At 44.1% G+C, this 144,179-nt stretch overlaps 2 protein-coding genes across 2 annotated transcripts; both read left to right on the top strand.

The window, feature by feature from the left end:
• Positions 1–997: 997 nt before the first annotated feature.
• LOC139031939 (short transient receptor potential channel 7-like) lies at positions 998–10,619 on the top strand. The gene is made up of 3 exons (XM_070457980.1): positions 998–1,316; positions 9,655–10,432; positions 10,545–10,619. Coding segments are annotated over exons 1-3 (855 nt in total). The 5' UTR covers positions 998–1,314.
• Positions 10,620–42,815: 32,196 nt separating this feature from the next.
• Positions 42,816–140,911, top strand: TRPC7 (transient receptor potential cation channel subfamily C member 7). The gene is made up of 11 exons (XM_070457979.1): positions 42,816–42,890; positions 45,011–45,193; positions 78,495–78,659; positions 87,141–87,357; positions 99,840–100,073; positions 108,856–109,120; positions 124,806–125,001; positions 130,231–130,452; positions 131,100–131,180; positions 138,022–138,097; positions 140,058–140,911. Exons 1-11 carry the CDS (start codon positions 42,816–42,818, stop codon positions 140,225–140,227), a joined length of 1,884 nt encoding a protein of 627 aa, XP_070314080.1. The 3' UTR covers positions 140,228–140,911.
• The last annotated feature ends 3,268 nt before the right edge of the window (positions 140,912–144,179 follow it).

The following is a 144,179-nucleotide window of genomic DNA, read 5'->3' as shown; positions in this document are numbered from 1 at the left end:
ACCATTTACAAATGAGAAGACTGAGATTCAGTGAGGTTAAGGATTATGCTGAAAGTCACACAGTTAATAAGTGAATCAAAATTTCAGGGTCTTTTCCCACATACCATGTTATATGCAGAGAAAACGCTAGTAGCACATTAATGAACCAATGTAACTGATTTGCATATAAACCTAGAGTGACATTGTGCAAAATATATTAAAGCCAACTCTTTAATCCTAGGTATTTAGACTGTTAGTTGTCAACCATGAGTTGGTTTCAAAGAATAAGTACTCTGATTTATTGTTCAGTGACCCAGGTAGATCCTGGGACTAATCCTGGTATTTGTTTTACACAGGTAATATTTCAGTTAAGGAGGTTTCTCTCCAATGAGGCCATCAAAATACCTTAGTGTTTAAGAATCATAGATCATTTGTTAACACAGCAACTGGTGACAGTGGGGACTGTGGGGAAATGGGTTTTGCATTAGGAATTTCCCTTCAAAAAGTGGAAAGCTACAAATGAAAGCTAACCCTTTTTAAGCATTTTTTACTAGCATCATACTTGATCTACGTCACTGACCTCTTTCTGATACTAGACAATGCTGAAAGATCATGAAGAAAAAGGTTAAAGTTAGAAAATGCATTGCTCACAGAAGACAAAGTGGAGTGTGACCTTAAAGCTTATTAAAGTAAACTAATTCTGTTATTCTTAAGGTTCCTCTAGTTTTAGTTTTCTTTTCAACTCCTTCCCTCTGTAAACACACATAGACACAACAGGTAGAAAACCAGTTCATTCCTCATTTTTCATTTAACAGATGAATATTCTGCTTCAGGAGCCAGAATCTGCTACCTTATATAATTGAGAGGGGTGTGTGTGTGTGTGTGTGTGTGTGTGAGTGTGATATGCACTGCTCTGGAGCTTGAGTGAGGACACGCAGAAATCCTAAGGAGCTCTGGTAGGAAGGCAGAGTTGCTACCTCCCTTTCAGAGCTATTGGGAGAGGGGGTGGGGACTATAACAACCCATCACCACGCCGCATGCCTGTCTCACACACGGATCCTTCTCCGTCATGTTCCCTGGGAAATTTCCCCCAGACTAGAAAAAGAACAGCATAGCGGGTCTGCCACGGAAGGCGAGTTTTTACTATTGCAACACAAAGGACAGAGGAGTGCGCTTTCATATCCTCACAACTTCACTCACTCGACCAGCTTCATACTTCAGCACCACGGAGAGCGGCGTCTATTCGGCTACCACCCATGGGGAGCCAGATTCCCGCGACTCAACACCGGATTCCGGTCATCTAGAGAAGGGACAAGCCTGCGTATTTCACCCTCAATGTAAGCGGCTGTGATGATTCTTTCATAATGATTTTTCCAGTAGAGGTTGTTTTCTCGTTGAAATATGGAATTAAACTTTATTTATTAGCCCGCTCCCTCTTGTGCATTGCTTGTGGTTTTAGATGTAAATCTGGATTTACAGTCTTTATTATTTGCTAGGTTAATAGAGTTGGTTCTTTTGTTTGTTTGTTTGTTTTACTTTTCATTGAAAGTCTAAGTTTACAAAGCCTTTTAGAAATAGGCAACTCATCCTGGTATCCCAGTCTTTTTATGCTAGAGTGCAGTTTTATTCCCAGAAGAGAGTATGTGTGTTGTCTCATCTCCTCCGACTTCACTACTGACAGTTTTTTAATTTGATATTTTTTGGTGGTTGTGGTTATCTTAATATAAATACAGGGGTAAGAGGAGAAAGAAGATACATTCTAATAAGCTGCCACTACTAAAGAACTACAGGTGAGAAGAAGGAGATTAGTATTATTTTCTTTTTTTGTTGAAAACGTGTGCTTTTGACATCCACCTAAATATAATGAATATGCTTTTAATAAAAGAGATGTAATCTGGCAGGGCTTTGACAGAAGCTTTGAAACTCTGGAACTCAGCATCTCCCTCTTTAAGTCTGAAGTCGCATAATAAATTCACTTAAGTATGATTGAGTAGACATAACCAGGATGCTACTGCCATTAATTGTGATTTAAAGGCTTAATGGATTTAGGGTAGCTTTGAAAGAGGCAATAATGATTGACCCTGTCTGGTGGCACTCAGTGAATTTTTGCCTCAGAATGCCACCTGCTGGTGGGTCCTATTTCTGAAGCACACATCAGATTTATGAATGAATTCACATTAAATCCAGAATATTCACTATTGATATGATTCAAACCCTCTATGATCTTTAAACAATGACATTGATTCAATTATTTAACAATTTACCAAGGTTCTATGTCATGATTAGAAGTTTAAAAAAAATTATTTCTAAATACTCTTGCTCCTTAGGGGCATATAAACTAGCTAACTCCTTTAGGCAGTAATTAACCCAGAAAAAATTCAAAACTATGTGAAGCCTCATTGAGACTAATTACACATGCATGTGGTATCCTGGATGAGAGGATTTCTTGCTTAGGAAAAGCAATCAGCACTGCCCACCCCAAGATGAATATTCAGCATGTTACTTTTCTCAGCATTGCATTTCATGATTTAAGGGCTTCTTCTTACTTTTGTGGTACTAGATGTTTATTTTAGACTCTTTAGTCACAGAGGTCAATAAACAATCAAAAGGTTATATACATATCTATTTTATTCCAAGACAAATCTTTAAAAGAAAAAAAGTACATAACTATTAGAACCTATTGTTTCAGCTCTACTTGGTGCTATACACAATGAGATAGCTATTTCACAACTCCCTAATTCCTAATAGACCAATAAGGAAATAAAAAGAAAAATCAAAGAAGCATACACAACGCACTAGTTATACTTGCATGGCTAATGTATAAGGTAGTTTGAAAATACTGAGAATAACTGCTTTTATAAATGATGTTATTTGGTGAAAACTGCTGATAAAATCATTTACTAACATTCAAGGACACTGTTCCAAGATGCAATGGGAGAAAAAAAATCCCACATTAGCTTAAGTGTTTAAAAAGCATATCTGAATATAATGTATTGTAATGAGAGTTCAGCTGGTAAAGAATCCGCCTGCAATGTGGGAGACCTGGGTTCGATCCCTGGGTTGAGAAGATCCCCTGGAGGAGGGAAAGCTTACCCAACCAGTATTCTGGCCTGGAGGATTCTATGGACTGTATAGTCCATGGGGTCACAAAGAGTTGGACACAACTGAGCGACTTTCACTTTGTACTTGTACACTCCTGAGTAGCATAAGGATACTTTGCTTTTTTCCTATAGGACCTGATTGGCAAGGTATATAAATTCATTCTTTTGTGAATAAAAAAGATATTCATTATTTATTCATTCATGAATATACATTCATGGAGTAAATGGTGAATATCTTTTTTATTCAAAATATGTGTTGCACAAATTATTTTCACTAGCTTAGGTAGGAATTTGCATGCTTTGGATCCAAAATTATTATAATTGTATTAAACTAAAATGTTAATATTATGCAATTATTACTAAGCACTGTAATTTATATATACTACCTCACTTCAACTTTAATAAAATAAAGAAGATGATACTTATAAATAAATTGCATGCTTTTGGAAATAAATTAAAAGTTTTAGAAGTATTTTGAAGATATGGGAATGCCTCAGTTACCCACAAGACTTAATACACCCTCTGATACTAGCAGTCTCACCTTTCAACTTCTGGGTCATTATTTATAGTGCAGCTAACTGGAAACTAGTTTTCCTTTGGAAGTCATACTTTATCTTAAAAGTTGTCAGTTACAAATGGGAAATAGGAGTTAAAGGATTATGTAGCTCCTGTATTTATAAGGAAGAGGATACTAGTAAACATTAACACCTCTGTTTTATTGACCTTCCTTAATAACCAACCCAAATTCAAGAATTTAAGAATTAAGGTATTTGACCGTGCATCATATACCAAGCATGAGGGGTACTGGGTGCCAGGTACACATACCATATAAACAAGTAATTCCCCTGCCCTCATGGATCCTGCACTCTAGTGGGAAATTCTACAGTCTAAGGAAACAGGAAAAAAAAAAGCAGGAGTAAGACGGATGGCAGTGACATATCAACTAAAAGCACATGCTTTGAAATCAGACAGATTAGACTCTTAACAATAGTCTACACTCACAAATTATGTAACCTCGTCTCACAAGTTGTGTAGGCAAAAGTGGTTATTTTGCCTGAGCTTCACTTTATCTTCTGTTAAATGGGAATGACAATAGCAAGTATATCAGATAGTTCTCAGCATGGTGCCTGCAATGTCATTAATGTGTAATGGGTGTTAATCATTACAATTAGTCATTAAGGAAAATAGCCAACCTTATCATATGATTGGTGTGAATTTAAAACAGTTAATTTAAAGTTAGCACCATGTCTGGCACACAGCAAATGTATAATATATGTTAAGTCGAGCTATTTTATAGTCATTTAGAAAAATAGTTAGGCTTTACATATTAGAGTAAAACATAAGCCAATATAATCATTTACTTCAGTGTACTGATATATAAAGTGCTCATCATTATTTTGATGGACATTTGTACAAGGCTTTATAGTATCCAGGGCATCCGAATCACATTTTTCATCATGACTTTCATCTTGAGACCCATAGAAGTTAGATTTTAATACTTCTTTTCTATTGGTAAGAGAACTGAGGTTTAGGAGAAAACTTGAAATCACTTGACTATTTCATCACTGTTGCTTTGAAGTAAAACTCACAATATGTACACTTGAGAGGATGCACAGACCAGAGCCAGGTTTTCCTGGATGAATGACCTGACTCCAGGATATTGTTTGGTGCTATGTTTAGTTGTGGTATGTTACAGACTGAATTGTTTTCAGGCTTGGATAATTCCTACAAAGACCTATGGTGCATGTAGCAATTTTACAAAAATCTCTAAAAAGACATTTTTATTAAGTATGGCCTTTGCTTCATCAGTAATTAACCACAGTCCTTGTCTCCAAAAGGCTCTGTGGTCATGCTCTTTTGCAGTGGGACTTAGGGTGTGGAATTCATACTTTTTATGGATCACTGACATCTGGCTTCCTTCAGATTGGCTGAGGCATCTGTAAGAGTAGCTTGATAAAAATAGCAACCAAGGGATCAAGAGGGAGTTTAATAATCAGTGCTCCTTTCAAATATGGTTTTGTTTCCACTGAAATCCTCCTTCTCAATGACATCAAATGTCAATGTATGCATTTATGGAAAATGAAAAAGATACACAGTATCTTAATTGAGGTGTTTGATGAATTTGATCACTTGTTATCTCAATAATATATGCAAATAAAAAGACATTTGCATTCAAAGTTCATTTTTAAGAAAAATATTAAAGAAAGGGCAATCAAATGCTAACTGCATTTTAAAGAGAATCATTTTGCTCAGTTGACAAGATTCTGAGTCCAGCAGAGCAACACATCTGATTCATGAGTGTGAGCTTTGGCCACAAGCTATTGTGGATCAAACTACTTTATCTTTCTGACATACCATCTTTTGTGGATTCTTTCCAACCCATGTGAAAAATATGGCCAAAGCCTGATTATCTATAAGGTCAATATTAAATGGCAAGGATCCAGTGGCTAAATATTTTCATAGGTATATAAATGCTTAAATGGGGGAAATGAGGATGGTAAAAGGGCTTCCCTGATGGCTTAGTGGGTAAAGAATCTGCCTATATAGAAGCCACAGCAGATGCAGGTTCAGTCCCTAGGTTGGGAAGATCCTCTGGAGAAGAAAATAGCAATCTACTCCAGTATTCTTGCCTGAAAATCCCATGGACAGAGGATGTTCGTGGGCTACAATCCAAAGGGTCACAAATAGTTGGACATGACTGAACACGCAGGCACACACACACACACAACGGTTACAAACTTCAGTTACAAGATGAAAAAGGTCTGGCTAATTCATATCAATGTATAACAAAAACTACTGTAATGATGTAAAGTAATTAGCCTCCAACTAATAAAAATTAAAAAAAAAAAAAAGAAAGAAAAAAAAAAAAAAAAGGTCTGAATACCTAATATAAAAAACATGGTAACTATAGTTGATAACACTATATTATATAATCGAAATTTGCTGAGAATAGAATGTAAATGTTCTAACCAAAACATATATATATACCAAATCACCTCAAAGTATACTTTAAATACCTTACAGTTTTATCAATTATACCTTAATAAAACTGGAAAAAATAAAACAAATGTATTAAAAGCATCATTAGACCATAAGTTGGAGCTAATAAGGACTCCCAATGAGGTTAAAAGGCCTCCATCAATATGAGAATCAATTCACGGAGCTCCAGGGTCTGCTATGAAAACCTTATGTTAAGAGCAATCTCATGGAGTAGCCTGTCCCACTATATGCCTGTCTGCAAACATGATTTGAAGGGCCATAACATTTCATCAATGTCAGATTCTGTAAGAAGAGGAGCAGAACTGACAATTCTTTGAGCATCCAAATGTATCTCAAAGCTGAGGGATTTAAGGATGGGAGAGGCTTGTTTATTTCTTACTACATCTGAGTGCCTGCTTTCAAGGTCATTCAGAAAAATGCATGTCAAATGAAGAGGACATTTTAACTTCTGATAAATTCTAGCCACACTTATTTTTCTCCTTTGATAAAACATGATTATTATAGAAAGATCAGGGTTTATATAATGCACTACTCTTGTGCAGAAATCATGTGCCCTACAGTTTAGTCTTTTTGCTTCATCTACCTCAGGTTCTCCACCTAAAACTGAAAATGTTAATACCTTGCTTTTTATGTTTGTTTGTTTAATGAGGGGGATTAACAAATGATGCTTTAACATTCTTTAGGTTTGTAGGCATCCACATGGACTCTGAATTTAGATTGGGTACTTCTGTTTTCCTTGTGAGGTGTTTCTCTGCTCTGACCTGGTTCGGTACCATTATATTTCCTTTGAATTAATCTCTCTGTGGCTTGTTGCTGTGTAACAGTTGTGTATTCCTACTACTCATGACCTTGGTGCCTGACCTATTCTCCCACCTGAGCAGACTTCTAACATAAAAGTGATGTGGAATCAAGTTCCAGCTCTGGTTCCTTCTAAGACAGTTACTGTCACATCTCTGACAACACTGCTCAGGTGCTCCTGGGTACATTCTCGGGTTGAGTTGGGATGGCATGTCCAGAGAGGTGCTCCTGAGAGGGGAGAAGCCTCATCAGAGGACAGGCTGAAAAATCCCACAAGAAAGAGGCTTAGTCTTTTGTGGGCTTAACTCCCACCTGAGTGTGTGTCCCCAGATAACAGACCTTGAAACTGAATTCATATCATCTGAAATAAGGCCGTCTGGGGACACAACTGAGGTGACTGCTTAGCTTTCAACTCAGTTATTGCCTCTCCTTCTGAAAAACTTATAATAATAAATGCCTGTGCCTAATTTGTGAGTCCTTCTCTCTCATCTGAAGATCTCTTTTGTACTCCCAATATACAGTTAGCTTTGGCATCAATAAGCACCCTTTCTCCCTGGGATGATGGCACTGTTGAGAGAAATGAGCTAAGAAGGAGCTCATAAAGTTGAATTTTGAGAACCTTTTCCCCAGAAATCTTTTATCAATGTGCACTTTACAAGAGTGGATGGCAGTTCAGAAAGATCTTCCTAAAGAAGCAAGGAGCATTCTATCAGGATTTATCATCCACAGTTGCCTTCTGAGGGAGCTGCCCACCATTATTCCTTTCACTTTTTTGCAGATAAAGAAGCTGTTCCACTGAATAGTTTAGCAGATTCTCCCAAGAAGTGTGACTCAGGCCCAAGCATGATCAGAGTACAGTCTGACCTCAAGTCTCTGCTTACCACCAGATTTGGGGCCCCCAAAAGAGCTAAAACTAGAGCATGTCTAAAGGTAAAATTAGCAGAAAACTAAATAGAGCCCAAATTTTTAAAAATCACAAGACTGAATGGCACTACATTTTTTTTTAAATCTCAAAACACTAAGTATAATTTAAAAACCATCCTCTGTGATTATTTTTATCTTTTACAGATGACTTAAATGAAATACTGGGTACTCTTAATGCATCGAGACATGACCAATAACAAAAAGACAATTGGGAACATGGGAAATAGTTCAAAACCAATCCCCAAGTACGTACTCTTTAGAACAGAAACGTTCTTATTGAAATGCACACCATGCTAATATTATTTGAATAATATGAGTGGGAGAAGACGAAAAAATATGGGTAGGGCCAACTGGAAAATAGTTTGAGAGGTTCAAGTTTGTAGAGAGTTAGGGAACACCTGGTCTAGACTCTCTATTTTACAGTTAAAGCATCTTGAACTGGGGACCTGCTCAAGCAGCCAAGGTGAACTAGAGATGGGATATCCAGCTATTATTTTCTCTAGTCTGCCATTTTAAAACCCTGACAAACTAAAGAGTAGGTAACTTGTTCAGAGTCATAAGGCTGGCAAAAGGTGGAGCCAGGATGCCTATTCCTAACTTGAAAGCCTATCTCTCAGCCTCACTTGTCTCTAGATCATCATCCAAGATAAGGATAATAATAGTATCTACATCACAGGTTTTATACAAAAATTCCACAGACAGTATATATGAAGTATATAAACCTCTTAGTACAGTTCTTGGAGAAGGAAATGGCAGCCCACTCCAGTGTTCTTGCCTGGAGAATCCCAGGAACGGAGGAGCCTGGTGGGCTGCCGTCTACGGGGTCGCACAAAGTCGGACACGACTGAAGTGACTCAGCAGCAGCAGCAGCAGCATCAGCAGCACAGTCCCTGGCACATCAGAAGGGCTTAATAAATGCTGACTACTACTAACAGTATTGCATTAACGTCTACACTATGCCACCATGGGAAAGAACAACACGTTAGAAATAAACCCAACATATAAATTAAGCTGCTGCTCCATCCATATAAAAATCCAGAAACTATAGCTGAATTTCCTCAGGCAGGCTGCATCAGTGGCGTCTAGGCCCGCTCCATGCAACACCAAGATGTTTGGTAGGTGCTCAGGCTTCATGCGGAGGAGAAGAAGGCACATCCCAATATAGTACTGGACTGAAACAGAGGTGTGGCCATGCCTGTGTGCTGCTGCAGTTCTGTCACAGCGCAGGAGCTCAGCTGGGGTAAGACACCTGAAGCAAAGGCCTTCGTATCCATGGTGGCCATTTCTATGGCGGAACCCCTGAAGAAGTGGGCACACCAATAGGTGGAAGAGGACCAACATGGACTGAGTACTTTCTACAAGCATGCTACCTCACTTAATCCTCCTGCCGACTTTATGGCACACACAAAGTTATCCACATTATATTGGTAAAAGCATAAAAATGCAGTGCACTAAAGCACAGAGAAGTGAAGTGACATTCTCAATTTCGCTCAAATGGAAATAAAACCGTTGTTAGCCTGTTGCAGCCACATCATGACCCCACTCTCTCCACCTCCACCCTTAGCTTGCCCTGAACCCACATTTCAGCTCTTCAGACACTTCTCCACCGAAGGAGGATAGACTTCCGGGTGACTAAGCCAATACTCTTCCATTAGTATAAGAACACTTCAGGTTACTCAGTTTGTCTTAATCTCAGTGCTAAGACAATATTTTCTAATAAGATTTCATAACTTCTCAAAATATTCCAATTGTGACATTCTTTTTCATCTCCAGGATGTTTGTTTGCTCTGCTCCCTGGGGAACCGTAGGATCCTAGGAGAGTAACTAGCATCTCTGCCTTGTCACCCCACAGGTTGGGGAGCAGCACCTTCAAAAACATGCAGCGCCGGCACACGACACTGAGGGAAAAGGGCCGCCGCCAGGCCATCAGGGGTCCTGCCTACATGTTTAACGAGAAGGGCACGAGCCTGACGCCGGAGGAGGAGCGCTTCCTGGACTCGGCCGAGTATGGCAACATCCCGGTGGTCAGGAAAATGCTGGAGGAGTCCAAGACCCTCAACTTCAACTGCGTGGACTACATGGGGCAGAACGCGCTGCAGCTGGCCGTGGGCAACGAGCACCTGGAGGTCACGGAGCTGCTGCTCAAGAAGGAGAACCTGGCGCGGGTGGGGGACGCGCTGCTGCTGGCCATCAGCAAGGGCTACGTGCGCATCGTGGAGGCCATCCTCAACCACCCAGCCTTCGCGCAGGGCCAGCGCCTGACGCTCAGCCCGCTGGAGCAGGAGCTGCGAGACGACGACTTCTACGCTTACGACGAGGACGGCACGCGCTTTTCCCACGACATCACACCCATCATCCTGGCGGCTCACTGCCAGGAGTACGAGATCCTGCACATTCTGCTGCTCAAGGGCGCCCGCATCGAGCGGCCCCACGACTACTTCTGCAAGTGCAGCGAGTGCACGGAGAAGCAGCGGAAGGACTCCTTCAGCCACTCGCGCTCTCGCATGAACGCCTACAAGGGGCTGGCAAGCGCTGCGTACTTGTCCCTGTCCAGCGAAGACCCAGTCCTCACCGCCCTGGAGCTCAGCAACGAGCTAGCCAGACTAGCCAACATTGAAACTGAATTCAAGGTAACTCTCCCACTTCCCACCCTGCCAGCAGATGGCCTGGTGGGCTCTTCCGGGTGTGTCCAGGAGCCACGTGGGCTATCCTCCGGTCTAACTCAGGCTCTTGCCTGTTCAGGCTCCTGGGGAGGAAGGGAACGTCCTCAACCTGTGGCAGACACAGGCCCGATGGAAAAGCAGCCCCATTAGGTGACATATTGACAAACACAAATCCATACAGTGAAGAGACATGCAGGGCGCAGGGAGGGTTACACTGTGGTTCTGATGTAAATGCCCCAGCTCTGTCCCAAGCAGCTCGGAAAGGCAATGTCCACAATACTTTTCGTTGTTTCCTAGTCCAGGTCTTGGACTTCATGATTGTCTCACCAAGTTTACATTTGTCAGTTTTCATTTGTCTTGTTCATATCTCTAACCCATCCTGGACTGTGTTGATCCTAGAGTCAATAGCAATAGCTTGCTGAATTGAAAAAGGCTTACAGTTATCTCAAAGGGCTGAAGAGGCAGTACACCAAAATGAAAGTGAAACTCTGTCAAGTTGGACTTGTCATCTCAGTAGGTGGGCCCTTGACAAGCCCCCTGAGAATACTTAGAACTACCAGGTCAGCCCAAGGGATGGAGACCCATCTCCAAAGTTCATTATTCAATAGTGGTCCTGCACTTTTACTGTCAATGGACACTCCTCCTGAAAGAGAAAACTGGGACCTAATTCTTTTAACAGTTTACTAATAAATTAAGAGTGAATATTTAGTGGACACATACTATGTGCCAAGCACTAACCTCCTTACCTATATGATGTTAATCCCCTCAATGACCAGTGGTATGGGTACCATTACTGTGCCCATTTTATATGAGGGCACAGAGGTAGAGACATACCATAAAGCAGATAAATGCCAAAACCATTGTTCTAATCTAAGTACTTAGACCCCAGAGCCAGCTCTTAGCCGTTCCGGGAAGTTATGGGTCTTAGCCATTCCGGGAAGTTATGGGTCAAAGCCTTTGTTCATACATTGTGTTTCTCAGAGTTTCATTTGTTTCTACCTGAAAGATACCTTCCAATGCAGAGGTGTGACTGAAAGAGATTCCTCATCCTGTCATTCAGTCAGAGCCTATGGTGCCACGGAGCAAGCACACATGTGGGGCGGACGATGAAGCTGGCACAAGATGGCACTGGCAGGAAAAAAGCTCACTGTCCATACAGGATGTCAGTGCAAGAGTTGCCCCTGCCTGGGACACAATTAGGTGGCCTAGGGTGGGTAACCTACTCACAGAAAAGGAGGCTCCATGGACCATGTTGTTAAGAGAAATCTCAAAAGAAACAGAACTGAGCTGGGCTTTAATGAGCAGGAAGAACTGAGTCAGTGCTAAGAGAGATACAGGCATTCAGAGGAGGAAAGTGGAGGTAAGGTCCAGAATGGCCCATAGCAGTCAGGGGACTGACGAGAAGCTCCATGTGATGACAATGAAGACTTCCTCTAGGGGCACACAGAGGGAAGGCTGAAGCGATGAGTGGGCAGATCTCAGAGGGCTGTGTGTGTCAAGCCAAGCAGTTTGGATACTATCCTCTTAGAAATGGTGAGCCGCTGAAAGTTTATGACTGGGAGACTGAAATGAAAACTAGGGTTTTGGACGTTTACTTGACTGGTAGGTAACATGAGTTAGAGGATCTGGGGTATGAGACACAGAGACTGAAGAGAAGGACAATTTAGTTGTGCATGCATGAGGCCAGTGAAGCCTCTCTGTAGGAACGGGATCACTCACAGTCAGGCACAGAAGAACCAGGCCTACAGGAAGCTGCGGGGCACTGCAAATTATGAATAGATGAAAAATCCTGTAATTAAACTAATTTTACTCCATCTGTCCCATTATCTTGGATCCATCTACTGAACTGGAGCCACTTCCATAAATCCTGTAACATACATAGCCTCATCTAAAGAGACTTGGTGGGTGTAGATGTGGAAATTAACCAAAGAAGCTCCCAAGGAATGCAGTTATTGCCTCTCAAATCCTTGTTCCTGTACAATAAACCATCTACCAGCAATAAGGTCAGTGATGTCCCAAGGAAGCTTAGTGGAGTTTTGCTTGTTCCCTAGGCTTCAGACTAAATTCACACAAGCATTTAAAAGAAATGGCTAAGACAATTAACTTAGATTTTTCTGCCTAAGAAAAAAAACAATTCAATTTTTTGGGTCAGATTATATGGATTATGCCACAATTCTCTGCTTATCTGGAATCTGGGAGCATGCCAGCTTTACTAAATAAAATGATGCTAGACTAACACTTGGAAGTACATCTGAGCCATTTGTTTTCTTTACTAAAACCCAAAGTCTGGCATATTTTAGTATATTCAATATCTAAAACTGGAAGTTTGTTGAAAGCATCTACTATGATATTTTGATTTAACAAGTAAATTGTGAAAATCATGTACAATTAAGAACATGACTAACATGATGACAAACCTTTTCTACAATGCAATGAATAAGAGCAATCATAAATACATTTGATGGCTATTAACATCCCCCAAGTTATCTTTGTTTGAAATAATGTCTTTCAGATTGTCAACAAATGGTGCCTTATAAATTAACATAAGTGTTCCTTTAGAACTTTATTATTTATTCAGCTATCCGTGTATATGCATTCCTGGCATCATGAATCCTCTCAGAGAAGAGAGCAGCTTATTAGTAAGAGGGAAATCAAATCACAAAAAAAAAGAAAAAAGAGCAACTGATGTGTTCTAAAATGCACTCTTCAGGAGTCTCTTCCGTTTTAGAAGGACCATACACTGATGACTGAGGCCATGTGTTATGGAGATGACCCAAAGCCATCAACAGTGTGAAAAAGCTCTCAGGTTCTCACTGGAGATGTCATAAGTCATCCTCCAGATCCTCTAAAACACTCAGGAAGAGTGATTCTTCCTGACTAGAAAATAGCATGCATGAAAACCTGGATCTGGTTGCCCAAGCTATTGTTTCTAGAGTCTTTTTAATTTATCACCAGAAGAAAGTTTAGTCGTTAGCAAGAAGTATAGCCAATGTCAAGGTCTCCAGTAAATTCTGGCTGGAGTCAGATGTCTGCCTGCAAGCCATTATTTTTAGTGTAGGAATTATGCACATATTTTCTTATATCTTTCTAATCTTCTTGGGTCTAGAAAGATATGAAAACTTGACATGGCCAGTGAGGCCTTCCTAATGCCATGAATGGTGCCTAGTAATCTAGTAAGTTCAGTTTAGTCGCTCAGTCGTGTCCCACTCTTTGCAACCCCATGAATCGCAGCATGCCAGGCCTCCCTGTCCATCACCACCCCCCTGAGTTTACTCAAACTCATGCCCATCGAGTCAGTGATGCCATCCAACCATCTCATCCTCTGTTGTCCCCTTCTCCTCCTGCCCCCAATCCCTCCCAGCATCAGGATCTAGTAAAGCACTCCATAAATATTTGAATAAAGGAAACCCTAAAAGGATAATCATTTCACTGATGAAGCAAGTGATTACTTTTATCAATGATTTAAACTCTTCCAACACCTATAGATTTCACAGAGGTATCTGATGGACCTGGAGAAATGGGGACGCTTTAAAGGCTCCAAGGTGGCTGAAAGGATAAAACTTAACACATTAAATAAATGAAGACCAATCCTAGGCTGCACCAGCTGGTGTCAGTGACCACGAAACTCCTGGAGGGCAGAGAGTGTTTTCCTGGTCTTATCCACACAGTACAGAACATGTGGCATCTGGGAGGCACAACCCACAAATGACATTTTGGTTCACTGATTTATCTACACGGTAGGAGACAAATGAAGGGGAAATCTATCGGATGGGCTTTTCAGAGGTATTTCATCCTGATGGAATGGCCTCTGTGTAGAGGTACCTGGATTAGCATGGAGTAATAAGAGATTTGCCTATCTCAGCTGAGTTACAGCTTCTGCCACCAAGGTCTTTACACTGCTCTTGACTTAGCCTTGTTGGTTTTTTCCTGCTTGGATTATCATCCTAATAAAAAGGCTCAGGGTCTCCTATATATACTGGTGTCTTTTCAGTCAAATTCATGGGCATTGTCTATATGAGTTGTTTATATACAGAGATGTTGTTTCAAATGGATTACAGATGTTCCCCTTTCTTCCAATTTAAGAGTCATGCCCACGGCAAAATCTAGTGGGGATAGGAAGGGGATGAGGAAGCAAAATGCTACAAAGTGCTACAAGTAAAGTGCTATAAAGTGCTACAAATTTTATAGACCAACATCCTAGGCAATACTGTAGAGGGATGTTTAGGGCTTTGGAAGGAAAGAGAAAGCAGAATGGGGACTAGAGATATTCCTCTTGTTTTCTCACCTTTTGGCTTAAATTGGAAAAGTACTCAATGTTCACAAGTCAAGAAACTGTGGAAGCCCAACAAACACTTTACCCTAAGTATTTAAGATTTGGTCATCCTTCTCCAACTGAGAAGGCTTTTCAAGGCTGTAAACTGTGCTTCAGTGACAAGCAGTTTCTTCTCAGAGACCACAGAGGAGAAGAGTAAGGGGACAAAAAAGCTAAAGCTGTAATTTCATCTTGCTTAAAGCGTTGATGATTTTTCTGTTTGTTGATGGGTTGTTAACGACATGTATTATGAGAAATAGATAATGAATTATGTATCAATGTTTGTGTTGCCATTTTAAGACCCATAAAAAAAACTCTTCGGGCCTAAAATACCACAGATTAAAAATGCAAATAATGATAAATCGGACCAATTTGCCACCTGCTACGATCTCCAGTGAGATCCACTGTGGAAGGTAAAGATGTTGAGATGACAGTTTGCAATCTGCTTGCAAACCTATCGAAATGGAAGAGCGAAGAGGAGGGGAAGGAGTGAGTTGATACTGTGGAACACATTTGGACCCTGGAGTCTGGAGCCAGGGAGCTGAAGTAAAGGCCTACTCTGGGTCTGAGGCACTACCGGAAGGTGGACAAATCCACTGCCCCCAGCCTCGTGGAATCTGTTTCTCATGTGCTTTGAATGTTTCTAGTATTTTTAAATTTTATAGACCAGCGTCCTAGGAAAATACATTTCCTTGAAGCCTGAAAGCTTGGCTGGTAGTATAAACAAATGCCTGCTTAACAGGCAGGAAATGACTTGAAAATCATTTCCTTTTCCTTTGGGAAAATATTTTTAAGCTGTGAAAGCTGCAGGTCTTAAAAGCAAGTGGTTGTCATTGTTGTTGAAGAGAATCAGGCAGAAACCCCTCAAAGCGGTCAGTTACGTATCATCCAAGAGAGCCTCAGGGATGTGACTGTGTCACCCCAGCCCTTTGCTTGAGCAGCTGAGGATGCGGAATGTAAGCAGAGAAGAGACAGATCACAGATGTCAGGTGAGGAACTGTAATGGAACAGCCCCTCATACACACATGCAGGTAAAATGCGGTCAGAGCACACGTTGTTGGTCTCCATACCTGAAAGAAAGATCCAGGGATTGACTTACTTCCGGAGGAGAAACAGAGATGATTCTGCCATGTCAGCTTTGTCTTTGTCTATTTTTCTATCTAAGTGTTTGGAGGAGCACTTTCACCAGAGCATTCATTAATGAGTCATCACAGGAAAACGATCTAATTAATGTGTCCTTTAATGACAAGTTTCCATTGGTCACAACTTTCCTCTTCCACTCGTTATGCCAAGAGTATTAGCCTCTAAAATACAGGGAGACAGAGTCAGCAGGGTGACTGGTATTCAGATGGGAGACAGGAGGCCACTGTGCTAGATGAAGACAGGACAAGGACAGGGGACAGGCTTTGGGTGAGCACCCGGCACAGTCATGCTTCATTTTCTCAAGGCTACGGAAGAAGAGCACAGAGCATGGCTCTGGAATCAGAATGCCCTGGGTTCCAGGTCAGAGTCGTCTCCTAGCAACCATACAATCCTGGGCATTTATTAGAAGTTAGTTAGTATTCTTATTTGAAAATGAGGGCGGGGGAGGGAACAGGTATTAGGGAAGAATTGCAACATATCCGAAATGAAATGTCTTCCCGACCCCAACACTTGTCCTTACCCTAATCTCTGTAAATGACATCTCGACTCATCCCATTATTAAGAGCTTTCAACGCCTCATCCCACTCAGCCTCCAAGAGTTCCTGGCATGTATCAGGTACTCAGTAAATATTAGTTCAGTAAACAAATAAATAGAGTCAGTGAGTGAACTAATGACCTTCAAGGGAGTAGGTGAAGATTAAATGAGATGAAAAATACAAAACTCTTTGCAGAGGACCTGACCCATAGTAAGTACATAATTTTCCCCACAGATGGCAGTGGGCAATCCCTCATTGTTCCTCAAAGCCCACTGGATTTTCAGCACTGCAACTTTTCTTCCCAATAAACACAACTTAAGCTTCAACACCTCCTCTATTCAGAGGGTCTTCCTGATTTCTGCTAAGCCTCCCTCCCCAGGCCCAGAGTACAAGCTGTCTGTGTGAGCTCTATGATTAAAAATAGGGCAAGAGAGTATCATTCAATTGGAAAAATGCAGACCACTGAAATTGAAGATGCCCGGCACGCTGCTAAAGTACTGCTGTGAAAAGAAGCAATGTGGGCAGAAAAGATGGAGTCTGCAAAGGAGGGGAAGGGAGGAAATGGGCAGGCAGAGCTCCTGCCAAGTACAGAAGACAGAGATTGTTTTTTGAAAAATATCTCTGTGGAAAAGATTCATCATTACACACATACAAAAAAAAAAAAAAAACTGGGAAAAAATCATTTCCTATACAAGTGCAACTATCAGACTGAAATATCAGAGATACAGAAAAAATGAAGGCAGTTCTTGGAGGATATCAGTCAATGAGCAGTAGCACAAATTGCATCAAAAGGAAATGATGAAAATGTAGGGCTTTTCTCTGAAAAAAAAAAGTTAAATTCTGTATATAAATTAAACACGCTAGGGCAAAACCAATCAAGTGTGCTGCACACACCATCAACAGGGAGGTATGTGTTTTTCTAGCAGCAAATTCACATGCAGATTAAATGTGAAAACTCTTATGTCAGGAGGGTGGATGTAATAAGGCCTGTAGACCCACAGAATGTCAGAACTGGATGGACCTGAGTGACAGAGCTATCTGAAAATTCAGCATTCATGCAGCAAATACTTAATTAAGCCTCTAATATGAGCCAGGCTCTGGGTTGGGTGCTGGGATGCAATGATGAAAAGATGAAGTTCCTGCCCTCAGGACCTCATAGTCTAGCAGAGGAGACAAGCATTCTTCATGTACTCACACAAACAGAGCTTTACAAATCATGCTGAGTGCTAAGCAGTAAAAGAGCAATTTGCAAAGCGTTGGCTTAGTGGGACAGCTGACTCTGTGTGCGCGTGTGCGCGTGCTTAAAGATTTCTCAGAGATGACAATATTTAAATGAAAATGGAGGGTACGGGAGAGATAAACAGACAGCAGGGAAGGGGGAAGATGGTTCCAGGCACAGCAACTGTACATGAAAAAGCCCAGAGCAGAGAGGGAAAAGAGAGGCCTGTGGAGAGAACTCTGAGTAGCTGCCTATCACAGGGAGGAAACACAAGAGGTGGCAGGTGACAGAGGTGCCGAAGAACTCCTTGGCCATGGCCTTCGCACTTGGCAGCCTTGGGAAGAACCTGGACTTCAATTCACTATAGGGTGAATGGGGAACTATGTGAACATTTCTGCAGGCGAGTAAGTAACTCAACTTGGGAAGAGCCATTTCGTACACTCTGCCTGGTGCATCAGTACACCAAATGGCTTGGAGGGGACAAGACTGGAAGGGGTTGGACAGCTGTGGCAGGAAGGGGTAGTCCTCCCAGGGAGGGGGTGAGGGGGGAGTGGCGGAGGGACCAGCACATCTCAGCCTGCAGGTGACTCACCGGAGCTGGACTGATAGCACAGCTGGAGAAGGTGATGGCTCCTGGCTGTTTCCAGGACTGTTTTCTTGTCTAGGAGCTCCCGGGAACTTCTTCTGTCCCTGGGACCTTTATGCTCTCTGGAGAGACATGGGGAGGGGAGGAGAACACAGCCTGCTCTCCTTTTCTCCTCCAAGGAGGCTTCACCCGTCATCCTCCACAGCTCTGGATGTTGGAATTACCAGGCCAGGAGGATGCTGGGCAGAGATGAGACCTCCCTGCAGATGAGAAACCTTCCCTGGCAAACTCCCAGTTCAGTCTAGGTGGATATATTAGTCTCCCAGGGCTGCGAAACAAAGCACCACAAATGTGGTAACTTAAAAACAATGGAAATTTATTTTCTCACAGTGCTGGAGGCTAGAAGTCCAAAATCAAGGTGTTGGCAGGGTCCCTGCTCACTCTGAAGGCTCCAGGGTAGAACAGGTGCTTCCTTGGCAAACCTTGGCTGATAGACACGTCACTCCAATCTCTGCCTATGTGGTCACAGAGTGATTTCCCTGTGTGTTTCTGTGCCTCTTACCCTCTTCTTCTAAGGACATTTTTGTTGTTCAGTCACTCAGTCATGTCTGACTCTTTGCGACCCCGTGGACTGCAGCAAACCAGGCTTCCCTGTCCTTCATTATCTCCAATTTGCTCAAATTCATGTCCATTGAGTAAGTGATACCATTCAACCATCTCATCCTCTGTTGCCCCCTTCTCTTCCCTTCAATCTTTCCCAGCATCAGGGTCTTTTCCAATGAGTTGGCTCTTCATGTTAAGGTGGTCAAAGTATCAGAGCTTCAGCTTCAGCATAAGTCCTTCCAATGAATACTCAGGATTGATTTCCCTTAGGATTTTCTAATAAAGACCAGTCATTTTATATTAAGGGCCTGTTCTATTCCAGTAGGACTTTAATTATAACTGCAAAATCTATTTCCAAATAAGATACCATTCTGAAGTTCTAGGTAAGACATGAACTTGGTGGATACACTACTCCACCCTATACCATGGGGCAGCACCAGGTTGAGAAACTGAGGAAGGCTGATACCAGGAACCCAGGCAGACCCACAGAGCAGGGCAAGATAAAAGGGCAGGGGTTAGTTATTCAGGGAAGTCAAAGACAGCCCTAAAACTAGAAGGTCATTCTGGAAGAAAGGAGAGAGACAACTGATGCTTTCTACTGACCCAGGCACAAGCTGAGATACAGATAGGAATTCTGTAACAGCGTGTGTGTGTGTGTGTGTGTGTGTGTGTGTGTCCAGGAGAGACAGGAGGGTAAGAAGTGGGAGGCAGCTGACAGAAGTGTGTGTGTGTGTGTGTGTGTGTGTGTGTGTGTGTGTGTCCAGGAGAGACAGGGGGGTAAGAAGTGGGAGGCAGCTGACAGAAGTGTGTGTGTGTGTGTGTGTGTGTGTATGTGTGTGTGTCTAGGAGAGACAGGGGGTAAGAAGTGGGAGGCAGCTGACAGAAGTGTGTGTGTGTGTGTGTGTGTGTGTGTGTGTGTGTGTCTAGGAGAGACAGGGGGGTAAGAAGTGGGAGGCAGCTGACAGAAGTGTGTGTGTGTGTGTGTGTGTGTGTGTGTGTGTGTGTCTAGGAGAGACAGGGGGATAAGAAGTGGGAGGCAGCTGACAGAGCAATTGGGGAAACAGTACTGGGGCATGACCTCTATCAAGTAGTAGAAAAACATTTTCAAGTGTTGCATTTGGGGATAATGAAAATAAAACAAATTGATTATAAATGTTCAGAAAATACAGAAAATTAGAGTGAACAAATAGGTCAAAATTCATTCTACCATCTAAGAGTAACTTATATTTTGGTATGTTTCTTCTCAGTACCTCTTCTATCCCCAAGTAGAAAAATTGGATTAATACTATGACTTAGTTGATGGATCCTTACCATCTTATTTTTGTCTCCCTTCATATTTTATCCTCATTTCTATCCTCCCCCATCCCACCCTCAAAAAATGACAGACTTCAATAATATTTAATGTACTTACAGCATTTCCCCATGTGATATCAACAGTTCCTAGAAAATGTTAGTGTCATGTGTTGGAAGGAAAACTTTTCCATTACCATCTTAGGTTGCAAATGGTTGGGTGGCCTGTGACTTAACTAACAAAAGACAGATTAACAGGAGAAAAGACGGGGTTTATTCTTATGCATACAGAAGCGCATGAAAGAAGTGGCTGGCTCCCTCAAGAACTAAAGACAGGGGTTTATATACTAACCTAGCAAGAAAAGGAAGAGGAAGAAAGAGTTTTAAGGAAAAAGAGGACATTTAGGAAACACATGGGTTTTAGGGAAACAAATGGAAGGCTTGAGTCTGTGATGTTTGTTCTCATCCGGGTTGGGGGGGGAGTGGTCAGTCTCCTTTCTAGCTGTAATCTGTGCCCCCAAGTCCCCACTGAGGGAATTTACAGCAACTGTATTTTGGGGAGGCTCTGCTTGTGTCAGCAAAAGAAGTTTAACTGCTGTTTGTTTGGATGGTTTTAACTTAAAATAATCTTCATGCCACTTTGATGATTTTGACAGTCGCTAGACATAATCATGAAAACTAAATCTCTAAGCCCCACCACAGAATTCCTGTGAGCCATTATATGGTAAGAATGAGCACCAGAAATTAAGGGCGGGCAGGGTGACTGGAGCCCTGCCACAGGAGAGACAGACAGGCTTATGTAGGGGAGGAATTTTCTCTCCACCCTTCTGAGTTCATAGCTGAGACCTCTGTAAAAAAGACTAACAAAAGAAAAACAAACAGAAGTAGAGAAGCATGTAGTACTTCTTGTATATATGAGAATACCCAGGGGAAAAATGAGTTAACTCTCTGAGGTGGCTTAGTATTCAGGATTAAATACCATCTTAATAGGGAAAGGTACTGAGGATGGAGGGTGGAGGCCTTTTAGGAGACAGTAACTGATTTTCAGGAAGCATGAATGGGCACTTAGGACAGAAGAGAGGCATGACAGCCTGTGACAAAGCCTATCTGGATATATATAGTTCCCCTTCTCCTGTAATAAGAGCCCATCTTCCTGGTCCAAGAAGCTCCAAGGGAAGGGATTTATGGCCATCTAGCTCCTTTTGGAGGATCTGTCTTGAGGCAGATAAGGGGGATTCAGACAAAGTCTCTTTCTACCTTTTTTTTTTTTTTAAGTGTATCATGCAAACACATGCGAGAACCCAGAGGTGAATAACAGGTGGTTAGGACTTGGACTTATATAACATCTTAGCAAAAGAATAAATTTTTATACACATGAAAAGACAACAAAAAAGAACTTTGAGCTTCCAGGGAACCAAAGTGTAGAAGGTAAATATATGGGGAACCGAACGATAGCTTAGAGCTGGTTTGAACAAGGCTGTTGTGTAGATTTTACTGGTGCTGTCTCTGATGATTAACTTCTGTTTCCCTTGGTAAAGAGCAGAGGAGGGACACCCTTTATAAATTTATGTTCTGCTTTTAGCCAAATGGAGGAGGACAGAGGGTTTTTCTTGTACCTGTTTCTTCTTAATTGCCTTTAGCTTGAAGATTTCTTGTGACAAAGTGGCATATTTCAGGGTGGCAGATTCTGTGACCTTTCAAGCCCATGAACTGTAGGAGCTGGCAAATATCACTGCAGCTCTTGGATTCCAGGTAGAGTAGAAAAGAGAGAGAACTACATTTGATTGCAAATGGGAAAAAGTTTCTATCATTCAGAAATCTCATGTGGCATTGACGAACTGTGTTTCTCTCTCTCTGTCTTTCTCATTTATAAACTATGTGATCGGTACCTACCACAAGTGTTAAACACTCAAATACAGTGTAGGGATTATAAACACTCTATAATAAACACTCTTTTAATATCTTGGCACAGGCTTCCTTTCAAAATGTGTATTACCCTAGCACCAGGAGGCCATGGACTTTGTCACCAGCTCTCAAGAAGACAGATTTAGTAGTATGGTACCATCTGTACTCCTGCCAGCCCTAGGAACCTGGAGGAGTTAGAATACAGGCTCTGGTCACTGCAGATGGAGAATGGTATAAGAGCCAGGAAAAATAAAGAAACTAAACTTGTATACCTAGTCCTAAAATTACAGTGATGTAACAATGATTGAGCCTAAATTTTCTAAATACTAATAATTCTCAAGCAGATGAAGTCTCCCCAAATGCTTGGTAGCATGATTACATTTCATATTATGATGATCTTTCCACCTCCCACAACAGAAATTAATAACAATGACCTGTTTTTTCTGGGCTCCAGGGCAGGTTTGCTAATTACTGATGGATAAGTAAGTGCTTTGAAAATTAAGAGGGGTCATGATAAATTGAGCTTCCCAGGTGGCGCAGTGGTAAAGAATCTGCCTGTCAATGCAGGAGACATAAGAGACACGGGTTCAATTCCTGGGTCAGGAAGATATCCTGGAGGAGGGCATGGCAAGCTGCTCCAGTATTCTTGCCTGGATAATCCCATGGACAGAGGAGCCTCACAGGCTACAGTCCATGGGGTCGCAAAGAGTTAAACACGACTGAGCAATTGAGCACAAAAGGACACACACATGCTCCAATGCTACTTCTGTTTCTCTCTCCCTTTCCCCTTCTCTCTCTCTCTCTCTATCTCTCTCTCTCTCACACACACACACACACACACACACACACACACACACACACCATGGAAATACACTTCCTATTTACAATAATACAGCTGCTTGGACCTAGGGGAATCAGAACTCTTGTTTGCATTTTGTGGAAGAACACCACCCCTTATGCATGTGGAAGACCAGGGCTTTGCCTGGTAATAGCTCTCCAGCCTCTCCTAATTATACTTTGAAAACAGTAGCCCAAGAATCTTTCTGATGACAAGTTCTCCTCTCTGGTGACTATACATTTTGCTTAAAGTTTATACTTAAAAGAATTCATCTAATACCTTCCCAAAGCGCATCAGAAACTTGATGTTTTATGTGTTTAAACCTGATATTTTAACACAAGCATGGAGATAAGCTCCAAGAAATGTGGGGGAAACATTTATTTCGACTGAAACAAACTAGAAGCAAGAGTTTATTCCCCAAATAGTATCTCTTCTAGGATTACAAATGTAGAAACCACACTATAAACACAAAGCTGGATCTTCACCTAAAGCAAATATGTGAGGAATGTGCTCATGGTAGTCAGATTTCAGACAACTTAAGGGAACCAAATAGCTTGGAGCCCCATGGTCATACTCTGCCCAGGAGGTGGCCTATGGCACATGTGATTTGCTGCCATAAAAGACAGTCCTCTGGGACAATGGGGCCACTGAGTGAGGGGACCCAGGGTTCCCCCAGGAACTGACATGTGACCTTGGCTCAGTCAGTTTACTTTTCCGCAGTTCATCTTCCTCACACATAAAGCCAGGTAGTTCTACTAACAGTCCCTTGTTGAGTCTCCACTTTTCCAGCTCCTTCTGCTTCTCATTCCTATAGAGCATTTTCATGAAGGACATCTAAGTTGATATTTAAGAGGAGATCATTATTCCCATTTTACAGATGAGGAAACAGACTGAGTGGTTAAATGATTTTCTGCAAATGGTGGTCTTCTTTCTACCGTGTGCCAGATACGGTACTAGGTACTAGGTCTACAAGCGTGGGATAGAACCGAACTCTGTCCTCAAAGCAGTGGGAGAGACTGGAGTGCTGAGAGATAAATACAGCCTAGTAGAGAAGGAGCAGCACACTATGGGATCACAAAGAAGCGTGCAGCAAACTGCCTGGTGATGTGAGAGAGGACTCTTGGAAGAGGCGATATTCTGAAGTGGTTCTTGAAGGGTGGGTTTGGCAAATGAAGGAGACTTTGAAAGAACAGAGTAAGGCAGACAAACGAGCGTGTACTGGGGCACAAACAGCCCAGCGTGCTCGCTGGACAGTGGAGGCTGGTTACAGGAAAGGGGCCCATCTGTGAGAGGGATATTGAAATGTGTGATAAAGATGCATGGATGTTACCCTGCAGCTTTTAAACCAAGGGGTTAGGGACTTGGCAACCAGGCAGAAGGAACTGTTGTTGGCAAACAGTCCAACAGGAAGCTAATTCAAAAGTCTAGACAGTGAATTAAGATCTCACGAGTGTGAGTGTGGGCAGTAGGGGGTCAGACAGTAGAGATTCTTTAGATTAGAATCCAGAGATCTTGGTAACTAACTGACAAAGACAAAGATGAACCCAGGACTTCTAGCTCACAAGGCTGAATGGATAGGGACTCTATTTCCTGAAGCAGAAAATCAAGTTTGAATGTCTGGAAGACCCATATGTTCAGTTCGGGGCACGCAGAGTTTGAAGAGTCTGTGGGACTTATACCAGTGTAGATGAACACCTGGCAGCTGAAGATTTAAATCGGCTTCTTAGAATACAGGTTGGTGTAGGAGGTAAAAACACACGGTCATCAGCACACAGGTAACAGTGGAAGTTGCAGAGATAAATGAAATCATGTCAAAGCCCCAGTCTCTCTCTCTCTTTTTTTTTACATAACAACTTTAAGTCCTACTTTCAAGCTTTATTCAGTCATTCTTAGGATAAATCAGCCAAAAAACTAGAATCTTATTTTCTTGATTACATTTGAACTTATTTAAATGCAATCACTTACTAATCTTTTACTCATGCCCTACAGGACTTTTAGAAACTCAGTGCAGTTTTCTATACACAAGATAATGAGCCTTTAACAGGCAGGCTTGGCTCCAAGACCATCTCTTAGGGCCAAGTATACCCAACCTTGTTGCTCCTGGATGTGTTCCCTGGTAGCCACACACCAGTACCCAGCTTCCCATAAATAAATTCTCAAATCAGAGTAGATGCATAGTCATTGTATGCAATATGTATTATGTCTTACAATGTAGCATGCCCTGGACTGAGATATACAAATCAACTTCATTAGTCAAGTATGAAAATGTCAGAACTACAGAGAGCACTTTGACGGAGCTATTGAACCCTGAAAATAAAATGCAGTGGGTGCCCAAGCCTGAAAGAGTGGAGCTCCTCAGAGCTATCAGGAGAGCCATCCTGGAGTTAGCTGTGAGCTGGTCTTGAGAAAGACAGAAGTTCTTACAGGAAGAAAAGAGGGGCATAAGTCTAGGCTTGGGGACACAATGGACAAAGGTGCCGAGGTGAAGAGAATGGTGTATGCTCCTCTGATCACAGAAATCATAAGTACTGATTTCCCTAATTTGGTTTGGGGATTTTCCCTTTATAATTAGCAGGGCTCTACACTTTTTAATTGCTACTGTGTCATCTAGTCATTAGCCCCTCTTAATCAATAGCATTTTTCAGCAATCACAAGCAATTTTTAAAAACTCACTTCTATACATACGCTATACTATAATTACTCTTTGAAAAAAAAGTTTCCTGAACATTTACTATTCTGAATCCATAATCAGGGGAGTCATGACATAATCCTCTGGAAGGGTATGTTATCTGGTGATGCCAATTCTATATTAATGTTTCTCTGAAATGCTTTCTTAATATATAGTAAGCACAAATAAGATGCATTTTTAAGGTCATATTTACTCTGAATCTCATTTCAGATCTTCTTTTAATGTGATCTTAAAATAAACAAAGTTATCAGATATCAAGTAGAGAAGACTGCAGTCCTGGCCAAGACAGCACCAAGGGTGGATACATACCTGTCTCCATCACTGAGATTTAAAGGTTTAGCTGATTCACCCAAAGGAAAACAGGCAGGTTGAAACATCATTACTCACTCAAAAATTGTTTTGCTTACAAACAACACCCAGTTGTGGATGTGACTGGTGATGGAAGTAAAGTCCAATGCTGTAAAGAGCAATATTGCATAGGAACATGGAATGTTAGGTCCATGAATCAAGGCAAATAGGAATTTGTCAAACAGGAGATGGCAAGAGTGAACGTCGACATTTTAGGAATCAGTGAACTAAAATGGACTAGAATGGGTGAATTTAACTCAGATGACCATTATGTCTACTACTGTGGGCAAGAATCCCTTAGAAGAAATAGAGTAGCCATCATGGTCAACAAAGAGTCTGAAATGCAGTGCTTGGATGCAATCTCAAAAACGACAGAAAGATCTCTGTTTGTTTCCAAGGCAAACCATTCAATATCATGATAATCCAAGTCTATGCCCCGACCAGTAAAGCTGAAGAAGCTGAAGTTGAACGATACTATGATGACCTACAAGACATTCTAGAACCAACACCCAAAAAAGATGTCCTTTTCATTATAGGGTACTGGAATGCAAAAGTAGGGAGTCAAGAAATAATGTGGGGTAACAGGAAAACTTAGCCTTCGAGTACAGAATGAAGCAGGGCAAAGGCTAATAGACTTTTGCCAAGAGAACGCCCTGATCATGGCAAACACCCTCTTCCAACAACAAAGGAAAAGATTCTACACATGGACATCACCAGATGGTGAACACAAAAATCAGACTGATTATATTCTTTGCAGCCAAAGATGGAGAAGCTCTATAGAGTTAGCAGAAACAAGGCTGAGAGTTGACTGTGGCTTAGATCATGAACTCCTTATTGCCAAATTCAGACTTAAATTGAAGAAACTAGGGAAAACCACTAGACCATTCAGGTATGACCTAAATCAAATCTCTTATGATTATACAGTGAAAGTGACAAATAGATTCAAGGGGTTAGATCTGATAGACAGAGAGCCTGAAGAACTATGGATGGAGGTTCGTGACTTTGTACAGGAGGCAGGGAACAAGACCATCCCCAAGAAAAAGAAATGCAGAAAGGCAAAATGGTTGTCTGAGGAGGCCTTACAAGTAGCTGTGAAAAGAAGAGAAGTGAAAGGCAAAGGAGAAAAGGAAAGATATACCCATTTGAATGCAGAGTTCCAAAGAATAGCAAGGAGAGATAAGAAAGCCTTCCCCAGCGATCAGTGCAAAGAAATAGAGGAAAACAAAAGAATGGGAAAGTCTAGAGATCTCTTCAAGAAAATCAGAGATACCAAGGGAACATTTCATGCAAAGATGGGCACAATAAAGGACAGAAACAGTATGGACCTAATAGAAGAAGAAGACTTTAAGAAGAGGTGGCAAGAATACACAGAAGAACTATACAAAAAAGATCTTCACGACCCAGATAAACAAGATGATTACCAACCTGCAGCCAGACATCCTGAAATGTGAAGTCAAGTGGGCCTTAGGAAGCATCACTACAAACAAAGCTAGTGGAGGTGATGGAATTTCAGTTGAGCTATTTCAAATCCTGAAAGATGATGGTATGAAAGTGCTGCACTCAATATGCCAGCAAATTTGGAAAACTCGGCAGTGGCCACAGGACTGGAAAAGGTCATTTTTCATTCCAATCCCAAAGAAAAGCAATGCTAAAAAATGCTCAAACTCCTGCACAATTGCATTCATCTCACATGCTAGTAAAGTAATGCTCAAAATTCTCCAAGCCAGGCTTCAATAGTACATGAACCATGAAGTTCCAGATATTCAAGCTGGATTCAGAAAAGGCAGAGGAACCAGAGATCAAATTGCCAACATCCGTTGAATCATTGAAAAAGCAAGATAGTTCCAGAAAAATATCTACTTCTGCTTTATTGACTATGACAAAGTCTCTGACTGTGTGAACCATAACAAACTCTGGAAAATTCTTAAAGAGATGGGAATACCAGACCACCTGACGTGCCTCCTGAGAGGTCAGGAGGCAATGGTTACAGCTGGGCATGGAACAACAGACTGGTTCCAAATAGGAAAAGAAATACGTCAAGGCTGTATATTGTCACCCTGCTTATTTAACTTATATGCAGACTACATCATGAGAAAAGGTGGGCTGGATGAGGCACAAGCTGGAATCAAGACTGCCGGGAGAAATATCAATAACCTCAGATATGCAGATGACACCACCCTTATGGCAGAAAGTGGAGAAGAACTAAAGAGCCTCTTGATGAAAGTGAAAAAGGAGAGTGAAAAAGCTGGCTTAAAACTCAACATTCAGAAAACTAAGATCATGGCATCTGGTCCCATCACTTCATGGCTAAAAGATGGGGAAACAGTGGAAACAGTGGCTGACTTTTTTTGGGGGACTCCCAAATCACTGCAGATGGGGACTGCAGCCATGAAATTAAATGACACTTGCTCTTTAGAAGAAAAGCTATGCCCAACCTAGACAGCATGTTAAAAAGTAGAGACATTACTTTGCCAACAAAGGTCCATCTAGTCAAAACTATGGTTTTCCCAGTGGTCATGAATGGTTGTGAGAGTTAACGAGGGAGCTAGCTATGCGGGTATATGAGAGGAGGTCTCCAGGTATCAGGTCACCAGGACAAAGACAGAGAAGAGTGCAAAGCAGAAGAAGGAGAGCATCTGGTGTTTTGAGGACGGAGGCCAGTCACTGGGGTAGAGTGGGTGAGGAGAACAGGAAAAGGTGAGGCCAGAAGAACTGCAGGGGACAGGTGGTCAGAACCCTAACAGGCTTTTTTTCTGGTGAGCTGGGGAGTCATTGGAGGGTTTCGGGAAGTGGAGTTGGCAGATCTGATGTGTGCTTGAAGAGGATCATGCTGGCTGTTGGGATGTGATGAATTGTAAGGGGAAAGAGAAGAAGCCTGAGGACCATGTACCCAGGGGAGAGATGAAGGTGGCCTTGGACCAGAGAGATAAATGGTCAAGGTGGGGGAGAAATATAGAATTCTAGATATCTTTGAAAGATAGAGCTGAGAGAATTTATTGATGGATATCAAGAAAAAGGGAAGGATGAATGAAGTTCTTGGTTCAAGCAACTGGAAAGATAGTCATTATGAGGTGAACACTGTGTAGGAGGAGTCCCTCGCTCAGCCGGTGTTTCCTCCCCGCTTCCCCGGCTGCTTGAGATGAGCACACTTCCTTCCCCACTGACGATGACTTTCTGGACATTCTGATGCCAACGCACCTGCTGGTAACTTAGAGCGCGGGGGACCCTCAGCTGCCTGAGCTCAGCTGTCTTACTCCCAGCCTGCCCCTGGGACGCACAGGGTACTGCCTCACACATTTTTAGCACCTTTGCCTCTTACCAACAGGCCCTCCTCTATCTCTCTATCTTCACCAGGAAAGACGCTGAACCTGCCCCTGCAGGGTGGTGCTCATGGTTTCGGAGCACATGCCAGGGCAGTTGGTATTTTTGTCAGATGAGTACTTCTCAGTGTTAGTATTATGGAATTTGGAGTCAGCCATACTCCCACTCCAGTATTCTTGCCTGGAGAATTCCATGGACAGAGAGAGGAGCCTAGTAGGCTACAGTCCATGGGGTCACAAAGAGTCACACATGACTGAACGACTGACACTTTCACTACTTTTCTCAAACTCAGATTCAAATCACAGCTGCCACTGAAGTCTCTGGGCCTCAGTTCCCCTTTCTGTAAACAGGAATGATAATTGTACCTACTTCCTTGGTTTGTCATGAGAATTCAATGAGCTAAATATGCAAAGCATTCAGCCCAGGGCCTGGCATATAGTAAGCATTCAGTAAATGATAAATAATAGTGGTAAAATCTGTACCAGTCACCTTCTTTAACACTGTCCCATTCTAGTGGGTACAGAAACCAACCAATCATGCTTAGGCCGACCTGACTCGGGGGCTGGGCAGGGAGGCGGGGAAAGGAGGGGCTGCTTCTATGTGAGTGAACCAGGGCTTCCTGAGGGGCCCTCTTCTCTTTCACTCATACCTCTTGACTGATCACCTGAGTCACAGCTTTGAGCAGTCATTCCACTATGGAGCCCTGACCTATGGTTGACAGGGTAATGTGCGAGAGCAAGAGAAAGGGAAAGGAGAAGGAGACAGAGACAGGGAGGAGGGGCCTGGGGCCTCCAGGGAGGCCTGGAGCTGTGAGGTGTGGAGGTGGGGCGAGGCTCACACAGGCACTTCTGCCCTCCTGTGTCTGTTCCCTGTGGTCACAGCAGGAAAGAAACAAAAACAGAAAGCCTAGGAAAAGCTCTTCTGGGAGCTCAGTGAGAGAGAACCAAGCAGCACCTTTAACCTGAACAAGGATGCACAGAGAGTGTACATGAACTCCTCTCTGGATACATGAGTGCATTCATGTCTATTCAATAATAAGTTACATAAAACATTGGAAATGTGCATAACTTATGCATGTACCCATCTGTGGTTGAAGTAGCTGACAGCCACCACAGTCCTCCTGCTGGTGAATGCTCTCTGCCCTCTCGGCCTTTACCCTGCCATCCCTTCTTTCCGGAATGTCCTCATCCCTCCTAGCTTCTACTCATCCTCAGGGCTCATATCCCACCTCCTCTTGGAAGTCCCCCACATCTGCAGCTGGGCAGCACGTCTCAAGAACCAAGACCAGGTCCTTACCTGGTCACTTGTCATGCATGCTCTCTAGCAAGACCCTGAGTTCTTCAAAGACTGTATTTTATTTCAGTCTCCATTCCTAGTGCCTGGCACATAGTGAGTGCTCAAATATACCTGCTGAATTAGAGTAAAATACTCGAGATGATGTATGGAGGTGAGAGTTGGACTATAAAGAAGGCTGAGCCCCAAAGAATTGATGCTTTCAAACAGTGGTGCTGGGGAAGATTCTTGAAGAGTCCCTTGGACAGCAAGGAGATCAAACCAGTCAATCCTAAAGGAAATCAACCCTGAATATTCATTGGAAGGACTGATGCTGAAGCTGGGGCTCCAATACTTTGGCCACCTGATGCGAAGAGCTGACTCAATGGAAGAGACCCTGTTGTTGGGAAAAAGACTGAGTGCAGAAGAAGGGGGCAACAGAGAATGGAATGGTTGGATGGCTCCACTGACTCAGTGGATGTGAGTTTGAGCAAACTCTGGGAGATAGTGAAGGACACGGAAGCGTAGAGTGCTGCAGTCCATGGGATTGCAAAGAGTCGGACACGACTGAGTGACTGAACAGCAACTCGAGTTGCTCATGTGTTTCCTTGAAAGACAGCCTCTGAATCAGAGGGTTGCCTTATTATCAGAGGGGACTTGTTATAAAATCAACAAGCAGAGCAATCCATTCCTTCTGGGACTTCACAATGTCATGGTGATGGCTTAAGGAGCCCCTTTATGATGTCAGTACCTGCCAATTAAGTAAACCCAAAATCAGGATGGAAACCAAAGTATCAACAAAGGCACTGTCAGCACAGCCTGGCTAAGGAAAGTGGTACAGTCACCTGCAGATACAGTTCAGCACCTGGGGCCTACACCTGCTCTGTGAATCATCAAGGACTCTGGTCCAAACCCGGCCTAGCTTCTGTCCTGCTCCCTGCGCCTTCCACCTGAGGACTGACACAAGGTGAAGCTGCAAGAGTGAAGCCATTGACGGGTGCCTCTGCTTTGTTAGAAAGGTGCTTGAAGGCCAAGACCCCAAAAGAGACAAATTGCCCATGTTTACACTCTCTGCTAAGCTACAAGCCACAGCTGTCATAGTATTGGCTAATACTCATCACATAAGGTGTTAAGCAACTTATATGGATTATCTTCTTTAGTTTACGCCCTGTGTGTTCAGTTGCTCAGTCCTGTCCAACTCTGTGACCCCCTGAACCGTAGTCCACCAGGCTCCTCTGTCCTGGGGTTTTCCAGGCAGGAATACTGGAGTGGGTTGCCATTTATACTTGTCACATATCATATTAAGCAACTTATATGGATTACCTTATTTAGCTTTCTCCTTACCCATAAGGTTAAAAAAAAAAAAAAAAAAACAGTATCATTCCTATTATACAGATTAAGCTAGAACACAGAGAAAGGTTAAGTTAAACACTCAACATCCCAGAGCTGGGATCTGACCTCAGATACTCCGATTCTAGAGCCAATGAAGCACTAACTACCCAGTCATCTCTCTCATGCAAAGACTCAACAGGCCTGTCCCAAGAAACTCTAAGATCACTAGTGGTTCATAAACAGTTATCTTTCCCAATTCTTAAACCTAGGACACAGATAGCCCATTAGGAAATGCAGGGAGTAAGTCTGGGATGAATAAACGAAGGTCTCCTGCCGAGAGCAGATGATAAAATCAAGTAGGCAGTGGGTGACCAGTGGAACAGTCTGAGTCACACCTTTGAGAGGCTCACTAGAGCAGGGAGCCAGCCTGACCCACCCAACCCTGAACCCTGAATTCTGAGGAACTCGAGGCTGTCTACATCCCCTGGGAAAGACAAGGCAACAAATGCTGGTTCTCTGACTCACATACTGGACTTGACGGACTCATGTACCACCTTTCTTGGACCTGAGTTCCTAAGTGGAAATTAAATGCTGGAGGATATTTGCCTTTTACTAATATGATCCGCCAGAACATGAGCTTATTTGCATGGTGACAGTTAATGAATCAATTAAGTGGTATGCATGGAAGCTAAAACATGGGTTGAAACTTTTCAATTTTCATCTGCAATAATGAGCACTAGGCTCAGGTTCTTACCCTGTATTTCACATCCATTAATTATTTCAGTGACTACAGTTACAATTAATAAACACTCAGCCGTATGTGTTAAATCTTAACATTCCATTTTCTCATCCGTCAGTTGAGTGGAGGGTGTGCAGAAGGTTGTGCTGGAGAGCAGGATGATGCTCGGAAGTCTTTCTTAGCAAAAAAAGTACTGATCCAGACCTGCGTGCCCAATACCATGCCTTGTGCTTCACCTGCCTTACCTCACTAAACCCTCACAATGTAATCTCAGTAAGTGTTTTAATTCCCCTTATGTCATCACTGCCTCGCAGGTCACCCCTCAGAACCTGAACCTGACTCTCCACAAGGCCCCTCACACGCCCAGTTCTGTCCTTGCACCCAGCTTCCTCATCTCCAGATACCCTCCCACTTCACCCTCCCAAACTCATAGTCTGTCCTCAGCAAAATCCCGTGTTGCTGCCCCCTCCTCTTAGAGACATCACTCATTATTCCACATCATTTGAGCTTGCAACAATGGGGCACTCCCTGCCATTTCTCCATGGTTTTAGTTCCTGCTGTTTAAATTCCCGACACTTTACACACAGACCATCATTTCAACACCTTGACTGAGTTTTATGAGCTGTCTCCTCCAGTGGTCTTACTTTAGTAAGCCTACACATCTTATGATCACTACACATCTCATGATCAATAAATGCAAACTCTCCATAATCTGAGCATCATACATCACAGTCTCTGACTACTAGCTCAAATTTTTATATCTCCCTCAAATGTCCCAGCTCTGTCAATCTTCTGCCCACTCCCACAACTTCCAACTCACTAACCTAACCACCGTATTTTTTTTAATAGGCTTTATTTTTAGAGCAGTTTTAGGTTCACAGCAATACTTAACAGAGTGTTACCATATATCCCCTGCCCCCACACATGCATAGCCTCCACCATCAGAACGGAGCACTTGTTACTGATGAACCTGCACTGACACATCATTATCAGCCAAGTCCATACTTCAAATCAAGGCTCACTCCCGTCTCCATACATTTTGTGAATTTGGACAAATGTATAATGACAGATATCTACCATTGTGGTATCATGCAGAGTAGTTTCACTGCCCTAAAAATCCTCTGCTCCTCTATTCATCCTTCCCACTCCCCAACCCCTGGCAACTACGATTGTGTGTGTGTGTGTGTGGCCCAACTGGTAAAGAATCTGCCTGAAATGCGGGAGACCTAGGTTCAATCCCTGGGTTGGAAAGATCCCCTGGAGAAGGGAATGGCTACCCACTCCAGTATTCTGGCCTGGGGAATTCCATGGACTGTAGAGTCCATGGGGTCGCAAAGAGTCAGACACGACTGAGAGACTTTCACTATTTCCCCAGTTTTACCTTTTCCAGAGTGTTATATAGTTGGAATCACACAGCATCTTGTGGCCTTTTCAGATTGGCTTCTTTCACTTAGTTACACGCATTTAAGGCTCCCCCACGTCTTTTCATGGTTTGATAGCTCATTTCTTTTTAGCACTGAATATTATTCCACTGTCTGGATGTACAAAAGTTTACTTATTCATTCACCTACTGAATGACATCTTGGTTGCTTCTAAGTTTGGGCATTTATAAATAAACATTCATATGCAAGTTTCTATGTAGACATAGCTTTTGACTCCTTTGGGCAAATACCAAGGATCGTGATTGTTGTATCATGGTAAAAGTATGTTTCATTTTGTAAGAAATCATCAACTTTATGTTTAAAATGGAAGTCCTGTCTCCCTTCATGCTAGCCACAATTCACGGACTATCATAATCTCCCCTGACTTCTTGTAGTTTTTGGCAAAAAATACAATCCTGGTAAAATCTAATTGTCCACCTACTCATGCTGGCATCTGGGGAGATGAATGTGGTTACAAAGAATCAACCATACTAGCTGGGCTCATCTTAAAATAATTTTATTTATTTATTTCTGGCTGTGCTGGGTCTTCACTGCTGTATGGGTTTTTTTTTCCTCTAGCATGGTGAGCCAGGGCTATTCTCTAGTTATGACACACGGGCTTCTCATTGAAATAGCTTCTCTTGTGGAGCATGGGTTCTAGAACATGCAGACTTCAGTATCTGCAGCATGTGGGCTCATTAGTTGTAGTTTCCAGGCTCTGGAGCATAGTTTCAATAGTTGTGGCACATGGGCTAACTTGCTCTGTAGAATGTGGGATCTTCCTAGCCCAGGGATTGAACCGGCAGGTGGATTCTTTTACCACTGAGCCACCAGGGAAGTCCCTAGCTGGTCACATTTTCAATTTCTAACCATGACTCTCAAATGGGCTTTTACTGTTCTTTAGCAATAATATCCTGTCTCCCTAATCTATTCACTCTTGACCTAAAGTCTATTTCAGACCTCCTCCCCTCAAACTTCCAGCACCTTCTCCCCAATTCTTACTCACAGCTAGTAATTTTTCTATTTCACTAGAAAAAAAAATTGAAGCAACAGAAAGAAAATGTCTACAGAGCCCAACACCAATGCATCCATCTACTACTACCCACACCCACATATTTGACCTTCCCTCCCACTACAGATAAAACGAATGTGATTCAAGTTCATTCCTCTATTTATATGCTACACCCAATCTTCTGTCATATATGCTGTTGAATTAAGGGATTCATAAAACAATATACTGATATCATATATAATGATCAACATAATTATCTACTAGAAAATTCCCATCAACCTACAAAATATTGTGGTTTCTCCCATAAGGAGGAGGAGGGAAAGAAGGGAGGAAAGGAGGAAGTCAAGGAGACAGGAAGGGAGGAAGAGTGAAAGAAAACAGGAAGCTTCTGTTTTTACCCCACTTCTCACACCAGCTACTTTCTGTGCCCTCCTGTGTAACAACACTCCTCACAAGGGCTGTCTATAATAATACAGGTGTGTGGGGGGGGACTGCTTAGTCTCTCAGTCATGGCCAACTCTTTGCAATCGCATGGACTGTAGCCCACCAGGCTCCTCTGTCCATGGGGATTCTCCAGGCAAGCATACAGAAGTGGGTTGCCATGCCTTCCTCCAGGGGAATCTTCCCAACCCAGGGGTCAAACCCAGGTCTCCTGCATTGCAGGCAGATACTCTACCATCTGAGCCACCAGGGAAGCCAAGAATACTGGAGTGGGTAGCCTATCCCTTCTCCAGGGGATCTTCCTGACCCAGGAATTGAACCGGGGTCTCCTGCATTGCAGGTGGATTCTTTACCAGCTGAGCTCCGAGGGAAGACCCAATAATATAGATGGAAGTCTTGAAATCTCTCTCTTTCCATTCCTTGATCCTCACCAGTTACACCCTTCACTCAAAACTGCTCCCATCAAGGAGAGCAATGGCTTCCAAGTTGCTATATCCAAAATTCTCCATCCTCTTATTATATTTGGGGAAAATAATACTACCAATTTTATAAGGTGATCATTTAGTGAAATACTAAAATGTTTAGGAAACTTTTACTGCAATTATATCTTAAAAACTCAGTCTAAATGTCAAAAGCAGAGAACCTCCCAGGTTTATAGCATGCACACGTTGATTTATCTTCATTTTTATTTCAGTTGGAGCTCTCAATAAACACTCCTTCCTCACAATTGGGTCTCTGACAGGAAGAGAGAGGGCCATGGATTCAAGACCTACACTTTTTTAATCTAATTTCTAAGGTCTCCATGGGGGAATGAGTGTTGATTATCCTGTATGATATGCATGTCTTCACAGCATCAATCTGAGAGATTCATTTAACTTTTGACCCATCATAATAATGAGCTTCTCTCTGTCTCCTGATTTAAGTTTATCAGTAACTTTGAAAAAGTTTGAGAGTTGGTGTTTTTAACCAAAGTCAAACAAAATAATAATTTCCTATAATTGATGCTGTCAAAACAATAGCTTCAGCACCCAAAATTCAAGGTATCAGAATACCATATTACATCATTTTGGTCTGTCCTCCTCTATGTTAAAGCCAGAGATCCATCTCAATAATAAATGAGTTTGTGAAATTTATGGGCCAAAGGGAAAAGAAAAAAATTCTGGGCCAATAAAAAAATCAAAGGATCTCTATTAATATCTCTATGGCAAGTGAATTCTCTAAAAACTGTTCAGTACATTGACCAAATAGAACACTCTGAGTCAGTAATTTTGGATTGAAAGCTGGAAAAAACTTGCTGGGAATATTTTGGTCCTAGAAAGAAAACTTGTAAATCTTCAAATCAGTGTAAGAGCATCTAATTGACCATCTTATTTGTCATATTAATAAATACATCTAAGCTATGGGTTCAAGAGTAAATAATCCATATTTGCAAACAACACCCTTGTCTATGTAGAAAACTCCAAAGAATCTAAAAACCATGACTTCAGCCAGGTCATAGGATATAAGGTTAACATATAAAAATGAATCCTATTTCTATATACAATAATGAGTGAGTAGACATTATTTTAAAAATATTTCCAATAGCTAAAAAATGGAAATACTTATACATAAGTCTTACAAAACATATGTAGACTCTACAGGCTGAAAGTTATAAAACATTGATGCAAGAAATCAAATAAGATCTAAATAATGAAGAGATATACCATGTTCATGGTTTGGAAGATTCAACACAATTAGGATGTCAGTTCTCCCCAAACTATCTATAGACTTAACATAATTCCAATAAAATTCATAGCTGAATTTCTTAAATACATGAACAAGCTTATTAAAAAATGAATATGAAAAAGAATGGCAAAGTTGGAGGATTCAAAGTACCTCATCTTAAGACTTAATATAAAGCTACAAAAACAAAGATAGTTGGTATTAGTGAAAAACAGATAAAAAGATCAAGGAAACAGAAAAGAAAGCACAGAATTAAACCCATACAAATGTGGTTAACAATTCTTGACAGCTGTACAAATCAACATCATGGAGTAAGAATAATATTTCAACAGATGAGGCTGGAACAAATGAAGATTCATGTGCTATAAAAGGAACCTTGACTTATGTCTTATACCTTATGTAAAAGTTAACACAAAATGGCTCATAGACCTAAATATAAAGCCTCCAGATGTACAAGGCTCGGGTTTGGAAAAAGCAAAGGAACTAGAGATTAAACTGCCAATATTCATTGGATCATAGAGAAAGCAAAGGAATACCAGAAAAAAACATCTACTTCTGTGTCATTGACTATGCTGAAGTCTTTGACCATGTGGATCACAGCAAACTGAAAAATTATGAAAGAGATGGCAATATCAGACCACCTTTCCTGTCTCCTGAGAAACTTATATGCGGTTCAAGAAAACAACAGGCACAATTGGACATGGAACAATGAACTGGTTCAAAATTGGGGAAGGAGTATGACAAGGCTGTATACTGTCACCCTGCTTGTTTAACTTACAGGCAGAGTACATCATGTGAAATGCAGGGAGGGGTGAATCACAAGCTGGAATCAAGGTTGCCAGGAGAAATATCAACAACCTCAGATATGCAGATGACGCCACTCTAATGGCAGAAAGTGAAGAGGAACTAAAGAGCCTCTTGATGAGGATGAAAGAGGAGAGTGAAAAAGCTGCCTTTTAAACTCAACATCCAAAAAACTAAGATCATGGCATCTGGTCCCATCACTTCATGGCAAATAGGAGGGGAAAAAATGGAAATAGTGAGATTTTATTTTCTTGGGCTCCAAAATCACTGTGGACACTGACTGCAGCCATGACATTAAAAGACACTTGCTCCTTAGAAGGAAAGCTATAACTAAGCTAAACAGCATATTAAAAAGCAAAGACATCACTTTGCCAACCAAGATCCACATAGTCAAAGCTATGGCTTTTCCAGTAGACATGTACAGATGTGAGAGTTGGACAATAAAGAAGGCTGAACATTGAAGAATTGATGTTTTTGAATTGTGGTATTACAGAAGACTCTTGAGAGTCCCTTGGACAGCAAGGAGATCAAACCAGTCAATCCTAAAGGAAATCAACCCTGAATATTCACTGGAAAGAGTGCTGCTGAAGTTGAAGCTAAAATACTGTGGCCACCTGATGCAAGGAGCTGACTCACTGGAAAAGACCCTGATGCTGGGAAAAATAGGCAAAAGGAGAAGGGGGCAGCAAAGGAGAGATGGTTATATAGCATCACCAACTCCATGAACATGAATCTGAGCAAACTCCAGGGGATAGTGGACAAAGGAACCTGGTGTGCTGCTATCCATGGGGTCACAAAGAGTGGGACACTACTTAGCGACTGAACAATAACGACAATAAAGTTCAATGTATAGTTATCATATACTCAGCAGTTCCACACCTATATATTTACCCTGAAGAACTAAAATTTTATCTTCATACAAGAACCTATACATTAATATTTACAGAAGCTTTATTCGTAACTGCCAAAAATGTGAACAACCAACTCCTTCATTGAGTGAAGAGATAAACAAACTGATACATGCATGCAGTAGATCTGAAGTTAAAAGAAATGAACTATTATTACACACAACACTATGGATGAATCTCAAAGGAATTATAAAGTAGCCAGTCTCTATAAAGATTATATACTGTATGATTCCACTTATATGACATTCTGGAAAAGGCAGGACTCCGGGGCCCCCTCATCCCACGCCCAGCACAGCGACAGCTCATGGTCCCAAGAAACACTGCGCTTGCAGCAGCTTCAAAACACTGAATCTGGACGGACAAATTCTTGTGCTAACTCTTGGCCCATCCACGAGCTAGGAATGGCTGTCTCCTGTTTCTTTCTTTAAGAACAGACCTGAGTATGCCCCAGCAGGAGATTAAGTAATGAAGATGTGCTTACAGCAGTTCACAGAAACAGACGGCAACGTCTACACTGATATAACCTACACCGCTGGCTTTTTGGATGCCATCAACATTGACGAGACTAGGGAGAGTTTCCATCTGACTGTGACACCAAGGGTCACTTAGCTGGTTCACTGTATTACTCCTAGAGAAGCCAAATGTAAGTTGTACAAAATGAGAAAAAGCTTTGTGGGTACAAAAAAAGATACCTCATTTGGTAAGCCATGATGGTAATACTATCCACAAGGTGAACATCATTCAGACTGGTTTGCAGACAGGCAAGACTACAGATTTAATCAAGTTTAATACTGTGAACCTATATGTGATAACTGGAGGTGTTACCCTGGGAAGGGCTGGTATAATCACCAGAGATGAAAAGAAGTTAAGAAATCCAGAGTATCTTTTTAATGTATGGATTATATACAAGCGAGAGAAGAAGAATCAAAGGTTTCTTGAGCATTTTGTGTTCACCACTCCATAAGCCAGTCTTGCTCCCAATCCAATAATTAAAAACCATAAAAAATCAAGAGGTCAAGAGTTTGAAATTGATGGTCAAATTAAGGTGTTAACTAATTAAAATTGCCATTTACAGGCTTTATTTTTATTCTAACTTTTTATTTATTTAATTTTTTATTTATTTTGCTATTTGTCTTATTTACTGTTAACTATATTAAGCATTTTACATTGTTTTGGTATTGATTCTCCCAATCATTAAATGATATGTATAGTATTACAGGTTAAAAACAGATACAGAAGAGTTACATGGCTTGTTGTATTTCCCACAACTGACAAGTAGTAAAAAAAAAAAAAAAAAAAAAAAGAAAGAAATTCAAACTCCAGGCTTTTCTGACTTCAAAACCTGTGCACTCATCTAGTACATTACAGAATCTGTTGAGTATTCAGATATTCAAATCCCAGCTCACCCTTTATTTCTCCAAATTAATTGAGTGTCAGCCTCAACTAAGCCTCTAGTGTCTAGTGTGCTAAGCAGCAGGGAACATGCTGCTCACCAAGAGGCAACATGGTGAGAGGGAAGAGGACAGGACTGGGGTCAGACTGATCTGTCTTGAATCTTGGCTGTACCACTTAAGTCGCTATGTCATCTTAGGCAAGTACACTGCTCCAACAGATTCAACAAGCATTTACTCAGTGCCTGTCATGTTCCAGGAAATCTTCTAGGCTCTAAAGATGTATCTGTGGACAAAACTGCAAAGATTCCTGCCCTCAAGAAGCTTATATTCTAATGAAATGTATGGACAATAAATATAATAAATAACTTGTATAGATGTCATAGAGTCATAAGTATTGTGAAGAAAACAAAACAAAACAAAAAGGAAACGGTGAATGCAAATGGAAAAGAGTTACGATGTTTTTAAAAGATACTCAAGGAAGTCTTCTGAGAAAGTGACACTTGAGCAAAAACTTGAAGAAGTTGAGAAATCTGTTCATGTAGATTACCTGGAGAGAGCATTATAAGAAGAGAATAGCCAGTACAAAGGTCTAGTCCATGTCAGGTGTGTTTGAAGAACAGTGGGGGGGTCAGGTGGCTTGAACAGACTGAGGGAGAGAGAGAACCACAGCAAATCAGTGAGAGAATGGAGAGGCTAGGCAATGTATGTCCTTACAGGACGGTATAATAAGTCTACTTTTACTTCGAGGGGATGGAGAGCCACGGGAGGGCTTGAGCAGACCAGTGCCATGTACTGACTGCTTTTTCTAAATATCTTCCTGACTGATGTATGGAAAATAGACCATAGAAGACCAGGACAGAATGAAGGAGGTCAGTTAAGAGTCTCTTGGTTAGTCTAAGCAAAAATTGATGGTTTAGATCAATATATATGTAGAAGGTATTGCTGGTGGAATCTGCTACTAAATTGTATGTCAGGTTTAAGAGGAAAGGAGGAACCAAGGATAAATTCAAGGTTTTTTTGTCCTGGACAACTGATAGGTTGGGAAATATTAGTAAGACAGAGAAGACTAGGTCCAGAGTTAGTTTCATTGACTCTGAAATGCCTATTTGGTATTCAAGTGGAAATACCAGATGGCAATTGGCTATAAGACTCAAGTTCAGGAAAGAAGGCTGAGCTAAAGATATAAAATTTAAAGTGATCAGCATATAGATAGTATCTAATGATCTTAGATAGGATCACTAAGGCAATGAGTATAAAAAGACAGGAGAATTCAAAGGACTGGGCACATCTATAGGACATTCTAAAACTACGACAGCAGGGACATGAGAATTAACCAACAAAGATGCAAAAAGTACTCAATCGGGAAGAAAAACCACAGAACAGTATGTTATGCTGGAAGCCAAGTGAAGAATGTATATCAAGGAAGAGGAAGTGATCAGCTCTGTCAAAGCACCTAACAGGTCATTTAAGATGAGGACTGAGAACCAACCACTGGATTTAGCAACATGAAAGGCATGTGTGACCTTGACAAGAACAGTCTCAGTGGAAGCAATGGCTAGAGTGTGAAAGTTTTGCTGAACAGGGTAAGAAATATGTAAGGAGGGCAACTATGAGTATACACAAGTCTAATGAGTTTTTCTACAAAATGGAACAGAAAACTAGAGTAGGAATTGGAGAGGGAAGTGGAGTCAAGAGGCATTTCTTATTAAGACAAGAGAACAGCAACATGTTTGCATGCTAAACCAGCAGAGGAAGGGAGAGATTAACAATGCAGGAAAGAGAAACGGAGAGCAGTACACGGGACTGATGCTGGGAGGAGGAGCTGGCCCTAGACAGGAGCAGGGGCAGTTCACCCAGAGTAAGAAGAGGGGAAGGAGTCCATGAGCACTGATGTATGAAAGCAGACGATGGGGATGCTGTGAGCGTGTGGAGCTTCTCTTCTGATGAGTTCTATTCTCCAAGCTAAAAGGAAACTGGGAGCGGGAGGAGGCTGGACAACAGGGTTGGAGAGGTCTGAAACGCTCGTTTGGGACAGGAGCACTGGGGACTCCCTGAGGCCGGAGGGGCTGAGTTTACAGCACGCCGACTCAGTGCAGGTGTGTGTTCTCCAGCCACGTTCACTGTGCAGAGGCGGGAGCAGAGCAGTGGCGAGTCAGACTCAACCAAAGTCTGGCTTTAATCCAGTGATGGGAACAGAACAAGAGGAAGGCAAGAGAACTGATGGGTGCAAGGATGATAATAAAGATTACCCACAAAACGGAAGCTCTGAAAGGAGGGAGACAGGGACCTGATGGGGGTGAAAACATGGTATGATCAATGGCTTGTAGGTTTGGTGAAACCAAAGGATTACTAGAATTGGGGTTCAGATGGAGAAAGCTGGACATATAGGAGGTAGTGGTCAGAGAGAAGCAGACCTAAAGTTGGGGGCATGGAGGAGCTTCAGTTATTGGGAATAACTAAGAGAATGAATGGCTGAGTTGGCACTCAGAATAACATCACTAAAGAAACTGTTATCATGGAAATGAGAGGGCAGGGTAATGGGAAGGACATCTTCTTCAATACTGAAACCACCGAGAACAGCAGCAGTTGGGTGAGTGACAGTGAGACAAGAGGCAAAATCTTCAAGGAAAGCAAGAAAGTAATCAGAGAGATGAGTCAGTGACCAGTATAAGGAAAAGTGGGTTCAACCTGTTAATTTATCTCCCTGAGTCTCAGTTTTCTCACTCATGAGTTGGAAATGCTGACAGTCCTTCTCACATGAGTATTTTGTAAGGCCTCAGTAAGATGATGCAGGTAGAACACCTGTCACCCAGTGGACCTGGCAGACTTCAGTATGCCGTGATATGAAATTACTTAAAAGGGCATCTGTGAAGTCTTGGGAATATGTCGCATCTCTCTGACTAAAGGTAAAAAGTGTGGCTGAAAGGCTCACTGAGCTCAGGGCTATCCCACTTTTCATAATCATCATAATCCCCAAGATGTGCGCCCATGGCTCTCCCCCTCTGTGGGAGGCTGGGCCTGGCATGACCCTCTAGTCTGCAGCTATCCACACCCATGTCATCTCCATCTTCCTGGCAGGCTGGTTTTGTCTCTTCCACCCACATGTAGGCACAAGGTGCGCTGCCTTCCAGACTGTCTAATTCAGACGGCAAAAGCAAACTGTTTTGGCTGCCCTGGCGTTTCTCTCTTTTTTTTTATGGCCCAGCTAGTAAAAAGCCCAGGGAAGTGAGTCTCTAATGTAATGGTACCTTCCATCCTGAACTGCACCAAACTCAGAAATGCACAGAGGCCCTGAGACGGCCCAGTCTCAGTTGCCCATGACAGTCTGCTGGAGCAGTCATCTTTCTACCCAGCATTTCCCAAACACCCTCCTTATCCCTAAATTATATATAAAAATGAAAAGCAGCCACTCTTGTAGGAAAACATTTTCTTGATCCTTTTCCTTTTCTTAGCTAACAGTCACTTGCTTCTTTCTCTAATACAAAAGGACATTTTGATGCAACAGTGCTGCAAGGAGAAACAAATCATTAATTTAGAAAAATGGTGGCATTCCTACAGTTTGCCAGGCTCCCATCTATTTGCTGAGGAATCCAGGGTCTGGAAAAGCAAAACCACACTCCTGTTTACCAACTAGTATTTATCACTCTCAGGGCTTTTGACGTTGATTAACACTGAAAGTGACATTTGGCTCTTGTGCTGCTTTCAAATAGACTCATTTCAACTAAGAAACCAATTAAAAAAAACCCTATAGGGGAAAATATTTTTGGTGAGGAGTGGTTTGAGGGTGACATGAAACATTCTTCTGTCCAACATTTTGGATCATTATCTGGAATTGAAGCAGTGTGTTTTAGGGAAGAGAGAAATTGGCACATCACAAGGAAAGGCAGTCAGCCTCTCAAGATAATTCAGAAAGGTGTGCCTCGGGAGGAGGAGAGAAAAACCCACAGGCAATTCATTAAACAAACAAAAAAAAAGAGGTCAAGGTCTGAAAATGATTATTCAACAGGCAAATAATTTAACATGCCATTTGCTGTACAAAAGGATATGTGCTAAGGAAAGGATAGTTAGATTTAAATTACATTTGATTTTTAAATTTATAAGCAGATTTTCCAGCACATTAAAACAAAGCACACCTGTGTACATTTTTTCCCCTCCAAATTTAGTATATCAGCTGAATCTTTCCAGCAAACTTCCTGCGTAGAACAGTTACCATCACAGATTGGTGGTAAATGAGTAAAGTGATATTCCCATCAGCCTTAAAAGTGCATCTCCTTATCACTCCTCCCTCAGATCAGGCAAGGGTAATTGCTGCTTTCAAAGAGCCCAGGGTGGGCTCTGGCAGGCACCAGAATCACTCAGAGAACAAGGTTAAAAGGTTAACCTTTAAGATTAAAAGACAGGTTAAAGACAGCTTCCTGGGTCTGTAAGTCTGCAGTGGGGCCTGGGAATCACAGTTATAGCACATCCAAGGTACTCTGATGCAGGTGGCCATGAACACAGCCTGACAAATCCTGGCTTAGAGAAGATGTCCTCTAGACTACTGTAGCAAGAGAAACGGCCCTGCCTTCTGGTTCCAGCACATTCCCTGGTTCCAGAGTGCTCTATTAAGCTCACATTTGGTGGACAGTTGCTGATCGACACTGCTGAGCTAGGCAAGTCCATTTGTGGGGTTCGGTGTGACACACCCCTGATTTCTCTTTATTCTGTTAGAACGATTACAGGAAGTTATCTATGCAATGCAAGGATTTTGTGGTGGGCGTGCTGGACCTATGCCGAGACACAGAAGAGGTGGAAGCGATTTTAAATGGTGACGTGAACTTCCAAGTCTGGTCCGACCACCACCGTCCGAGTCTGAGCCGGATCAAACTCGCCATTAAGTACGAAGTCAAGAAGGTAAGCTTCCCCACCTCTCCTGGCCTTTCTACCTCCAGGGTTGCTGGCCGACCTTTGTGCTCACACATATTTTGTTCCCACAAGAGGATGGTGACAATAGCAATTACCCGACTCGCCTCTAGACAGGGGAACCTCCAGCCTTGCCCGACTGCTCAGAGCTCCTTCCTCCACCCCCAGCCCACCAGGAGAGAGAGATGATGACAGTCATTCTATGAACAGGCTTTGAGCCTGGAGAATAAAAGAGGAGATGTTTAACCTCCAAACTACTGGTGAGGACCGGGTTACAGTGAATGCTGCCATCAGCTAGCAGGCCAATTCTCAAGTTTTCATGAAAAAACATACCACTCAGTTCTTTCAACAGCACTTACTGAGCTTTCTCTGTGTGCCTGGGGACTTGTGTAGAAAACGTCTTAGTGCAGAGGCTTTGTGGGATCCATGGTTCTGAGTGGCTTAGAGGAATTTCACTCTCAAGGCTTATGAAAGGCTTTAATAGGAAGCATGATTAGACTTCCAAAAGAGTAAGTCCTACCTCCTCAATCAACCTCAAGGTGTCTTTAATGGCCACTGGCACCCAGGAGCCCTCACAGCCACAGTGGCTGGTCAGACTGAGGTCCTAAGGAGCAAGATTCAATTAGAGTTCCACTCTGGATGTACTCTGGATTTTATAGAATCTGCTCTTATATTAGTTGGCATCATTCATCCTGATGAAAACCGCAGAGCTCCAAAGATCCGTGTGCTTCAGTACCAACTGTGCTTTCCAAAGAAGCAAAATGGCTGATCGGTCTTTAAGGGTTGTTTTTTCCCATCTATTTTATAGGGTGACTACTGGGGGTATTCCCAATACCTCCAGATGGGCTTCTTGGCATTTTTCTTCTTGTCTGCTTATCTTAATTTGTGTGAAGTGAACCATTCTTCAACAACAGTATATGGTATTCATCTAGAGAGAGCTTCTAAGTGTGATAAAAAATCTTCCTATCCTTTTAAATTTAATAATAATAAAAAATTCTAGGAAAAAATAGCTTTTTTCAAAGACTGTGAGTCCTGAAGATAAAATTGATAAGCCATGGGAAAGGTAGCCTTAGATAAATATTCAAAAGCATAGAGCTATGGGAGGGGAGGAGTCAGGCTGCAGTTTCAAGTATGTACAATCCTACTGACCGAGTGTAGGGGAACTCACGTTTTAGCTTATCTCAAGAGCTCGCTGAGACTGTTCACCAAAGCACAGCAAGCAAGCGTTTCCTAAAGGTGCTGAGATATTCATGGTCTTGGAGTTCAGAGACACCCTGCCGTAGAGAGTGCATGTTATGGTGGTAATAGGCTTAAGTTTCTAGCATTTCCTTTCTTCCCCAAGCCATGGTATTTTCCTGTCTTCTAGCACAGAGTGAAAGGGGAAGATGTATTTGACACCCCAAAGAAAAGAAGATGCTTGATATTTGTAGATTAGCATTCACAGTTTTGGCTCTTCACAAACAATCCCAACAGCCCAGGAAATGCAAGCATTCACCATATTTCTGAAACATAAATCCAAATCTCCCAGCAAACCAGTCCCTGAGGGTGCATCCTTCAGCTAGTCCACACTATGGCCACCACTTCAGAGCCTATATGTTCCTCCTCATTGTCAACTGTCAAGTACAAAATGGTGCTGGTGATGACTGAGAAGAAAAAGTGAAACACTATAAGTGTGACAGTTTTGGTCAGAATAAAAAGGTTTTGTGAGGGAGATTATTTATTCTAGTGATATTAGGAGAGTCATAGAGGTCTCAAGAAATACCCATCATGAATGTCAAGAGTCTACTGCAATCCATAGATAGGAAGACGATAAATGACCTGCATAAAACATCAACCTTGCTCCCTTCAAAAATCTCCGATAGGTTAATTCTCTCAAATCACATATAGCATCATGCTACATAGACAGACGCAGAGTTTTCCTTGACATTTATTCTATCGTGAATTACCAGCAAAAATACCTAATATTTTCAAATCTTATTAATATTGTAATGAGATTTCATTTTTAATTTATGAACTTTAGCATGCTTGCATGGGCACGGTCTAACCCTGGGTCTTTGAATTATGAAACCAACAATACCAAGGCCTATTTACACCTGACATATATATGAGTCTTCAGGCTAGAATATAAAACCACAAAAAAAAAAATCCTAGAACTTGCCATATATGAAAGCAAACAATTAATTCAGTGATTAAAACAAACTAATTATTTTTGGCAGTTCCATGAGCTGCTGATAGGTCTGACTTAAAAAAAAAAAAGGCTTTATGTTCAAATAAACTTAGAGACCTTGAGTTACACAGAGTCAAAGAGATTTCTTTGCTTAAAGACATTATAGAGCCTTGATCATGCACTGCTACTCTAAAAGAAGAAGAATACAATACGTATTACTGGACTGTGATACTCTCTTTCTCATGGAGCTTCTGGTTAGACTAGTTTTCCATGTAACAGCCTCAATATTTATGAAATGCATAAATCTGAGTGGAATGGGTGCTGCTCTGTGGCTGGTACTGCACCCCAGATCACATCCTTCATCTGAATGTTTGCCTCTCCTCAGGCATCACCCTAATGTCTGGTCCTCTGGCTGCCTCGGCCATAATGTCAGCCTCCATGAGATAAAGACAATTATCCCACCATGACACAAGGGACCACTTAGGAAAGAAGGATGAAGAGAGTGTCAGGAGATTTCTAGCATGATTCTTACATTTAATGGCCACACAGTCTTGGATAAGTTCTTGAAGCTCTTTGAGTCTCATTCCCCTTCTGAAAAATAGGTGTATAAGCTTTTGCTTCACAGGATTTTCTATGAACTTTCAAAGGAACTGATATGAGAGGAAATGCTCTGTAAACTGCATAGGTCTCTACAGCTCCTCAGGCAAGCATCATCGTCATTCAGCGATGCTCACCCTTCTTTGGAACTGGAGGCGTTCTTTTATCCCCAGAAACACTCTCTAGCTGTCCTTTGTTATCTCCCTGACTCTTTGTGACCCCATGGACAGTAGCCTACCAGGCTCCTCTGTCCATGGGATTTTCCAGGCAAGAGTACTGGAGTGGGTTGTCATTTCCTTCTCCAGGGGATCTTCCCGACCCAGGGATCGAACCCGGGTGTCCAGCATTGCAGGCAAACGCTTTACCGTCTGAACCACTAGGGAAGCCCATTCTATCTTCTAGAATACTAGAAATGTCCCCCTGGGAAAGGACATCATCCCTATAACCTAAAACTCCTCTCCCAAAGACCAAAAGGCCTTGTGAGGATATGGTTGTTCTCCATGACTTCTGCCTTAATAGGGGGACTCAGCAACCCCACTGTGTTAGAAAGGCAGTGTTGGAGAAGTGGCTAAGTGGGTACCCTTATAGGTTAATCACTGTCCAACTACTCATTAATGGGGTCACTTAGGTTATACAATATACATGTACAGTATACATACAGGCCTTCGTGTTCTCCCCCACAGTCAATCTGGCCGTCTCCTCCATTTCTATCTTTGACCCCAGGGAACTACGCATAAATGTCCTTCTTAAAGACTGTCCTCTCCCCTTGCAGAGCAACTCTAAATAAATGCTTAGGGACCCTGAGCCTCACCAGCTGGAAGGACCTAATCAGTCTCTGAATCCATTCAGGTTCAACTGGGCCCAGGCTACATCCATAAAGAAAGCCCATTGTCTGGAACATGGTCACTGCTGAGTGACTCGTCACAGAGACTGAGATACAATCCTTAGTGCTCCTTTTAACATGTCCAACTGAAGACTCACATCTAGGTCCTTCACTCTTATCCCCCACCCATCTTTCCTCTTTATTGCTTCATTTCTAGACTTACAGGGATGCTATTTTCCTTTCTTCCCCTTGTGTCATCCCTTCTTTCTTCCTGACTTCAGGTCTGCCTTGATGAGGATCAGGTAAACTTCCATTCACTCTAAGAACTTTGTAGGCATGGGTTTTCCAGGCTCAAAGTGCCCAAGGAGAGTGATACAAGAGATCCAGAAGGTTCTACTATGCACAAAAGAGACCTTAACTCCACCAGTAAAAGAGATGCAGGCCTCCTTGGACATAATTAAGCAAAAACTTCCACCAAAAAAAAAAAATAGAAATACATCAATATTTTGTCCAAAATTGTATTAGTGTCATTGCAGAAAGCATTATTATTAGGCAATATCACCAATAAGGGTGGTTCATTTAACCTACAAGTTGTTTTAGCCCCAGTCTATGAGCCTTATAGACACTGATTAGCCTGCCAAAGATCCTGGGGAAAGGAAGACACAATCTTGCCCTTAAGGAGCTATCAGTGCCGTGGGTAAGGTACAGATATATATGCTATCACCATAAAAGCAATAGCCTCTGTACTCAGCTAGCTGAGCAAAGTACAGTTCATAGCAGTTACCTTTTTCAGACTTCCAAGTGGCCCTGAGTTCTAGCCTCTTGACACAAGACTTGATTTGGAGGATGTAATCATGGTCCTTCCAACTTATGAGACCCACCCACTCTCCTCTAGAAGCAGCTCCACTCAGCTGAGCTTCCAGATCCCAGAATTTCAGAGGTATCCCCCTGGCAGACTCCGCCAAGCTCCTAGGTAATTCTTAGCCCAGAAATCTAGTGTCACATAAAATAAAGACCTAGGAAAGGACTATAGGAGATGAAGAAGACCTCAGGTGGAACCCTAACTATCCCCACTTAGTAACACTTTTCCCTTTTGCTTCACATAGCACGCTATACTAAGGAAATAGTATCCCCTGTGATCTGCACTCACTGGCTCACTCCTCATTTCATTAGCATCTACCAATGTCTACCACATCACCAGCTCTGTGTTCAGCACTAGAGACTGAGAAGCCCCAAGCCTTTCCCTTGAGGGGGACATGGTAGCTATAGATAGAGATGTGTGAACAAAGGGTCACCATCCTGTCTGAGCAAGGTACACAGGATTAAGAAGGGGGGGATGGGGGTCAGAGGAAGCACTGACCAGCTCAGTCTGGACATCAGGAGAAGTTTCCCAGACGTGGAAGTGCTTGAGGTGGGGATTAAAGGATGAGAGGTGCTGGATGGGATGGAAATTTAGGTAGAGAGAGGTTAAAGTTAAAAAACCTAAGAAAGAGTGGCACATTTAGGAAAGAAACATGTTTATAGGAGGATGTGACTGAGGCTGTACTACTGTGGGAAAGGAACAAACTGCAAAGCTTGTCAGAAGCAGATCCTCGAGGGTATTACATGCTATGCACAAGCTTGGCCCTTATCCTTCCAGCACTATCCTATAGAATTTTCTCTGATGATGGAAATGTTTTGTTTCCTATTGTCTAATATGGTAGCCACTACCACATATGGCTACTTAGCACTTGAAATGTGGTTAATGTAATTATGAAACAGAATTCTTTATTTTTCATTAATTAATTAAAATTTCAATAGGCAATTGTGGCCAGTGGTTACCGAACTAGACAGTATGATGGTATACCCTCATTCATGCAGTCAACAAGCTTTCACTGAGTGACTATGAAGCATGCTGTGCTAATCACTGAGGCTGTGGTATAGTGACTGAAACTGGCATGAAGCTAACCATTGTGAGGAAGACAGGTATTAGTCAAAACAGCACACCAGAAAAGTGTAATATTCCAACTGAAATAGTGTTACAAAACAGAAAAACATGACTTTACAACTTCTAAAGACAGATACAACCTAATTGGGGAAGTCAATAAAGACTTCTTGGAGGAACTCATGAGAAAAGTTAACCAGAGGTAGTGAGGGTATTTCTGGCAGAAAGAACATGTTCAAAGCTGTTCAGAGCATGCACAAAGGCCCTGTGGTGAGAAGAAATACAGCATGTAAAAGGAACTGAAAGAATGTGAATGTGACAGATTCAAAGGCATGAGGAAGAACAGGAGTGGGGTGAGTCTAGAGAGGCAGACAGGAACCAGACCAGGCAGAGGCTTGTAGACCATGCAAAAGGATTTTGTTTTTGTTCCTTTTTTAGGAATAATAGGAATCCATTGGAGGATATTAATCAAGATGGTTGTAAAGATTAGGACAGAAAGCCTCTGAGAAATGCTAGAAGGCAAAAAGGGTAGGTGTGGATGCAACATAATTGTTGAGCAAAAGGGACAGACTATTAATCAAGGCAGGTGAAGTTATACAGTGTTAACAAGCAAAACCAAAGCTGTATTGGCTATTAACAAAAAAAAAAAAAAGCTTTATTTATCACTCATCATTGGACAGCAAGGAGATCAAACCAGTCAATCCTAAAGGAAATCAACCCTGAATATTCATTGGAAGGACTGATACTGAAGCTGAAACTCTAATACTTTGGCCACCTGATGCAAAGAACTGACTCACTGGAAAAGATCTGATGCTGGGAAAGATTGAAGGCAGGAGGAGAAGGGAGTGACAGAGGATGAGATGGTGGGATGGCATCACCGACTTGATGGACATGAGTTTGAGCAAGCTCCGAGAGTTGGTGATGGACAGGGAAGCCTGGAGTGATGCAGGCCATGGGGTCGCAAAGAGTCAGACACGCTGAGTGACTGAACAACAACAGTAATCACTCATCCTATTTTCATCTTGCAACAGAATTCAGAGAAATTCACTCAGGAACCCAAAATGATAGAATAGCCACCACCTCAAATATTTCCACCCTGTCAAAGGGAAATGAGAGGACAGACCCTGGAGGGTCTCATATCAGCAATTAAACACTTCCACCTGGAAGGGACACACGGCGCTTCTGCTTACAACTCATAGACAACAATTAGTCACATAACCCACCCTGCCATAAGCAGGCCAGAAAGCATTGAATAGTCCTGTCATGCATTTGAAAGGAGAAAAAAAAAAGAGCTATTTGGTAAATAGCACTAATGACCACCAACAGGAAAATATTTGAGGAAATTCATATTAAGAGCATCTTCACCTCTGTAAATAGGAAGCAGAATCACCCTCTGAAGTAGAAGGCAGCCTGGAAAAAAAAAATTCTTTTTAAGGTTTGGGAAGGGAATTCTCTGGTAGTCCAGCAGTTAAGACTTTGTCTTCCAGTGCAGAGGGTGTGGGTTCAATCCCTGCTCAGGCAGCTAAGATCTCATATGCCTCGTAGCCAAAAAACCAAAAAACATAAAACAGAAGCAATACTGTAACAAATTCAATAAAGACTGAAAGAAATGGTCCACGTTGAAAAAAATGTCTTCAGAAAAGTTTGGGAAAAATTCTGTAGGAGATGGGAGAGAGAGCTGAACAACAGAGCCAACAGTGCAGCCAACATTAGAGATTATAAATTCTTTGGCAACAGCCTGTGTTCTTAAAAAAAAAGAAAAGAAAAATCTCTACAAAAGATGGAAACGTATGAAGTCAATGTCCTCCATGAACCTCAATTCCCTGCTGTGAACTTCAAGATTCTTTCATGGACATGGAGCCCAGAAGTACACAAAATGTGCCCATAGGGCACAGCACACAGGTTCCGTCAGAGAACGCCAAGGTGGGAGGGGCAAGCTCAGAGGGAAGAGGCATGGGGGGACATCCCACCCACATCTCCGCCCTGTCTAACGTTGGGCCAGGGCCTCTAACAACAGCAGAAGTCCCTTTTGCTTCTTTCTGCAAAAATTCACCATCTTGTGCACATTTTACAGTCGTATCGTAAGTTGGCCCATTATTCTACCTGGAAAAAGTCCCGTGAGGAGATGACAGAAACTGTTGCGTAGCAATTTATAGCGGCCAGCAGTGTGCCTGCTCACATTCTCCACTTACTAAATACGTGGCATTAGGAACTAAAAGGTACTTGATCAGCTGGCTGACAGGAGCCCCGTGGATAAGGCCGATGCTCCTCCAACCCTCAAGAGCCTCCTGGCCTAAATCTGTGCTGGGAGAGACCATGAGGCCCAGCAGTAGATGCACAACTGGCTGAAACCCTTCCCCTGGTGTGGTGACCACAGGCAGGGACACCAGAGAGGGCAGCTGACCTCTGCTGAGGTTCAGAGTCATTTCTTCCGTCTGCAGAGAGCACAGGGAATGTGCGGACGCCAGGGCTTTCTAAAGGACGTCTGCGAGGCCAGTCAGACACTCAGATGCTCTGAGCAGACTTTCTCCCGCTGGGTTCTCCTGCTGAGGCATCATTGTGAACAGATGCTCAGAGTTAAGAAGACAAGAACTGTCACCAACACAGTCTGGCTGGTCAGACACCACCCCAGACTGTGCTGCAGGATGCCCAGGAGCTGTCAAACACTATTGGCATCCACTGGTATCGAAAACATCAATCAGCGTGCTCTCTGGGGATTCTTCTCAGAACTTTTGAGGTCCTAGCCTGGTCACACGGCGCAAAAACAACCAACGTCCATTCATCTCTTGGCTCAGAGGGGCTATCTCTGGCCTTGGAAAAGTAGTTTTGTTTTTCTCAAGCAGCAACCTTAAGAAGGACTAATGCAAGTATGTGTGTACCCCTTTTCTTCCTGGAAAAACTCTTGAGAGAAGAAAAATAAATGCTGTTGGGCAGCAGCTTACTGTTGTGGCTGGAAACCTGACTACATATGTGGGACCACAAATCCCAAGTCCTTCATTTACCAGACAGGTGGCTTTAGATATTTCATCTCTGGGGCTCAGTTTTCTATTCCGTACAATGGGAACAAATAACAGTACCTATTAAATAATAATCTATGTTTATTAACCCATAATATAGCTTTATTTTGGGGGGCTCCAAAATCACTGCAGATGGTGACTGCAGCCATGAAATTAAAAGACGTTTGCTTAAAAGAAAAGCTATGACAACCTAGACAGCATATTAAAAAGCAGAGACATTACTTTGTCAACAAAGCTCCATCTAGTCAAAATTATGCTTTTTCTAGTAGTTATGTATGGATATGCGAGTTGGACTATAAAGAAAGCTGAGTGCCTAAGAATTGATGCTTTTGAACTGTGGTGTTGGAGAAGACTCTTAGGAGTCCCTTGGACTGTAAGGAGAACAAACCAGTCAATCCTAAAGGAAATTAGTCCTAAATATTCATTGGAAGGACTGATACTGAAGCTAAAACTCCATTACTTTGGACACCTGATGCAAAGAACTGACTCACTGGAAAAGACCCTGATGCTGGGGAAGATTGAAGGCCGGTGGAGAAGGGGACAACAGAGGATGAGATGGCTGGATGGCATCCCTGACTCAATGGACTTGAGTTTGAGCAAGCTCCAGGAGTTGGTATTGGACAGCGAAGCCTGGCGTGCTGCAGTCCATGGGGTTGCAGAGTCAGACAAGACTGAATGACTGAACTGAACTGAACTGAATATAGTTAGAACACAGTACATAATGTTAGCTAATAGAAACTATATGCCATGTTGTTCTTAAAAGCAGAACCTATCCAGAGGACAAAACCAGTTTCTCTCAACCTCAGCACTATTGACATTTGGGGCCAGATGACTCTTCACCATGGGCACTGTCTTGTGTATTTCAGGATATTTAGCAACATCCCTGGCCTCTATCTTAGGTGCCAGTAGCACCCTCCTCGCAAGTTGTGTCAACCAAAAATGTCTCCAAGACATGGTCTCTAAAATCCCTGGGGGAGGGCATGGAGACAAAATCATTCCCTGTTGAGAATCTCTGGGATGGTTTTGGGATCAAGGCTATAACCCCTTTACTGTAAACCACTGAGGACAGGGACTGCAGTTCTCTGAGGATGCACGGCATCTGTAGACCAAATAGATCAAAATCAAATGCAGTGTATCTCTCTGGAACAAACTAAGTTCTCCTACTTAGCTGCACAAAGGAACCACCTGGCTACTTTGTAAAAAAACAGCAAAGTCAGTGCCCCAGCCACAGAGCTTCTAATCCAGTTTTCCTGGGTGGGAGCCCAGAGACTGTGTTTTTTGAAAGACTCTCTAATGATTCTAAATTTTGTAAAGACTGAGTTCCTGGTAGGTGGGACCTCTCCTCATTCATCTTGGTCTCTGAAGACAGGAACTAGTACTCTCTCTGCACATAATAATGTGCAGGCTCTGTGGTGAGCAGATGAATAGACAGGTGGGAGTAAAGTGTGAAGACACAGGTCTCACTGCACTCCATACATCTGTAATTCCCCCGAGGACCAAAAAATCCATACAACAGAATTCAGCTGATGTTCCAGGCTGGCCTGAGAATATGGGGCCCTCATCCCATTGCCTCCACTGCTTACCTGGGTCCCATCTGGGTTTGTAACTCTGGGAAAGAGCTCTGACTCTGCAGAGAAGCCCTCACAATGGTTCATGGCCTGGCAGTCTCAGGGATGGAGACGAGTGGTGGGTGGCTTTAGGGTGGCCCTGCACATCAGGGAGAGGCAGTGGAGCCTCTGTCCTCCATAGAGGAGCTCAGAGCTTCATAGAGGAGCTTCAGTGGAAGAGCTCCAGACTGGGTCTGAGGAGTGCTCCTCTGCTCCCCGGCCTGAGTTTCAGACCTGCCCCCACACTGTGCCTGGCTCAGCTTTGAGAGGAACAAGCAGAGCATGCAATGCGTCCTCTCTGCCCTTCCTCAGGCCTGCTGCGATCTCTCACACAGCTTTCTCTAGAGAGCAAATACTCCTGCACATTTGCAAAAGAGAATTCAGTTCCTCCAAGTCCACATAACCAGACAAGAAACTACTGTCTTTTTGGCTATTTTGCTGCCTTTTGTTCAGCTCTTTGAATGTATAAATATTTGCATGAAAGGATAATCCTGTTAAGCATTTTTCTTCTTCTCGGTGCCATGTAACCTTAGGTTGCGTGCCTTTCCTTATACCCATCATGAACTGCATCTGTGAAGGTATTCAGAAGCTGATTATTTATTACATTCTGATTTAGGGACTAACAAGAAGAGAGGAATTTGAGGAGCACTCAAGGAAGGAACATAAATCCCCACTGCCTCCAAGAAATAGATGCAAACCAGATCCATTTACTAACCAGCTTGTCTTGTGGAAAGGACAAAAGCCATTTTCAAACTGTCACTTTTATCCCAGAGTCTAATAGATCTTAGAAATTAGTCATCCCCCCCACCCCCGGCCAAGGACCTGTAACTAACTCGAGTAATCAAGCTAAAGACCAACTACACATTTCTGTCTCATCATTTCTGTACTAAATGCTCATATATGGATTCAGAGTCTTAATGAGCATTTGATCTGTTATATATTCCTCCCATTATGTACCATAATGCATTACTCTTTTATTAACATTCATCTGCCTAAGGTCACTTGCAAATTTCTTGATGGAAGGGGAGTTTTGTGAACATAATTGTGAATAAAAATCTTTGCTTAATAGAGATGCTTTGATTTATATAATCCAAGCCTTAGTCCTATCTTGTCTGGATTACTACAGCAGCCTCCAGCTGACCACCTGCCTCTGCCCTCACCCTCCCCTTCTCCTCACCAACACACAGAAGCAACAGTCAGAGAACTTTCTAAAATAGATCTCATCAGTCCCCACTTAAATCTTCCATCTACAAGTGAATAAGAAAGGCACAGTCCCTGCCTCCAGGGAGCTGTGAGTCTAACAGGCATCGCTTCCAGAAGCAGAGCTGGAGACAAGGGTCCCTGTGCAAGTGAGTGAGAAGCCTGCAATGAAAGGCAGAAGGAGTCCACGGCAGGAGCAGCCAGGCTGAGGTGTGGTCTCAGGGAAGCCTCCGTGAAGAGCACTGCAGGCGTACTGCCGTGTGAGTCCTCCTCTCATCAGTCACTCTCTAGCTCCATGCCCACTCTTAGAGGAAATATCATTTGTCGTTTGTTTACTTGTTTCCTGTCTATTTCCCTCACCAGGGTAAGCTCGATGGTGGCGGCTCTCCACTGTATTCCTAGCCTGGAGCAGACCCAGGCAGGTAGAATATTCTCAAAAATATTTACTGAATAAGTGATTGACTGAGTTTTCATCCAGTTTTTAGTTTTCTCAAATATGGCAAAATCCCATGTTTAAGGTGAGATACATTCCTAAAAGCTGTGTAGGAAATTCTCAGGATTCTCTTGAGAAATAAAATGAGATCAACAGGAAATGAGCCCATGATGACCTGTTACACATTAGGCATTATTTGTTTCATTCCTAAACTCCTATAACTATGGGCACAGAGTCCATGGCAACTCAACAGCATGATTAATGGCCTTAAGAATGAAAAGAAAGAAAGGTCATTTAAATACAAAATACCATTGTTTGATTAATACAGTTAGTAGTAATTTGGCCAGCAAGCTGCATCCTGAAGAAATTACAAATCAATTAATCTTTTTATACGTAGTATTCCATAATAAAACCACCCAATATATCATCATCTGACTGCTTTGCTTGCTCCCTCTCTGGTAAGGTTTTAGCTCTTCCTGAACTCACAAGGCAGACTTGTGAGCCTGAAGGAGGGAGTAATCATGTGACACTATTATCCGCTAAATCTGTAGACATTAAAAAGCTAAGACCCCAGTCCCTGTCATCAGAAGCTTACATCCTCAAGGGCTCCACACTTCTGACTCCAGTCCTTTGTCTAATGAGAAAAGCAAAGATTCATTCAGGCCAAAACTGTTGCGGGAAATCCTCACAGAGGCAGAGGAGGTAGATGCTTAGTCAGATCTTGGAAGGTGTGTCAGAGGGATTCCAGATGGAGAAAACAGTGGGGCAGAGGACAAAGCTGTGATAATGTCTGCAGAATCAGAGGTGGTCGGGTCAGGGCACAGGAGAAGAGAGGATGTGGCAGAGGGGACCGAAGCAGGGCTGGGTGGCGGGGAGGTTAGGAATGGGAGGAAGTACAACCCACTGGGGAAGCAGGGCCACCTCTGATGGGCTGTGAAGAGGTCGTGCTGAAGTGCACAGCCTTCATTCTGTAATGGAAAGGGGATCCTGGAGTTGTCTTCACAGTTTACCTTCACAATTTTACTTATTATACAAATAGCATTTTAACAATAAGAAGAATAATTAAAAGGAAAAGAATAGTCTACAATTACATGCCCCATATATCAATTGCTTTTATTTGTTTACATCTTTCCCATTCTTTCCCAGAGTAGGCATGTATTTACATACTTATAGCTATAGGGTAAATAATCTTGTGATTGAACTTACCTCGCATTAAAAAATAAATATTTTTCTATTTTTTATTTAATTATCATGTTTATGTCAGCATAAGATTGATATATATCATTGTTTCAATCTTCTCTATTGGTAAACATTCACTTTTTATATATTTATATTTTACTATCATCTCCATATATATCACTTTCTTTCCTTCTTTTCTGTTATTTCTGAAAACTGGGTTTCTGACAGTGAGGCTATTATGTCACAGATATTTGTGAAACACACTGCAAAATTATTTTCCCGGAGGGCTACACCATTTTTCAATGTCAACAATATTCTACAGCTAAACTGGCTTCATCAATACTTTGCAAGCATTAAGTATCATTAGGATTTTTCCTCTAAGAGATGTAAAGTACTATCTTATGCAAATTTTAAAATTCATTCCTCTGGTCACTAGGCAGACGAGCATTTTCTATGTGAATTCCCCCTGTGCACAGCCACTCATTACACCACACCACCAATATCCTTTAGTATTTCCATACTGAACCCTTGATCTTTTCCACATTAATGTGGATGGTTCCTGTGCAATATAGAACTTCTTACACATTTTGTGCCAAGTCAGTGGTATGTCAGGACTGTAGGTAGCCTTGCTTCCATAAGACAGTTCGAGTAGCACGATGATGTTTATACGAGAACAAGGCCTAGCTAAGATGCTTCTGGAGGAGTCCAGGGGTTCCAGGGGAAGTGATGACGGCCTAAATATAACAAGGCAGTAGCTATGATCTATAAAGACAGAATCTGTACAGCGGTTACTTTGGAGGTAAAAAACAGGACTTTGTAATCCATGGCACAAGCTCAGCATAGAAGCTTCTGTGGGAGGCTGGCCTACCAAAGGATAAATTGCTTTACTCAGATTCTAAGTTGCCCTAACAGAGACTTCATTTAGGTGAGGGATGGAACTGGAGGCTATTTAGGAGCTTGGAGGACTCTGCAGAAGGATGGAATAGCTCAGAGCCAACATGGATGGAGGGAAGACTAGGCAGAGGACAAGGAAAGAAGAACCAGGACCCAGAAGGCAAGGAGAGAAGATACTCAGAAAGAAGGCACGTAGAACAGCTTAGAGACGCTCTCTCACATTGAGTGCCGGTCCTGTTCCCGCTCACCATTTGCATGCTGCATCCTCATAGCAGTCTCAGTCATCTTTTTCCTATTTTAATGATGAAGGAAACAAGGCCCAGAGAGGGATAATACGTCACTGAAAATTAGGCAACTGGTAAGCAGCAGGCAGGGAGTTCAACTTACACACCTGGTCCCAAAGCCTGTGCTCTTAACTACCACACTGTGCTGGGACCCGCAGGACTAAGACAAGCTCTCCTGGCCTAGGAGGCTGTGAGTGGTTTCCCCAAAGAGGAAGACAAGGGGGACAGTAAAGCCAAAGAACTGGACACCCTTGCCCCAGTCCACATGCCGTGAGCATGAAGGCAGAGCGGCACGAGAAGCCGGAGGAGGGGTCTGGCCAAATAAGCTAACAGGGCCAAGCTCTTCAGGGGTACTCGCCCTCTCTCCGGACCCTCAGCTTCCCCCTCCTATCCAGTTTCCTCAGACTATTTTTAGGGGATGCACAATAACGCTTAATTTTCTGAGGAAGGACCCTCATTCAATGGACAAAAAGGAAATGTTTTAATGTTTACTCATTCAGAAGCTGCTTTTAGTGACCATCAGGCTGAAATTTAGTAAAATTAAGACCCATCAGGGAGGATTTATAAAAACAAAGTTCCAACAGCCAAATCCATTAGCACTAGTTATAGGTCTTTAGCTGACAATAGACTACTGCCCAGAGAAAACTGACATGAGGGTGGGAGACCTATACATATACACACGTGTAATGTTCTGTTACACTTGTATACTCATCAACAGTACACCCGTATCCTAAAGGATATGTTACATGGCTGTTAAAGACTTCTTCCTGAAATAACTGACTCCCTTTCAGATAAAGCACTAAAAACCAGACCTTTCCACATGACACGGAAAAAATATTTTGCGTGGGGTAGTAGTAGATACTCTTGAGCTGTGGCGTGAGACAGCTGGGGTGAGCCTGGGCAAAACACTTAAGTTTGTTTTTCCTTCATCTGTAAAGCACAGTAATAATACTTGCTTACAAATTTCCAGTACATAGTAAGCATTGGATAAATGTGGGCAACTAGCACATTACAAATGTTATCTTTCAGGAGTTATTCTGATCTGTAGCAGGTACTAGTAGTGAGGAACTGGCTGCATATTACCTGGTTGGCAGGCAAGGCACAACTCACTCCAAGTTGTTATATATGATTACTAGAAAAAAAGTTATCTAACTATAATCTGTTCTGACAGAATTATTATTTTATTATATTATTAAAATGTTACATATTATACATGTATGTATAAACAACATTAAGTATGTAATTAGTAAAGAAGCCTGTATAACCAGTATGAATTTGCTTCATGACTCTCTCATCTTAACTGCTACTTGGTACAGATGAAGCTCTGGAGTGAGAGTGCCTGAGCGCATCACATCCCGGCTGTGTGATCTTAGATGAGTCACTTAGCCTCTCTTATGCCTGTTTCCTCATTTGAAGAAAAAAAGAAAGTTAATCATTATATCTATATCATAGGATTACTGTGAATATTAATCATTTTTAAATGTTTGGTACATCATAAATGCTCAATAAATATTGGCTTTTATCATTTTTAAATTTTTCTAAAACATGTCAAATCTAAGCCAGTGTCTCCTACCGGGGCTTCCCAGGTGGCTCAGTGGTAAAGAATCCCCCTACCAATGAAAGAGATGCAGGAGACTGGTGTTCAATCCCTGCATTGGGAAGATCCCCTGGGGAAGGAAATGGCAACCCACTCTAGTATTCTCCCCTGGGAAATGCCATGAACAGAGGAGCCTGGTGGGCTACAGTCCGTGGGGTCACAAAGAGTCGGACCCAACTTAGCAACTGAGCATGCACACACATCTCCTACCCAGGTTGCCAGGAGATCCTGCCTCAGTCAGTCCAGGGCATCCTCCCCTGTGTCACATCACAGTCCTGAAGACGCACCTGTGTACCCAAAAGGGGCTCTTGGCCTGTGCCCTTCTTTGTGTGGACACCCCCGAAACCCCTAATGCCCACTGACCACCTCCATCTGTCCACAAGCTGTGACTCAATCTTATTCATTCAATACTTTGTTTTTTGAGCACTGTATCCTGGATACTATAGCCAGTACTGGGAATACAATAGTAAAAACAAAACAGACAAGAATCTCTGCCTTCATGGAGGTCCAGTAAAGCAAGACTGCTAGGCCAGACCGGTGCCAGAACCCTCTCCTGAACTCCCATAAAGAAGCCCCTTGGCCTGGGTCAGTACACATAGCACTCTGATAGTCCCTATTTGGGGGTCCTTCTGCCTCCAGTGCAGACAGTTCATGCAGACTCTGATATCTACACCCCACAGAAAATTCCCAAAGCCCACTCTCCTCTCCTGGACTCGAAGTATTTCTTCACCACCAGGTACCCTCCCCTCTGCTTCAGTGGGCCTTGTTCTGAGAAAAAGGTCAGCATAGGAGCTTCAGAATCATTCCTAAAGCCCCCAGGAACTGTGAACTTCCTCCTGAGCCAGGACTACTTGGCTCTTCCAGAGCCTTCCTGGCCATATCCACAGAAGGTAGAAGGCAAACCACCACTCATTCTCCTGTGATGAGCCTTTAGCCAACAAAATAAGACAGGCTCCTCTCCAGGCAGGTTATTCAGTGGTACCCAGTGGTACAGAGGGGGTTAAGGGAGAAGCTTCAGCAGGCTGCACCTGGGTTATAGAACCATCAGCGGGAAGGAAGACATAGAATAGACTCATGGATCTGACAATCAAAAGAAATTCTGAGACAGCCATTTCAGTAGGGTTCAGGAGCCAGGCTTCAGATGGTCGGGGAGCCACGGGGAAGATCAAGAACAGAGGTGGGAGCCAGCTGAGATTAGATGGGATGCTTCTTCCTCAGAGAAGGACGGGAGTGTAGAATAAGCATCATGGCAGAGAAGAGTGAGGACCAAAGAGGGAGCTCTTGTCCAACAGCTCAGTGACCTGGGGATGAGTCAGAGTGTTCGAGAATGATGGTGGATTCTGTAACCTCTCCTCTCCCATCTCCCCAAGAGCAAGGAAGGGGCATTATTTGGCTCAAAAAGATGTATTTCTGCTCAGAACTGAGCTTCCCTCAGCTGAACAAGAGGCCAAACCAGTGGAAAGACATCACATTTCTTTCCATGTCTATTGGACTTCTGATAATCTGTTCTTGCCTACTTCACATCCTGCCTCTCTCCTCTTGGTTCACTGTGATCCAGCCCACTGGCAGTCTCATTCTTCCTGAAACACACCAAAGTTTTCTGTAACTGCCCTGACCAGAGACTTTCCTCTGCTTACCACTCAGTCCCTTCCTATCCTTTTACCCAAGTCTCTGGGCTCCCTTTCTAGACCCTCAGAGCTTAGGGCTAGTGTCTTTGCTATACATTTGACATTACAGTGACTCGAAGTTATCAAATCTGGCATGGAAGAAATGTAAAAAGTCTCCTGCATAGCTCCAGATGGCTTTGTAAATTAAATTAAACCCACAACTGGCCCAGGAACTTTCCCCATCATAATTACATTATTGATCATTAACATTTGAAGAGGTTGCACAATGAATCCTGGACACTGCAATAAATTATCATTGTCTACTGGGCAGGTTCCATGAATCAGGTGCCCCGGAGCCTTCTGAGACTGCCCGATGATGTAATTTAAATGATGCTGTTTTTGCTCTTTGGTAAATGAGAGGACAGCAGGGGCAGAAGTGGGGGCAAGTGTGTGTGTACATACAGTCTACACTATGGGCGCCTGGCCCAAATATCTAATAGTGAAAGTCTATTACAACTCTCTCTAGCTCCCAAGGTACTCTGCTTTTCCAAGTCATTTTCAGTTTCCATCTTAGTATGATGCAAGACCCCTTCAGGAGCCCCATTTCCGATCACGCCCCAATGGTCCATTCACCCTGAGATGCCTACACCTCTCCTGACACACCAGGCACTAAGGCATCACTAATAATCATAACAACAACAGCAATATTTTGTTAAGTGCTTCATCTGTTTCCTTCACCATGTCAAGTGTTTTGAATACATTCATTCAGTTTAAGCCATTAATACTGTCACCCCCATTTACAGATGAAACAGATTCAGTTCAGAGGTGGAGTTGAGCTGTAAATCAAGATCTATCTAACCCTCAAGCCCACTCTCTTTGCTGCTACTTCTCCTCAGCATGCCCTTCCTGACCCTCTCGGTGGCCTGGTTATGGCCTTCATGGCTCAGCTGAAGAATCGCTCCTCCAAGAAGCCTTTTTTCATTATCCTTCCACATCCCCTCCTGGGTTGGGTGCCTCTTCTCTGCATTTCACAGCATTAAGGGCTAACCCTGTCATGGCACTGACTGAACTACACTGAATTTCCTGCTAACCTGTTTCCCGATGTAGACGTTGAGAGTCATGAGAACAACATTGAGAGACATTATTTGCAAACTGTGTGTTCCTGGTATCTGGCTCAGTAGGTATTTTCTGGATGGATGAAAGGATGGATGAATGGATGAACATAAACTTATGTACACAGAGATATAACCTTAAATAGATCATGATCACTTATGAGGCTCAGTTTCCATTTCTGAAGAATATGAACATAGTTAAAGAGAGATTTTGTCAGAGGGTGATAAAAACCAGTGTGACCAAAATTAACTCAACCCATCAAGAAATTTTCTATATGTATCATGAGTCCCTGAATGGCAAAGGAGACCACTGCCTCTTCAAATACCAAGGACCTGTGCATTTGTTGCTGGATATTCATTCCTCTCACTAAGGGGACCTTTGCACTGATAGCTGAATCAGTGACATCTAAGAACAGAGAGCCAGCAATCACCTGCCTAACCAGACTATGCTTCCGCCAGAAATAAATGCTGCATGTTTCCCAGTGCTTGGGGTGTGATGAATATTCACATTTTTGAGCAAAGTGAAAGCAGCAAGGCTGGAAGTCTTGGGTGACAGCAGGCACCAAGAGAAAAGAAACCAACATTGACTAATTATCTAGCAAAGGTATGTGCCAGGCTCTTCATCTATGTATGAATGTCCTTTCAAGTATCAGAGGGTAGAAATAAGCAGTATGACACATGAGATTAGGAGACATCCTTTAAAAGTTTAATGTATGCTCTAGATGGGAAAAATTATGGTGGTTGTTGGAGAGGGGGTGCTCATAATAGACACACCCTATTGTTTGCATAGGGCCCAGAACCATATGAAAAAGAACATGAAGAATGTCTACACGGGGTTTAACTTTGTTAGTCAGGTTGGTGCTAGAAGGTGGAAGAGTAGAAGGAAATTTTTAAGGAAAGTCTGAAAGAAAAATTCCTAGAAGGGAGAAGTCTGGGCAAGACTGAATGTGAGGGGTAGGCAGGAGATCAGGGCTCAGCAGATGGTGGTCCTTGGATCTCCCTTGGCCTCCCCAAAAGCCAAGATGAACTGTGTGTAGGGAGCAAAGAGTACTGGCTCATGATTTAACACCTCTCTCCATCCAGCTTTCAGAAGGCTAATTCACAAAGTCAAATGGAGATGAAAAGAAATATAACAAGTAGTCCTCCACTTCTTTCTGAATGGCACAGTGGGTAGACTCTGCCTGCAATGCAGGAGACACAGAAGATCCAGGTTCAACCCCTGGATGGGGAAGATCCCCTGGAGAAGGAAATGGGAACCCACTCAATTATTCTTGCCTGGTGAATTCTATGGATGGAGGAGCCTGGCAGGCTACAGTCCACGGGGTCACAAAGAGTTGGACATGACTAAGCATAAACACAAATGAATGAAAGAATCGTCCACTTAAGAGTCATCAGAAGCAGAATCATGCAGGCCTGAACCCCGAGAAGGAGAAACTACAGAACAACGAAAGGCATTACTATACCTCAGGTATCACTTTTCAAAGACTCTGTTGGAGTGCTGACCTTAGAAAAGATGAAAAGAGACAGCCATTTCTGAAGTCAAAAGATGGAGATCTTTCTCTGCTGAGAAACCAGATGCTTCACATGAGAAGGAGACATCCCAGGTCCCAAGAATTTAGCACCCACCACCCGGTGGGAGCCCAGCAGCAGAACTACAGGAGAAAGTCAGCCCCTGAGAGCAGAGCAGAGAACAGAAGGACAGACTCACTCTTCAGAGGCATGGACCAGCCAGGAGGTGTCCATGCGAGCAGAACAAGAGCCCAGAGAGCTTCGGGTGGGGCAGCCAGAGCAGGCTCCAGAGGCCCAGGGCCACGGTGCCTATGCACTGGACCAGTCACCGAGGGATAGTTCAGAACACATTTAGTGACAGGTGGTGTGACTTGTGTAGAATACCTGAACCCAAGAGAAATACATAGGACGAGGTGATCATTAAAAAAAAAAAAAAAAATCCCTGCCGTCTAGCTTGAAAGGGCTACAGATTTAGCTGCAGCTAAAGAAATGGGAATTAACAAGTTCCCCAAAGGCGAAGGCCTTGACCATACCGCTCACTGTTGTGTTCTCCATGTCTGAAAATGCTTGGTGCATAGATCAGTCAGCACTTACTATCTGTCTGGTGGGAAGATGCAAGCACACCTACTATTGCAGCTAGGTTTGCACTCACCAGCTGCCAAGATCTGGAACATGGGGGTTACAAACATGCTATTTCTAATTCTTGAACCAATGGCTATGTCATTATTTCAGCATTTCTCGTTATCATCAAAATACTGGTAACCCAAACGTTCTGTAAGTGTTAAGAATTCAAAATTTCAAATTTAAAAAAGTGACAAAATCCTAAGTATGTTTCAAATATAAAACTACATACAAATAAAAGTATCAAGTAAAACAAATATATGGGCAAAATACAAGTTACACATATATCAGCAATATATTTGTAGAAGAGAAATTAACTTTGAATGCTTATTTTTAAATAATTACATAAGAGTAAAATACAAAGTGTGACTTTAAAAAGTAAAGTGTATCAAATAAATCACTGCAGAATTATATGTACATTTCTCTGCAAGAGAACCCTGGAACTTTGGAAATCAGACAAAAAAGTTACAGATAAACTCAAGATATCTCCCTCTGATTCCTTCATCTGCAACTGACCTAATATTTTTGATAACTGGAGAAGAAAATCTTCTTGAAGAATGTAGGATCACTTCACCTTACCACTTACTACTAGCTCCATCAACCTAGGACTGTAATTTTTTATTGGCTGAAAGCTGTGTTTTATATTTCAAGAAAGCAATCTAGTCTATCTTTGCCTTCTTCTGCTTAGTTAAATATAAATGCTGATTTTCTATATCACTATCAATACCTTTGGATGATATTTCTCCTGGAATCAAGATTTCTGGGAAAAATATCAATAACCTCAGATATGCAGATGACACCACTCTAAAGGCAAAGAGGAACTAAACAGCCTCTTGAAGATGAAAGAGGAGAGTGAAAAAGCTGACCTTAAAACTCAACATTCAAAAAACTAAGATCATGGCATCTGGTCCCATCACTTCAAGGAAAATAAATGGGGAAACAATGGAAACAGTGATAAACTTTATTTTCTTGGGCTCCAAAATCACTAGCGACAGTGACTGCAGCCATGAAATTAAAAAGACATTTGCTCCTTGGAAGGAAAACTATGACAAACCTAGACAGCATATTAAAAAAGAGATCACTTTCCCTACAAAGGTCCATATAGTCAAAGCTATGGTTTTTCCAGTAGTCATGTACAGATATGAGAGTTGGACCATAAAGAAGGCTGAGCACAGAAGAATTGATGCTTTCAAACTGTAGTGTTGGAGAAGACTCTTGAGAGTCCCTTGGACTGCAAAGATAAAAAGCCAGTCAATACTAAAGAAAATCAGCCCTGAATACTCATTGGAAAGATTGATTCTGAAGCTGAAGCTCCAATTCTTTGGCCACCTGATGAGAAGAGCTGACTCACTGGAAAAGACCTTGATACTGGGAAAGACTGAGGTCAGGAGGAAAAGGGGGCTACATGAGATGGTTGGATGGCATCATCAACTCAATGGACATGAGTCTGAGCAAACTCTGGGAGATAGTGAAGGACAGGGAAGCCTGGCGTGCTGCAGTCCATGGGGTCACAAAGAGTCAGACACGACTGATGACTGAACCACCACCACCACCTTTGGATGTATGTTCTCCTATTTGATAAAATCTCTGAACTGAAGGTAGAATTATTCTTGCAAGAAAACTTTGTTTTTACAGACAATCGAACTTCTTTCTCTCATTAAGAACCATTAAAAAATACAGAGCGGAAAACTCTGTGAGCATACTTTTGATTTATTAAAAACTTTAATGCAAGACAGAACTCTTCAGACAGGGCTTAAGATTATAATGATTTACATGTCTGACTTTTATTACAGAAATACAATATTATACCAACACCAATAACAAAAAAACAGTATTGTGTATGTTAGTCGCTCAGTCATGTCTGACTCTTTGCAATCCCATGGACTGTAGCCCACCAGGCTCCGCTGTTCATGGAATTCTCCAGGCAAGAATACTGGAGTGGGTTGCCATTAAACCACTGAACCAAAACACAGGACTGTATTTTCTGAAGCCTTGAAAACTGCTTTGAATTAGTCATGCTTATAAATGGAGAAACTGAGGTCTGAAAATTGACTCTACCCTGTCTTCAATAATCAGTGCTAAAACCAAGACTGGCAGCCAGGCAGGCTGACTTCAGAGCCTGTGTACACTCTGACCTTGCACCTAAGGGACAAGAGTAATGGATCCAACTTGGGAATATTATGAAGATCCCAGGCTCAAAGAATTATCTGAAACTACAGCTTTTCCTAGTGAAGTGTCATCATCAGGTAAGATTTGGCAAGAGGACAAAGATCCTAGAAGGACCTTCAGCAAAGCAAGTTTTTGGCTGGAGTCTTTACGTTTCAAGGCTGTAAATGTGGACTTGGGTGACCTCCACATTAACCTATCCTTGCAGAGTGGTGACCAGGCAGCTGAGCCACAGCTGAATCAGTTGCAGCTACTCTTGTCCGCGTGCAGGAGAGCGAGCCCAGGAGTTCATCTTTAGCACGATGACTCGCTCCTTTTAGCAAGATGAAGTTGTCGAGGAAACTGGCTTCAAGCCTTTCCCATTGCGTATGACTGATTTTTCTTCTCTACTGGGAATTTTGCTATCCCACAGGCAGAAGCACAGAGAGATGAGAGGTTTTTGTTTGTTTTTTTTTTTGAGATGAGAGTTTTAACAACTTGAATCATGAGGTCCCCTGGCCTCTGTAAGCTTGGAGAAATTACTGTGTATCCTCATGCTTTGGCATGTCTGCCTGTTTGAAATCTACCTTGTGGAAATACAGGATACAGGAAATATAGGATAATTGTCTTTGGCTTCAAGTCCATACCCTGCAATAATCACCTTTGTGTTTATAGGCAAGTTACTTAATTTCCCTGTGTTTCATGCTGCCATATTTAAAATAGGGATATAGCAATGTGTATTTCAAGGAATTGATGTGAGGGTTAAATAACATTGCAGTTGTTAAGCAAAGAGCCTGACAAAGAATAAATAATCAATAAATGTTAGCTATTATTTATAATAACAGAAATTACTATATTATATAAATATTTGCCAGATTGATGTGTTTGCAGTAGTAGTGGCAGACCACTGAAATTAAACAATCCTCATTCAATCCAAAAGGGAATCCTCACACCCTATTTTAGCCTCTCATTTCAATCTTCTCCAGCAGAAGAAAGTACAAGGCTGGTTTAGTTTTCATCACCTCTCCCTGTCTGCCCTCTACTAAAGATGTGAAGACAGTTTAGTGTTCATCAGATCCTGAGTGAGAAAGGATGTGTTATATTTAGAAATCATTCCAGGATTATGAGTCAGAAAAAATGATGTAGCAGATCTTAGAGGCTTCGGAAGAGTACAATTTAGCATTCAACATATGTTTACTGAGTACTGGCTATGTACAAAACATAAGGCTATATACTCCTGAGGATACAAAGGCAGGTTCCCTCAAAGAGCTTAAAAATAGCAGAAGAGCTCAGATGTAAACACAATAGTCCAGCTATTCACAACTTGACCCAAGACCATGACTGTCACCTGAGTGGGCTGTACAAGACCCAAGAGTCCAAGGTATCTCAGGGGGTTGAGGGACTTGGAAGCACTTAAAAGTGAAGATAAGGTTGGATGTTGAAGGTTGATAAAGAACTGAACCAGAGAGAAGCAAGATGGACCTCCTTGAAACAGGCAGGAGGGCAACATAGGCCATGTCTGGGAACAGTACGCAGGACAGTTTGGCTGGAGGGGAGGGCTCAGGAATGTGAGTAGTTGAAGATAATCCAGGAAGGTTTGCTAGAAGCTGCTCCCATTTCTCTTTAGCCTACAGCATAGCCGTAAGTGGGGTGGAGACAGTCACTGCCCAGGTATAGAGAATGGCCTCTTTGTAACACTTGTGAAAGAGCAGAGGCCCACATCTGGAGCCAGCTAGAAGCTCACTGAGTCCACAACATGGCCAGACTAGAAACCAAGTCAGCTCATCAGGACCCTCTGGGCTCAGAGCTGTGGGAGTACTCCCAGGAGAACTGAAAAATCACAGTCAGCATTTATCTCCAGGAGGGCCAGCCAAGGCCCACTGCCACTATGTTTGCACTCAAGAACTGGCTCATCCTGGGAAAAGCCCAAAATCATTCTTTCCCTGGCAAGAGAAATGGGGCTAAGTCAAGGTACTGTCCTGAGAACCTACCAACCTGGGGCATTTGTGTAAGTAATCTCTATTGATCCAGAAATTTCAAGGTCTGATTGAGGTTGAAGAATTTTTCATGTCCTGCTGTCCCTAGCAAACAGGAACAGAGAAATTATCTCTGGAAACAACAAGAAAGCTACTCAACTGAAGGTATGATATCAAATCTCAGTGGGAAGCCAAGAGCCTTCAGAAGCACCCATCTCCTCTTGCTGCCCTGCAAATTTCCCAAATTATCCAATCAGCAGCTGCCTGTCTGGACCCTCAGCTATGGATGTGACTTAAAGGATGCCAGGGCTGACTGGGCTAGCAGGTGCACAAGTGGAAGAGGAGGTAGGGGAAGCTGGACTCAAGCGAGAGACATCTGTTCAGGCATCCAAAGGGAATCTCCTGGCAGTGAGAGGAGTGTTTAAAACACACTTGTTTGGTTAGCAAATGGAGAATTTTGAAGACAGTGCTGCAAAACGGTGAGGGGCCACAGGCAGTGTGCAGAAGGAACACATATGAAACAAAGAGGCAAAACACCCCTGAGCTGAGCTCCAATCCCCATCTGACTCCTTGGCTCAGTTCTTGGGCACCTCCTCCAGATGATGATGAGTTTTCTCCTGGTAAGATCTTAGTTTTCTCCTGGTAAGATCTTAGTTTTCTCCTGGTAAGAACTCCTAGTGCGGTTACCTTAGAGAATGAAGTTCTGTTGCTGTTGACAGTGCTGTCATCACTGTCTTCCAATCTCCTGGAACTTCTGTAGTGAAAAGAACTTCAGTGGGGATGTGAACTCAGTCATCCATCGACTCATCGTGTCTCCTGGAGGGCAAGCAAACTTCCAGCCTCTTGTTCCCATGTGTCTCTTCCAGATGTGGTGACATGGCCAGAGGTGCTAGACTCTGCTGCACCACGGGACCATGTGAGGAAGGCCGCTCTGGTCCTGCACATGGCACCGCTTTGCAGTCTGAACTTCTAGCTGCACACTCACTCATAAATAACACTGCCTGAACACGAAGCAGTGAGTGCCATAAAGAGTCCAGAAGGGGCCTTCTCTCCAGCAGAGGATTATACAGGCATATCAGCTATGATTAAAGAGAGAGACCATGACTTACTTGAGAGGAGAGAACGAACAAGAGATTCTCACTTGAGCAGGGCAAACTCATGGAAGAGATGGTTACTGAGCTGAACAAAACCTGGATGTGTGGAGATGAGAAGGAAAGCACTCCAGCAAGCAGAGACACCTTGAGCAGAGCTCAGAGATGGTTGACTCTGGGAAGGCTCTGACAACAGTTTTGCCAGAGTTTGGCCAGAGACCAGAAATGGGAAGGAAAAGAGAAGAAGAGGGAACCGCAGCTGAAAGTCAGGTTTTTAACTCTCTGACTCTCCCTTCGTTTGCTCTGTTCTTCTTTTTCCTTCTCTTTCACTTGCTTCCTTTCTCCTCAGCCCAAATGCCCTCCATCTAACCCTAACCCTCCATCCTTCCATCCAACCCAAACAATGCAAATGGAATGGGTGGGGGATTAGCATAGAGTGTCTACTGCTCTAGAGAAGAAAGTCAGAGGTCAACTGTCCTTTCCAAGAGGATGCAGCCCACTGCCTCAGGGTGAAAGGAGACACCCAGAACTCTGGCTGGAAAACTATATAAGCATTTCTTCAGCACATATGAAATCTGTAGGCTCACAGAGAGGCCCTTCTGCTTGGCAGATAGAATCTGACAGGATTTGACCCAGAAAAAATGCAGGAAACTTCACTTGAGAAAGGCAGCATAAGGTGATTAAGAAATGTTCACATTGGAGTCAGATCTGATAGTCACAGCACCATCAGCTTTATAATGGGCATATTAAATTAAATGAGAGAATGTTCACAAGTGCTCAGCACAGGGCCTGATCCTTATGATTGCTCAGTACATGTCTGCTTTTTATTGTTTTACTTGTGACAAAGAACTAAGACCAGGAAGGACTACAATCCAAGCCAACCAAATCAAGAAAATTCCAGACGGAGCTTACACATGAAAAGATCCCAAGGTTTTGGAATCAGACAGACCTGAGTTACAACTCTGACTACACCATTCTCCAGCCATGGAACTGTGGGCAACCTGAAACTGACCACACCTCAGTTTCCTCAACTGAAAGATGGGGTTGATAACACATCCTCATTTGTATATGAGGATATAGATAATACATCCATTTTGGGAGGGTTATTGTGAAGATTACAGATAACATAACCAATGTTCCTTCATATACTAGGTCCTCAATTATTAACTGTAAAAACACTCAAGCTGTGATTTTAAAACATTTTACTGTCTAGTGCCCATGCTTCAGTTCAGTTCAGTTCAGTTTAGTCACTCAGTCATGTTTGACTCTTTGCGACCCCATGCACTGCAGTATGCCAGGCTTCCCTGTCCATCACCAACTCCTGGAGCTTGCTCAAACTCATGTCCATCGAGTCAGTGATGCCATCCAACCATCTCATCCTCTGTCATCATCCTTCTCCTCCTGCCTTCAATCTTTCCCAGCATCAAGGTCTTTTCCAATGAGTCAGTTCTTCGCATCAGGTGGCCAAAGTATTGGAGTTTCAGCTTCAGCATCAGTCCTTCCACTGATAGTACCCATGCTTAGAGGCTCCTTGAAAGAGGTATGACTTTTGAGGCTCCCTACCCAAAGCTCCAAGCCCCACACCTTTTCCTTCTCACTCTCCACCATCATTTAGAACTATCACAGATTATCCTCCTGTAGTGGCCATTCAAGAGCTGCGTGGCTAAATTAATAGGTTCAGTGAACATGGTGATGGTGTTGACTCCATACTAGAATGCTCCATGATTTAAAACTTAATAAACCAATGACAACTTCTGCTTTCTTTTTTATTATAATCAAACATACTAAGTTTCCTTAGGAATGTTTAACTCTAAAATCACCATGGTCACTCAAAACTCTGATGATGGGTAAACTCAGCAAAGGGAAGAGCAAAGAGAACTACTGAAGGCCCTGGAGGGGGAGCAAAAGGGGTAGCAGGAAAACCAATGCCCACCTTAAATCCAAAGCACCAGGCCATGTACTGAATACCCAACACACACTCTCCTCTCTCACGGACCACGAAGCTAGAAGCAATGAAGGGGCCTGCTCAGGGTCACACAACTAGAAAGTGTCATATCTGGATCTGAACCAGGATGGTCCAACCTCAGAGCTTGAGCACGTAACCACTCTGCTAACTGCTTGCACAGAGAACAGAGTGAAGGTTAAGTTATCTATGTAGGCAAAGCAACTAGCTGTGCCACGGACGTGGGACTCTCGATAGTAGGTCTCACAGAAGGGAGAAATCCAGGAGAAGGCACACTGATGGGATGAGCATTCCGTGTCTGCTTACTCACGGAAGGCCTCCTCTGAACTGGTGGTGTTCCCGCTAAGCCCTACTCCACTCACACGGCCACAGAGCCAAGAGCTCCCTGTGGACAAGGGCTGCGAGTGCTCCTTATTCCCACTGCTGAACATGGCAGCTGCTAAGAGGTGGCAGTGGGCAGAAGTGTGCGGAAATGAATCAATGAACAGACGAGCCAACAAGCTAGTCAACAACCGACATTTCCACTTCCCTTCTTCCCTCCTCAATATAGGACTTGAGAACTTTGCCAAGACAAAAATGGGACAGAGGAACATTAGCACCACTGGATCCACTCCTACTGTCTTTGTTGTTGTTCAGTTGCTCAGTCCTGTCCGACTCTTTGCAACCCCATGGGCTGCAGCACACCAGGCTTCCCCGTCCAATGAGATGTCCACTCCTATGAGAAGATTCAAATAGGCAGTGGCAACACAGTTATTCTAATTCCATTTTACTGTCCACACTAAAAAAAGCCACTTGACTAGTATAGTACCTGTCTTTCTTTGCCTATGTAGACAGTTTCCAGGGCAGGGGGCTAAAAAGATTTCTATAAGGAAAGGCTAGTGATGAGCTAAGTGAAAAATCCTGATCACAGTCACATTGGACATCAGCCTTTGATGGTTTTTCTGCAGAAAATAAAGTCATTTTCTCTATAAACAATGGATTTCATAAATTTTTTCTCTAGCTAAGTTATTCTTCAGCTTATCAAATCATGCATTGCCACATCTCATTATTCTGTAAATGAGACCTAGTGTCAGAAAACTCTGGGTTTAATGGATACAGAGATCACAGAGCCTCAAAGCCTCTGAGCTCAAATGTAGCCCTTTTCCTCTACCCCTAAAAGAGGCAAATGCAAGATTTAACAGTCTTTAAGGTGGCATCACTGATGCAATGGACATGAACTTGGGCAAACTTTGAGAGATGGTGAGGGGCAGGGAGCCCTGGCATGCTGCAGTCCATGGTGGGGGGGAGTGTCAGCATGGAGCTGAACAGACCTGCCTGTGATCCTGAAGGGTCTCGTGGAGATCAGCTCATTTTCAGCTAATTGCCTGCATCAACTAAACTGTGCTTTCATTGGAGGATGAGGAGGGAGGCATAGGCTAGAGAAGGAGTGGCCTCACTCATCTGCTAAGCTACTTGAACCTTTCCAAAAGCAACAACACTTTAAGACCGCTGAAACCATGTGGAGAACAGAATGAAAATAGGAGGGTGGAATAAAACCACAGCCAGAGAGGAGAACAGAGAAACAACAGGAGGAAGGATGGGGAAAAAATGGGATATTTCAGAAAGGAGAATCATGGGCTTGATTTTATTTATTAAATACCACTACAGCACTTACTATTTGCCAAGTACTGTCCTTAACACTTTACAAATACTGACTCACTGAATCTTCATTATTAGCCTCATTTTACAGAAAAAGAAACTAAACATGGAAAGCATCAATGATCTAAGATCATGTGGCCAGTGTGTGGCAGGACCTGAACTTGATCCCGGGCAGCCTTGCTCCAATCCACACACTTAAACACACCCCCATCAGGAAAGTCTGTTGTAATAGGAATACATGGCCCAAGGGTGTTAACATTCCATGAAACAGCCTGAAAAACACTCAACAGTTAGTTAAGGAATGTTGATAGTCTTCAACTATTTATTCTTAAAATATCAGATATTTCCTTGTAAATGAATATAAAGCAGGGAAAAGAGTGAAGGGGATACTCTTCCTTCAGGCTGTAAAAGAAAAATAACAATGAATGGACCAACTGAAAGCAAATTAAGAGCCAGGATTTGGCCAATATGCCCAAGAGTTCCCATATGCCAGTACTGTATTCTCACTATAAAGTCACCAGGGGCTGGGAGGAATAGGAAGTTTAGGTGAGATATTTACAGAAAACTAGCTTTGGGTGTAAATATTATACTAAACATGAAGGCTGGTCAAACATGCCACCACAATAACTGGCTTGAGATGGACTCAAAAACCGGAAGCAACAAGAATTCTAGTCCTTCCCGGCCTCAGGTCCTGTTTCCCAGTCTCCTTTACCAGTCCGGGGAATTCTGTGTCAGAGCTTCCCTCTATTTCTCTTTCCAGTTTAATTACTTAGCTCCTGACCTCAGCCCAGTTCTCTGAAACAACCCATGCCAGTCGTGAGTACGGTCTGACATATATTCTCCTGACAGGCTGCTCCACTCCACATAAGCCTACCTAAACACATTTTCGGCTCCAGGTCATTACTTCCTGTGAGGAAGAGTATGAATCACATAGATGGGAAAGCTGAGGTGGTCAAACCAGTTCTTCCCTTGAAGAACTTTCATAACCGCGTAGCATACTCTCAATCCAGAATGGTTGAGGGGCAGGAATGGCCTGGGCAATCCATCCTTTGATCAGTCCACCCTCTTGTGGGCCAACTGGCAAAGAAAGCTGGCCAAGACTACACTGATTTTCTGAGTTCCCATTCTATCGTATCTAGCTGTGGGCTTTTCCTCTCTGCTTCTCTCTGACGCTGCTTTTGAAGATTCTCCCCCTGCTCCTGCCTTTGTTCCCTGGCTGAATGCTCTTCTGCTTAGGGTGTTCGTTGTGTCTGGATAGTGTGCTTCATGTTGCTCTCATCTCCCTTGGATTAGGAACGTTGCTCTGTGCTTCAAAAGCACAGTGGGAAAAAATCTCTGATACACACTGAATTATTTGTCATGAGGTTGTCTTCTAAGTCCGGCTACAAATACAGAAAAGTGCCCATGTAAAGATAAATAACAATTTGGGCTTTGGCTATCAGCTACCATCAGCTTTTTGGGAGCATTGTGTTATAAAGTCTGTCTACAAATAAATAGCACGTTTGGAGCTAGGTTGCTTTATTATGGAGGAAGAAATGACACTGTGGAAATTAACAAAAGCCTAATCAGAGGAGAACAGAGTCTCAAGAAAGCCTCCCTTGTTTCAGTTGGGTCCACTGTCCTCCTCTGCAGTAGGTGAGGGCGAGTGGGAATGGTTCCCACTTTGTCCTCTCTCAGAATTTCTCCCCTTCCTGCACTGCTGCCCAAACTGTTGTGCTGATTTGTCTGCAGGAGGCAGCAGAAGGTGCACGGAAGGGCCCTCCTGAGATAAAGACAGAGAGGCCAATGGTGGGGATCAGGACGAGGGTCCTCCCAGAGCAGCCACGGTGCAGGGAGCCACAGGGTGAGCCAAGCGATCCCCGCTACTTCATGGCACTGTGCACTGCTCCTGAGCAGGGCCACGCCAGCACCCAGAGAAGGTTAACTGCTGAAAAACAAAACTGACCCTCATGTCCGCAAGTCAACCTGTGATGGGACCGTGTTGTGACCAGGCTCTGAGAATTACCAAACCACGTGTAGGACGTTCTGTTGTTTGTTCCACTTTGTGGTGATCCAGCAAGGGCACAGGAAACCATAGCATGACCTGAGGGTTCCTACCTGGGTTGAGGAGAATCTGTTGCTCTGGTTGTTGAAGGGAAAAACCACAACGGTTGCAATGAATCTAATAATGCTACCTCCCAAAAAGCCTCATTTGCAGCTAATGATTGAGTAATAGTATCACCAGGGGCTGCTGCAGGGCCAAATAAAGCTTTGAGAGCATCCTCACAAATCATTTGGCCGCTACTGTGAGTTCCCAGAAACTGGAAACAAGCAGTGGTTGCCATCTGCGTTGAGAATTTTTTAAATAGCTCTATTTTTATTGTTCTTATAATGAAAAGGGAATGTTTTGCATTTCCCAGAAATTGCTGTATATGCCCTCTTAATACCCAGCAAGGCAAACGGGATAAAAATTGGGACGTTATGATCCACTGAAAAGTCACTCTTTTTGAAAAATGTTCAGTCTATCTGCTCTGGTCTCAGCTCTAATGGCACATGGCTATCCTGACGGGGCCAAAGAGCAGGGTTGCCAAAAGCAAATACTGGCTCACCTTTGTCAAAGGGAGGAAATAAGCTAAGGAGCATAATTTTCTCAACTGTATACTTTATTCCCATAAATGTTACTTAAATGTTTCCTATTGCCAGTTTCTACTGGCCAAGACAGAATCAAATGAACAAATGGCCAAGTAGCACCAAATATTTGTAGGTAAAGGATATTTGGTTGCAGCAACTCAAGTCAACCTGCTTATGCAAGCAGAAAAAGGAAGATGCTGTATTTGAATCTACAGGTGTCTCGTGGACCATGTGGGCAAAGTGAAGCTGGGCCTCAGAGCGGGTAGGAGCATCTTTCTAGACAACTTCATTCTTCTTTAACTGGCTTGTTTTGCTACTTAGTCCACACAGTGGAAGATAGCTGCCCAGATTTCTCAAGGCCACGCATTAACTCCTCAGTAAGTAAAAAGACTGCCTCTCTTGATCACAGGCTCAAATACACAGATGAGAAAACCCAATGGATCCAGTTTAAGTCTGGGTTTTACCCTTGGTCCAACATCTGTCAAGAGGGGTAAAATCAACACAATACACAATGTCCACAAAAGTCCCATCTTGTAACCCGGCCATTAGGGCAAGGCAGTTCCAAGAGAAGGGAGGTGGCAGGGAGAAGCCACCGTGTGGGGACACAACGTGTCAGTGCTCCCCATGCCACAACAAGCAACAGGGACCCAAGCCCAACACCACCGAAAGCCAGGGAGAAACGCCGAGGAGGGTTAACGTATCATCTGGAAACACACAAGGACTTTTTCTTAGACAACATAGGAAATGAGACAGCAATTTTTCTACAATATCTCATGTAATCTTACAGAACAAAGTGACAGACTCTGTTTTGCAGAGGACAATATTGAAGCTCAGAGAGGTTAAGTTGCTGGCCCAAGGCCACCTGGCTAGTAAATGGTAGAAGCAAAATTCAAACACATGTTGACTCTAAAACCCCATTCAGGCTCCACCCATTCCAACATGTTGACTCCCGTATGAATTCTGCCCAGAGATAAGTCTCCTGGGATTAGAGACAAGCATTTACCCAGAAACTGGCTATTGTTTTCTGTGCCTGAGACTTCTCAGGGACCTTGGTGTGCCAAGCCCTGATGCAGCCAGTCTTGTGAGAGCTCTGGCCACAGCACAAAGGCCCCAGCAACCCCAAGTCAGAGGGGCCCAGCAGGTACCTGACCCAGCTGCTCCCTCTCCAACATGCAGGCCACCCCTGCCCCAGGAGAACATGTCAGCCCTGAGCTACTCAAAGGCCATATACTGTTCAAGTGCTACCGATGCCATTTTCCTGTTTGCGTTTTCTTTTTGTTTTTGTTTTGTTTTTACAGTTCGTTGCTCATCCTAACTGTCAACAGCAATTGCTTACCATGTGGTATGAAAATCTCTCAGGCTTACGTCAACAGTCTATCGCTGTGAAATTCCTGGCTGTCTTTGGAGTCTCCCTAGGCCTCCCTTTTCTCGCCATAGCCTATTGGATTGCTCCGTGCAGCAAGGTACAGACTGCTTAAGGTGCATGTCTTTGCGGTTATTTCTTCTCTCTACTTAGCATAACCTGAAGTCCTTTTTGTCCAAATATGCAGCTGATCATTTCCCACATTTGAAGAAAATAGCCCTGAGATACCCAACGAAAGTAGAAAACCACTTAAGAGGGAAAATGCTAAGGTTTGCTGTTTTAAATCATTTTCTTAAAAGCCAGAAGAGTGATAACATGGAAACTTTTATATGCATGAGACATAATCTTATCAATAACAGAATAGAGGGGGAATAAAGGCACTTTTCCTTTTCTAATTATGCAATGTCCTAAACACACCCTCAAAACCCAAAGTAATAATAATTATAATAATGATGACAGGAATTAGTTCCATGGGGAATTTGATAAGCTAATGCAGTCAACAGAAGTGTCATCAATGAATGGATGCTCTTGTCAGATCCACCAAGAGAAAACTCATGCCAGTATGATGAGCCAGAGACTTCGGGTTTGCTAATGAGGCCACCTAGCCAGGCAGACAATGAACTGACTGCTTTCAAGTAGGAGGGCTATCAGAGAATGGACAGCCAGTGCTTACTGAGTACTTTCTTTTTGCTAAGCCCCATTCATGGAACACCTCATTTCACTCTCTCAATTAGGATGCATACACTTTACAAGCAGATTCAGAAAAGAGAAATGACTACTTGCTGAGAATCAAAGGCTTCTCATACTGGGGCACTGCAGACCCGCCTCAACACCTTCCTGTTTCCCAGCTTCCTTGTCTGGGTTCTGGCCCACATGGGCAGCTAATTAGGTCATGAGAAGGAAAACAGCCAAAGAAAAAAGGAGGAGAGCTGGAAAGGTGCCATGCTAGGTTCTTTGCTTCAGAAAGGGGGCTGTCTGGTTCCTGCCTGTAACGGAAGAAGTGAGAGCTGCAGGTGCCAAGCTGCCACACCTCCTGTTCCACCATCCCTACAGCCCTTCTGATTCAAAGCCACAGAAGGCACCAGTGGTCACTCCAGCTTCCGGCAAGAGCGAGCGCCTATAAAGACGAATCATGAAGAAATTCTGAAATATGTTTCATGGGTTACATGGTCATAGAGGTTCCAAAGCTGCATTTACTCTGTGATTTATTACATAAAGAATTAAGCTTAAGTAATCAACATTCGGTAGAAATATGACTACAGGGAGATTAATTCCACGGGGAATCTGGTCAGCTAATGCAGTTAATAAAAGTGTCATCAGTGAATGGATCCTCTTGTCAGCTCCACCAAGAGAAAACTCATGCCAGGAAGACAGGCCCAAGACTTCAGATCTGCTAATGAGGCCGCCTAAAAAGGGGGGCAATGGAGTGACTGCCTTAGAGTAGGAGGGGTATCAGAGAAGGTAATCAGGACTCAGACTCCTTCTCCTGTAGAATAGTATTAAAAATAAAAGTCCTCATGCTGAGTATTTGTGGTGTCCAATCATATCTATTGAGGATTGTGTTTCTATGCCTGCGCCTCTACCAAGGCACAGATTGCTAAATCAGTACTCCCCAAGTGATTCAAACGGATGGGCAAACAACCTTTTCTGTCCTTTATCATGAGCGGGAAAAAGCACAGTGAATGAAAAAGACTAGCCAGATTTAAAACTGGATCAGTGCTGGTCATTGATTTTAGGCACTTGTTTTCATATTGCTATTATCTAGTCTGTACTGCAAGTTAGATCACTGCTTTCATCTAGAGATGGATGGGGACTTTACCTTTACATTCCCTAAGCCCCCAACTAATTCTAGGACATCAGTCATTAAATTTACAGCCAAACACTGCCAACCCTGACTTTTGTCATAAAACTACATGTGACAGTTTCCAGGAAACTAGGACTAAGCAACACCAGCAAACTGTCTTGCCTCGACCTACCTGGGAAAACATTCAGAAAGAGAAGATCTGCCAGTTGATGACTACATTTTTTACATTTTCAGTAGATCTGAGAAGAATCCTAGTCAGTATCATGCAGATGTGATGCCAAAAAAAGGGGGGATGGTGGAAGTGGGAGAAATCCTGTACTTTCTGTGGACCCAGTAACCCAGTAAATTCAAGAGACAGATGTCACTATAGAACACAGGCGTCAGATTTATACTAGTCTTCTGGAATATTTTAGAAGTAATGATTACAGCAAAGTTTGGGCCCATGGCTGGAGCTTCCTCTCCTCTGTTCAGATACTTGTCTGATCAACATTTTGTGTTCCTGAAATGTCCAACAAGACATAAAACAAAAACAGCACTTGAGATAAACATGAGGTTGCCACTAAGCCACTTGTGGTTTCTTGCACTTTCTGGGCTCCAACTCTCAGCTCAGTGTAGTGGAGGGTGTGTTCATAGCTCAGTGACAAGCATTATTCCACAGCATGAGATAATTTTTGGTGGCAATGCTCATTCCAAGGAAAGATTCCTCATTAGAGAACTTGTCAAACTCACTCTGAGGCAGCCAAAGGACAGATAAAACAGTCAAGATATTTTTAGTCTTTTCTTTCACCATTTAGAAATAAGTCTTTCCAAGTTTGGCAGAGACATTACATTTCTGAGGATTACAATGAAGTCACATCTTCTGCGTGAAGAAACCAGCCCTCTCTAAAAGCCCCTGGTCCCCAAGAGGAGCAGCATGGTGGGGTACTCTGTTAAGGTGCTGGTGTCTCTCCACCCATGGGGTCGTGCCTTTATATCGGTCCAGTAATTCTATAGAAAAGCCAGTCATTCTAGCAATTCTATGTGTTAAGAGCTTTACTATACCTCCCTCAAAGAAATTAGACCTTCGATGCTTTTGTAAATGTATTCATAAAACGTCACTGCTAAACCTCATCAATCTGCTAATGTCCATCCATGTCTAGCAAATGTTGAGATCTCTGTTTCCAACTTAATGGTGCATTTACTTCCTAATAGTTGCTGTCCAAATTTAACAACTAGGGACCAAAATTTCTGAGCCTGCCAGAATAACCTCATCATATCTTTTCTATTGAATTCCCAAGGCTGTCCATTATATTTTTACATAAGTTTCTGAGGGCCCCTAAAAAGACAGATGAATAAGGAGATGATATAGGTGAAGAGTGTCAACAGGAGTTGAGCTTACTAATATGGAGACTAAAGAGGGTAACCAAGTCACAGACGTGTACATACGGTGATAACTGTAGGTCTGGAGCATGGCACTGGTTTGTCAGGGTCAATAAAGAGAACAGTGATTTTTTTATCATTTCTCATTGTAATCCCCAAACGTGGGTGAGGTGAAGCAGCTCAGTGAAAGGTCAGTGAGTTCTTGTTCACGTGGATGCTCTCAGGTAAATCACTTCCCAGGGAGCTCTTGATCCTCTAAACAAGGGCTGCCATGCCAAAGGGCTTTTCTGACTGATTGCACTGTTTTCCATCCTTTGATTTCCCATTCTGATTCATAATTTAGGTTGTCTGTCTGTTAAAATCTGAGAGCTGAAAAAATAACCATCATCCTCAAGGGCTCAAATGGTCTCTCTGAAGCAGGTAGATGGGAGAAGTCAGCTTCGGGAGTGCTGAGGAACTGTACAAGTTCTAGTTATGCAAGAACAAGAGGGGAAGCTGTCTGCCTCTGTTACCTGTTAACCCTTGTGGTCCAGCTGTCCTTATAAATTAGTCCCCACACTTGGGCAGCGAGAGCTGTAAACAACTTTAGACTCCTACCTGATATCTTTGCACTGTGCAATCTAACAGTTCATAACTCTTGCATGTAGAAATATTAAAATGTTAATCATTGCCCTAAACCTCCTTAGCCTCATCCCAAACAAAATCATCTAGTGAGAAAGGCATGAGAGACTGCAGCTTTTGAAGGCCCAGCCTTGCCAAAGCTGAAATGTCATCCAGAGACAGGACAGAGAGAGGACAGTGCCTCCACAGAGCTTTGTATCCTCCCCATTTGTAGCTACCAGAGAGCTGAAAGTGACGTGACAGTCATTCAGATGTGTCCGACTCTTTGTGACCCCGTTGACTAATACAGTCCACGGAATTCTCCAGGCCAGAATACTTGAGTGACACATGATTAAATAAAAATCCTAACACAATGTTTAAAGCATTGCCACAGAGGGGAAATCTGTGCCAGGAAATAGAGCATTTTCTGCTCTTCTGTTCCAATAGCTGCTGCCCTCAAATCTAGACAGAGAGGCCATCACATGTCACCCTGCTGGGAGAGGACTTACAAGTGCCAGAGGGCTGACCACCTCATCCTTAGCCAAGCCTGAGCCCTGCAAAATTCTCTTCCCATCTCTCCACCCATTTCCTACCAGGGCTTTGCTTGTTTCTGTCTCCACTAGAAAATCAGCCACTTTGAAGGGAAGACCCAGCTCTTACAGCTTGTTTTAGCTCCATCACCTGCCATGTCCAGCATAGACAGTTCCCCAAAAGGGCTCAGAGCATAAATACATAAGGGTGCTATAGTCTTGTGAATCCTTGCACACAAGCTTTTCAAGAGTCAGTCGATTTTTTTTTGTGTGTGTGTCTTTTTTTTTTTTTTAGAGTCAGTCAATTTTAAGTTTCCCCTTAGAACTGCCTAAGGCTCTCCGGTGTCACATACTGAGTATTTCCTATAGGCCAGTAGCTGTGCTGCACTGCACATGTTAAATAATTCATTCCCTACATCAACCCTATGCAATAAGTACTATTTTATCCCCATCTTACAGGTGCATTCACTGAGACACAAAGAAAGAAACTTGCCAAAAACTATAGAGCTGTGATTTAAATCCAGGGTCTCTGCTGCAGAGAGCTGGCCTTAGCCACTGTCCATGTACACATGCACATCCCAGCATTCCCAGTCACCCAGTTCCATCGGCAGCATCACAGCCTTCAGTGCTGGATGTAAAGATCTTAGCTGCTGACTACTGACCTTTGAACGAATCTGATTCAGAGCTTTTCTAGAAGGGAGGAGTCAAAATCACCATGTGATTAACTACTCATTTCTCTTCTTTCCTTAGAAGCCCTACTTTTATAACCCACTATTTATTACTCAGCACCTCTTCAGCCCCCAGGACAAAGAGTAGAATCATACAGTAATGTGAAAACACAATGATCAGAGACACCATGCGCTGAGTGAACATATACTCCCCACTTCAAAGAAAGAAGGTTCCTGAGCCCTGGGTTAGATATTTTTAAAAAAGAATTTTTGAGGGAGCATTCTGAGTAATCTGCCACGAACTTAGTCAAGGTCATTCAAAAATTTGAGAACCACTCCAGCCTTGTATGTTTCTTTTTGAAAATGCCTGATCCAAAGTCTGCCTCCATTCAGCTTTGCACAGCTTGCACACTAAGCCCTTGCTTGTGGCCACTGGCAGCAGGCAGCGAGTGAGGGTGGCACTTGATGAGAAAGACTGGGGGTTCTGAGTGAGGAGAGATGCTGGCAACATTCTCTGCATGCTCTCCTGCAGTCATGGCCTACCTCATGGCCTTGTGGCTGCGAGGTCCCCATTAAGTGCTTCCACTTGTGGGCTAAGAGCCCAGTGCCACTAAACACAGAGGGGTGTCGACAGGTAAAAGCAGGTGCCCACCCTGAGGGCTGGAGAATGAAGTTCATTTGGAGCTAATTTGGGAGAACTACTCAGTTATTCTCATATTCATCTGTTTTCCAGAGTGAAAGAATAGCACCCAGAAAGTCTGGGCTGAGCCAGAGACTTAGTGCTTCAAGCTTGGGTTTCCTGATATCTTGTCAGCTCATCAGGGCCAAGTAATGATGCAGCTGCCTGAGCCCATGTTTGAGACTCACCAGACATGCCCTTCTAGCAGAGTACACCAAGGTCTAGGTCTTCTGGAGCTCTTCCATCTCTTTTTACACCGAACACTGTTATCTGACCCCTTTAATGACTCCACAACTAACAGCAGCAGGTATATATTGGTTAACTTGTCTCCTTTCTTTTGGTTCACCTGGTGGTCTTATGAAAGGAGGAAATTTTCCCCAAGCATAATTTGCTTCAAAAAATTGAGACAAATAGGAAATGTCACCAAAAAAAGAAAAAAGAAATCACTGAAATAATTTGATCTCATCTGACCTTTATCAATGTTTACCTGTTAAAAAGATGCTTTCAAGACCAGAAGAAAAATAGGAAAAATGCATGAATTACTAACCTCACTTTTCCTCCCTGTGGCTTAAATCAAATGGGACTGAGTTCAGGGTAACCTTCCACAACACTGAAGGGCCTTATTAAGGATTTTCCTTATGGTCTGCAGTAAATACAGTAACTCTGACAGATGCACTTTCCACCAGAAGATAACTATTGGAAGGAAGGCACAAAGAGAACATTAAATTTTTCAAAGCAGCTCCTGTGGGGAATCCCAGGGCCAGCAAGGGTGCACCTGCGTGGCAGATCCTTGCAGTCAGGTACCTGCCTCGATAAGAAGATGGAGCGGTGTCCCCATGTCCTCATCCAGGCAGTCGCTGGGAGATGTTATTTAGAGGCCAGTGATTAAGGAGTAGGGAAACTTGGCTGGCAACCCTGTTAACAGCTGTGTCTATCTCCATCTTCTCCACCTTTGTCTGGCTTCTCTGGGACCCTGCTGGGACAGGCAGACCTGGTATCCCTTGCCCTCTCAACCCTTCCTCTCCCCACTCTGCAGTCATTCTCCAACTTCCCTCCCCTCTCTCCACTACCCCAGCCAGGACACAATGACAGGAAACCATGCAGTGACTATGTAAGAATGTCTCCTCTCTACAGCAAAGTATCCCAGCTTGTTGGTTGGGAAATGGGATCAAAAATGCCAACTCAGTCAGATAAAATGCTGAAAAACTCAAAGTAGGTTTTTGACATCACATTCATAAGTCAACATGAAACGTGGTTAGATTCCTTTTTTTTTTCACTGAATTTATATGAGGTATTTTATTTGTCCTTATATTGAATCTCTGCATCCTGAATTTAGTACATCTACCTATGGCTAAAAATTATCTACAGTCCCTACCTTGTAAATAACAAAGTTAAACTTTACAAAGAAATGTCATGTGTAGGACGTTTGTGGGCTGCATGGTTTTTAGATAAACCACTTTGTCTACTTCTGAAGTTATTCTAGTGCCATATGACAACCTGATAAGGCATTTGATTCCAAGCAAGTTCTTTTCAGCACAAGTAGGGATTTCCAATGTTCAGACTTAAAATGCAGTTTTTTTTTAAAATTATTTTTTTAAAAAAACTATCATTCTTAATTTCAACAGATGGGTTCTATAGCATTAGAATGTTACAGTAATAACTAGCACTGTTAAAGTGGATGATTATCACACTGAAGCATATTGAAAAACATTATCAAGCTATCTGATTTATAAATGCTATGCTGAATATAGTCAGAGTTAGGGAAGTTTCACCAGGAGAAACCCTATAGTTGATCTTCTGCTGAACCAATACTCTATATGCTGGCTGACATTTCACTATGGGACTCCTGAATGAAGCAGAACATGAACATTAACTAGTCACCAACTATAACTGAACATTTGCCCTGGAGAAGGAACTGTATTCCAGAAAAGGTACCACTCTTTGCTCTTGTCTTATTAGTACCCCTGGCTGAGGGGTCAGATTAGGTGAGGGTGACAGCAGTGACCTGGAAGAGACCCAAGTGGATTCATTCATGAGAGCCAGCAAAGACCCCCTATGCAGCCCCCAAGTTACATTTCAGAGATCCAAATGGCCTTTGCATGGCAAGCCATGGATAAGAAGATGTGACCAATACCTGCTCCCTAACAAGGCATCTTTTGGATCACTTCAGGTTTACATGGAACTGCACAAATTAATCACATTCTCAGCCACAAAGAAAATCTCAGTAAGTTTTAGAGTAGTATAATAGAGGCTATGATCTGAACATACTGCGATAAAATTAGGATTTTTTAAAGCAAGGGGGGAAAGTCCTGTGTGTCTAAAATCTAAATAACCTCTGACCTAAAATGAAATAAAAAGGGAAATTATAAAATATTCATAACTGAATATCAAGGAAAACACTACAAGTCAAAATGTACAGAACATGGCTAAAGCAGAACCTAATGCAAACTGTACGGCTTTAAATAAATTTACCAGGATAGAAGAAATGCTGAAAATAAATCATCTCACCTAAAATCCAAGAAAATAGATCAAAGAGCAACAAAGCATATCCAAAGTGTAATTTAAAAAAAAAAAAAAAATTCTGAACTCTATTGAAACAGATTTTTTTTTCTAGATTCAAAAAGCATAAAATTCATATCCATGTGGTTGGGGGTAGCTGTGCAGTCAGACTGTAACATGATGTTACATCAGTGTCTTCCACTCCTTTCTCTTACCACTCCCACTGAATTTTCTGAACAGGAAAAATTAAAGTCAGTAGAAAACGAATTCAGTCAAGCAGCCTCTCACATAAAAACTATAGAAAATGTCTGGGTTTGGTGAGCAGCTTCTGTCCAAAATGAGGAATTCTCTGGTTCAACTTTCAACAAAAGCCTTTTAAAGAGAGCCCTGCGCCTGCCTGAAGCTGCCAGATTAACGTGTCTTATACACATTTTGTTTCCAGCTAGGACGAACACTGAGGAGCCCTTTCATGAAATTTGTAGCCCATGCAGTTTCTTTCACAATCTTCTTGGGATTGTTAGTTGTGAACGCATCAGACCGCTTTGAAGGCGTGAAAACCCTGCCCAACGAAACCTTCACAGACTACCCAAAACAGATCTTCAGAGTGAAAACTACACAATTCTCCTGGACAGAAATGCTCATCATGAAGTGGGTCCTGGGTAAGCAAGTCACTGTCTTTTATTCTCTCCTCCTCTAGTTATATTAGGACCTTATTAAACTCTGACTTCAGAAGCTCTTCTCCTCTTGAATGCACTCTTGGCAGACAAAATGGTGAGGAGATGACCAGCATGGAAGTCAAAGTCAACTTCTGTCTGTGCTGGTATAAAAGATGCATAGACCTGTAATATAAATCCCAATTTTGAAAGGATTTGTTTGGGGGGAATTCATTCCATACTTTTTATTATATATGTATTGAAAGTGACTATACTATAAAGTGTCTGTGGGGGTGGGGGAGAACATGTGTGCTTACTCATTTAAATATAGTCAACTAAAAAAATAAATAAATATAGTCTACTAGAAGCCCAGTGGCTCAGATGGTAAAGAATCCATCTGCAATGCAGGAGACCTGGGTTCATTCCCTGAGTCAGAACAATCCCCTAGAGAAGGGAATGGCTACCCATTCCGGTATTCTTGCCTAGAGAATTCCACGGACAGAGGAGCCTGGTGGGTTACAGTCCACAGGGTCCCAAAGAGTCAGACATGACTGAGCAACTAACACTAGTAGCCTTAGGAAAAAAGTATAAGACTGCATAGTTTAAAAGCTATTTTTTGCTACCACTGAATATTGATACATAGTAAAATACCAATAATATAAAAATCTAAAAAGTTAGGGGACTAACATGTTCTCATTATTTGTGTTAATGAACATAATGAAGCTGTGAAATTCCTCTTTGTGGTGATATTTTGTGTTGCCAAGGTCTGCCACTAGAGTTGCCAAGGAAATTATTCCCAGGTGTCTCAATGACTAGCCAAGAAAGGGTATCTCCTTTTCCCTAACTTCCAAGAACTATTACTAGTATAAATTAGCAAGATAAAATAAAACAGACAATGGCTAAAACTGTACATGGTCAAATGTGTTACAGATTTTTCTAACACTGAATTGATTGGTTAAAAAAAAAAATCAGACTTTGTAAGAAACAATGAAAAACTGCAAAAGTTACAACCAGTGATATTGTATATAACCAAAACTTGATCAATAAATTGTAAGATTTACATCAAAAAGATTTGAATTTGTTAAGAATGTTTTGAGTAAAACTAAACCGAAAAAAGACAAAAAATGTATGCAATATCAAGATTTGGTCAATTAATTAAACTGTCCTAATAGTATTTGCCACCACCACTCCCCCACCTGCCCCTAATTGCCTTTCTTAACAACAATTCAATATGGGCATAGCATTCGTCATGTTTATGTTCACAAACATTGAGTCAAAACGTATTCAGGGTCATAGTGTCCATACTACCAACCAACAAATTCACAGAAGAATAAATACTTGAAAGGACAGCCTAACACCTGCCCTGTGCTAATCACACGACTGCACAGTGCCACAGGTTCAACCCTTCTGGCCTAAGAGCACCACAAGAGCTGAACCACTGAAGAAGATCCTGCAGACCTCCAAACTGAGAACAACTGGGAGTAGGGCCTTTAAGCTGCATCTCTCAATCAGAACAAGGTAATGAGGAGAAGAATGGTTTGACCCAAAGGGCAGAGGCAGGAAAGCATGCCATGCTTCCCAGGAGTTTTTAATCAACTGGCAAGTCTGCAACCAAAGGCTCACTTGGTGGAGTCGCCGGCACTCAAGTTGAAAAGGAACAGTAGAGCCTGTTGTAGAGTGAGTTCTGTGGCCTTCCACAGTTCAGTGTCTATCCCCATTCTCCCTAGTATAATGCCCCCACCTCCAATTTAACTAAATTAAGCACTTTAACACTAGGTACTTTGCAATGGTCTGAATGTTCATGTCCCTCCGAATTCATATATTAAGACCCTAATTCCAATGTGATGGTATTAGAAGTGGGGCCTCTGGGAGGTGCTTAGGTCATGAGCATGGAGCCCTTATGAACAGGATTAGTGTCCTTTAAAAGAGACCCCAGAGCGTGCTCTTACCCTAACTCTTCCACGTGAGGATACAGCAAGCAATCTGCAACCTGAAACATTCTGGCACCACGATCTTGGACTTACAGCCTCCAGAACTATGAGAAATAAATTTCTGTTCATAAGACACTCAGTCTGTGCAACTTCATTATAGCAACCCAAATCAAGATATCGTTTTCTTAAAAAAAAAAAAACTCATATGTTGAGTTTATGAATAAAACAAAGGATTTACAGCACCATTCCCTCACTTATCTCATCTGGACAGCAGGTATAAGACTAGTAAGTGCAAGCATATTCCCCCTTAAGTGGGTATCCTATCATATGTTACCATGATTCTCCTACTAGGCCATGACGTCTTCCTGATTCCATATTTCTCTTCCTGGGTATCAGGGCATTATCACAATAAGAGGAAGCATCTCTAGCTACAGAAGTCCCAGCTTCCAGCTTCTACCCATCAAAGCAAAGCTGAGTTTTCAAGACCGTTACATCATTAGTATTATGAAGGGGAAGGCTTATTTTTCATTGACCTACTTTCTATCACATTTGAGACAAAAGAAAGATTCTAACTACTTTTTCTTACTAGATTATATTTTTCAAACTTTTATTGTAAATTATTTTAAGAATTGGAAGTATCAAAAGATTATAATAAACCCTTTGAGCCAATCTCGCATCTTCAACAATTAGCAAATCAAAGCTAATCTTTGCTTCATCCTACTTCCCTTCTCCCAACTCTGTAAAATTTTGAGCCAAACCCTAGGTTTCATAAAATTTCATTTACAAACATTTTGTGTGTATACTAAAAGAAAATTTCTCGTTTACTTTTTTCCAATCGTTATGTGCTGCAAGTTCACTGACATGTTTTCTGAATCATCTGATTTTGATCTTCAACCAATTAATTTTTCATTTCAAATATTGTATTTTTCAACCCTTTAAGTTCCACTTGGTTCCCTCTTATAACTTTTATTTCCCTCTTTGTAGTGTTTGTGTTTTCCTTTAAATCCTTGAACATAATGTACGTATTTATAGTAAGAACTGTTATAAAGTCCTAATTTCATCATTTCTATCATTTTTGGGTTACTGACTAAACTTTCTCTGGACATGGATCATTTTTTCCTATTATCTTGGTGAGTTAGTAATTTCTGATTGAATGATGGACACATCATATGCTATATTGTTCAGCATTTAGATTTTATTGTCTTCAAAGAGATATTTTGTTTTATTCTGACAGGCTATTAAATTCTTACAGATGAGTTTGATCCTTTTCAGACTTTCTCAGAGTGGATCTGGAGAAGCTTTACAATAGGATTGATTATCCCTGTACTAGAGACACACATCTGGGGTCACTACTAAATGGCCTCAATAATCAACAAAGGCTCTCAATTCTGAAGGGGCAGAGCTCAAACATCTCTCCACTCTGGGTGAACAGTTTCTGAGCCTTAGAAATGATTCTGCTTACAGCTCTCTGGTGGTTGTTTGTAGAGTTTTACTCTATGCATTCGTGACTTAATATTAAGGGAACATTCAAAAGGATTTTACTTATGTAATTTACTTATGTAAATTTCTGGACTCGTTTTGTTTGTGTTTGGTTTTGGGTTTTTGGTTCTGCAAAGTACCTTTCTCTCTGGAACCCTGCCATATAACATCTAACCACTTCAACCTTCCTGAACTCCAGTCTCTGTCTCTTCACTTCATTGGAACTGCTGCTATGCTTCTAGGATCCCTCTCTACACCTTGCACATTGAAATGTGCCTCTATTAAAAAAAAAAGACAGGGCTATCATGTGACTTATCTTGCTTGCTTCTCTTCACTAAGGATCACAGAGCTGTGCTATTTCCAACATCTGAAAATAGTTTCTTTTTTTCCCCAGTTTACTGCTTCACCATGACAGATAATAGAAATCGGGATTCTTTTTCTAAAACAGAACTACAAACATAAAAGAAAATGAATAATCTATGTTCAAATACCCAGTCAGGATTCAAATGCCTTTGAGAAGATAAATTGAATAAATATCTGCCTAGCTTCCTTCCTCTCCTCCTCCAGGTCTCTGTCCACATTTTGCCGTATCAGAGGAGTCGAGCTGGTAAGAGGAGGCTCTCTCACCTGCCCCCTTTGATGAGATGAAATGTGAACAGAGACCTGAAGGAAGAAAGAAAGCAGCCTTTGCAGGCATCTGGGTGAAAAGCATCCCAGACAGACAGTTCAGTATGTGTCGAAGGCTTAGATTCAGGAGCAAGCTGGCAATGTCTGAGGACAGCAGAGAAACTAGTGTGGCTGCAGCAGAATCAGTAAGGGAGAGAGGGCAGAGAAGAGGTCACAGGGACAGACAGGGCCAATCACACAGGCCATGGAGGCCACGGTGCAGAGCTGAGATGACCAGAAGTGACTGGGTAGTTCTGACCACAGAAGTGACATCCCACAACTTCATTTTCTAGTGGACTGCAGGCTGCTGGGTAGAGAGCAGATGATTCTGGGACAAGAGCAGAAACAGGGAAACCAGTTAGGAGGCCACTGCACTAATTCAGGTGGAAAATGGCTGATTTGGGGGAGGCAGTAGAGTAGGTTATATTTTGGAGGTAAAACCAATAATAGTAATTGCTACTGGACTGTCTGTGGGGTGTAAGAGAAAGGTGGTCAAAGAAAATTCCAAGTGTTTTAGTTCAAGTAAGGTATAATAGATATTTTCTCTAAGGCAGGAACTGCAGCCATGAAATTAAAAGACTCTTGTTCCTTGGAAGAAAAGCTATGACAAACCAAGACAGCGTATTAAAAAGCAAAGACGTCACTTTGGTGACAAAGGTCCGTCTAGTCAAAGCTATGATTTTTCCAGTAGTCATGTAAGGCTGTGAGAGTTGGACCATAAACAAGGCTGAGTGTGGAAGAATTGATGTTTTCAAACTGTGGTGCTGCATAAGACTCTTGAGAATCCCTAGGACAGCAAGGAGATCAAACCAGTCAATCCTAAAGGAAATCAACCCTAAATATTCATTGGAAAGACTGATGCTGAAGTTGAAGTTCCCATACGTTGGTCACCTGATGCAAAAAGTTGACTCACTGGAAAAGAACCTGATGCTGGGAAAGATTGAGGGCAGGAAGAGAAGAGGGTGACAGAGGATGAGATGGTTGGATGGCATCTCAAGTCAATGGACATGAGTTTGAGTAAACTCTCGGAGATAGTGAAGGAAAGGGAAACTGGCATGCTGCAGTCCATGGGGTCGCAAAGAGTTGGACACAACTGAGTGACTGAACAACAAATAACGCAGGAAAGACCAGGGAAGGAGCAGTTTGAAGACAGACATGGAAATCAAGAGTTCAGTTGAGATTATCTATTAGATCTCCAAGTGGAAATGTCAAGTAGCAAACTGGATATACATGCTGAAGTTCAGAGAGGCTGGGGTGGGAAACATTACTTGGGCATGTCAGTCTATTGAAAGTAAATTATATGCAATACCTCAACTGTGAATGTGAATGGATGAAGCGAGAACCAAGCCCTCTGGCACAGCAGTAGTTAAAGGATGGGGAAACAAGAAGAATCTTATCCAGCAAAGGAGACTGAAGTAAAAGAGTGGTGTCCGAGAAGCCAACCAAGTCACTGTCAGGACCCACGGACTGATCACGTATGTAGAATGGTGCCAACAGATCAGGTGACAGGAGGCCTGAGGACTGACCACTGACTTCAGAAGCAAAGTTCCTGAGTAGCGAGAGGGGATGGGACCCAGCAGGCCAGCGGAGGGCTAGCCCTCAGCAGGAGTGCGGAAGCCTCCTCTACTGTACCAGGAGGAAGGTGGCATTGAGGGCACAGAGTAGGTAGGCTGGTAGGGGCAGTGGTAAACGCACTTGCACATGTAAGTCTTCTGTTAGCATTGTTTCCATTTTCTCAATTTTTTCCTCCACAAATCCATTCTAGTTATTAAGCATTATATTATATACCAGGCGCTGTGCCAGATACCAGGGAAGCAGTTCTAAAAATAAGACGAATGTTATCTTGACTCTAAATACTTCCTGGAGTTCTTTAATTATTCAATATTACTACTGCTACTAACAGCCTTAGAAAGACACTGAGCACGACGTTCACTGCTCTCTTCGGGCGGGCAAACCCTAAGGTCCACAATCTGACCTGACCTCTGCTCAGACTTGGAGAGGCTTGAACTGGCAGCAGGCCCTCACTGAAAAAGGCCTCAAGCACTACTCCCAGGCGCTGCCAGGAGAAACACAGAAACACAGCACACGGTTCTCCTCCCCCAAGACTCAGGAATGTGGTCCTTCGGACAGACTGGCTATACAAACACCCAAACCATGACTCCCTCTCGACCAGGACTGGACAGGACTTAGGACCCTAACAAGTTCAGCTGGCTCCCGCAGAGATGGAGAGAGGGGCTGATCACTAAGAGCTGAGGGGCCTTGTCCAGGTGCCCCTGCTTCTGCCCTTATCACCCCCGTGCCTCGGCAGATGCTCAGCGCAGGAGCTAGAGATCCACTGAAAACGTAATCAGATTGCATTCCTTGGCCTCCCAACTCTTTAATGCCATCCCGTCTCCCCCAGCGTGAGAGCTACTGTCCCTGTAAAGGACTCAGCCCTCCACCTCTGTGCCCTCATCTCCCACCACCTCCCACCTCTCTTGCTCTCTCTTAGCGCCACCTGCCTCCTTGCTTCAAACTGTCTCTGCCTCAGAACCTTGACTTAGGCTGGTCCCTCTGCCTAAGGGTTTCCCCCAAGGGCAGTGCCATGGCTCACTTCCTCACCTCCTCAGGTCTGTGTTCAAAAGTATCCTTTTCTAAGTGAAGTCTTTTTTTAACTGACCTATTTAAAAAAATGCAAGGTCCTCCCCCACTCACTGCCCTCCTAGTCCCCTCTTCTCTTTTTCTACATGCTTTCTTTTGTTTCTTACCAGGCTCCTCTGTCCATGGGATTTTCCAGGCAAGAATACTGGAGTGGACTGGAGTGGGTTGCCATTTCCTTCTCCAGGGTATCTTCCTGACCCAGGGATTGAATCTGTGTCTCTTGCATCTCCTGCATTGGCAGACAGATTCTTTACCACTGTGCCACCTGGAAGCCCCAATTAATATTAGCATTTCTGTAATCAAACAAATTGTAGCTCTTTTCATCTTCTGTTAGCTCTCACTCCATGTGGATATCTGGTATTCCCAATTACCTCTTTCAATGGCCACATAGCAGGTCAATGATCTATTGCTTCTCCAAATCTCTACTGGGCATGTGGGTTGTTCTTCTTCTGCTGTACAATTCTATGGAAGGGTCAAACCCAATCAGAAATATATTCTTCCTGAACTCCAGATGCTTTACTTGATTACCAGCAGAGTTTTGAGACACTTCTGGATTATAAATCCAGGAGATTTAAAGTAAGGGCAGAGGAGATGGAAGCCACAAGGAGATTAAGATTACATGCAAAGATAGAAGGAAAACCAGGGCACGGTATCAAGGAAGACGCGAGAAAAGCACAACATAGGAAGGAGAGACGAATTTGGAGCAGACATGTGTGTTCTCTAGAGCTGTAAGACGACCTGCTTGGAAACGACCAAGTAAACCAGAAATCATAGACCCTTGGCCTGAAGAATCTCCAACATCAGTTTATACCATAGGACATATCTTTCTTGCCTATCTCATTAGCAGTCATTAGCAGTCACTCTGGGGTAAAGGAAAGAGCTGATAATCCATCATGTGAGTTAGAGACTATGGCTAGACCAATGCTCACCAGAGGACTATAACATTTGTGGTCTGCAGAAAGCCATGGAGCTTGGAGGGCAGGAAGCCTCTCCACTATGCAGGTCCCTTCTCCATCTAGGAAGAGAATTATGTCATGAAGACTCTCTCAACCCAACTCTTACAGAGAACCTGGCAGTGTTTTCTTAAACAGCCACCCCAGTTGAAAGCCCAATTGATGGAGATGTAAAAGTCTAGCAAAGTAGGAAAACACACTTAAGGAGGCGAGGAGGAAAGAGCTTGAGACTGGTTATCAAGAGACCCAGGCCTGACTGTGTCCCTTCCTCCTTGGTGGCTCAGCCTCGCTAAATTTCAGCTCTCACGTGTATAAATGTGAGGATCAAGTTGCCCCCTCGGCCTACCCACCACAGATTACAAACTCTCTGAGGGCAGTGCTAAGCCTTAGCTGCAGAATCATACATGTAAGTTTGACCAAGAATAAAACTGCCAAAGAAAATGAGCTGTTTCTCACCCAAGTCATTCCTTTGATGGTTTCTTCATTGATTTAGGTAAGATTTCCAAACAGACTACTTCAACCAAACTGCCAAAATTTCTCCCAGCAAATCAGACCACATTACTGATCCATTTATCACCTTCAGGAGCTATCTGGCTGCTCAGGGTGACTATCTAGATATTGAGCTGCCTCGTCTCCCCCTCAAGGTCTGAAGGAAAGCGTTTCAGGATCTACTGGGCCTTCACTAACCTTCTCTGATGCCAATCTCCAGTCCCTTATCCCTACCAACCCTTAAGCCATACTGAGCCTCCTGCAGTTTCCTAGAATAGCCTGTTCTCCCTCATGGACACGGCCTTTCAGCCCCTGCTCCTTCCCCCAGCTAACTCCTCATGCCAGGAGTCACCTACTTCATTCAGTCAGAAGTATGTTATTACAGGCACTGTGCTGGGTCTCATGACTCTACTACTGACTGCTCCTATCCCTGTGTGTCCATGCAGTCTCCTGGACATTCTTATTACAGCATCTGTCACCTTGTAGCACTACTGTTTGTAGACACACCTGTCTCTAGCACTAGACCGTGTTTGGGGGGAAGCATCTTCTTGGCTGCTATACCCCTAGAATGGTCCCTGGCACAAAGTCGGAGCTCAATACTGTCCATTAAGTGGTGAATGAGTTCCTGAACAGTGACAGTAAGTCTGCGCCTAGTAGAGAGCATGCGGGGCGCTGGGGAGGCGGGCGACAGTGCAGTGGAAAGAGGGTCCTGAACTCACTGAGACTCTGGATAATTTACTTGTCATCTTTGTACATGAGTCTGTCCATCTGTAAAGTGGAGACAATTAGAGGAGGCACCTACCAGGCTGTAAGGAAGCTTTAGAATTAGAAAAGGGCTTAGCACAGGGCCTGGCACCTAGAGGATGCTCAACAATGATTAGCTACTAAAAGTCAGGGGAGAAGATGAGCTTTGTTAGAAAATTTTTGAATCTATTAATACCATCTCCTTGCCTGAAAAACAAATGAACCTTAAATGAGCTTGAGACCCAGATCTGTTGCAAAGGACCTGCCTGGAGTTTGGATGTTAGGGCTTGAAGGTTGAGGGCTTCTTGGTATATTCTCCTGCCTGTGAGTTAACAGAATGCCTAAGCCCCGACTCAATAATCAGAAGGTAACCCAGAAGAACAGACAAGCCTCCCAGGAGGTGGTCTGGGGGTCCAGAGACAGTGTAGAGAAACCCTATGTAGAGGAAGGGATTATGGCCATTTAAGGAGTTCACACAGTTAAGTCTCACAGGAATCTGAAGGGGGATTCCCTTCTGAAAACCATCTGAGGCAGGGATCGGGGTGAACAGCCTTTTAAAGTGTCAAGCCCCATCTCAGCAGCCTGCAGGCCTTACTTAGAACCTGCCTGAATGAAAAGCTACTCATTTCCCTCAAGGCTTCCCAGCATGTCTCAATCTGTTCCCCTGCCAGTCATCCCCATTAATTACCAGTGACTTTGCTCTCTTCGCTCCAGACATCCCTGAGTGAAGGGGTTGCCTGAAGGAGGCTCCAGTGCCCAACATCCTTACCCTCTAAGCCCCTGGGCTCCATATCCTCACCAGATTGACATGCTCGGGGCAGGAGTCCAGGGGGCTCAGCTTGGATATAAAATGCTGAACTACCCTCAGTACCTTGGAAGCAGGAAACCTGATTTCACTCACTAAAGTACTTAATTTCACACATTTCTTTTTTCGTTAAGCATTCCTGTTGCTCAAACCCTTGGGCCCATGCTACTCTTACTCCTGGCCTTAGAATAATTTAAATTAGTCTGGGTAAGTTAATATGTAAATCTGGGAAGACTGACATGGGCGCTGGACCATGGAGGAAATGATTTGCAGTCCCCAATGAGGTGCCTCTATGTTGGTCAGAAAAGTCAGTTTACTGTAAATAATTTGCATTTCAGATTTACAGAACTTTTAGTGCTGGAAATTACATCAAAATTTCAAGAAAATCAAGGAACTTATCCAAGGTCACACACCCAAAAAGTGACCGAGGTAGAACTGAACCAAGGGCTTCCTGAATTAAGGTAATTGATAGCCTGTAATTCTCCTAGTGCTCAGCTAAAAGCAGTCCACCAAGACATTAGGAATTTTAATTATCAGGGGGAGGGGGCAGGTGCATAGAGGAAAGCAACAAACATTATTTTTTCCAGGCTGTAATGGTTTTTCCGGTAACATACTTTAAAAACCTATTTGAACGGGCACAGATGAAAGTACATTTCAGTGTTAGAGAAATTTTACTTCACTGAATTACCACAAAAATTTTCAAAGTGTAAGCTTTGGAAGTATGGCTTTGTGAAGATAAAAACCAGGGAACAACAAGGTGTGTGTGGTGGTGGGAGTCTTGTAAAAAGATTTTCAATGTTTTGGGACATTTCCTTTTGCAGAGACTCCAATTTGATACAAACATGCAGCTCTTAGAATCTTTTTCATTAAACAAAGCCACAACTTCTCTAAACAGCTGTGGGAGAGGCAGGAGGAATTGGAGAAGACAGGTCATCCATATTTGATGCTCAGGAGCCAGGAGGGTGCCAAGAGGCTGGCGGTGTTAACCTTTAGGGAACATGTGATCAGTGAGCTGGAACTGTCTCACTAACCAACCAGTTAGTGATTCTTTTACCACATTAACCTCCTAAGTAAGCAGATGAAGTGTAACATGATATAGAATGGGCTAGTTCTGCATCAAATCTTTCCTGTGTCTGAGTAGCTATAAACTCTTTGATGTTAATTAGAAAACATTCAAGAGTCTTTTTCCTTCATTAAGTGTTAGCTGCTCAGTCATGTCCGACTGAATCTTTGTGACCCCACAGGCTGTAGAATACCAGGCTCCTCTGTCCATGGGATTTCCCAAGTAAGAATAGTGGAGTAGGTAGCCATTCTTGTCTCCAGGAGATCTTCCCAACCCAGGGATTGAACCCAAGTCTCCTGCATTGTAAGGCAGATTCTTTACCATCTGAGCCACCAGGGAAAACTTTTCCTTCATTAGCTGCTTTCAACCCAATTCTATTTCCTGGAGGAGCAAAAACCATAGTGGTCAAGAGTATGGACTCTTGGGCAAGACCTTTCAGACTCAAATTTCAGATCTCCTGCCTCCTATCTGGAGAATATCCTCACTATGGCTAAGAATATGTTAACTGTAAAACTGCGATAATAACAGAATGCACTTCATAGGCTTATTGTAAAGATTTGAGGGAGTTAATACATATATATAGAATATGTACACATTATGTATAAATGATAATAAATGTGTATTATAAAATGTTTATTATCCAAATGTTACTGAGTGATTTATTTTTAATCATCTAAACCAATTTACTTTTAATAATCAGTGAAGATAACGGTAGAGAAAAGCACTATTCAGTACAAATATAAGGCAAGCCACATCATAAGCCACAATTTTAAATTTTCTGATAGCTACATTATAAAAGCTGAAATTAATAATAGATTTTATCTAACCCAATATATCTAAAATATTGGTATTTCAACATGTGATTGAAATTTTAAACTGTTGAAATATTTTACATTTTTTGTGTAAAGTCTTTGAAATTTGGCACGTATTCTATACTTATATATGTAGCATCCCTCAATTTAACTGGCCGCATTTGGAGTGCTCAGTAGCCACATGGGACTAGTGGCTACCATATTGAATCATGCAGGTATACACACTCGAGTTATTAGTCTAGGCTACCTCATGAGACTGACTTTGAGGCGGGGTGGGGGAGCTAGCAACATCTTATTGATTTCTACATTGTTTACTATGTAACAATGAAGACACAAGTCTTTAAAATCCAGTAAGTTGTAAAAGAGTAAGGAAAAAACAAAACTAATAACCAAAACAAACCGTTCCAGGAGAGGCAGGAGGAACCTGAAACATTCACAGAAATACAAAGGAAAGCGAGCTAATCAGGGAATTAGGGGAACTGGGTTCTAGATCATAACTGGGAAAACCCTTTCCCATTCCCGGACGTCAGTTTCATTATACTTAGTTTAGAACTGTATGATTACTTATAACCTTCTAGTTCTTAAAATAGTCTTACAAATGTCAGCCTTTATATTTCTCACATATTACCTCCAGGAATCTATCAACAGATGAGAATTCTCTCCTCACACCTGGAGATGATTTCTCTGTAAGCAGGACAGGTGGCACAAATTCTTGCAGCCTGAGAATTTCCTAAGTCTACATCTGCCTTTGAAAGCATATTTTTGTGCACTGCTGGCTCTCAACATCCCAAGCTCCAAAGAGCTTATTACGTTTACACCTGCCCCCTGGTCCCCTCCGTGGACCCTGTGGTCACACACACCCTGAGAACTGAGAACAACGAGCCTGACCTTCTCACTCTCCCGCAGGAATGATCTGGTCCGAATGCAAGGAAATCTGGGAGGAGGGGCCGCGGGAGTACGTGCTGCACCTGTGGAACCTCTTGGATTTCGGGATGCTGTCCATCTTCGTGGCCTCCTTCACCGCGAGGTTCATGGCGTTCCTGAAGGCCAGTGAGGCCCAGTTGTACGTGGACCAGCACGTGCAGGACGACACGCTCCACAACGTCTCACTTCCGCCGGAAGTGGCCTACTTCACCTACGGTGAGTCGGAAGTTGCGGTGAGGATGAGTCTGCAGGTGTTCTGCTGCGCGTTGATTGGCTTGTTTGCAGGGCGTGGCCAGGAGCTTGGGTGTTCGGCTGTTGGTGGTTTATAACGTGGCTGTGGCCCACTTTGGTTTTTTCTAATGTCAAAGCAGACCGTCCTCACCATCTCCCAAGGAAGTCCTGGTCCCTGCAATAAACTAGCAATAGAATGTGGAATTAATGACTATGAGAAATGTATCAATTTGTGTTGTATGCTTTGTTGTTTTTTGTTTTGTTTTGTTTTGTTTTCAATTTGTGTTGGAAAGGATGGATTTGTTTTGGAAAGACTATTGGAGCCTCCGTGGGATTCTTTTCTTTTCTGTTTTTTTTTTTTTTTTTAAGAAAAATCATTTTTGATGTGGATCCCGGAGTTTTTCCTACCTTACTGGATCCCTGTATTCTGTGCAAGAATAAGTCTTGCTTTCCCAGTTCAAAAATTATTTTCTCATGATAAGGTATGTTCTTAGAAGGTGCCTTAGTTCTTTCAAATCACAAGGCCATACAATGTTAGGTACTAGATTGAATTTTTAGTAATAATAGTAAGAGTTATAGCATTTATCAAGGACCCACTTAGATGTCAGGAACTGTATAAACATTTTACACTATAAACTTCAGTCCTTGCAACAGCCCCATGGAAAGGTTATTTTTGTTGTTCCTATTTTATTGATGAAGCAATAGGTTTTCATGGCATGGTTTATAATGTTCCCAGAAATACAGGATTGCCTTGGATAGCAAGGGATTCTTGTTCAACATGAAATGAAAACAATGCAGTTTGGCATAGCCTTTATGTTCCCAGGCTTTGGAGTTAGAGAGACCTGGACTCAAATCCTACTTCTGTAGCTTACTGTAAAGACTTGTTTGCTTAATTTTTCTGACCCTCAATTTTCCTATATGTAAAAGTGGGATAATGCATATGTCAGAAAGTTTGTGTTGAGGGTTAAATAAGATAGTACACATGAAAAATTTTGCACTGTGTTCTGAAATATTAAATGCTCACTAATAGTAACAGTTATTATCCCTACTACCTGTGGGGTCATTTTCTTGCTCAGTCATTATATCTTCTGTACTAAAGGAGAAAGATGAGTGGGGGAGAAGAAACAATAGATATCTGTTGTTACCAGTCAATTAGCTGGACATTACAGTGGCAGCCCCTACATCATGAAGGTTTGAGTGTCAAATGTCCCTGTTATATGAAAGCCACATGGTGCTTATGACCACAGAATCTTCATGATCCAGTGCAGCAATGATCTGCAGAAGATCTGTGGCCCCTTAACATAAAAGTTGAGTTGTTGCCCATATTCAATGTAGATTGAGGTAGGCAGATTATGTTAAATGTAAATGTGGGAACCCCCCCCCCAATTAAGAAATGGAGTCTTGCAGAATTACAAATCATCCCCTCTTCATTTGTTGGTTTAGGAAATCCAGACATTTTAAAAGCATGGGCTTGTATATTTTCTATGCTGCTCAGGGTTCGTTAAGGAAAGATGAGAGAATCTTGATACTGCATTGAATACTTTTCTTAGGTCTGTGATTCAAGCCACAGTACTGTTCACTGGTGACTTCTGTTTCTTTTATGGATTGTATTAAAGTCACACCCAGTCCAAAGCTTTGCACTTTATTGCCCTTGCATTGTGGTTCACCCTGTGCCCTTGAAATCTTTCTCATCTCAAAGGCTTGGTTTGTGCACCAGTTATGGAGGCAGAGTGCCCTCTAGTGGTCATCCAAGCAGTGGTCCTTTCCAAATTATACAGCACCAAGTAGGCAGGTGTTTTTCAGGTTGCAATTTTTTTACCTAGAAACAGCTGCAAAAGGAAGAAAATCCCTTTGTCTGAATTGTCAAAGTGCTATTTGCTTTTACAACCATCAAAACTCTTAACAGCCAATAAAAGTTGAATCAGTTCAGTAAATTCACTCAGTCGTGTTCAACTTTTTGTGACCCCATGGACTGTAGCACACCAGGCCTCCCTGTCCATCACCAACTCCCAGAGTTTACTCAGACTCATGTCCATTGAGTCAGTGATCCCATCCAACCATTTCATCCTCTGTGGTCCCCTTCTCCTCCCACCTTTAGTCTTTCCCAGCATCAGAGTCTTTTCAAATGAGTCAGTTCTTCACATCAGGTGGCCAAAGTACTGGAGTTTTAGCTTCAGCATCAGTCCTTCCAATGAATATTGGGAACTGATTTCCTTTCAGTAATCAGTTGGATCTCCATGCTGTCTAAAGGACTCCCAAGAGTCTTCTCTAACACCACAGTTCAAAAGCATCAATTCTTTGGCGCTCAGCTTCCTTTTTAGTCCAACTCCCACATCCATACATGACTACTGGAAAAACCAAGCTTTAACTAAATGGACCTTTGTTGGCAATGTAATGTCTCTGCTTTTCAATGTGCTGTCTAGGTTTGTCATAGCTTTTCTTCCAAGGAGCAAGTGTCTTTTAATTTCATGGCTATAGTCACCATCTGCAGTGATTTTGGAGCCCAAGAAAATAATCTCTCACTCTTTCCATGGTTTCCCCATCTATTTCCCATGAAGTGATGGGACCAGATGCCATGATCTTAGTTTTCTGAATGTTGAGTTTTAAGCCAACTTTTTCACTCTCCTCTTTCACTTTCATCAAGAGGCTCTTTAGTTTGCTTTCTGCCATAAGGGTGATGTCATCTGCATATCTGAGGTCATTGATATTTCTCCCGGCAATCTTGATTCCAGCTTGTGCTTCATCCAGTCAAGCATTTCTTATGAAGTACTCTGCATATAAGTTAAATAAGCAGGGTGACAATATACAGCCTTGACGTACTCCTTTTCCTATTTGGAACCAGTCTGTTGTTCCATGTCAGTTCTAACTGTTGCTTCCTGACCTGCATACAGGTTTCTCAAGAGGGAGATCAGGTGGTCTGGTATTCCCATCTCTTGAAGAATTTTCCACAGTTTGTTGTGATCCACACAGTCAAAGGCTTTGGCATAGTCAATAAAGTAGATGTTTTTGAATACTTTTCACTAAAACTTCTGACTGGCTCACTAGGATCTGATAACAGCTATCTTAATAGCTTATCTTACTTAATAGATTATCTTAATAGATAACAGCTATCTTAAGAGGCTACAGGAGTGGCTTTTATTATTACAGCTGAGGTTTAAAATAATAAATTATAAGGAGAGATGAAAACAAAATTCCTTTTGGGGTCTGTTTGAAGAATCTGAGTCCTATTTCATGCTATCCAAATGTGGTATTTATCTATGGAGAGGGCAACAGATGTATTGGAAAAATATCATTTGGTCCGCTACTTCTCTTTCTGAGTTGACACTGATGAGGACACAAAGTCCATGAATTTATATATTTCCATTTATAATTTAGAATGCACTACATGAAACTCTGGCAAGTAGAGGCCTGGCTTCCCTTACTAAAGATCTCTTACTGCCCTTTATTATTGTAATTGTTTAACAGAGTCTATGCAAATAAAGAACAAAATCCTTCCTCTTCCATCTCCCTTGGGGGCCAAAAATCACTATGTAATATCCTTACTATTTGCACTTATCTGGCTCTGAAAAGGACCCCATACCCCAAATCCAATCTTTAGAATGGCAATAATAGTACCTACTCTACAGGGCTGTTGTGAAAATTACAACTAATGTAAGTGTAAGGGCTAATTTAGGTTTGTCTATGTTGCTCCATTTAAGTTTCACTTATTATTTCTCAACAGGGACTCAATTGACTTGTTCAGCAGGGCAGTCCTCATGGCTGGTCTGTCTGGAACACTGCAGGATATTAGCATCCCAATAATACTCCTACTCAGTCACTGTGATGACCAGGGATGCCCCCCAACACATACCATCCAAGGAGGAAGATGTCACTTGAAAATCACTGTTTTATGTCTTGACATGTAGTAGGCAGCTTATTAAAGAAAGCTGCTGCTCTCCGCACCATCAGAACTACAATAGGAATACTGTACAGGTTTGCTCTGCTGTAGGAATACACGCAGGGTGGTGCAGACCCTCACCAGTGACCACAAGCAGAATCTCCCCAGCACAGGACAAGTCCCAGGACTCTTGCCACATGGAACAGGGATGCCATAGCAAGCCTGGATGACTGGTCACCACTTTTGGGTTCTTAGCTCAACCAAGGAGCAACTCCCAGACACACACTGTCTGGGAAACAAAACCCAGGAGCATCTTCTCAGGCAAGAACCTTCAGATTCCTGGCCCCCGTGTGTGTTGTCACTTAAGTCCTGTCTGACTCTTTGTGATCCTATGGACTGTAGCACACCAGGCTCCTCTGTCCATGGGGATTCTCCAGGAAAGAATACTGGAGTAGGTTGTCATGCACTCCTCCAGGGGATCTTCCCGACCCAGGGATCAAACCCACATCTCCTGTGACTCCTGCAATGCAGGCAAATTCTTTACCTCTGAGCCACCAGGGAAACCCCTTCCTGGCCCCCATGTGAGCTCATTTGTTCTGATTTATGGCTAAACTTGTGGTTAGGATTTCATTCAATCATTTAACAAGTATTTATCAGCACCTGCTATATGCCAGACCCTTGTCCCCAAGGAGCCCTGGGTCGTCTGCAATTTGTTTTCCAGCTAAGCACTTTACATTTATGATTTTATTTCATCCTCATCACAGTTCTGTAAAGTTGATGATATTATCCTCAGTTTGCAGATGGGGAAAATGAAGCTTACAAAGTCACTGGATAGCCTCTTCAATAAATGGTGCTGGGTAAACTAGACAGCTACATGTCAAAGAATGAAATTAGAACATTCTCTAACACTATACACAAAAATAAACTCAAAATGGATCAAAGACTTAAATGTAAGGCTGGGTACCATAAAACCCTTGGAGGAAAACATAGGCAGAACATTCTTTGACATAAATTATAGCAATATCTTTTTTAATCCACCTCCTAGAGTAATGAAAATAAAAACATAAATAAGCAAATGGGACCCAATTCAACTTAAAAGCTTCTGCACAGCAAAGGGAACCATCAACAACATGAAAACATAATCCACAGAATAGGAGAAAAATTTGTGAATAATGCAAATGACAAGGGATTAATCTCCAAAATATACAAAAGCTCATGCAGCTGTATCTCATAATAACAACCCAATCAAAAACTGGATAGAAGATCTAAGTGGACAGTTCTCCACAGAAAAAATACAGATGGCCAAAAAGCACATGAAAAGATGCTCAACATCACTGATTATCAGAGAAATACAAATCAAAACCACAATGAGGTATTACCTCACACCAGTTAGAATTTTTGTTGTTCAGTCACTCAGTCGTGTCCAACTCTTTGCGACCCCATGGACCTTGGCATGCCAGGCTTCCCTGTCCTTCACCATCTCCCAGAGCCTGCTCAAACTCATGTCCATTGAGTTAGTGATGCCATCCAACCATCTCATCCTCTGTTGTCCCCTTCTCCTCCTGCCTTCAATCTTTCCCAGCATCAGTGTCTTTTCCAGTGAGTTGGGTCTTTGCATCAGATGGCCAAAGTATTGGAGTTTTAGCTTCAGCCTCAATCCTTCCAATGAATATTCAGGATTGATTTCCTTTAGGATTGACTGGTTTGATCTCCTTGCAGTCCAAGGGACTCTCAAGAGTCTTCTCCAGCACCACAGCTCAAAAGCATTAGTTCTTTGGCATTCAGCTTTCTTTATGGTCCAGCTCTCACATCCATACATGACTACTGGAAAACCATAGCTTTGACTAGATGGACCTCTGTTGGCAAAGTAATGTCTCTGCTTTATAATATGCTGTCTAGGTTGGTCATAGCTTTTCTTCCAAGGAGCAAGTGTCTTTTAATTTCATGGCTATAGTCACCATCTGCAGTGATTTTGGAGCCCAAGAAAATAAAGTCTCTCACTGTTTCTATAGTTTCCCCATCTATTTGCCATGAAGTGATGGGACCAGATGCCACAATCTTAGTTTTTTGAGTTTTAAGCTGGCTTAGTTTTAAGCCAGCTTTTTCACTCTCCTCTTTGACCTTCATCAAGAGGCTCTTTAGTTCCTGTTCACCTTCTACCATAAGGGTGGTGTCATTCTCATATCTGAAGTTATTGATATATATCTCCCTGCAATCTTGATTCCAGCTTATGCTTCATCCACCCCAGCATTTCACATGATGTACTCTGCATATAAGTTAAATAAGCAAGGTGACAATATACAGTCTTGACATACTCTTTTCCCAAATTGGAACCAGTCCATTGTTCCATGTCTGGTTCTAACTGTTGCTTCTTGACCTGCATACAGGTTACTCAGGAGGCAGGTAAGGTGGTCTGGTACTCCTATCTCTTTAAAATTTTCCAGTTTGTTGTCTGTGTTTGTTGTTTTCCAGTTTGTTGTAATCCACACAGTCAAAGGCTTTAGCATAGTCAATGAAGCAAAAGTAGATGTTTTTCTGGAATTCTCTTGCTTTTTCTATGATCCAATGAATGTTAGCCAGTTGATCTCTGGTTCCTCTGCCTTTCCTAAATTTAGCTTGAACATCTGGAAGTTCTTGGTTCCTGTACTGTTGAAACCTAGCTTGGAGAATTTTGAGCATTACTTTGCTAGCATGTGAAATGAGTGGGATTGTGTGGTAGTTTGAACATTCTTTGGCACTGCCTTTCTTTTGGATTGAAATGAAAACTGACCTTTTCCAATCAGAATGGCCATCATCAAAGGTCTGTAAACAACAAATGCTGGAGAGAGTATGAAAAAAAGGGAACCCACCTACACTGATAGTGGGAATACAAATTGGTACAATCACTAACTAGGAATAAAGCTACCATATGACCCAACAATCCCACTACTGGGCATATACCCTGAAGAAAGCATAATTGAAAAAGACACATGTACCCCAATGTTCACTGCAGCACTATTTACAATAGCTAGGACATGGAAGCCACCTAAATGTCCATCAACAGATGAATGAATAAAGAATTTGTGGTACACAGATACAATGGAATATTACTCAGCCATAAAGGAATGCATTTGAGTCAGTTCTAATGAAATAGATGAACCTAGAGCCTATCATATGGAGTGAAGTCAGAAAAACAAATATTGGGGAGGGAGGTGGGAGGGGGGTCGGGATGGGGAACACATGTAAATCCATGGCTGATTCATGTCAATGTATGGCAAAAACCACTACAATATTGTAAAGTAATTAGCTTTCAACTAATAAAAATAAATGGGAAAAAAATTTAAAAGACAAATATGATATATTAATGCATATATAGGGAATCTAGAAAGATGGCACTGATGAACCTATTTTCAGGGCAGCAGTATAGACACAGACACAGAGAACCGATTTGTGGACACAGTGGGGGAAGGAGAGAGTGGGACAAATTGTGAGAGTAGCATTGAAACATATACGTATCCATGTGCAAAATTAGACAGCCGGTGGAAATGTGCTATATGACACAGGAAGCTCAAGTCAGGCGCTCTGTAACAACCTAGAGCGGGGGATGGGGTGGGGGGTAGAGGGAGGTTTTCAAGAGGGAGGGGACATCTGTATACCTATGACTGTTTCATGCTTATATGGCAGAAACCAACACAATATTGTAATGCAATTATCCTCCAATTAAAAATAAATGTAATTAAAAAAAAATTAGAACTACCATATGATCCAGCAACCCCACTCCTGGTCACATACACAGAGAAAACCATAATTTGAAAAGATATATGCACCCCAATGTTCATTGCAGCACGATTCACAATAGCCATGACATGGAAGCAACCTAAATGTCCATTGACAGAGGAATGAATAAAGAAGTTGTGGTACATATACACAGTGGACTGTTACTGAGTCATAAAAAAATGAAATAATGCTATTTACTACAGTACAGATGGATCTAGAGTTTATCACACTAAGTAAGTCAGAGAAAGACAAATATCATATAACACTCATATGTGGAATCTAATTTTTTTAAAGATACAAATCAACTTATTTACAAAATGGAAGCAGACTTACAGATATCAAATGCAAACTTATGGTTACCAAAGAGGAGAGGGACAAATCAGGAGCTTGGAATGAAAACACACACCACCATATATAAGGTAGATGATCTATAGGGACCTACTACACAGCAGAGGGAACTCCATCCAATATTCTGTGAGAAAAGAATATTTTAAAAAATATGTATGATTGAATCACATTGCTGGATACTTGAGACTAACACAACATTATAAATCAACTATACGCCAATAAAATTAAAATATTTTTAAAAAAATTTTAAGTGACAATAAAAGATTTCACAGGAAAAAAAAAAAAATGTTAGCCACTGTCTAGAAAGGCCACTTGCAACCTCAGGCCTTCCTGATACCTAGGTCTATGCTCCGCACCACCACCTTCTTGTGATGGGACAACCCCTGCTTGTAGAGCTCAGACCCTGGGAAGGAAGACAGGAGAGCAAGCAGCCTGGTCAAGGCCATGACGGGAGCGTACACAGGCCACCGTGGGAGCAGAGAGGGGCAGGGAGGCTGCCCAGAAGGCGGGGGGTGGGGGGTGAAGGGGGGCACAGAGGACGTCCCAAAAGAGCTGACACTAGAGCAGGGTCTTGAAGGAAGGCTGGGATTGAAGTGAGGGGAGGGTGCTCTAGACAGATGAGCCAGCATATGCCAAGAGGGAGGGTGGCACCTTCAGTGTATTGGGATGAAAAACAAGGGCAGGCAGACAAGTGATGAGGTCAGAGGCCTCTACAGATGCCTAACTGGTTTCTCTTCCAGAGCAGATCCTGTGGCCCAGTGAGTGACCCAGCTTGTTTTCTTTTAGCCAGGGACAAGTGGTGGCCTTCAGACCCTCAGATCATATCAGAAGGGCTATACGCAATAGCTGTCGTGCTGAGCTTCTCTCGAATCGCATACATCCTGCCAGCCAACGAGAGTTTTGGGCCTCTGCAGATCTCCCTGGGGAGAACCGTGAAAGATATCTTCAAGTTCATGGTCATTTTCATCATGGTATTTGTGGCCTTCATGATTGGGATGTTCAATCTGTACTCCTACTACCGAGGTGCAAAGTACAACCCAGCGTTTACAACGTGAGTATCCCAGAGCCCTCTCCTGAGCAGCGCCCCAGCTCCCCAGGCATCCTTGGCAGCCTCTTGCGGGTGGTTCCTTGCAGGAGACTCGGGTTTCCTTGGCATTTCTAAAGGTTAAAGGCGACTTCAGTCGAGGGTGGTTTCAAGTTCAGGTTCTGGTGTTGGAAGAACAGAAGAACTACGTTAAACCTTCACTTAAATCTTATGTGCTATGTGGCCATGAGCATGTTCCTTAACTTCTTTGAGTCTTAGTTTCCTCATCTTTAAAATTAGGCAACTAATAATACCTGCTTAATAGGGATAGTGTGAGGATTCAATAAGGTGATTTAGCTGCCACATAGTAAAATAAATGGAATTATTACTATTACAATTAGCTTAATCTGTGTTACCTAGAAAGCAAAGCCCTGGGCAAGTCTTGCATGCCAACATTTCATTGGAGAGGAGAAGTTGCAATCCAAATGAAATAAGATAGAAGGAAAAAAGAAAATGGCATGTAGGAGGAGGGAAAGCACATACATGTTGCTGATCGGGCCACCATCTACCAAGACCCCACAACTTGGTCATGTTAGACTTCTACAGTGAGACATACAGTCCTGCACTGCAGAACAGCCCATCAGGATAGAATTAGAGAATTTATCAGCCACATCTTTCCCACCTGCTTTCTCTCATTAGTCAAATTCACTCAACAGGACATTTACGTACCTAACACTTCCAGGTTAGCCCCTGGGGCAACCATATCCGCACAAGTCTGCCTGTGGGCACAGCTCAGCAGCTCTCCATGCCTGGCTGGGCAGACCAGCGTTGTGTACAGGCAGTGAGCGAGTTCTGCAGCATCACATGCCTCAGCAGCACAGAAGGCCCTGGAAGGGGAGGCAAGAGGAGGTGGAGTGACCTGAGACGAGGTGCTTGTCAGCCCAACTCACCTCGGGGACCAGAAGGAGCTGCTGCAGGCAGAGTGAGCAAAGCCTTGGCCTCCCCCAACCCAACCCCCTCCCCGGGGTGGGGACAGAGCTCACCAAGCCCATGTCCACAAAGACCTGGAGCTCCTCCCCGCTGGGGGATGCTGGGTGGTCTCCTGGAGGGCCCTCAGTAGCACTGAGCAGTAGTCTGGTAGAAGAATCTGGCAAATCTGAGTTTACATCCTGGCGTGGGCATTTAGTAGCCAATAACCTTAAGCCAGGTCACTAGATTGGTCTGAGCCTCTGTGTCCTCACTGGCAAAATGGAAATAAGGCTCATGAAAACCTCATAATGAGGTTGATAAATACCTTCACAAATAAACGAAGCAGTTCTATAAAGTGCCTGAAGCCCAGAAGCATTTCCAGTCCAGGCCCTGCCCCAGGCTCACCTCATCCCAGAATTGCTCCCAGCCTTCAAGGCTTCCATCCAGAGTCTGGACGGAAGGACAGTCAGGTCTTCAGCCACAAGCATGGCAGCTGGGACCAACAGGGCTAAACTCTTGCTGACCCAGGTCCCCAAGAAGCCCCAAGGGGGGCTGGAATTTTTTTTCCAAGCAGTGACAAGGGTGGAGCCATACCGTGCAGACTCCCTGAGCAGGTCCCACCTTGCAGTAGGACCTCCAGTTGACCCTTCTCCCAGAGAAATCACCCTTCAAGGGAAGGTCCATGACTTGAAGAACCCAGACCAAGTGCAATGGGCCCCATGCCCCTCAGCTCTGAATCGTAGACTGCACTGCCCAGCCCAAGTAGAACTGCCTAGAAGGGTGGGCCCCTGGAGCTGCGGAAGCACAGAAGCTGTTACTGTCTGAGGCCAAGAATCAGTGTGTGTTCTCAGAGAGCCGGGGCCTGGCCCAGTGCTGAGAAAGGTACCGGAGGGTAGCTGGCTGTGTGTCTCAGCCCACCACACCCCCGGCTCAGACAGGCTAGGTTTCAGTCTGACAGTCTGAGCTCTTCTCTACTGGTTCTGTGGTCCTGGGCAAGTGCTTCATTCCCCACCCCACCCCGGCCCCAGGGCATTCACATCCCCAGCTCTGAAATGACAACATCAAGATGGCCATCTTCACAGGATTATTGTAAGAATCCAAAACGAAGAAATTGAATATAGTGCTTGGCATATAATGAGCCTTCAGTCAGTGATAATAGTGGAGATGGTGGATAAGGAGGAGGAGGGCGTGGATTGAGCTACAAGAAAGGACACCTGGGTACTGACTGTTCCTAGGACCCTTTCTGGACAGGGACCTCGCCTACCAGCTATTCACCAGATCGGGCCCAATGCATTAGTGAGTCAGGTGGACTACCTTACAGCACTCCAACACTGCGTGATGAGCTGCTGAAGGGGTGAAATAAGCTTGAATCACCCCAAAGCAAATTTTGCTCTGGATCTGCTAGAGGCAAAGCTAACTGTATGCACCCAGGGTGGGATGCACTGTTTACTGACATCAAGTCAAGACATCAGTCTTGACACAAGGGCTCTGACCCTCTGTGGTCAGGCCCTGATGTTCTTCCTGTGTTTTCAGTCTAGGATGATGCCTTGTACATAGCATTGCTCACTAAATCCTCATAAACAAGCACGAGGGAACCCACAAGAGAAAGCAAAGACAAAGTCAAAGCCGCAGAGTAAGCAATCAACGGGGAATGTGAGCATGAGGACTCTCTCCTTTCTCCTGCCCTGGGTGTTCTGTGCAATCCCCCTTTGCTCCCCCTACAAGGAAGCTGCACTGTTAGCTCATGGTTCCTCCAAAAGTCAGTACCATGACACCTGGGACATGAACAAGGTCATAACTTAACAGTAGGGTTGTGAGTGAAAGTCGCTCGGTCATGTCCGACTCTTTGAGACCCCATGGACTCTACAGCCCATGAAATTCTCCAGGCCAGAATACTGGAGTGGGTAGCCTTTCCCTTCTCCAGGGGATCTTCCCAATCCAGGAATCGAACCAGGGTCTCCTGCATTGCAGGCGGATTCTTTACCAGCTGAGCTACCAGGGAAGCCCAAGAATACTGGAGTGGGTAGCCTATCCCTTCTCTAGAGGATCTTCTCGACCCAGGAATCAAACCGGGGTCTCCTGCATTGCAGGCGGATTCTTTACCAACTGCGCTACCAGGGAAGGTGCAAGAGTAGGGCTGATGGGGCGACAATTCTCAGCTGGACACACACAGCCAATCCAGGGAGGAGTCTTCGGCATTGGGAGGAGCCATGGGGAAAGGTGAAAGCAGCAGGAGGGGCCAAAGCACTTGGTTTGTCCCAGGTGCTGGGAACTGAGTAGAGACTCTGTAGACATGAGAGACCCAAGCAGAAAGGATCCAGGCCCTCCAGAATGGGCAAGGGAGAGAAAAAGGCATGGCAGCGGCAAGCATGGTAAAGAAAGGACAGGATATTTATCGCCTTGGCAGCCCCTGAAAGGGGATGTGAAGCTGTGAATAGGATTTGATTGAACAGGGAAACAGTCAATAGAGCAGTGAAGTAGAGAGGAAAGAATGGATTTTTGTAAATGTCATCTCTTACCTTTTGACTGCTCCCTGGAGCATATCACTCCCCCCCAACCCGAGATCTTCTTGATATGCAAAGAGCCACATGAGGATAACGGATTCGCATGACTTAGGGGCTCAGAGCTACTCTGAGTGCCTGCAAGACTGACAATAAAGCTGGATGACTCCCGTGAATGCTTCATAGCAGCGCGTACCCAGGCCACTCTGCCCAGCTCAGAATCCTCCCTTTGGCCCACCCCCAGGGGCCCTCTGTCTGTGGACTTTGGAGCGTTAGGGTATGATGGATCCTCTCATCTGTTTCTATAGTCAGAAGACTGAACCCTACAGAATGGAAATTTGGGCTGGAGCACACTACAGGCACGCTACCCCTATCTTTGCCCCGGTAACCCCACCCCAGCCATGTTCAAGGACATCTTGGGTCCCTAAGGGCTGTTCAGGAGTCCACTTTGGAAGTCAGCCATTAGGAACCAACAGAGCACTGTCCCATACGCTATCCGTTCACCTCGGGGTGAGGGCCCAGGCCACCTCATAAGAGCCAGTCCCACTGAGTTACATGTACACGCTTATCTGCTCAGTTGTGTCCAACTCTTGGCGACCCCATGGACTATAGTGCACCAGGCTCCTCTGACCATGCGATTCTCCAGGCAAGAATACTGGAGTGGGTAGCCATTCCCTCCTCCATGGGATCTTCCCAAACCTGGGATCAAACCCAGATCTCCTGCATTTCAGGCAGATTCTTTGCTGTCTGAGCCACCAGCAAAGCCCTTGCTGAGCCAAGTGAGAGTCTTACTGAGAGCATTTCAGGCCCTCTGCCATCAGAATAGGCACCCATTCCTGGCAGAGAGCATGGTCAGCAGTCAAATCCTAGGAGCAGTTCCCAACTTTCCTGCTCCCTTCCCCTTCAGAACCAAAGGTCTGCTTACATTTCACAATGGCTTCAGTGTCAGGAGCTGGCATTCAGGGAGGTGCAAGAACAGGGGTGTGTGTGCACAGGCCACTGGGTAGTGGGCTCGGCTTGTCTGCCCATGACAGACAGGCACCTCTGGCAACTCACTGTCTCTGAGTCAGATTCTGTTAGATACTGCAGACAGCCAGAGGGGAGGAGGAGAAGGTATGCAGACCAGCTTTATGCTCTCAGAGTATGAAACCTAAGTGTCCTGAGACAAGGGTAAGGAAGTGGAAGTGAAATCTCCTGAAAATGCATTTTCTTTCAAAAAGTCTTAAAGTTCTCAATTCCAACTGTTAGAGATTGTGTTCTTATTGGGAACATATCTTTGATGTTATCATGAAAATTAGTAGACACATAGGATTTGCTTTCTGGAGTTTTCTTTTGCAGCCCCCTTTGTTGGAATGCACATATTCCATAAGGCAAAGCTTTTCTGCTTAGAGATCATATGGAGACCTTGGGGTCCAGCGCTCTAGTTACAGTGTTGGAAAAAGGGAGACAAAAATCCTTGACTCACTAGTGACACATAGCTTGGTGAGAATGCCAAGGGAAAGGGTGGGTTTCCCTATACTCTACCTGGTGACTGAGGTAGGACAGGTACCCAAAAAGAGTAGGAGCTGGGGGCAACGAGGGGTCCCAGAGCAGGAAAGTGAAGGGCTCTCTGACATGACTCAGGATGGGCTCCTGGTCTTCTCTTTGGGTGAACTTGGCCTCCCCCACTTAGTTTTGACTGGAGATTAAATGTAGGCCCTGACCCTCAAAAGGGATCCCAGCCAATCTTTGCTACAGGCTGTCGTGGAGTCAACTTCATAGCAGAGCTGGGTTGAGACATTTCTAGTTAAAAAATACCTCTCTTAAGGTTATTCCATTTCTGAGGAATCATTTTAACAAAAGGAACTTCAGCAGTGCTGGGTAAAATTAGAAGCTTCTGTTTTCTCTGACAGTCATGGAAAGTTTCCATACTCTTATGTACAGAAGCTCATATGCACACCAGAGGCAGAAGGCACCGAGTCAGCTCCAGCCACCTCAGCGGGGCTGCAGGAGAGCCAGCTCCTCCCTCCGGTCAGCCAGGAGGTGAGCCCTGGGGCTGAGGAAGAGGCTCCCTGCAACTCTGCCCACACATACCGCACCCCAGGGCCACCGCACCACCCTGCGGCTGACCAGCTCATAATAGACACATGATCTGCCCTCTCATTTAACCCACACAACAATGGAATAACACAGACACCACTACCAAGAAACTGAGGCTCAGTGAGATACTGGACTTGCCCAGGACCACAGAACCAAGAAGAGGGTTTGGACCCAGATCTGCATGGCTTCAGGCCTGTCCTCCACCTTTTGACCTAAAATTCCTCCACTCCCACACCAGGACCTGTGCTCTAAGGTAGAAGCTAAGTGTCTTTAAAAGTTGGGTCACTTTCCTATGACACTAAATACTAAAGAATGGCATCTTAAATTCAGGTTTTGATTGTCCTTAGGAGCTTGATGATTCTACCTATCTCCACTCTCAATAAGCAGCCTGTGATTGTCCCCGGGTAAAGCATGTTTCTATTCCAAACTGTGCTCATTCATTTGACAAATGTTATGGAGCAGCTACTCCATGCCAAGTTCTCTGTTTGGCCCTGAGGTTATAAAGATTAATAATACAATCTTCCCATCCTTGAGGAACTCATAGACAAGTAGGGAATTTCAACAAAGGGTGGGGGCATCAGTTATTTACACCACATGATCAAAGGGTACTCAGGAAGCCCAGTGAGGAGGAAGCACTGAAATCTGCCTGGCAGGGTGAGGGAAGGCTTCATGGAGGGGGGTGACCCTAAACAGAGGATTGTGGAGGCCTGTTTGAGGTAAAGGAGCTGAGCACTTTTTTTAAATGGAGAAAGCAGCTGCCTCATTCCCCTGGTTTGGATTTGTTCAGATGTTTCAATGCCTCATAATATATGAGAATTTTCTTAACAACAGCAAAAGCCGCTTCCAGTGGCAAGGTCTGGGGAAGGGACAACAAACAGCATGTCCAGCCACAAAAGGTAGCAAGAAGAAGCCCCTGAAGCAGCCCAAGAAACAGGCCAAGGGGATGGGTAAGATAAGGCATTTATGCAGAAACAGAAAGAGAAGCAGAAGAAACTCTAGAAACCAAAAACAAAGACTGAGGGGAGAGCCCCATGGTCAAGGAACAGTTAAGAAATCTGCCCAAAGGTAAGCTCTTCCCTGTGCCTCAGGCAATGGTGATCTCTATTCCTTTCCTGTTTAAACATCTGGATCCCCTGCCATAACATCTGTTGCAGCCTATAGTTAGAATGCTAAGTGTTGTCTTAGAGCCTATGGTACATTGAAGAGTAAACTTTGTGAAAAGAAAACAGGCAAGTAGGTGAGAGTTTGGGGAAATGGTGGAAAATTCAATCAGATAATCCAGCAGGAGCTAGACTGTGATGGTCTTTAGAAGTCAGTCCCAATAGGGTGTTAGCGTCTCTAAGGCCTTTTTAAAAAGAGGAAGCTGGTTTTATCTGCTTCCAGCAAAGAGGCTGTGACAATAGTGTAAAGGGTGGGTTGGAAGGCAGAGGAAGGGCCTGAGCCTGGTGCTGGGGGTTTTATAATGAGCAGAAATACTCATGGAACTTGCAGACTGGTTGGGAATGTGTTAGTCGCTCAGTCGTGTCCGACTCTTTGCGACCCCATGGACTGTAGCCCACCAGACTCCTTCTCCAAAGGGGGTTTTATAATGAGCAGAAATACTCATGGAACTTGCAGACTGGTTGGGAAACAGCTATTAGTCAAACAGTCACAGGAATGAGGGCATATCTGCAAGTGAGCAAATGTTCTGGGAGAAATGCAGCTCTGAAGGAAGCCGATGGATGCATGAAGAGGCCGTGGCAGGAACCACAATATGAGAGGACGCAAGTCCGCGCTAAGGGGTGGCAGCCAGGACGGAAAACAGGCAATGGAGAAGGAGGTTAGAGTGGATGAGTCATGGCGGCTGCCTGCATGTCAGGGTGTGTGGGTGGGGTGAAAGGAGGATCTTCTCAGGTTCTGATGTTGATTAGGCCCTAAAAGGATGTAGAAAGAGAATCAAGAGGGTATCATGGGAAAGAGGGTAAGTTCCCAGTGCCTGGAGAAAGGAATAGGGGCTTTGTTTGGCCTTTCCCAGAACCCACACCCAGCAGAGCTGAAGTCAGACACTCCAAACTATCTTCCAGAAGCATGCATGAAGTGGTCCATACGTGGACCACTAAAGGACTGGAGGAACAATGGGGGCCTTGAGGAGGGCCCATCCTCAGTACCAAGGGACAGCAGAGACCTGCTGAAGGGGTGAAGAGGGCTCTTGAGCTATAAGTGTCATATTGTGCTTTGTAAACAGAAGAGCCTGAGACTTCCGTGACCCAAGGAAGGGAGGAAAAGGAGATGGTCGGGTGAGCCATATAGGCCCGGAAACATTCAGAAGGGAGTGATGAGCCAGAGGGGCCTCCTGAGAGCAAAGGGCCACATCTGCAAGAAGGGCCTGCCTGCAGAGGAGGACCTGCTGGGGCAGCTGAGTTTGAATGGCGTTGTCTGCCCTCCTGCAACTCACTGTAACCAGCAGCCAGTCAGGAGAAGTCAGAACAGCATCATGGGACCGTGGCCTCTGCCATGTTCCTCATACCGAGCATGCTGAGGGAGTTTGCAGGTGGAAACGTGGAGTGGGGTCAGCCTCCTGGACACTATGGAGGAGAGGTTTTCCCAGGGTGCTGGGTCTATGTTGCAATATGGGCATCCCCAATATGGAAGTGTTATCGTTCTGTATTATATTTGAAAGTTATCATCTCATCTTTCATCTTATACATTCAAGTAAGGCTTAAGGGTTTGGGGGGAATGAGAGAGCTCATTGTACCCATTTTCATGAGGGAAACTAGCCCAGAGAGATTGAAGACTTGATGGAGGAGATGGCAGTGGTCAATGCTGGGGCTCAGGTCAGACTCAGAAAGGCTGGGCATCTGGGAATAACCTTTATGTGTCAAAAAAATTAATAATTTGGGCCTAATATAACTTATCTTCACATAATCCTCTAAGAAGTGATAAAAATATATATCTTTCCCTGAGTTTTAGAATTATTACCTATTATTCTATTATATTCTATTATACCTATTACAGCAGACATTCTGCTATCATATAATGTTTATTTATACCCTCTCCTCATGTTTATTCATGACATGAATTCTTAAAGGCTGCTACCTTTGAGCTTCCGGAACAGGCCAAGAGCCTGCAAAGTTGTGAGGAAAAAGACTTGACGGAACACAGGAAATGTGCTTTTTTGGATGACGCCTTCAGAGCATATTTGCGGGCACGCCTCTATCTTATTCTCAGACTGACTTGCAACATCTTAAACAAGGAAATTTCAACCTTTTATTCACCAAAATGCAACTCCAAGATGGAAATAAGGTGTACCTGTCATTCTTCAAAGTGACAGAGTGACAGAAAACTGGACTGTCCAGGGCTCACTCTAGAATATTAACAGAAAAACAGCTAGCTATGAGGTGAGTCTGAGGCAAGCTGGATAAGACAAATCACAGCATGCCTCGGTTTCCCAGCTTTAATCATTCATTGATGAAAGATCTCTCCTGAGACCCCAGTCTGAGCCGTGCCCTGTTCTGGGCATTGGTGGAAGAGCTGTGAGCAAGTCATGACCACCTGGAGGTCACAGTGCTCTGTGAATGGGAAAAGAGGGAAAATGATGTTGATGGTGAGAAAACAAACAAAAAGACAAATGAGAACATTTTTGGCCATGCCACATGGCATGTGGGATCTTTGTCCCCCAAACAGGGATCAAATCCACACCTCTTGCATCGGAACGGCAGAGACTTAACCACTGGAGCACCAGAGAAGTCCCAGAACATTTTAAATTAAGTGAGAAGAGCTAGGAAGGAAGTAGAAACATCATGAAAGTGAAAGTGTTAGTCCCTCAGTTGTGTCTCATGACCCCATGCACTATAGCCGGCCAGGGTCCTCTGTCCATGGGATTCTCCAGGCAAGAATACTGGAGTGGGGAGCCATTTCCTTGTCCATGGGATCTTCCCTGACAGGGATTGAGCCCAGGTCTCCTGCATTGCAGGCAGATTCTTTATCATCTGAGATAATAATCAGGAAAGGACCTCCTTCAGACTTGATCAGAGAAGGCTGACCTGACCAGGTGACAATCAAGGTTACAGTTTAAGGGCTGAGAAGAATGAAGGGGACGGCCATGTGGGGAGGAAGGGGAAGGGTGATCCTGGCAGAGGGACAAGCACACAGGACCCTGAGTGAGGGGCGAGCCAGCATGAGGTCAGGGGAGCCCCAGCTGGGTGACTAGATTCAGCTGTTAGCCTATGGGAAGCTGTTAAGGAAAAGAGGCATGATATGATTCATAGTTTCAAAGGATTATTCTGAGAATTGATTATAGGGTACAAGAGTCAACGTGATGCTGGAACCTTTGCAGCTAAGGGTTGGGGGAGAGGGGGGACCATGCTGACATTAGCCACATTTATTGCATATTTGTTATGTGCCAAGCAGTATTTTGGTCACCTCACAAGCATTCCATTAACTCATTTAATCCTCACCACAAGCCTATGCTGCTGCTGCTGCTGCTGAGTCACTTCAGTCGTGTCCAACTCTGTGCAACCCCATAGATGGCAGCCTACCAGCTCCTCTGTCCCTGGGATTCTCCAGGCAAGAATACTGGAGTGGGTTGCCATTGCCTTCTCCACAACCCTATGAGGTAGAGATTGTTTTCCCATTCTGAAGCTAGAAAAAATGAGGCACAGAGAGGCTACATTATTTAGCCAAAAGCTCACAGTCAGACATAGAACCTGCACTCTGACTGCTTCACCGGAGCCTCCCTGCAACACTGGGATCAGGAGCAGGAAATTGGAATGTGCAGTGGGGACTCATTCATTCAAAGGACCATGAGTTTATTGAGTACCTTCATTGTACCAAGTTCTGTACTAGGTCTGGGACTTTAAGGAAGAAGGAAACACAGCTCTGCCCTCAAGGGGCAACCAGGCTCCCTGGGAGAGAGGTGGGCCCTCAGCATGAATCAACCCAGGCTCTGTGCACCCCAGTTCCTCAGCCCTGATTCTGGGGCCAGACTCCTCAACTACTGGACCATCTAAATCACTCCTCATTCAGGGCCCAAGATGAACCAAGAGGTGAATCAGAGGGCATGCCAGGGGTGCAGTCCAGACTTCCTCAGGCACTGAACTCTCCTGCCCTGACCACCCTCAAGCCTGGTGCAAGAGCTTCTCACTGGAGAGGCATAGCCCTCATGTGGTGTCTTTCTGGATTCCAAGCACCTCACAGCCCCCACTGGGAGGCAGGTGAGTATTGTTCCTGCTTCAGCAGAACTCTAGCTCAAGGCCAGCTATTGTCTTACAATTTGAGAAACAGCCTTTCAGGAGTTGAAACTCCCGCTTAATTTGAAGTTGCTTTTAATCCCATGGACAGAGGAGCCTAGCGGGCTACAGTCCATAGGGTCACACAGAGTTGAACACAGATGAAGTGATTTAGCATGCACGCATGCATGCACTTGCAGACTTGGGTAGGTAGCCGAACTGAACTGTTTGGAGTTGGGGAACAGAGTTCCATGACACTGGGGGGAAAGGCCTTGTGGTATTCTAAAGCAGCAGTGATTTCCATAACAATCACCCCAAATCTTCACCTTGTTTGTTCTTTGCCTTTTCAGGCAACCTATTATTAAATTCCTATTATCCAGGCGAGACAGCCTGGTAGAGAGCGGATTATCTCCTCCTTGCCTTCTGCATGACAAGTCAGCCCCAACCTTCCCCCACACACACCCCGCCCAGTAAGAGGGTGAATCAGAGTCTACTCAATATCACCCCCAGGCACTCTTCCCCTTTGACTTCATTAGAAGCACTTTTTATGCTAGGGTGACCTATTGATGAAACCTCAGCCCCTTCTACAGCAAGGCAGGAGTCAAACAACCAAAGACAGCACAGGGTGGAGAAATCAGAAAGAGCATTTGCATGAAATCAAGGGTTGGTGATGATCTTTGCAGACAGCAAGTAAAATGAACCTTGTTCAGAAAAGTCAATATGCTGCTGGATTAACTCCATTCAGCCGCGTGTGGAAGCCCCTGAGGGCTGATGGACTTGGACGTGTTGTTCGTGGGTAGGGCAAGGTGGCCAAAGTATCCCCGCCCACAGCCCGCTAGCACTTGCTCACACCAGGGGGCTTGCTTTAGCCTGGAACCTCCACAGAAACAAACCAGTTCTGTGCATCCTGCATCCCGCTCTGTAGGGTGGCTGGCAAGTAAGCAGAGTTCAGTGAATGTTCAGCAAATAAACACATGAATAAAAATAATAGATACCATTTATTGGACCCTTACTATACACTTTACGTGGGTTGTTCCATTTAATCTTACAGCAACTTAATAATCAAGCATCACTATCCCTTTCATAGCACAGGAAACTGAGGCTCAAGCAGGTTTTGTAACATGCTCGAGTTCTTACAGGCAGTGCATAACAGGGCTGGGATTCGAAGCCAGGCATGCATCTTTGCTTTCTTACTCCTCCAGCCATCTCTATGAAGAGTCCCGTGACTGACCCAACTGCAGGAAACTGTGGCAAGCTTGGTAAATAGCCAGGGTGGGTGGGAGCAAATAAAGAACCGGCAGCTCCCACCCCTATCAGTAAAGAACCTCAAATTTAGCCTAGAGACCAGCCATCTGAGAGTGGGGGCTTTTTGTGAAAGGAGTGGCCTCATGGTGAATATCAACTAAATCAACCACAAGATACTTTCTTCTTGAAAGGCAGCCCCAGACCTCTGCAGTGACTGGTCTTCTGCCCCATGCCCTGTACCCCATAGCTCCTGAAAATTACGAGTGATGATGGGTACATGACTCAGAGTATCATAACCGCACATGACATTGGGGCTAGCTCCAATGCCCAAGATCTTGGGGCCTTCTCTCTAAGAATATATTATTATGGGTTTCCAAGGTCAAGGTAACACAGGGCAGGGAGGACAAGTTTCATTTATTGCCTACTACATATTAAACCAGAAGATGCCACTAACCTGATCTATTAAGTTACTTGTGGAGCTGTTGTCACCACAAAAAGCATCAAGTTTTCATGGAAGATTGTGTCCCCCATTTATTTTTCAGCAAGGATGTCTGTCATTTCATATCAATTTATAAGAGCTCTTTATGTCAGAAAGACATCACCCGTTGTCATATGTGCTGCAAATCCTTTCCTCAGTCTTTTGCCTTATAATTTTACTTAATATGTTTTCAACATGTACAAGTCAAGCTTTATGTTTGCATGCCTTTCCATCTTTCCCTTTTTAGTCTCTGAAACTTCTCCCAGACCAAGATTATATAAATATTAATATCTTATTCTGGCTTTTTGACTATGTAATTTTTAAACATTAAACGGTTCAGTTCCACTTAGAATTTAGTTATATGCATGGACAACATATTGTATTGCTTGCCATTTACCACTTAACCCAGCTAATTGGGCATAAACTCAGCCCATAAGATCCCGTCTGGGAAACAACAACAGCAAAAACAGTCTATCCAGTTAGTCCACCAAATGTTCACATCACAGGCCATGAGTACAAATGAAAGACTCAAGAGACCCCAGTAATGAATCTAGCCGTTATGGATGATTGAGACAATGGGCCCAGCTTTTCCTTAACGGAAGTCCTTCTTACTGCAACACCTTCTGCTCCGTGATGAGAGGAAGCAAGGGCTACAGACACTCTCTAAAGAACTTAGAAGACTTTGCTAAAAATGCATAGTTTGGCTAAGATCCCTTCCTGCCCAGCCCAACGTTGAGGCTTACTGCTTTGGAGGGGCGCATTTCCACTCTGGCAGTCCCATTGAGTCTAGGCCACTTATAATTAGATTCTCCTGGAGGTCATGGCCAAGTTCAAGTCCAGAGGCGACTTCTAAAGCCATAGAATAGAAATGAAACTGGTGTAAAGACTGTCTGACAGCCAGACAACAAATTGAACAGATCTGCATTCTAAGCCTTGGGGGTGTGGGGTGAGGTGTTAGAGAAGGGACCAAAGCAGAGGTTTAGGGGTCTGTAAATATTCTTCTCTTAGTGGAACACATACTGCTTCGTGGGCAATCTCTTCCTCCTCCAGATTATTAACATAGAATGCCTAAGTGAAGGTACCAGGGGTAAATCACAGCTTAGTAACGAAATTTACAGCAAAAAGCAAATGAGAACAAAATGCATGCCAAATCTAGGCCATTTACCCAATCAAAATGCAGAAGATTTTCCCCAGATGTATTCCAGAATGGCCTGCTTCATTTATGACAGCCAAAGGTTGGTAGGGTTTTCAAGGTAAGAAAGGGAAAATTAAGTTCTGTAAAGTGTCTCTCAGTTAAACGTATCATCCATTTCTTCAGTTGCTCCCGGTAAGTGCGTTACCCTGGACCAGTACCTGTCTGCCCAGCCCCCCTCCCTTGGAGAACATGTCCTCTGGTTTCCGCCAGACCCTGTTAGGCAGGGACCAAGTGTCAGAGAAATGACATCCTGCCATCTCCTTCCATTCTGATTTGTGGCTCATTCAGTGGTTTTAGACTCTCTCTGCCACTGTTCCCTTCCACAAGGGTGATCACCGAAAGACTGCTTCTTAATGGAAGGCAACACCGGCAGTGAATCATGCCCACACACTGAACGGCATCTTTTTCACAGAAAACGGATGCTGCATCTCATGTGAGCAGAATTAGCATCAGGCGCTGGAGCTCTAACATGAGCCCTCGATACCCAGTTGTTATTGATGAACCCCTAAACTCCTTCTTACTAAAACCAAGTTAAATTAAATATTCCAAACTCACAGATTTCAAAGAAACCAGAAACAGACGATGGCAACAAAAACTCAGTTCAGTGTTCAGGCTTCAGACTCTGGGATTCACGGGGAATGAGCAAACAGCTGGCTAGACACACCAACATGTACACCCACACACCCAGCCACACACACACACACACACACACACACACACACACTCCTTCTCTCTCTCTCTCACACACACACACAAACATACATACACACAGGAAAGCTGAAAATTCATGCAAGTCAGTGTTGGATTTTTAGCCCAAGTGACGAATACTAGTATTTTTGTACATCTTGTCAAATAAATACCAATCCTCTAAAAAATGCTGTTTTTTTCCCCAAGACCTAGCTAATCCTGGCCATTTGTGGGTGAGTGCTAAAAGTCTGAAATGTTAAAGAGAAAAAAGAAAGTGCTTTCTCATAATAGTACCCAAAATCTGGATGCAAACTAAAATACCTGCACTTAACCCTTCAGATATCACACACATGCATTCTCTAAAGCACCCAACCAAAACCCAGCTTTTAAATTGAATTATGTGTCACAAACCTGATATAGGGTCAGAACCACAAAGTATAGACTATGAAATGGACTTGAACGCTACTCTTAAAACCAAGGTATCTTGGTAACTTGGTTATCTCAGAAGCATCAAAGAGCAGTGTCCTAAAAGCCAGCTCTCCCCTGGGCTGCCCTCACAGCATGAGCAGCCTCTTGAGCTGCAGTGGGAGGTTTAGGCCTTTAGCTGGTGAATCTGATCAACATGGACACACCAGACTCATAACTCTCATTCCTGAAAACTCATCCCTAGATTAGAGCACCCAATATATGAGGCTGGCCTCACTACCCAGAGCCAGGGTCGAGGTAAAGCTTAGTGGTTTGAAGGCCCTACTTTTGAAAATCTCAGACCTGGATTTGTACCCACACTTGCCAGCTGAGTGCTCCTGGGAAAGGCAGGGAAAGGTCTTGGAATCACTCCTTCCATCTGTCAAATGGAGGTAATAAGCCAGCCCATTGAAGAGGTGGTCATGAGGCTTAAGAGTGACAGTGACCAGCAAGCCCCAGTCACCAGTGATGCTGGCTCCATTCACAAACACCATCCTCTTTCCTGTGGGGCTGGATAGTTTGAGAAGAAACACTCAAGAGGCTATTGAAGGAAGAGTGTTCTTTCTGAGGCTAATAACCTACAAGGACAAACATTTGCCCTGGTAGTTAATTTTAAATGTTAAAGTAATTGCAACCAGATAAGAACTGCTGCTGTAGCCAAGAGCCCCAATAAAAGGATTGAACGGGAAAGAAAGAGCCTGCCCTTTACTGTGTCCTTTCAAGTTTTCTTAGGAACCTGAATATCTCATGGTTTGAGAATCCAGGCACCAGCCAGCAGCCCCAGCCCCACTCCAGAGTAACCACTGATGTCTGGATGATGGCAACTCTCCGGTGAAAGTTGCCAGTTGATGCAAACTGCCTAAGAGGACAGTCTGTTTCCTTCTAGGGTTGAAGAAAGCTTCAAAACCTTATTTTGGTCCATCTTTGGCTTGTCGGAAGTGATCTCGGTGGTGCTGAAATATGACCACAAATTCATCGAGAACATCGGCTATGTTCTCTACGGCGTTTATAACGTCACCATGGTGGTCGTGCTGCTCAATATGCTAATAGCCATGATCAACAACTCGTATCAGGAAATTGAGGTAAGACCAGTTAATTGAAAATGCTCTCTCCCCGTGGCTTTAATCTGTACCCCTTTTTGAGGGATGATGAGGGTAATGATGTTAGAAACCCATGTGCTATTAAATGTGAAGCCAGGGCAAACAACAGGCATTCTTCCTGGATTGCTCCAAGCAGCACTTCCAGTCAACCAGCCACAAGGCATGTCTGCACTAAATCTGTAATGGCCCAACGAGGGCAGAAGAGTCGGGGTCATCAATCTTTGCTCTTTTGCACGTACCGCCTCAGGTGAACACTCAGGTGACCCATGGCAAATCGGAATGCTACTTATTTCTACCCACATTCACTTCTGCCTCTCCTATGTTATTTATTAAGTACCTACTATATGCTGAGCCTGTGCTTGGCCCTGGTGATACAGAGATGACCAAGACACGATCTCTGTCCTTGAAGAGGTTTCCACTCAGTACAGTCAGGAAAAACGTATCCACCAACCACCACATGAGCGTGCAGCGGGGCCAGTGCACCCAGAGAAGTCCTAGCAGGTGTAGGAGGTGCAGGCCAGAGAGTGAGCGACTGTGTGGGGAGGAAGCTTGCAGAGGCCATTCAAAGACTGATTTTGCTAGACAGACAAAGGCATCAAAAGTATATCGGGAGGCAATTTATCAAAATCTAAAATGCATGAACCGCGAGCTATTGATTGCAGCCTTGTTTGGAACACAAGAAACGAAAAACAAACTAACTGAGCGTTAATAGGAATCTAGTTAAGTAGATTATGATGCATCTGAACCATGGGGTACTGTGCAGCTTTTATAAAGGATGAGGACGTGCTCTATATTCTGATGTAGAAAGGCCTCCAATTATAATAAGTAGAAAAAAATCAAGCTTCAGAACAATGTATATATTGAACTCTCTTTACACAGAGAGGAAGAAGAAGGAAAACATATTTCTTTTTTATTGTAAAATCATTTGAAAAAGATAAATAAGCTGAAAGTGTGCACAGGAAGGGGAGTACTGTTGAGAGGTGGGGGTTGGAGGACAGGATAGCTGTAAACGCTTTTTCTTTAAACCCTTTCATGCTTAAAATCATATCATTGTTTACCTATTAAAAGTTAACTGAATAAACTCAACATTAAAACAAAATAAAATGCACTGATGCTTTTGATACAACAATTCCATGCAGAAATATGATTTTGCATAGATGTTCATTAAAAGAAAACCTTGGAAATAGCCCATCAACATGTTTAAATAAACTGAGATAGCACAGACGTTAAAACACTGTTTATAAACAATAAGACTTTTTTTGTGCTGACAGAGCAAATCTCTGTGTTATTGTGAAATGAAAAAAAATGCAAGCTGTAGAAAAATATCCTTGGCTAAATCTCATTTACATAATAATACAAATGTGCCTATGCAGAAAGCAAAGGTAGGAAATGGTACCCTCTGAGGAAGGGAGTGAAAAAAGAAAGGAGTTTTGAAGGGGGACTTTCACATTTGCTTGGTATACCTAGGTACTTAAATCTCTTATAAGAAACAATTATTCATGTATAGAAAATAATTGATTGTCTTGTATTAGTTTGCTAGGGCTCTCACAACAAAATATCACAGACTGGGTTGCTTAAATAACACAAAGTTATTCCCTCATAGCCCTGGAGGCTAGAAGGTCCAGGTCAAGCTACTGGCTTGGTTTCTTCTGAGGCCTCTCTTCAGCTTTCAGATGACTGCCTTCCTGCTATGTCCTCTCAGGGCCTTTGCTCCATGCGTCTCTTCTACTTACGACGACACCAGTCATGATGGATTGGGACGCCACCCTTACAGTGTCATTTAACCTTAATTACCTCTTTAAAGACTCCCTTTCCAAATACAATCACATTCTAAGATACTGGTGCTTCGGGCTTCAACATATAGATCACAGGGGGAAGCTTTGGTCCATAAAACTCCTCCAAAAAACAATATTCTATACAGTAGGAACAGCATGTACCAAGGGTCAAACAATGTGGTATACTTGACACTAGGCTTCCCAGGTGGCACAGTGGTAAAGAATTTGCCTGTCAATGTAGGGGATGCAAAAGATGCAGGTTTGATCCTGGGGTCAGGAAGATCCCCTGGAGTAGGAAATGGCAACCCACTCCACTATTCTTGCCTGGGACATCCCGTGGACAGAAGAGCCTGGTGGGCTACGGTCCTTGGGGTTGCACAGAGTCAGACACGACTGAGCATGCCTGTAATACTTGGCTCTGCACTCAAGAGTGTAGACTGAACAAGGAAAAAAGACAAGAGGAGAGAGGAAGAGGTGAACCTGCGTGAAGCCTTAGTCTTAGCCCCCAGCTCTAACACCCCAGCCACCTACAGAAAAAGGCAGCACTGCATCAGCAGACAAACAACATATATACATAAGTGTTTTACACACTTGGTCACCTATGTGGATAATGAGCTGTTGCTAACTAACCTTCTTGGGCCTCAGCTTCCCCACGTGTCAGAAACCCCATGGTGCCTGGCATACGTGGGTCTCTAGAGCACCCGCCCCAGGTTTCTGCCCCATCCTATGGAGCACATGGTGTGTTGGTCCAAATGAATATGGCATGGGAAGTCACGTGACTGGCAAGGGGGATACCCACTAGCTCGGGACAGGAGTGAGCAAGCCCATGGCTGGTGATGTCAAGTTATCCACCATAGGGTGGTGCCAGGATACAGAGAGAGTGGACTGCAACCCACCCTCCCCTTGGGCACTGGGCTTCTCCTTGTGGGGTGGGGGCGCACAGTCCCCACCCGCTCACCGCTGGCTCCTGTACAAGGACCCTGAGGACTGCAGCCAGGATGTGCTCGGGGTGTTCGTGGTCACACTGAACTCTGGTGGAGTAAACCTCTGTAAATCTGTAAATCCCTGCAGGAGAACTTATTTATTCAATAGCTCTTGAGCATCTACATCTAAATCCACAGACGTGCCTGCCTCTGAGCCTGCTTCCACCCCCTCCATGGCCCTCCAGTGGGCAGACACACCTTCTCCCTCTGAGCAGCGCCTCCCATGTCCCTGGGCCCCCAGCCCTCCCCTCCTCAAGAGCAGCCCTCCCTGCCTGCATCCTCACCCTCTCTTTCTCTATCTAATCCTTCCTGTCAGCATCTAAATGCATCTCTTGAGCTTGAAAATAAAAAAAGTAACTACAAACAATCCTCCCTCCACCTCACTTTTCAGCTCTCAACCTCTTTCTCTCCTGCTCATTACTGCCCACAAAGAGCTGTTTATGCTTCTCACTGCCTCTCCACTAATTAACTGCTACTCTTCTCCACCCCAGCACACCCACACTTGACCTGGTTGAGAACTCCTCACCCTTTGGATCTCAGCATAAACACTAGCCTTTGGGGCAGCCCTCCCTGACCCCCAGGGGCAGACCCCCCTCCCCAGCATCTCCCCCAGCTGTCAGCCCAGATCTAGATACAAAGAGCTGATGAGTTAAGACACTCATGTCACTGGCCAGGCTCTGTGTCCCAGGAGGTCATGTTTGCCAAACCCAGTGCCTCCCTAGCACAGGCCAGGCATACAGAAGGTGAACTGTAGGTCGGCACATAGGAGGAGGTTGGCTGAGGTTGAACACCAGGCACTGGGTTAAGCTATGGAGATACAAATAATATTTACTGAGAGTTTACTAAGTATTAATATCTGACATTGTTTTTCATGCATTAACTTCTTTGATTCCCATAACAGCCTGTGAAGTAGGTGTTACTGTCCTCATTTTATAGATGAGGAAATTGAGGCCCAGAGCAGTGAAGTCTCCTGCTATGGGGACACAGCTAGTAAGGAACAGAGGCAGGATTTGAACCCAGGCAGGCTTGGGAGCCTGTGCTCCTGCCACCATATCACCCTTCCTCTCAGGTCGGGAGTCCCACCTACACCTCTCTGTCGTATGGCAGAGATCAGAAATGACCCTGCCCTCACGGAGCTTCCGGTCTAAAAGGCCTGTGCAGCATGTCCGCATAGACCAGGCCAGGTGCTGATGGGGTCTCAGCAAAAGCAGACAAATTGGTCAAGCTCGCTGGTGGTGACCTTATGCTCTCCTGGCATGCCAGCAGCCTCAGGTGGGACCTGGCTAGGCTCACAACCCCTTGAAGTGTACCCATTACTCACGGAACACATAATCAATGCCAACCCCAGGGCCATGGGAGGCCGGCAGTGTGATCACCATGAGCAGAGGAGGAAGCCCAAGGCTACTACCTATATCACACAGCTGGTAACAGTCCAGGTGATTCCAAACCCCTAGCCTCAGGCTGCCCTCTGAGGACAGGGGCCCATGGAGCCAGGCCACCTATAGAGAACATACCCCACTAGCTCTCAGGGGGCCCCCTCAGCATTCTGGCAATGACACCAAGTCCGAGGTAACAGATCTGGGCTTTAAGTCTACCGCCACCACCAGGGACGAGCAGACTGCCTCTTGCCAGCTACATTCAGGTTTGCTCCCTTGAATTACATATGCTAGCTGTTGTTGTTCAGCCTCTAAGTCATGTCTGACTCTTCACGACCCAATGGACTGCAGCACACCAGGCCTCCCTGTCCCTCACTATCTCCTGGAGTCTGCCCAAGTTCTAGTCCATTGAATCAGTGATGCCATCCAACCATCTCATCCTTGTTGCCCCCTTCTTTCACCTTCAGTCTTTCCCAGCATCAAGTTCTTTCCCAGTGAGTCGGATGTTTGCATCAAGTAGCCAAAGTACTGAAGGTTCAGCTTCAGCATCAGTTCTTGACTGGTTTCATCTCCTTGCTGTCCAAAGGACTCTCAAGAGTCCTCTCCAGCACCATAGTTCAAAAGCATCAATTCTTCGGCTCTCTAGACCTATGCTAGACCTCTTAACATTGTTGGCATCACTCTAATCCACTTTCTAGTAGGAAATACACAGTGATATCTAATATGGTAGCCACAAAACCACATGTACTGAGCACCCGAAACATGGCCAGTCCAAACTGAGATGTGCTGTGAGTATAGATCACATGCCAATTTTGAAGACTTGGTATGCAAAGAAAATATAAACTATCTTATGAATCATTTCTCTAATGATTATATGCTGAAATGATAACATTTTGGGTCTACTGCATTAAGTAAAATACATCACTGAAATTAATTTCACTTGTTTCATTTTACTGTTTATAATATGACTCCTAGAACATTTAAATGCCCCACGGGGTCCACCTCTGTGGCTGACGGGATGGGTCTGCTGGAGGGTGCTGCCTCTGATGGTGTGCTGTTGTTTTCCTCGCCCTGCAGGAGGATGCAGACGTGGAGTGGAAGTTTGCCCGAGCAAAGCTCTGGCTGTCTTATTTTGATGAAGGAAGAACTCTACCTGCTCCTTTTAATCTAGTGCCAAGTCCTAAATCATTTTATTATCTCATAATGAGAATCAAGATGTGCCTCATAAAACTCTGCAAATCTAAGGCCAAAAGCTGTGAAAATGACCTTGAAATGGGCATGCTGAATTCTAAATTCAGGGTAGGTAGCGTGGGGCTGGAGGGGCTGGAGGGGCTGGAGGGGCAGCAGATGGGGGAGAGGGGAGCTGTGTGTCTTTGATTCACAGGATGCCCCTGAAACCAGGCAAGTCAGGAGCTCCAAGGAGGGACCCCGTGCTTTTCAGAGTCAGCTGGCACTTGAGCACAGCTGCAGCACCAGCAGGGGCCGCTAACCAGCCTCAGTGCCCCTCTGCCTGTTGGACTGAGCTGGGACCCCACGGAGAGAGTCCTTAGTGGACTCAAAGGCAGAGAGCTCTCCCCGGAAAGTAGCTGGATTGTACTTTGGGACACCTGGGAAGGGAGGCTCCCAGTCCATTATCTCCCCCTCCTGGAGATCCTCAATTGTTAGCATATTAAAAATCTCTAGGCAGTCACTCTAACTGAGTGCTCTCCAAACAAAGCTGACCAAACAGTAATTCTGTAACCCACTGACAACCTGCAGAGCCAGAGGCCCTAGGACATATGTTCCAGGAAGCCAAGCCACAGTGGATACAGGGACCTCCTGGGGGTCCTCATTTTAGAGGTAGCCCCCTATGCAGGTGCTATTTGAGTCTTACCATGTAGGTATGTATTAAGTATTATGTAATATGTATCACATACTATGTATCTTGGTTTTTTTTTTTTCCCCAGAAGACTCGATACCAGGCTGGCATGAGGAATTCTGAAAAGCTGACAGCAAATAACACTTACAGCAAGCCCACCAGATACCAGGTAAGCACCCCTTTCCCAGGTATAGGCAGAAGTGGACTCTGTTAAGACACCAGTATCGTCAAAGGGCTGTGTCATTCCCCCTAGAACACAGCTTCATTCCTTCCTGCAGTCAACATTTATTTATATGCCAGGCACCGTGCTGCTTCCTGAGGATACAGACAAGGTTCCTATCTTAGTGGCACTTCCAGACATAGAGGGAGAGACACTATGGATCAGTAAACATGCAATTAAATATGTAACTTCAAATTGATCAAAGTGCCAAGATGAAAAATCTCAGGTGCAAAAATGGAGAAAACCAGGGAGCTCCTGCTTCCATGCGGTTAGAAGTTGCATCTTTAAGGAGAGGACAGCTAGCTAAGACCCCTTAGATGAGAAGGAGGCAACCACAGGGGGCCTTTCAGGCAGAGGGAAAGCGCAAGCCAAGGCCAGAGGGGAGAGGCCTGGCAGGTCCAGAACTCAATGAGCAGTGGGGGAGGGGAAGGCGATGAGGTCAGAGTTCAAATCGGGACTGAAGCAAGGTCAGGGTGTGGGTTTTACTCTGAGGTATCTAGGAAGGCAATGGGAGGAGTTTAACTTGGGGGAGGGAGAAGATGATACAATTTTATTTATGCTTTAAGAAGACTACCTATCTGCTATAATGAGAAGAGACCAGTGGGGACAAGAGTGGAAGCAGGGAGACCAGGGAGGAAGATATGGTCCAGGCACAAGAGATTGGTGACTTGAAACATGAGAAGGGTGATGGAGAAAGGCTGACTGGCTCAGTATACGTTCTGGATGGATTGCCAAAGGGACAGGATGCAAACCAACAGGCATGGGGTAGGGAGAGGCAGGCACCCGCGGCGGCTCCCAGGTGGGCGTCGATGTCTTCAGTAGGCACTTGACCTTAGACTGCCAGCCTGCACACGGTCGTTTTAAAAATTAGGAGGTCTTTTATGCCTACAGATCTCGCTTTGCTTTAGAAATTAATGCAATTTCTGTATCAGTTGAATAAGTCAGTGATAAATGGTCACTACAGGTTATTGATTATAAAAGTGCAGGCCATCCTCTTCCTGCTTTCCCACCCCTGATGACCAGTGGTTTTATCCACACTGACCATTTCCTATCAGATCTAAATCTGACGCTGTCCTGAGTGTTCCTTGGGGCCAAGGTGATATGTCCCTGGTGCCAGCATCCCCAGAGGGAGCCATTACAGACTCAGCGTCTTCCAGACCCAGGTCTCTAATTGAATCTCCATCCGAATTTCAGAAGCTAACTCTGCAGTTAGGAGGAGTTAAGTGTACAATTAAGAAATGGCTCATCCCTCGTAGTACTTACAGTTTTATCGGATGACATAGGCTAAAAAATTGGCAAAGGGCAAATCTTGTATTGATTTAATTGTGTGCTAAATTGGACCTGCCCAGCGTGATCAGCTTTGAGTTTATTTTATAGGACAAATCCTTCAGTCAGGGAAAGGATTTATATTTCTTTGCTTCTTAGAGAGAAGTAGAGATTATCTGTGCCACGGAAAAGATAGAAAACCATAATGGGTTAGGGGCAGATGTCTCCTGGGTTTTGAGCACAATCAGCAGCTGCAATCAAGGAAGGCAGCTGCTGTGGTCAATGTCCTACAGCCAGATGAATTCTTTGTGGAGGCCGTGCTCCATGGTGGTCTTGAGCAATCCCTATTCTGTCTTCCATCATTCCTGGCCGAGTCCCTGCAACCTAGTCTCCCCCAGAGCTTCCTGCTGTGACAATACGGATTGGATTAGCCCGTTTGCAGCTTCAGGCTAACTGACAGTCTGGGAAAGCAGGTCCACCCTCTACCTTTCGAATCCATCAAGAAAAGCCTGGGGCAACTTACTCAGATTGTTGTCACCCAAAAGAAGACAGAGAAACTGGAAGACAGAAAAACTGGGCCCATGGGCATCAGAGGGAGTGGGCTGAGAGGACAGCAGATGGAGCATTTGTACATTTGCACTTTGCTCAGCCCTTCAAGGTCAGGTCTGGGCATCTTCCTGAGCCAACATCTGCTCAAATAGGAGTAAACCTTGAGCCAGCACAGGCGGACAGCTGGGAGCAGACTAGACATGAGAGCACGTATAATCTCACACATGCCTGTGAGACAGGCAGGACCTGTAACCCCACTGGACACACAAGGAGTCACCTGGCGGGTTAAAGTGAGGTCTGTCTGCACCACGCCATGCAGCCCGGCAGGAGCCCCTTAGCGCTCTTTGTAGCGTCACACCCAGGCCTCCCTGGAACCTGCCCTGTCTATGTCTGACAGGCCCGGAGAAGAGGTCTGTCTGAGCCTGGGGGAAGGAAGCGAGGAACAGAAGGCGCTTTTGCTATCACAGGGCAGCAACCATCACAGAAGGAAGGATTGGGCAGGGATCTAAAAATGGCTCAGCCTTTTTCTTGAGCTCACTGGTGGCCTTCCACGCTGCATTGCTTTCCTCCCAAAGCATCTTTCAAAAGTGCCAAGAAATTGTGAGAAGCCCAATTCACTCCCTTTTTCTCACCATGCAGGCTGCACCCAGAGCCTCCTTCTCATGGAGCACATATGCTATCAGCCTCTCACTGTCGAGGTGCTGAGACATTCTGGAGCAATCTCAACAAGATAAAAGCCCTACTGTTGATATGCATGTTAGTTCTTAAGCTTGTTTCCCTTGTGTCTCTAGTGGATCTGCTTGGTTGCTCAAACTTAGAATTTGTTGTTCAGTCGCTCAGTTGTGTCTGACTCTGCAACCCCATGGACTGCAGCATGCCAGGCTTCCCTGTCCTTCACCATCTCCCAGAGCTTGCTCAAACTCATGTCCATTGAGTCAGTGATGCCACCCAACCATCTCATCCTCTGTTGTCCCCTTCTCCTTCTGCCTTCAATCTTTCCCGGCATCGGGGTCTTTTCTAAAGAATTGGCACTTTGCATCAGGTGGCCAAAGTATTGGAGCTTCTTCAGCATCAGTCCTTCTAATGAGTAGTCAGAATTGATTTCCTTTAGGATTGACTGGTTTGATCTCCTTGCAGTCCAAAATGTTGGGTGTTTAAGCTTCCCAACACTTCAGCTTTTCAGGGTTCTCCATTATAAGGGAAGACAGTTCCTCCAGATCTCAGAGGTTCTCTGTGCTTTGCTTTTCTTAGGCTTCCAGGGGTCTGAATTGTTATTTTTCGCAAAATTGGTTCCCTGTTTTTGTAATTTTTTTTCCCAATCTGGGTTCTGTGGACATGAGACCAAACAATGGAACAAAACCATGATGCCAGCAAAATGGCCAAAATATGTTTCCTATCATAGCTACATTTGACCTGATCAACATGTATCCCCTTGTTGGGGTATGTACACTTCATATCCTCACTCTCTGAGGATGCATCTCCTTCAGGGGCAAAGCAAATAAACCATGTCTCAACCAAACCGTAAAATCCAGGCACAATCCATCACTGAAATAATTCTTTATGATGCAATCCCTTCCCCTGAAACCCAGTGGGCATCCTCCTTGTTGCCTTCTAGATGACCTTTTCTGCAGAGATCAAAGCCAACAGGTTAGACAGCTTGCCAATGCTGATTTCTTCTCTCCTGGGGTCTCCTAAACCCCGGGTTAACACATGACTTGTCCTGCGATCCATTTTGTCCACTTTCTTCCAGATGTTCCTCAATCCGTCTGCTCCTGGGCAGCAGCACTACTTCTCCTCTTTGGCTGCTGCTGGGCTTGACACCTTCTGCGTGCATGTCCTCTTCCTTGTCTCTGTCCTCAGCTTCCCTGGCTGCACCGAGCGGTCCCTCCCACTCCCTGGACACCAGCAGTGGCCACCTGGCTCTCAGGCTCTGGGCCAGAGAACTGTGTGCCCCTCTTCCTGGACGTGGGCCTCGATGTCACAACCATTCTTATCCACTAGGTACCTCGGTATTGTTATTTTGCCTGAATAAGATCACTAAATACAGTCATCTCCAGTCCTTGCTAAGTGCATCAGGGCAGAGCAGGTCAAGCTGGCATCGACAGGGACATATTAGTGTGGGGAAGGTTTATTATCTCTGCGAAGTGAAAACTCCTCAGAAGGTAAGCAGGAGGGAGCAGAAACTCATGACAGAGGACCATGCTTTTCCCCCACATAGTGAAAGAGGGGAGGCTCCTGATGTCCATCTTTTCTGCAGAGATCCTCTGTAGCAGCCATGTTAAAGAGAACTCTGGGCATTTTTCTAACCATTTCAGACTTCCTGAGGATGAGACTGCTGCAGATCCCAGGTTGTCTAACACACAATATGCCAGAGGGGACGCTCGGTCCTCATCAGGGCATGAAGTCTCTTAGCACCTGAAAGGCGGTCACACTGTTGTCCCCGAAGGTGCCTGTCACTCCTGGAGTGAACTGGGCGGCAGAGGAAGGTTAAAGGGTCCGGGCATGTCTGCCATGCTCATGTAATCCTGCTTCCATGTTAAACCTCTAACATCCTCCATCATCCCCTTGGAGATGCAGGTCTACAGAAACCACAGTTCAGATCAAGTCTGCCAGGGTTCATGCATGGGCCGTGGGCATTCAGGACGATGCTTTACCAGTCACTCTCTTCTGCGGGATAGTGATCCATTCTCTGAAAACTAGCTGAGGCCTCTTCTTGCTCAAAAGACTCTGTGCCTTGTTAAAGGATGAACTGGCACCGAGAAGTGGTCCAAACCCCATGAGACCAATGGGAGCCTGTCTCCTGCAGCTCATCTCTGAAACCATTATGTACCTAGTCTTTTCCTGAAGCTTGAACAAAGCCCCAGCTTTGGTTTCCATTTTGGTAAATCCCAGATCTGCCACTTCCCAGCTGTACGAGCTTGGAGAAGTCACCTCTCTCTCTGAGCCTCGTGACCTCCTCTGTACAAAGAGATGACAACCTCCATCTCCTCTGGTTTCTGGGAGGGTTCCATGAGGTCATTTTGTCAAGGAGGCCAACACAGCTTCTGGACTGTAGGAGACTCAATACATTTGATTTTATAATAAATACATACTATGAAATTTTTAAATGATCAGTTTAATCACGTTGCACTAAAACAGTGTACACATGAAGTCAGGAGGCTGGTTACCATCATAGATATGAGCGCGTTCCTCTCAGCTCCATCCCAGAAAAGGGAGCTCTTCCCTTCCATCTCTGGCTTATAACCTTACATTGTAAATATATAGTCTCTTTAACTGACAGATTCAGAAATGGAAGGGTCTCAAGTTCTTGAGGTTTTTTCTTTAAAATGACAACAAACTTTAACTATGGATGGATCCCCTGGTCTTGTGTAAGCCTGAAAGTCTGCAGTAGAATATTTCCAAATTCCTTATTCAGTAAGAGTGTTAGATACTTGGGTATCTGGTTTGTTGGTTTTATCCCCCCATGAGAACTGGCTCAGGACAAAGTTTATTTTGTTTCTATTGCTCCAATTCAAAGTGAAAAGAGCATCACTGACTCCCACGAAAGGCATAGATTCTTAAAACTCAGGTAACCTGCCTCATTGACTACAAGAGTATCAGTGAGCAATCTAGCACTGCAGTTTAACCACCATCAGGGCAAGACCCAGGCCTCGCAGAGAAGGAGCAGCATGAGGCAACTCACTACGTAACTGTGCAGCCTGAAATTAGAGGCTGACTCAAACCACAGCGCCCAGCAGACCTCCAGTGGGGGGCTAGGAGGGGCCCCCATGAGCTCTCAGAGCTCAGTGTGAACAGCCTTTCCTGGGGCTGAGTGAACCATGGGGTCACAGCTAGAGATGCCCCCTTGGCGAGGCCACTACCATTAAAAAAGGCCCTGTAGGCACCACCAGTTGGTGATAATATTAATGCATTCAATCCTCCAGCTCTCTGCATCCTGGAAACTCACTTCTCTTTTACTTGCAAGCAGCTTTTTCCTGAGCCCATGTAGTCAGAGAGGACTTAACCACCTGCTTGACCTCACACAGCAAAGCTGAGGACAGAATTCAGGGCCCTTCAACCTAGCAAATGCCAGCTCTATCCCTCAGTCCTCAGGGTGAGCAGGTAAGCGGAAGGGATACTGAGGAGCTGGGAATCCCCCTCTGCGGTGCTGCTGGGCTCCTGCAGATTCAGACGGGTCGGCCACAAGAATATTTTTAAATCCTGCAATTTCGCAGTAACCCTGGAACGACTAGCTGGCAGAATCCAAAGTTCACCTCCTGCGGTCTTTCTTACACTTGGCTCTATTCTGGTGGCTCTTCAGTGTTTGTTCCTGCCTCCTTTGCTCAAAGGATCTGGTATCTGCATAATAAGTAGGACCTCCAGTGTGACTCCCGTCAGTGTTGGGCGGGCGGTGAGATTTCAGGGAAGCGGGATCTTGGCAAAACCTCCCAAGGCTCGGCTGTATCTGTCTCTACCTCTGGTAGGAATTTTCCAAAGTACAGTGGACTGGTCCTCCATGCCTGTTCCTGACCATGGGCTCAGTGAACCTCTTCTCCTGCATAGCAGCTCCATGGGAGACAGTTCTACCTGGGCTGGCCTGCTAGGACTTTCTTACTCCCCCAGTTTGCATCGGTTGTTGAAATCAGGCCCAGAGAAGAGGGCATGATGGGCTAAGGTCACAAGGGGCGGGGAAAAGTCAGGCTGAGGACCCTCAAACAGTGCACGTGGATCTCAAGTGTTTCTGTCTCTCTTTGTGGCTGGACCTCCTGCCACTGCGAGTATCCCGTTCTTATATTCAGGCTCAGGGGCTACTGAATCCAGAGAGACTGGAACCTCCCCATTAGTCAGGTCACTCCTCAAGAGCAAGGCATCAGGCAAGGAAGGGTCCCCAACTCTGCCATGCACTCTGCAGGAGGGAGAAGTCACGCCTACAGGATGCAAGCTGCTTCTGTGCTTGGCTGGGCTGGTTTGATCCCTTCCTGTGTTCATGTTTCAGAAAATCATGAAACGGCTCATAAAAAGATATGTCCTGAAGGCCCAGGTGGACAGAGAAAATGATGAAGTCAATGAAGGTAAGCGACTGGATCTGCTTCCTGGAGGGCGGAAGCCAGATGTGGTCTCACCAAGCCTGCAAAGTCAAGGTATCGGCGGCAGGGCTCGGTCCCTGGCTGGAGACCCTGGAGAGACTCAATGGAGGTGTTGGCAGAATAATGCAGGGGAACACAGTTGCAGGACTGGGGTCTCTGTTCCCTGGCTGGAGGCCAGCTGGGGCCACCCTTAGCTCTGACCACAGAGTCCTCAACCTCAGCACCAGCACCAGGACATGAAGCCCTAATCACAGAATGGTTCTGCCTCCCCAGTCACGGCTGACACAGTCGCCTCCTGTCCCTTGAGCTCAGGACAGCCCTGAGCTCCCCATCCCCAGAGTGCACAGACAGGCAGACCTAGACAGCCCCTGTTCTGGCTGGCTCCATCCTATCTCACATCCTGGCTCTCAGAAGCTACCAACCAGCAGTTTCTCAAAGAATTCCTTCCGCCCCCTCAGAAGTGCTTGCTATAAAAGCAGATCCAGAGCTCCCCCGCCCCCAGGCCTAATAAATCAGCATGGCCTGGGCGTCTGCCTGTGATTCAAGTACCAGGCATTCTAGTACCAGGCATTCATTCTGATGCACGCTGAAGTTTGCCAACTACATTATTTTCACTGTTTGGGTTATTTTCCAGTCTATTTTAAGCAGCTACTCTTAAGTGAAAAGCGAATTACCATACACCAGGTAATTAATCTTCATGAGACACCTGGGACAAATATTTGCTACCTTCCAAGAGTGAAGGTACCAAGTCTTTCCCTCGCCAGGGTCCCAGAGGCCTCTGGAAGGAGCCTAGTCATTTAGTGACCCTCTGCTTCATCCTGGGACATCACTGTGCAGCCTCAAGATCAGCAATGACCAAATGACCCCTGGGCTGACACTGTCTAGGTTCTGAGCAGCAGCCCATCTGCCCACCCTACTGTTGGGTCTCAAATGCAACACAGCCGGGTACCATGGCAGCCAGCCCTCTGAAGTGTGTAGTGTGACTGACAGGAATGGAACTGATTATAGAAGGTGGGGCTGTCCAGGTTTCATGCCATGGGGATCACAGCATGAAACTAGGGCTTAGTGAAGCCCCCATGAAAACAAGAGATGTATGCCTTTGTCAAAACTGGCCAGACTATAGCTTTAAGACTTCTGCATCTTCTGTGTGTCAGGCATACTTGGAAAATAGGTATGGCTAATGTGTCCCCCAGCAGTGGACTCCCACTTGAGTCAAGAGTCAAGTCCAGTGTCTCCCAAACCAGGCAAGAACCTTTCGACCCCACTTTGTGGTGAATGAGAAGATTCCCACAGCCCAGGCCCATGTGGACCTTTAACCACGTGGCTCACTGTGGAAATGAGTGGAAAACCCTACCTAGTGGCCCCGTGCCATAGAAGGAGGAGGCGGCAGGCCTGCCGTGGTGCTCCAGTGAGGCATGCTGCTTGTGTGATCTGGGCAGACCCTGCTCCTGTGAGGCCGCCTGGCTCCATAGCCATGGCCACTGATCAGCCGAGCTGATTCCCTCAGATGCCTGGGAGTTCCTCCTCCCTGCAAATAATGATGACAAGACAAAACATGAAGCATGATGAGAGAGAAATATTAAAATTAACAAGGGTGCCGCTCAGAGTCTTAAAATCTGCCTTTAATGGCTCCAAGACCAATGTTCTATCATGATAAAATAGGTGCAAGCAGTTCACCCTGATCTTGATTCCTCTGTCTACCTCAAACCCTTCAGGGAGAGCTTGACCAGGAATGGGAGAAGGGTCTTCAGCAGACGAATATGTCCTTTAGTGGGAGGAACTGGGTGGGATTTAGGTCGAAACAGACCTCCCGTCGCCTCACCTCCACTCTGGGGGGCTGGATCAGTAGTTTGACATTCTGCTGGAAGAAGGCAAGCCTCAAATGCCTCTAGGGTGAGCCCCTTCTGCAGGCTCATACTCACCGAAATCTCCTCTATCCTTGCAGGCGAACTGAAGGAAATCAAGCAAGATATCTCCAGCCTGCGCTATGAGCTCCTTGAAGAGAAATCTCAAGCTACTGGAGAGCTGGCCGACCTCATCCAACAACTCAGTGAGAAGTTTGGGAAGAACTTAAACAAAGACCACCTGCGGGTGAACAAGGGCAAAGACATTTAGCAGCCTGCATCCATCGGCACCTGTGACTTCTACCAGCATTCCAAGGCCAGGTGGGATGCCCTGGCCACCAGCCCTGGTGGGGAGGGGCCCTGGCCCACTCCTCTAGGACTCTAAGGGGACCCACTGGCTCCGTCCTGACCAGCCTTGCTGGCATCTGCAGCCCAGTGGCCTGCTTGGACCCAGAATGATCGTGAATCTAGGCTGTTGGGTGAGAAACTCGACCACAGGAGGAATGGAGGAAGTGGCCCCCTGACACGTGGGGACACCTTCAGTCCAGTCATAGGGGCATACGTCCCAGTGGCCAGCGCAGGAAAAGGCCATCTCGGATGCACACTCGTGCCCTCCCACCGCACACAGACCGCCGTGCTGTCTGCGTGCAAGAAGACAAACCACCTCACCCCACACACCCCTGCTCACTCCCTCCCCTGACCCACACACCCAGAAGAACCGGGCGGTGACCTGTGATCTATTCTTAAGTGCCAGATGAGAACACAGATAGCCTACTAGCAAAATAGTTCTATTTGTTTATATTTAAAAAAAAAAGTTTAAAAATCCTAAATCAAAAATTGTACTGTAGGTAGCACTGTTCAGAGAACAACAAAATCCAAATGATGTATTTTTACCTTTATGAAAATTATCTTGTATTTACTATTTTTACCTGAAATGGAAAGAATAAAATTACCTCATAATAGCCCGGGGAGACTCTGTGGATGCACTGCCCTCCCGTTGTCAGGCGTCCTCTCTGGAGGCGGCCTTGGGCGTCCACAGAGCGGGGCTGCCCTGGAAGGAGAATGAGCAGGTGAGAGGGGGGCAATCCCAGGGGAGTCATGCAGCCAGGAACCCCCACCGCCAAGCATCTCTTCCTGTCCCCAGACCTAGTGACCCCCAAGCTCGCCGAGGTCAGGAAGGAGACAAAGGAAATGATGAGGAAAGTGGAACAACCTCCCCCACCCCACCTCTCACCCTCTCCCCTGGAGTGGCAGGGGAGGGGATCTGGGTGAAAGGAGCCCAAAGTTTTCTAAAGGGGCCTGATGTGTGAGTAAAGAGCAGCCACCAGAGGGCGCCCCGGCCCTGAGCAACGCCCGGTCGGAGCTGGCTGGAGAAGATGCCGCGGGGCCGGAAGAATCACTTACTAATAACACCAGCTGGTTGTATTGAGTGAGCACTTGCTGAGTACCAGGCACTGTGCTGAGACTCTGCACGCATCCGTCCACTGAACCCTCACAACACCCTGTGAAGAGGAAGAGGATCAAGGTCTCAAATTCAGACGCCTTGCAGATACCCAGGGTGTGTGTATACGTGTGTGACTATGAATGTTTCCTATATGTATACATATGAGGGGCTTGTGTTCTGTGATATGCAGTATATCTTCAGAGATAATTTGTTTACTTATTCCTGCTCTAAGAACAATGCAGACCAAATGGTGTGATAGACAGAACTGAAATAGTTCCAGCATTGAGGTGTCAGGGAGAGGCTGTGACAAGCCAGACAGCCACAGCCTACCTCAAGTGGGTGTGGACACCCAGCCCAGCTAATTGTTGCCATAAGGAATAACAGGCCCAGTTTTGCTAAATCGTCCCCATTTCTAAGGGACTGGGGGGGGGGGGGGTGGTGGTGGAAAGAAAGGTTACATTTGTTGCACCTTGGCAGGAAACGTGGGTGACTAGAGAAGCTGTCCTGAAATGTGACTCCAACCCAGGCTTTCCAGGCAAGAAAACCCTCAGCAAGAAGGATGCACAGGGACCAGGGTTATCTGTGTGTGCAGGGGCCCTTCAGACAAAACTCTGCTCCAGGAGTTTTCTACCTGGGGGCCATGTGAGGTCCTTGAATGGATTTCAAAGAACCTGCCAGTCCTGAAGTTCCCATCAAATCAGGAGCTTGTCTTTGTGATGTGTGTTGTTATGGAGAGAATACCTGCGGTTTTTCTCAAATGCTCATCCCTAGCCCTCAAAGCCTGCAGATGAGGACTGAATTCCTTCAGTAGAATTTCCCAAGTCCCCAGAGAAGTACCAAGGATGCGGCGTGTGTGTGTCCAGAGGAGGATACATAAATTACTCTTCCCACAAAGCACATCAGCCTCCCAACCGCCCTCCCAACCGCGGGTACAAATGACCAACACTTTCAGGGACGATTTCCTTTCAGATACTGCACGGATTGACTTCAAAATGCTAATCAACATTTTAAGATGCATTATGCAATTTCCCTATCTGCCTTCTACCAGCAACAGCCAGCAACCCCATTTTCAAATCCTGGGATGCCCTTTTCCTATCAAACCTAAGTCTCCAATGTGCCCCTTCGGGAGATAAAAGGAAAACAAGTCCCACTGAGTAATTGAAAACTGGGAAGGAAAACTAGTAGCACCCGTTAGGCTTTGGCTGCCACGTCTGGAGGTGATGGTAATCCAGGAACGGATTTGTGGCTGCCAGAGGACAGGATTCAATGGACCCAACGGATTCGTGGGGGCGAGGGGCGGGGGGGCCATCTCTTACATGGAAGGCTGTTGGAGAGGCCTGGGAACCAAGGGCTGGTGGAGCCATCAACCCGGAGCCAGGGGCAGGCGTGCGTGGTTTTCCAGGCACTGACAACTTCCCTCACTTTCCCCCCGTTCCTTGGCTCCTATGGAGCTAGCCAGGCAGGAGAAGCAGCTCTTGGAAAAATGAAACAGGAGGCAGAGGAATGGAGTCTGAGAAGGGCACAGGGACAGAGAGGAGGAGAAGAAAGAACCCAAGAGCCCCTAGACTCACCCTTCCCAAAGTGCCCGACCCGTCCCCGTGCAGCCCACTGCACTTCTGTCAGTTGTGACTTCAGATTTCTGTGACTTTAGTGTATGCTTGCAACCTGAGCATGTGGGGCTCGGGAGACGTAGCCCTGTCCAGGCTTCCGGGTAACCAGCGGTTAAGCAGCAAGTTCTCCAGCGACCTGTCACCATCTGATGGTTCCTAGTAGCACGTGACAGATCCTAGTAACATTTCCTGGGCAGAAACCCTCAATTAGTGTCCAAAGCTATTCTTGAAGGACGAGAGCTCACACACTTGAGAAAGCACAGCCGGCCCCCTCTGCCCATCACCGAGCATCTCCCCCCGTCCCACTGAGGCCCCGGACATGAAAGACTGGCCAGTACAGGTCAGGCCCAGGGACACTCCCTAACACCGGTGTGACTGCAGAAGTTGCTCCCAGCAGCCCCGGGCTTGGGGAGCCCCTGACAAGACACCTTCAGGTCTGCTTGCCTGGGGGAGGCTGAGACACCTTGTCCCGCTCCGTGTCTGGTTAAAAATAAGCAGCAGCCCCAGCGCCTGTCACTCCTCAAAGTGTTCATTAATGCTTATGTAAAGGGTAGAGCTCAGACTCCTGGAGGCTGACGGGAGCTCTGATTCCGCTGGGGCAGGGAGGCCACGCCCCGCGCTATGTTTATCCCATCTTGTCCCCTCATCCCTTGAAGGGTGAACTAGTAGAGGGAAGGGACTCTAGGAGGAGCACCCGGATGTCAGTCAGCCCAGGCTGCTTAACCAAGGAGCAAAGCCCCTTCCGCCCTCCCTGCAGACACAGCAAGCTCCCCACGTCCCCCACCTCCTCCCTGCCTGGGAGCAGAGGCCGCCCCGCTGGCTTCTCCTGGAGAAATGCCCCAGCTTTCTCCCTCTGCTTCCCCACCACAGTCAAGCCACAGGGATGGCCCATGACCTGCACTTTAGGGAGAAAATGACAGGAGGAAAAAAAAAGGTGTCCAGGGCTTGGGTTCCCAAAGGCCTGAGTCTTTAAAGAAAGGAGAGGATTGAAGGAAGAATAAAAAATTTGAAAGAAGTGGTATTTGAGGAGTCAGGACTCTTTCCCATCCAGAAGGGGCGTGAGAGGGACGGAGGGGAGGGTCTGAGAGCTGAGAGGCTGAGGCAGCTTGGCCCTGTCTGTGGAGGACAAGTTGGCTGTAGAGATGGGACCACAGCCGGAAGGCCATGTC

Source organism: Odocoileus virginianus, chromosome 3, assembly GCF_023699985.2.
Source record: "Odocoileus virginianus isolate 20LAN1187 ecotype Illinois chromosome 3, Ovbor_1.2, whole genome shotgun sequence".
In the NCBI taxonomy this organism is placed as follows: domain Eukaryota; kingdom Metazoa; phylum Chordata; class Mammalia; order Artiodactyla; family Cervidae; genus Odocoileus; species Odocoileus virginianus.
This window is presented reverse-complemented; position numbering and strand designations above follow the sequence as displayed.

Coding starts and splice junctions, on each gene's coding strand:
- TRPC7 (XM_070457979.1), top strand. CDS start 42,816: ATGGAAATGAGAGGGCAGGGTAATGGGAAGGACATCTTCTTCAATACT. Junction 109,121..124,805: donor TACAACCCAGCGTTTACAAC/GTGAGTATCCCA, acceptor GTTTCCTTCTAG/GGTTGAAGAAAGCTTCAAAA. Junction 125,002..130,230: donor ACTCGTATCAGGAAATTGAG/GTAAGACCAGTT, acceptor CTCGCCCTGCAG/GAGGATGCAGACGTGGAGTG.
- LOC139031939 (XM_070457980.1), top strand. Junction 10,433..10,544: donor ACATTGAAACTGAATTCAAG/GTAACTCTCCCA, acceptor TTGCCTGTTCAG/GCTCCTGGGGAGGAAGGGAA.